The 130,985-nt window shown below is 28.5% G+C and overlaps 2 protein-coding genes and 2 long non-coding RNA genes across 4 annotated transcripts; 2 read left to right on the top strand and 2 right to left on the bottom strand.

The window, feature by feature from the left end:
* Positions 1–1,397: 1,397 nt before the first annotated feature.
* LOC114928868 (uncharacterized) lies at positions 1,398–2,181 on the bottom strand. Its single transcript, XR_003819151.2, has 3 exons — positions 2,017–2,181; positions 1,575–1,688; positions 1,398–1,461 (listed from the first exon to the last, which is right to left on the bottom strand). It is a non-coding gene; the product is annotated as an uncharacterized LOC114928868 (long non-coding RNA).
* A 52,180-nt stretch (positions 2,182–54,361) lies between these two features.
* On the top strand, positions 54,362–119,997 carry LOC114941246 (uncharacterized). Its single transcript, XM_085489282.1, has 8 exons — positions 54,362–54,441; positions 77,018–77,113; positions 78,106–78,395; positions 79,299–79,625; positions 87,768–87,956; positions 94,711–94,784; positions 107,099–107,311; positions 113,855–119,997. Exons 1-8 carry the CDS (start codon positions 54,362–54,364, stop codon positions 113,963–113,965), a joined length of 1,380 nt encoding a protein of 459 aa, XP_085345408.1. The 3' UTR covers positions 113,966–119,997.
* A 406-nt stretch (positions 119,998–120,403) lies between these two features.
* Positions 120,404–122,833, bottom strand: Fnta (farnesyl transferase alpha). Its single transcript, XM_029316173.2, has 5 exons — positions 122,366–122,833; positions 121,805–122,159; positions 121,513–121,713; positions 121,198–121,381; positions 120,404–120,821 (listed from the first exon to the last, which is right to left on the bottom strand). The coding sequence occupies exons 1-5, from the start codon at positions 122,520–122,522 to the stop codon at positions 120,723–120,725; spliced, it is 996 nt and encodes a 331-aa protein (XP_029172006.1). The 5' UTR covers positions 122,523–122,833; the 3' UTR covers positions 120,404–120,722.
* Positions 122,834–123,608: 775 nt separating this feature from the next.
* Positions 123,609–125,379, top strand: LOC146719985 (uncharacterized). Its single transcript, XR_014926239.1, has 2 exons — positions 123,609–124,567; positions 124,662–125,379. It is a non-coding gene; the product is annotated as an uncharacterized LOC146719985 (long non-coding RNA).
* The last annotated feature ends 5,606 nt before the right edge of the window (positions 125,380–130,985 follow it).

Below are 130,985 nucleotides of genomic sequence, written 5' to 3'. Positions count from 1 at the left end.
CAAACATATGTTTAATTATATTGAACATTTATATAAACTTATTAGAATAATTAATAATATCTTTTCTATCAAATCTTTATGCATTTTGCAAGACGTTTAGTCAACGTTTGTTTATGTTTTATTCAGAATAAGAGTTCTTTTTTTTCTTCTAACTACTGCCAAACCTGTCTAAATATTTTCTTTGGCAGCTATTTCCCGTGATTCGCCACATTCGACTCTTTTACGATCGCCTTTTTCCGTATAGCAAATGTTTCATTCCTCTCACGATTGCTCTAGTAACCCTTTAACTGAATACCGATTGATTTTTGTTCAATGTTGTTGTATGATACGTTGGTCAGATACACTGATACATATAGTAGTACGTATAATATGTAATTTTATTTTCTTTAATGAATTTTTTGATTAAAGAATACAAGTTACATTTTTAGAAAATATAAAGATTTTAGTATTATTTATCTTATATTTCACATAAATTAACTCTTTATTTTATTTTTTTTTATTAAAAATAATTATTAAAAGTGATAAAATTATTAATTTCAGTTTACTTTCGAGAAAAATACGAGTTTGATCTTATCATGCTTTTTCACGAAACTTTCTACCCTGTTTCGCAAGGTAAAGTCTCAAATATGTTTCAATATAGAAATGATATAATACTTTCGTTTGACCTAGTATGCCGGGCCAGTCCTTTGTGAGAAAGAATTGCGCATTCATGGAAAAAGTAGAGTGCGCCTTATACGAAGGGTAGATTGGTATGTCGAAGTTTTTATGAACGTATTTATGAATTTTTATTCAATCTGACAGAAAAAAATAGATTATTGTACCGTTAAATTCTGTGCTAAAAATGATAATATTCATTAATTTTGTTGCTTTATATTCATTCATTAAATTGCAATTATTTCGTGAAATAATTAATGGACATCTACGCACTTAACACTAATTTACTCGTATAATCATTAAAAAATAGATTTAATTAAGCTTATTGCGCTACACAAAAGACATCGTTATACCTCGGAATACGTAGTAGATGACGGATTATAGGCTAAAGTATTTCACTTGATCGCGCGCAACGGAATTTCCTTCCGTCCCCATTTCATGGAAATTATATGGCTTCGAGCGACTAGTGATTTTGAAGCGTCTCGTTGACGACGTAAATACCGTAATGCAATTACACGGCGATGCAAAATGAGAATTACGATTGGATTTCATTTCACACATTTTGAACAATATTATAGTCGTGATGCGGTCATCACGAAAATCCTGGGAGATTTGCATGTGAGGCATCCAATTATCGATATGAGATTGCAAGAAGACGTTTTTATGCATGGACTTTTAGAAAAAACGGCGACTCTTAGAAAAGAAATTGCTTATAATCCGTTCTTTTGTTTACACGTGTTTCATTCATTATCCCAATACGAATGTTGAGCGTTTTTATAAATTGCGTTGCACTTTGCATACTTAATTCTGAAAATATCCAAATAAAAAATTTGGATTACAATTGCTATTTCTCAATGCAGATTATATATTCGGCAGAACGCGAAAAAGAAATGTTTAGAGAGTACTCAGCTGTATTATACCAAAATCCAATTCAGTCAGCTGGATACGAAGTGCTCCGGGAATATGCGTATGCATCTTACGATAAAACGCCACTCCCAGGCATCGCAAGTGCACTCTGCCACTCTCCGTGAATGCTATAGAGAATAAGAGAAAGGTGTATTTTGTGTTAAAATATAAACTTCATATCTTTTTGGATTAACGTAACAATAACATAAGTGAATACAACCGTGTTAATAGCCGGCTTTGTCTATACCTATTTCGAAATTTTAATGTGAATTATTAAACGTTTCGTTTTAATAGACCATTAAAATTTCATGATGAAATCTGAAACTAATCTTTATGTTTAGATATTTTAGCTGTTTTGTATTGCACGATATTATGTGTTATTATAATCGAAAGATTATGGTAGCATTCTGTGGCTGACTGTGATTCGAGAAGATTATCATTGATCCCAGTTTATACCGGCTTAACGGGTGGAAATGGTCTCAAGTGAAGTCTGAGCGAAATCGTTATTGGAAACCGTTCTTCGTTAACCGCTTTAATGGGCTATCTTTTCAGCCAAATTTCCCGACAGCTTAAGATCGTCAGAGATCTATCGAAACGGGAAATCTAAAATCAAGATGTCAACTGCTTCTATAATCATATAAAATATAATTACGTTTAATTATTATTGTAAAACACTTAATGCATTTATTCTAAACAAATATATTAGTGAATATCTAAATTAAAGTTTGATATCACAAAAAGAGGAAATTTGTAATACAAATTTTGTAATACATAAGATGGATAAATAAATAGTTAGATAAATAAATAGATATATTATGTGTATATATATTTGTGTGTATGTATCATATATATGTATATATATATGAGAGAGAGAAAGAGAAAAAGAGAAAAAACAGTTGTAAAGTTATAGCTTATTGCGACCTCTTTCGATATCTCACTCAAACCTTCAAGAAATCCACTCTACTTCGTTCCCAATGAAGCATTTTATTCTTTTCGTCCATCTTCGACCCCACTAACCCTGAATCACAGATAGCACCTTAACCATCGGTAATTTTGAAGAAAGAATAAGCGCACACATATTTTTCAGGATTTCTGATATAACATTAAGCTCGTTCTCTTAATTTTCTTGATAAAAATTTGTTATAAAGACTTATTTAATTTGCGGATATAATTATTGAAGAGAATTCAGAATTTAATAAAATAAAAACATAGAAAATAAACATAGATTGTAATCATTTACTTCAAATAACTGTTATCAATATTTCACAGAGCTTAGTATCTTTATTTAACATAATATTTATATAACTGTGCATACATTATGTTTATTAAGAAAATATAGAAAGTAAACGAAACTGAATTAAAATTGTAGTTGAGAAGTAGATCGAAAACAGAATGAAAGTAAAGAATTGTGAGTCAAACTGACTGAGATAAATCGGATCAAAACTTATCATCTTAATAAGATAATGACATTATATTAAGATAATGATAATTGGCTAAAAGCGGAGATTCAGTACTTAGTTAATTATAAATGATCGGACTTCTTTTTCACACAATTCTAGCTTCTTAATATTACAAATAAATAAAGGTATGAATTTTTTAAGAGGATAAAAACTGCAATTAGACTTTATATTGGTATAACTAAATTATTAAAAAATCAAGTCTGATAAAAATATAAGAAATAAGATAATAGAAGCAAATAAATAAAATAAAATTAATATAGGACAGTTTTTTCGGACTGATATCTTTTTCTCGCAAAATAATTTTTCGCTGTCTTCACGCACATATATCCGCGTTCTGCTCTTATAGAATTTCTATTTCCAATGTTATTTATCAATATAGGAAGCCTTACTTTAGTACTTTAATATTATTAGGACAGTTTTATTATACTGCTTATTAGTGTACAAATATTAGATTTTGAGAATAAGCAAAATTTCTACAAGATCAAATCTTATTAATGACTATAATTATTTCAAAATAATTAATTTTTATATATCCGCGGTTTATTTACATTTATTATTATATAGTCAAAGACTTAAGTTTAATTAAATGAACAACTTCGAAAACTTTGAAAACCTAATGCTGAAGTAACTGTGCTAAAAATGTGGGTGTTTAAATGTATATATATATATACATACACACATATATATAGCTTTAAATTGCCCCTGTATTTTGAATCAAAACCGCGCATTCGATATTTCAAACCCTCTGAACCGGAAAATTTTTGCAACATGATTCAAATTGCAAATCGATGCCGTGACTGTTTCGCGACAAGTAGTAGTCGTAGCAGTATATACGTACATGCGAGACCTGCGTCGACTATTATGTGGTGGCTACGAGATTCCGCTCTCGACGAGCGCTTCGTAGCAAGTGGCGGTGGGATTAAATTCGGGAAAAAAAGGGACCGGTAAAGCTGAAGATAGATAGCAGATAGATGAAAATGTGAAACGGAATTGTGAGCGAACACACCAAGGGAAAGAACACAATTCGAGGTGTCGAGTGCCAAAGGACCGACTGGCGGTGCCACGCTTCACAGACGTCCCTAGTGCGCAAGGGCGTTGGCGCTGATGACGGTACTGGAAGTATCGGGGGGTGTTCTGGGAGCTTTGGAGCTTCATGACGGGGTCGGGGGCGCGAGGGAAACGAGAGTAGAGTAGGGGGTGGTTTGAGGAAACCGTGGGGTGGGACAACCGGAGACGACTCTGCTCCCAGTCGCTCAGTCCGCGCCCCGACACGCAAACACACGCGCACTTCTTGTTTAAGGACGACGGAGTGTTATCGCGTCGTTCTTAAGCTCCGGAATTTTTTTTTTTTTAAATCGGTATGAAATTCCCGCCACGGCTAATCTAAGATCAGTTCGGGGAAATTTTCGCTATTCAATTTTCTCGTCGAATCCTCGACAATATCTGACGTTTTAATTTCAACTGGTGAGTAAGAAGATGATAGTCGATAGCGTCGTATCTGATCCGCGCGTTCGTACGAAAAGTATAGTGAGATACTTGCGGTGCCTTTTCTACGCGACAGCTGCTGCACAAAAAGTTCAACAGGAAACTTTTCAACTTTTCTAGTATTTCTCTTTATTACGCCGCTCAGATGGCCACGTTTATCTTCGATGTGGCAGTTTAGGAATGTTATGTCGCATTTGTGCGAAATTTATCATAAGACGCGGTAAAGCATGATAATTCACTTCTCTTTCATCTTCGTCAAAAAGAGAATCTCGTGTTACTCCTAGAATTATCCTCGTAATTATAATGACCACACGTCGTATCCAGGTTTCATCCTGCTAATGGAAGAACTGGCGGGTTTGCTTTATTCTCGAAAGAAATAAAAAAGATTCCGTGCTACCGTCCGTGTTAATGAAACTCTTACAATTTCGTGCACGATAAAATTTCAGTGAAACATTTTCTAAGCAAAATAAATTGTTATACGATAATTTTTTATGTCTACTACCACAATTAGTACAAACAATAGAATAAATAATATTTTGTTCTGCAAAATAATTAAATTAATTTCTTGCATCGCAGCTTATTATAACATTCTTATAATTAAAAATAAGAATACTCTTATATTAATAATATTCTTATAATTGTTTTCAAAAGAATAGGAACAATTTTGTGTATGTGCTTGTGTTAAATGTTTTTTATAAGAATTTTGAATAATTTTTTTAAATAGAAATTATATTATTAAAAAAAATATTTTTTTGCATTTTTATAGATTGTTTCGACGTAAAATTTAATTTCTCATTAACTTATAACAAGAATAATATATATATTGCCGGCAATAATTGATATAGATATACATTTTCTATACTTAGAAAAGAAAGAATTAATTAATATGACACATATATCAGGAGACGCGGTAGCGTCTCGCTAAGTTATATCTTTCATTCGTCAAATTAAAATACAATCTACAAAAAAACAAAAAAAAATATCGAAAGATATCGAAAAGATAGCGAAAATATCGAAACAATAGCGAAAATTATCCGTAGGACGCTACTGTGTATCCTTTACCGGACGTAACACGATTTTCGTAACCTTGAAAACAAAAATTTGAAATATTTCATGAACGGAAACATATTTTTCAAAAGATGACCATATCAATCGAAAGCGCGATTTTTTCCGAGTAAAATGAGACCTTAACGAACTTGATAGCTCTATTGGTTGCGGAGATATGAATTTTTCAAGTTATTTTTTGGTCGAAAAGGTGTCACTTTTTTTTAAGACTACGGCGTCGTACTTGTCCGCGGTCACCCATCCCGACAAAGTGATTCTGTCCGAAGCTGCTTTACCTTATCCGCGGTCACCCATCCTAGTATAGTGACATTTTCCTCAGCTGCTTAACCTTTTAAGCAACCAAACGAAAAATAAATTCTCGCTCTCTCTCACTCTCTCTCTCTCTCCCCCCTCTCTCTCCCCTCTCTCTCCCCCCTTTTTCTCCCTTTCTCTCTTGCTTTCCCACGTCTTTTTTCGCTCTCTCTCGCCCTCTCTCGCTTTCTCTCGCTGTCTCTCGCTCTCTCTTGCTCTCTACCGCTCTCTCGCGTTCTCTCGCTCTCTGCCGCTCTCTCTCGCGTTCTCTCGCTCTCTCCCACTCTCTCTCGCGTTCTCTCGCTCTCTCTCGTCTCTCGCTCTCTCTCGGTTTTTTTCGCTCTTTCTCGCTTTCTCTCGCTGTTTCTCGCCTTCTCTCATTCTCTCTCGCTCTCTCGCTTTCTTCCGGTCTCTCTCGCTCTCTCCCGCTCTCTCTCTCGCGCTCTCTCGGCCTCTCTCGCTCTCTCTCGCTCCCTCTCGTCTTCTCTCACTCTCTCTTGGTTTTTTTCGCTTTCTCTCGCTGTTTCTCGCTCTCTCTCGTTCTCTCCCGCTCTCTCTCGCTTTCTTTCGCTCTCTCTCGCTCTCTCCCGCTTTGTATCGCTCTCTCTCGCTCTCTCTCGCCCTCTCTCGCTGTCTCTCGCTCCCTCTTGCTCTCTGCCGCTCTCTCTCGCGTTCTCTCGCTCTCTCTCGTCTTCTCTCGCTCTCTCTCGGTTTTTTTCGCTCTCTCTCGCTTTCTCACGCTGTTTCTCGTCTTCTCTCGTTCTCTCCCGCTCTCTCTCGCTTTCTTTCGCTCTCTCTCGCTCTCTCCCGCTCTCTATCGCTCTCTCTCGCGCTCTCTCGGCCTCTCTCGCTCCCTCTCGTCTTCTCTCACTCTCTCTCGGTTTTTTTCGCTTTCTCTCGCTGTTTCTCGCTCTCTCTCGTTCTCTCCCGCTCTCTCTCGCTTTCTTTCGCTCTCTCCCGCTTTGTATCGCTCTCTCTCGCTCTCTCTCTTGCCCTCTCTCGCTGTCTCTCGCTCCCTCTTGCTCTCTGCCGCTCTCTCTCGCGTTCTCTCGGCCTCTCTCGCTCTCTCTCGCTCCCTCTCGTCTTCTCTCACTCTCTCTCGGTTTTTTTTCGCTTTCTCTCGCTGTTTCTCGCTCTCTCTCGTTCTCTCCCGCTCTCTCTCGCGTTCTCTCGCTCTCTCCCGCTCTCTCTCGCGTTTTCTCGCTCTCTCCCGCTCTCTCTCGCGTTCTCTTGCTCTCTCTTGTCTTCTCTCGCTCTTTCTCGGTTTTTCTCGCTCTTTCTCGCTTTCTCTCGCTGTTTCTCGCCTTCTTTTGTTCTCTCCCGCTCTTTCTCGTTCTCTTTCGTTCTCTCTCGTTTTTTTCCGCTCTCTCTCGCTCTCTCCCGCTTTCTATCGCTCTCTATCGCTCTCTCTCGCTCTCTCCCGCTTTGTATCGCTCTCTATCGCTCTCTCTCGCTCTCTCTCGCTCTCTCCCGCTTTCTCTCGCTCTCTCTTGCTCCCTCTTGCTCCCTCTTGCTCTCTCCCGCTCTCTCTCTTGGGTCCTCTTGCTCTCCCTCATCTTCTCTCATTATAAATATAAAAAAATATACATTTATTTAATGCATTTTGTTTAATGATCTTTGCAAAAATATGTGAAATCCCACAAAAAAAGACATCACAGATGTAAAAAAAAAGCGCTAAGTTATATCTTTCGTCAGCAAAAATAGTTCTTTATAATAATAAAAAATATAATCTTCTCAAAAATTATGTTTATAGCCAAAATAATTCTTTGCAAAAATTAATCATTATCAAAAATATTTTCTCAAAAATTATATTTATAAATTATATTTTATTTTTGTTAATAATACTAGAAAAAAATTAAAATATTAGCATCAAAAAGTAGTGAAATCAAAAAATTGCGCTAAATAATTATATTGATAATACGAGAAAAAAGGTTAAAATATTAGCATCAAAAAGTAGTCAAATCAAAAATTGCACTAAGTAAGTGACAACATAATATATAATAATAAGATAAATTTCTTATAATGATACAAATGTATAATTATTGCTTTATTTTAAAACGTTTATAATATATACAATAACAAAATAAATTCAGTAAAATATATATATATATATTTATTCATCTTTATATTTAAATAACATGAATAATTATGTAATTAATTTAAACTGGAATGTATATACATTGTAAAGTTATTATATATTTTTATAAAATATTTAGATAAATAGATATATATAAAAAATAAATTATTTATCTCTAAATAATTATTTAATTCAAATATATTTAAACGTATATTCAAAAAAGGTAATATAAGGCACAAAGAATTAAATTTAGGAAATTAAAAAAATTTAAAGTTAAATAAAAATTTTTAATTTAAATTAAAAAATAAAAGTAAAAATAAAAGTAAAAAAAATGTAATGTACAAAAAATACTTAGCGCTGTTTTTGTATTGTTATTTTAACACATTAGTAAATAAAATAAAATATAAATCAAAGTATAGACTAATTTTTTTACTGCAATACGCTTCAATAGAAATCTATAAACATATTACGTGGCTCGATATTCGAATGACATGTGGCTAGCTGAACATATCGATATACATGTATGAAATATATGTATATAATGTAACATGCAATAATTGTCATATTAAACAGATTCAACGATTGGGCAATGTGAATGGGCTAAGTGAAAATTATAAAAATGAATTTACTATACATTAATATATGCTAAAGACGTATACATATACATATATATGTTATTAATATATGTATACCAGGGTTGGGAAGTAACGAGTTACTTGTAACGAAGTTACAGTTACAGTTACTTTTTTTCGGTAACTATAACTTAACTTCGTTACTTTTTTCCATCTGTAACTGTAACTGTAACTTAGTTACATTTTTTTAGTAACTAGTAACTATTTTAATAGTTACTTTATTAGTTACTTTTTTTGGAAACATGCGCTAAAAGTATTGTTTAAGTATGGTAGCCGTTATATTATTAAATTAAATTTTGATAACAGTAGCATATGGATCTTCATATGATTTAATCTTTTACCTAAAATTTTCATTTTGTGTACATAAAATAATATAACACATAATTAAGATCGACCAATCACAGTCAAATATTTAAAAAAATTCTTAAAGGTAATAATTGATCGATTTGCTTGCGACTTTGCGATTACCATTTAGTAACTTACTATAACTATTTTTACTGTTGTATATAAAGATCATTCATACATTGATGTTAATTGCAAAGTCGCAAGCAAATCGATCAATATTACATTCAAGAATTTTTTTAAATACTTGACTGTAATTGTGCATAAAATGTAAGCTCCTTATATTTAAAACAATGTATAATTATTTTTAAAAAGTAACTGAAAAGTAACGACTCGTTACTTTTAGAGTAACTGTAACTGTAACGAGTTATTTTTTAAAATCGGTAACTTGTAACTGTAACTAGTTATTTTTTCAATGAAATAACTGTAACTGTAACTAGTTACTTTTACAAAGTAACTTTCCCAACCCTGATGTATACATATATTAATTAATGTATATGGAGCATTTCAAAGTGTTTAATTGATCAATCAAAATATAAATGAATAAAAATTTCTTTATTCTGATACATGTTTTAAAGCATTTGCAATGTTTTCCTGATCGCAATCAAAGTTTCGAGATAGATGTTTAAAGCGCATTATTTTCATTATGAATTTTTTTATAAAAAAGATTCAAATATAATTTCATGATTCTTTAATTTCGACTTATTTTGACTTCATCATTTCACTCTCCAAAGATAGGATGCGACTTCTGTGTGTGATATATTCTGTATATACACATTTCGTTACTAATCATCATTTTTAAGGACGTTTCGTAGTCAAAGGGCTATAATACAAAAACAGCGCTAAGTATTTTTTGTACATTACATTTTTTTTACTTTTATTTTTACTTTTATTTTTTAATTTAAATTAAAAATTTTTATTTAACTTTAAATTTTTTTAATTTCCTAAATTTAATTCTTTGTGCCTTATATTACCTTTTTTGAATATACGTTTAAATATATTTGAATTAAATAATTATTTAGAGATAAATAATTTATTTTTTATATATATCTATTTATCTAAATATTTTATAAAAATATATAATAACTTTACAATGTATATACATTCCAGTTTAAATTAATTACATAATTATTCATGTTATTTAAATATAAAGATGAATAAATATATATATATATATTTTACTGAATTTATTTTGTTATTGTATATATTATAAACGTTTTAAAATAAAGCAATAATTATACATTTGTATCATTATAAGAAATTTATCTAAATATTATATATTATGTTGTCACTTACTTAGTGCAACTTTTTGATTTGACTACTTTTTGATGCTAATATTTTAACCTTTTTTCTCGTATTATCAATATAATTATTTAGCGCAATTTTTTGATTTCACTACTTTTTGATGCTAATATTTTAATTTTTTTCTAGTATTATTAACAAAAATAAAATATAATTTATAAATATAATTTTTGAGAAAATATTTTTGATAATGATTAATTTTTGCAAAGAATTATTTTGGCTATAAACATAATTTTTGAGAAGATTATATTTTTTATTATTATAAAGAACTATTTTTGCTGACGAAAGATATAACTTAGCGCTTTTTTTTTACATCTGTGATGTCTTTTTTTGTGGGATATAACATATTTACAGTTTTATGATAGAAATGCATTTATATAAAAGAAGATGTATTTTAACTCTTGTTTTAATTTTAATTAGACTAACACAAAGAATTATTAAATTATCAAAATTATTAAATTATTTAATATCGATCTTTTTATAAGAACTTCTTATTAATTCTTTTTATAGATAAAATTGTCATGGGAAATAATTTTAGATCAAATATCCAATATGTTAATAGTACGAGTCAGAATTACATCGAATTGTGATTGGAATATTTATCCATTTTCTCGTAAAAGGAAATATTAATGATGTATCTTCAATATATTTGCCAATGCTTTCATTGCATCTGATCACTATTTTGTAATACACACTTATCTCTGCCGTCTCAAATTCTGAAAAAAATATATTTTAAATATTTGCAAACCAATTACGTGCAAAACGCGTAAAAAAACAGAAGACTTAATGAACAAATGGCTAATATTGACAAACATTTTTAATTACGATTGATTAGTTATGTCCTAGATTTAAATACAGTATTAATTTTCCTGTAGCCTTTTAATACGTTGATACTTTTTAATTTAAAAAAACTTAACTAATGATTATAAGTTGACAAATTATTTCTGTTATTTATAATTTTTTGTTTATTAGTAATAATAAAATGTTTATTTTAGTATATTTATGATTAGTTAAAATATAAGAAAATTATTAACGGGTTAGTTCGCCCATTAGTACGGAATGTCTGTCGCTTTATAGTTTCACACGATCGTATTCGCAGTAGAAAATCCATTTGCTAATTGGAGAGTTCTCCCATTTACGAAATCAAATATGAATGGCGAGTAAGATTTGTTTACAAATTAGCATTTCTCCGCTCAAGCTTAATATATTAATAAATTATTGTTCCGCATCGATCAATTTCATTGACGTGTACGTTGTATAATTACCGGAAATTCGATTTATATGCAGAATACTTTTAGAGCTATCAATCTACTTTCTATTTATATGACACAGAATTTTTACCTTACAAAAAATATATTGTATCGAAAGTAAAACAAATGTATTATAAGACTGTATGTAAAAATTTTTTTACGTTTATTTTATATTTGTTATTCTTGCTAAATTAATTTTACGCACAGTTATTTTCAAAACCTAATTAATATAATACCATTTTACATAATATGCTGGTACTTTCACTATTTAACATTTTTAAGTATGGAAAGAGAGAAAGAGAGAGAGAGAGACATAATGTATATATGTATATTTAAAATGATAAGTTTTATTTACATATGTAAAGTGATAAGTTTTATTTACATACTTAAAGTACATACGTCCAATCTTAGTTTGTTTTTACGAGTAATTTTATGAACGGTTGGCAAGCAAAGATCCCAAGTGTAAGCCGGAAACTTTCTTGAACTGCCTCAGACCGCTCATCTTCCTGCTGTCCAAACTTGATTCATCTAAGTTTGCTCGATGAGATTTGCCATCTGAAAAGGCATGAATTTTGCGAATTGATTCGAAAAATTGGTAGAATTATTTTGCACGTTCGCAGTTTATTATTTTAAACGAAAGTTTTCGATAGAGTGCGACAGCTGTTTCGTAAACGTGACGTTTCCAATGACGTCAACTCGTTGATTAAAACAAAAAAAAAAGGAGAACGGAGATTTTCTAGTCAAAGACCACGAGAATCACAAAGCGAAATCGGAAAGAGTATGAATCGACGGGTTATTATTGAAAAAGTTATAATTCACCCACGCGCCGTTTGACAAAGCTAATTCATACCTCCCGTTTTTTTCTCGTCTGATCGAGTATTTTAATTGTCGGCAACCCCTCTTGTTCTCCACCTCATTGTGCTTTCTTTTGCGCTACTGGACTGGCTTAATTGAGTCTATCCGCTCGTTCTTTGCCCACGCAAAGAGATCCACAAAGAGAGTAGTGCATGTTACAAGTTATAAGTTCGATGACTTTGGAGATTTTATTGTTCGCATCAAGATTTAATTATCATAGAAACAGTTATAATTGATACATATATATATATATATATATATATATTAATTAATGAAAGGCTCGTATAAATTAAACAAAATTAAACAATCATATATAGTAGGCCAACTAAACGAGCAAATAAATAAGATGTAAAAATTTTTTTATTAATAGTTAAATCATTAAATTAACATTCCGTTACAGAATCGATATAAATTGTAAACGTTTCGACTGCACTACAGTCTTTATCAATACATAAAAATTAAATATTAAAATATAAAGTTAGATGTTAAAAATACAAAGTTAGTTAAATATTAAAATATAAAATTGAAACGATTCTTCGCTGTTGACCAATAGATATGCAAGGCGATTGGTCTGAGATGCCAAGTTATGCGACATTTGAGCATGCTACGGATATAATACGCGAATTAAATCAATGTCAGAAAAAATTAAAAAATCTTTCAACTTACATTATCGTTTTAACAAGTCCTTTTCCCCGATATTTCAAGTGTGTGTTGCGAAGTCTGAATACCAAATGTCAAAATAGAGAGCGTGATGTATTTATTTATTACCAACGTTTTTTCTAAATTATGATTCAGCAAATTTTTTTAAAGAACAGAAAAATGGAATTAATTTAAATACAGACACCGAATTGTTAGACAGTAGTTATTTTGACATACTTAAAAAATTTGCTGAATCATAATTTAGAAAAAACATTGGTAATAAATAAATACATCACGCTCTCTATTTTGACATTTGGTATTCAGACTTCGCAACACACACTTGAAATATCGGGGAAAAGGACTTGTTAAAACGATAATGTAAGTTGAAAGATTTTTTAATTTTTTCTGACATTGATTTAATTCGCGTATTATATCCGTAGCATGCTCAAATGTCGCATAACTTGGCATCTCAGACCAATCGCCTTGCATATCTATTGGTCAACAGCGAAGAATCGTTTCAATTTTATACTTTAATATTTAACTAACTTTGTATTTTTAACATCTAACTTTATATTTTAATATTTAATTTTTATGTATTGATAAAGACTGTAGTGCAGTCGAAACGTTTACAATTTATATCGATTCTGTAACGGAATGTTAATTTAATGATTTAACTATTAATAAAAAAATTTTTACATCTTATTTATTTGCTCGTTTAGTTGGCCTACTATATATGATTGTTTATATATATATATATATATGTATAACTTTTTCTATGTTTTATATTTAACTCTGATATTCTTAAAATAAAAATTATTTATCATTAATCAGTTTGGAAGTTTAACAATAAGTTCTGTGAATTTAAAGTAATGAGAAAGAGAAGAGAATCAAAATAATCAGACTTAAAGAGATTGGCATACTTAGTCTATATCTATAATATAAATCGATAAAAGAGATAAATCAGATCGGGGCCAGGCTCTGAAAACGGTACCACAAATTTAATTTTTAATAGGGAGTCTGGATTTGTTCAATCTTTTCTATATCCTCTCTGCTTGTCTTCCACCTTACACATTACTTGTGAACGTAGACCGATTTCCGACAAAAAAAGATTATTATCGTATGACCCAGATTGCTTTAGTATTCAGGTGACACATACATATACACATACACAACATTACTTGAGTAAAGAGAAATTCAATTTCTGAAGAATACGCTCGGATATGATGTTAATCTGCAAACCATTTTCCGAACAAATAAGACCTCTCTGCGATTCCATGCACATCTCGATTAACACCTTAAAATATTCAAACAATAAAATGTATACTTAAACTGTAAAATAAATTATTACAAATTTTTACAAAATAAATTAGCACAAATATACATTACTTAATATGTCTGCAGTGGTTAAATTAACATCATAATCATATATACTATATATGCAAATGAAACTGTACATTAAGTTATGCAAATATAAACAAATATTATAAATAAATAAAGAGAGCTAAGGATAAAAATAATTTTTTGGATTATAAGCTTTTAAATTAGTAATTTTATACAGTATTTAAAGCATACTTAGTCGAAATTTATAATAGTTGAAGTTTTTCTCTAGGTTATCAAATTAAATTACATAATCTGAAATAATAATTTAATGTTATCGAAGATTATTGAAAATGAGACGTTTTTATCGAGAAAATTAGCCAATCTATACTTTATATGAGATTCTTAAAAAGAAAGTTAATATAAACGGCAGATTAAGGATTAACTATAGAGATGCAAAAGAATTTGTGGTTGTATTTAATTAAAAATTTTACGTAGATTATTAGATTTTTAAGTTAAAAAAACTTATTTAGATTAAATAAAAAAACACTCATTATTTCTATCATTAACTTAATATAATTATACTTGCCAAACTTTTATTTTCAACTCTGTGAATATTATTATCTTTAAATCTTATGCACATTAAGATCAATTTATTAATTCTATTTTAAAATAAGTATTTTATTTGTTATATTTATAGATCGAATTGATTCTTGCATATTTAAACATGTTTTATTTTAATCATCTTCGCGAGCACGTGTACAGCGTTGATAAAATTTTACTTTATATAAAAAGCCAATAACTTTAAAAATATTACACATAAATTTTAGTATTTTGTTCACAGATGTATTGAGTATCAAATAAAAAAATTGTATCATGTAGATTTTTAAAAATAATATATTTGACTTTTATAACTTGTATTTTCTTTTAACATGATTTGAATAAATTATTATTTATTTTTCTTAATATAGATTATATCTAAAAAATGGTCATTAATAAAAAAATTATAATACACACAAATTCAATATACAATTTTACTAATCAAAAAAAGTAAACATATGCTTATTTCTAAATATTTTATTTTCCAAAATTATATATATAAAAATTTATTTTACGAGATATGATAATTACAAATAATATTTTTCATAAGTAACATTACTTTTTTAATGCATCTTTTATAATGAGATTGAATAATTGTAAATGTACTCGACGTAATGTCTTTTATTTCAATTTCGACAGAATTATATAGGTATAAATCAGCCCCTTCTAGAACAAAATAAAGACGCTATTACTCTGATTGTTACTTCCAATATCCTGTTGAGATTGAGCGTGGCTACTTTGATGATGAAAACATTTTGCCGAGACGTATTTATGATCTTTTTTTGAAAAACAATGAAAATATATATCGAGAAAATGTTTACTGTCAATTACGATAGATTGTGTGGTAGGGTGATTATTATAACTAATAATTCCCTCAATTAGGAGCGGCGTGTCAGGAAATATATAAGTAATTCGATTCAATAGCAGGTATAAAGGCTTTAATACGAGATGGTCGATCTTACAGGATACAAACAAGTCAAGGAGATTCGCGTGTTATTATGTCAGCTGATCCCGAGCGACTGACTCATTTTTGTATTGAACCGTCGCGCAAGGAAATCGTTCCCCGCGCAATCGATCCGCGCATCGCTAAATCATGATCACGCACATCTTATTGTTTAAATATTCTCACCGTCTACAGTTCGGCCAGCCTGACATTATGGCCGTCTCGGCCATGCGTACTATAAATAAATGCGTAAAATAAAATATATAATACAGTCAATAATACTCGTCAAAATTTACGTACATCTATATATGTTAATCAAATACGAAATATAATATCTCTTAGTCTAATCCCTACTATACATTTTCATATGGTCTGCACTTACAGTTCCCGTGTACGGCATTTGAGTTATCTGAAAACCCTCAATATCGGATACAATATAACGATCATTGTCTAATACGGTTTTTACAACATATGGACCCTTAAACTTTGGAATCAGTTTCTTATTTACACCCGGCGTTGTATCGGTATTGATGATTACCACGTAATCACCTATTTTATAGGTAGTAGCACGTTTCCGTTTACTATTATAATGGATTTCATTCGCTCGCTGACACTTTTCAATAACGTTCGCCGCACGATCTCGACCTCCAAATCTCTATCGCCATCAGAATATTGGTCGAGTAGAATACGGATTTCGTCTCTCACAGTTCCTATTTGATCGATTCCGAACAACAACTGACTAGGGGTATTATCTATGCTTCGACAGCGCGTATTATTTAAAGCAAACTCGACCCTTTCTAGCACTCTGTCCCATTTTTCTGTCGTATCGCACAATTTTGCTAATATCGGCGTAAGGACGAGATTAAAGCGTTCGACTTGTCCGTTAGCGCGAGGAGTACCAACGGCAATCAAAGTGTGATGAATAGATTCTTCGTTCATAAATTTTTCGAACGCTTGTGACGTAAAACACGTTCCACGATCGCTTATCAAGCGCCTAGGCTTACTGTACGCGCGAAAATAATCTTTTAAGTGTCGAACTACCTCCTCATTTCTCGTTGTCTTACACGGATATAATTTTATGAATTTCGTAAATCCATCTATCAATGAGAAAATATATCGGTAGCCTTTCCCCGTTTTTTCTAGTGGTCCGTAATGATCGGCATGTAAAGTTTGAAATGGTAATTTCCCTTTTGGGATATTGTGTAAATATCCTTCCCTTTTTCCAGAAACTGGGGAGAATTCAATACATTTCAGGCAGTTCGATATATATTCCCGTACTTTTTCTCTTAAGTTTGGAAACCAATAGACTTTCATCACGTTATCGACAACTTTATCGACCCCGAGATGACCCAAATCGTCATGACAAGTTTTTATTACATTTAATTCCATACACTTCGGGACGTAAAACAATAATTTTTTATTCTTAATTTTTCGGTAAACTAAACCGTCTCTCAATTCGTAAAATTTATCTTCCCCTTTCTCTAGTTTATTTCGAATTTCACAAATTTCTTTATCTTTATCCTGCCGAATCGACAATGTTTGTTCAAAAGTATTGGCCTCCAAAACTAATACGCTGTTACACCGGCTTAACGCATCGACATGTGACATTCGCTTGCCTGGGCGATGCTCGATCTTATAATCGTACTCCTGTAAGAACATCGCCTACCTCGAAATACGCGGATTGACAGTCTGTTTGCTCAATGTAAGGCGGAAACTATCACAGTCTGTAACGATAGTAAACGGAATTCCCGACAGGTAAATATGGTATCTCTTGATCGCGTACACGACCGCTAAACACTCCAGTTCAAAACTGTGATACCGCGCTTCAGTCGCTGTAGTTCTGCGACTAAAATAAGACACGGGTCGCATCGTACCGTCGCTCTGTTTTTGCAATAAAATTGCACCAAATCCGCTAGCACTGGCATCGCAATGTAGTTCTGTTACCAATTTCGGCGAATAAATGGCAAGAATCGGCTGTGACAACAACAAACCCTTTAACATTTCAAATACACGATTTTCTTCCGGTCCAAATTTAAAAGCTACAATCTTTTTTATTAGATCATAGAGCGGTTTTGCAATGATCGAAAAATTTTTTACAAATCTCCGGAAATAACTTGCGAGACCCACAAAACGGTGAACTTCCTTTGCGTTACGCGGTATCGGAAAATCGACAACAGATTCCACATTCATAGCGCTAGGTCGAATGCCGCTCTCGTCAATCGAATAACCAAGATAAATAATCTCGCGATATAAAAACGAACATTTGTCCAAGCGAAATTGCAATCCATGTTGTCGAGCCAAATCAAAAACTTCACGAAGAATTTCCAAATGCTCGTTAACGTTCTCAGTTGCAATTAATATATCATCAAGATACACCAATATTTTATTCTCTCGAATTAAATCGCGAAAAATGCTGTTAATATATCGCTGAAAGACACGCGGAGCATTCGTCAACCCGAAAGGCATTTTTAAAAATTCAAATTGACCCAAGGGGGTCACAAAAGACGTATATTTCATCGATCCGTCGGCAACCTTAACATGGTGGAATCCGTTTCTCAAATCGAGGCTAGAAAAATAGGATTTTCCCCGCAATCTATCCAAGTGATCATCGATCAAAGGTGTCGGAAAATTATCTTTCACTGTTATCTTATTAAGTTCGCGATAGTCGATACATAATCGCGATTCACCGTCTTTCTTACGAACGAGTACAATCGGAAAAGCGTATGGAGAATTGCTTGATCTTATTATTTTCTCTTTCAACAATTTATCCAGTATTTGTTTTAACCTTTCTTTATCGGCAAACGAGAGTCTTCGCGGTCTCAAACTAATAGGCCGATCATGCGTCAAATTTATATTCATTTCGATTTCTTTTTGAGGGCTCGTGAGTCCTGTGTTGATAATATTTTCATTATTATACAATTTCTCGACGCGTTCTTTTATTTTAAAATTAATCTGCGGGTTAATATTTATCGCTTCGGCAATAGACAATGGACGGTCAACATATGATATGTGAAAAATCTGCCTCGCAAAATCCGAGCTATCCACCGTTCGTGAATTTGCCCTCGAAACACTAAATTTTTCCCCCAACGTTATTTCAATTAACGGCGACGATGTGAAATCTCGACCAAGTAAAGCAGCACACGTTATTGCCGTATCCGGAACAACAACAAAATTTATTTTTAATTCGATATCGTTGATCTCGACAACATCCTCGAAGGTCCCCAACATTTCCAACTTAGTCCCATTAATACCGAAAAAAGATTGTTGTTTAACAATCGGCATGCGAATATGAGCCGGTACAAAATCACCTTTAATTAAACTAATGGGTGACCCCGAATCAATCATCGCCATCAATGAATATTTACATCTGCTACCGGACGCATCCGCGACCTGATACGCGAGGGTTACCAGGTATGGAGTGCTCGGTGAGACCGGCTGGACCACGCTCGTCGTGTTCTCCGCTCCCGGCCGCGACTTCGGACACTCCTTCACGCGATGCTCCAGACTGCCGCATCCAAAGCACGAGCCCCTCGCCCGCTTCTGTTCCTCCTTGCAGTCTCTGGAGAAATGTCCAGTCGCCCCACAATTATAGCAGCGGATGGTACCGCCCTTCGTCGTAGATATTCCTCCTCCACCGGATTTCGGCACTGGTCGCTGTCCCCTCGCAGCTCGCTCTCCCCCGCCTCCGGCCCCGCCATCCAACGACAGCTTCCTGAACGCATCTAATACGTCCACTGCCGACGCAAAGCGCATCATCCGCGCCTGATTCCGCATACGTGTATCCTGCACCCCGTCGATTAAACAGTCAACAAGCTCCTCCCCGTCGACGGATACTCTGTTAGCGAGAACCACTTTCTCGTGATAATACTCCGCGAATGTTTCGCCGCTTCGCCACTTCCGCTTCTCAAAATCACGCCTCAATGTCAGCTTACTGGGGCGACTATCAAACATGCGAGACATCTCCGATAGCAAGTCTGCAGCACTTAATTGCAAATGCTCTGATTTCGAATGAAACCAGCTCAAAGCTTTATTCTTCAACCTCAAATTAATCAATATTCTGGTCGAATTCTCGTCTAATCGATATGTTGCACGCAAAAGTTCAACTTGTCTCCTCCATGTTTCAAAACTGTCGCAATCGCCGCGAAACTCACCCAATAAATCACTAATGATCCGGATGTTGACTCTTGAATCGATACTGCGGTCGCTAGCATTGTCTTCAACACTCGGCGTCATACTCGCTTCCCGACGGACGAGACTCAATTCTCGCTCCAAGAGAGCTTTCTCGCGCTTCAATATCTCTATTTCTCTCTCCATCAATTCTGGCGGCAACGCAGGGCCGTGCTGGGCCGCAATGACCACCCCGGAACGCAACGATACTCCACCTCCAGAAGTCGATTGTTGCTCCGACACATCTGTATTTATGCCCGTCCAACCCTGCACATCACCGCCCAACAAATGCTCATATGCACTTCGCCACCCGTCTTCACCGACAGCTAATATTCGCGCCACTAATTCGACCTTCGCGCCGCTCGCAGACACTCCGACCTGCCGCGCGATATCCTTCAAATTCACAACGGTCAAATCGTTCAATCTATCTTGAGGCGACCGCTCCATCCTCGCAACGACAATATTTTACTGCTAAAAACTCTCAAGTCACGTAGCAAAGTCACCGCTCACCCGGTATAACAACAACGGGAAGCACACAATATTACCCGTCAACAAGATCACAAGCCGATAAAATTCTCGAATGTATTGTTTCAATGTCACAATAGCACCACGCAAAAACAATGTTCAAATTCGGCCGTTAACGATTCGCGATAATTATAGCAAGTAACAACTATCGAATCGCGGGATCACAAAGCTGACACGATATATATAAAAAAAATTTTCCGACCCACCGCCGTCAATTTCGCGGTTCGTCAATTTCACTGCAACGCGAGTCTCACAATCAAAAGTCAGACGCTATAAAATCACTCCGTGAACGTGCACTCACATTCGATCCGATATCCGAATAATTCAAATAATCCGAACGATCAGAATCCCACTTCTGAATTTTGTGGTAGGGTGATTATTATAACTAATAATTCCCTCAATTAGGAGCGGCGTGTCAGGAAATATATAAATAATTCGATTCAATAGCAGGTATAAAGGCTTTAATACGAGATGGTCGATCTTACAGGATACAAACAAGTCAAGGAGATTCGCGTGTTATTATGTCAGCTGATCCCGAGCGACTGACTCATTTTTGTATCGAACCGTCGCGCAAGGAAATCGTTCCCCGCGCAATCGATCCGCGCATCGCTAAATCATGATCACGCACATCTTATTGTTTAAATATTCTCACCGTCTACAATTGAAAATCACGTGATAATTTTTACGAGGAGAATTTTCCTATCAGGCCATTGTATGATGGTGTTATCTTTCGTTACGTCCTTTGCATATTCCAATGACTAAATGTTCTGATCTTCTTCATGTTGCATAATGCAATAGCTGTCATGCTTCTTGATCGGTCGGTTTTGCTTCTATTTCAATTAATGCTTATTGATTCGATCACGAATTGTGTTATTACGCCGTATTGTAATTTGCATGAAAATTCGTCAGCTTAGCGTGTCACGAAATGTCATTGATTGACAGAATGACAATGCAGACTGTGATATATATTTCCTGAATGTTAAATATATTAATACAGATACTTGTTATGAGGTCAGAACATCATAGTTTCATACGCAATCAATGATTTTCTATTACTATTGTGATAATTATTTATATTTGGAATATATACTAGGAAAAAATACAAATATAATTATTTATTAAATATATAATGTTTCAAAAGTAATTTGTATATATATATTTTGTATTTAAAATGCAGGAAAAAGTACAGTGTGTTATATGCAAAAAGAAATGTAATCATTAAGAGAGAGAGAGAGAGAGAAAGGATGATCTTCTGATCAATATTAACTTGCATATATATTTCTTGATCTATTTTTATATTTTATTCTACATGGTCAAGTAAAATATTATTATAACAATATTTTTATTAAAAATGTAATAAAATATAAAAATAAAACAACATAAGAGAGAATAACAATATTTAAATAAAAAGGTAACAATATATATATTTTTTAAATATCTGAGTTTTGTGATATGTTATAACATAAAGCAATCCAATACACGAAAACGATCACATTTACCGTTCTGAACATTGAATCGTCAATTAAAGCATTTTATAGGCCATGACATAAACTCAACGAGACATTAGAGAAAATGTCTACTTCGGACATCTATATCGTAAAGCAAAAATAACAAAAATACAAGATACAATAAAATGCGGTAAAGCGCATACTGTGCTCGGCTATTCGAGTAAATGATTCATAAAAGCTGTACTTCTGACAAAATATTCCATGTGCAATGCGTTATTCGTTCGTCATTATAGTGAAAATTTTGGTTGAAATTGATGAATATTGATCTAAGATCAATCAGCTATGATCCGCTCTAAAAATTAGTAAGATTTAATGAGAACGCAGAGTAGATCTATTAATCTTATAAAGTCTTCGTTTGATTACAAATACTGGTTCCATCGTCGACGCAGGATCGACATTAAGACGTCAAAGTTCTCGAAGGATTTTATAAGGATTTAGAGGGATCCCCTAGACTATTCTGTACAGAATACCACTTTGATAAGAAATCGAAACAACAAGCAGAAGCGGAAGAAAGTAAAGCAAAACGGAGAGCAAATGGAAGAAAGAGAATAAAACGAGAAATGGACGGATCGAGAATAAAATAGAGAAAAATAGAACAAGCATAACAGAAATGTGGACCGCAGCAGAGATTTTATCTGTTGTACCTCGGACGCTGTTCTCGCGTTTATTCCCTTGCATTCTCTTTTGCTCCTCTTGTCAACGTGTACGTTTTATTTATAATGATTGCATCGTTGAGTGGGTATCGACGATTTTAATTATTTATGCATGTTTGCATTCGGAGATTATTTGTGTGTGCCTTCCAGCGCCGTGAAATTTTGTCAAATCAAGAAAAAAATGTGTACATACACGTGCGCGCCAATGCTTTTTATTGACGCTTTTTATAATTGTCTCTCGCAGTTTCATTGATGTCCATAAATTCCTGGATGAATCGTTTGTATTATCAAACGAATTCATCGAAATTATCGAAGCATTATTAACGTTACAATTTCTTGAATGTATATGCATGCATATTCATCGTTTCGTATTGGTACACATCATTAATATTTCCGATTAAACGTCGTTTTGGCGGAGCTGTCAGGTACACTGCGTTCGCGTCGTATAATTAAACTCAGTAACGAGGTATTTCGACGATTTTATGTAATTAATAACACATTTGACAGCACGCGTGAACGCGTCGAAGTCGATTGTTGCATTTCTGATTAGCTCTATCAAGAATGAGCCGATTTCAAGTTTTCCCGCTGGCCATTCTGTTTTCCGCTGACAGATCTCGCGAGCAATTGTGAGAGAAAAGAAGGGTAATATCTCAAGTCTTTATGAATGCCGTTTGTTACGGGAGCCTTTTTGAAACTGAAAATCTTCAAGATTTTATAGGATATTTCCGTCGCACATTTTGCTTGCTTCCTGACGCTCCGTCATTTATATCTGTCACTGACATTTATACTTTGCAAATTGGTACGTACTTTTTTGCATGCTGCAGAAAATGGTCGTTCTTTCTAATTTTTATTTGAGAGACGACAAGCTATAATTTCCCCAGTGAATGTAAATTCCAACGTTTTCGTTTGACAAAAAAAGTTAATTTATAATATATTTTGGAAATGTATAAAAAATATATATGTAAATGATTTATAATAGTAGTAAAAATTAGTTTATAAACTTCTGCCAATTTTATAAAATGATTAATTTCCGTGGATTCTATTTTATGTAACATCACTGCGATAATATATGTATTCTTTAAAAGCACCAATTAACTCCTTTTATATAACATATATATGCGCATAGATTTCATATGGTTATATTTTAAACAATTTCTATCCTAAATATACTACAATTGAAATGCAGAATGGGAACGTAAACGATGATATATTTACTTTTCATGCAAATGAAAAGTACGTACACGTGGTATTATTTATCTCAATATGGCATAAACAATACAAAATAACTGAAAGAATATATAACATAAACCGATGCGTTTAAATTTAATATAAAATGTCAAAAAGATAAATGATGACGAACTCCGGTTAATGTGTCGGCATAGGCCGAAGAAAAAAGTTTGAACATACTGCACGAGGAATAATGTAACAGGTGGCTCGCTCTAACTTCGCTAAACATGCATTCACATAACTTTCCCGCACATACACAAAGGCATGGCGCTATTTGTAAAATCCGACAAATTAATATCAAATTACATATTCTTTGTGTTAATATGTCCTATAAATATGTATATCTCAAAGTATTGAGTGTCAAAATTCAAATTTATATTTGATTTTATCAGAATTTATATACGAACATTCCATTAATATATGTATATAAAAAAAGATTTCTTGTTTAATTTTTATTAAAATTTTAAAATTTCGTAATATATTATGAACTGTCTCAATGATCAAGAAAATACTTTATTACAGATATTGAAATTTTTTTGTCATTTACATTGTTTATATTTTAGAAGAATATAATAATTACAGGACACATAAGAACAAAAATGATTTTAATATATGAACCTATGTATACCTAATATACTTGTATATAAATACGGTGATTAACGAGTATACACATTATATGCGGAGCATTTATCAGCATATCAAGTATACGTAAATATGTACACACAGAAGTAATTCTACTCTCTTTAAAAACAATTTCCAAAGATTTCATTAGGTAATTTTGTCAGAAATCTATAGAAGTGTGATTGATTGCGCGCACGCGGATTGCCTAAATAAACATGCGTAAATGTGTACGCGGACGCGCAAAATCCATAAAGGCGGCATTATATACGCATTATGAATGACAGGCTAAAACGCAAGTTTCCGCCTCTAAACGTTATATCGGTATAAAAGATAATGGTATTTCTTATAAGAGTATTTTATAATCATGATTCTTCAAAATTAATATAAATTGATTAAATATAAAAAATAGTTTTAAATTTTAACAGTATGTAACAATAATGAATAATTATTATTATTTGTTCTATCCCACTCTTAAATAAACAAACTGAATTAATGCGCACGCGCGATTTATATATAACAACAACTAGATATATAAATAAATACATCCAGGGTTGCTTCGTCAGCGTGCCTTTTTACACAAGACCTTCTTGTTCTCTTATATTATCAGAGTCATTAGGGTCGTCAAGGTCGTTAGGGTCGTCAGAGTTCGTTAATTCACAAGTACTCGCGAAAAGTTTATACAGTTTATTACGTGTGACATTTTGCACGACATTTTCGCACTTGAATGCGCGTTATTTTGAACGAAATTCACGATAAAAACAGACGCGACACTTTATAAAGCACTCTTGAATTCTGTGATCGCGAAGCAATATGCTATTTTGCGCGAGAATTCCATTTTGAGTCGAGGAGGTAATTTTGAACAAGGATTAAGCGCTAAGCGGAAGAGAATGAAATCGATAAATGGGATCCACGAAAATGGTGTTTGTTCCGACTCTTCTCTCAAAGTATACTTAGATCTCAAAGTGACTAGAACTCGCTTATAGATACGATTTGATGATATAGCGGCTTATAAACTTAATGATATCGCAAAAATTGTGTTAAGTTGCTCTAGCCAACTCATCAAAGCGAAACGTATATGTAAATTCTGAAAGTGTAGAAAAAAAGAGGCTATGATATAGATTATATAGATATAGAAGATATCATATAATAACATCGTGTATAATATATGATAAGAAATAAGACACTAATGGAACTAATAACGATATCACGTACCCTTATAAATAGACAATCAATCGGCTAAACAGAACGCAGCATGCTATCATTGAACATTATTTAGTAACGTTCAATAAGATTCATCTTACTCCATCGACATCGAAAATACGACATTCGATAATAATAACATGAAATTGGGATATCAAAAATGTACCGAACCATTATCGATATATTGAAAATTAAAGCACTGTGCTCAACTCATTAAATGCGTTTACTACATATGATTTATTTGCGACAATGCAATGTATTAGGTATTTCACTTTCTCTTAAGGATACCTTTCAGGTACTAAGACCTCCCAGTGATGTTAAGATGTATTCCTTGAGAAGATTATATTATTTTTTATAATATAATATATAATTTATACAATTTATTTTATCTTTTTAGTAATTATATTTATATCACATTTTAATATAAGTGTATAAATATATAAATTTAATGATTAAAGCTAAATTGTCGCAGTTTAGTTATAATAATAAAGTCAAGAATAATCAGAATATAATTAAATTATAATTATTTGCCGAATTGTTTACACAGTAGATTTCGATCGAATAAATCTCGCGATAAACAACAGTACTTTATACACTGTAAGAAAATAAGCACTAAATGTAAATTAATTTATTGTCGCCACAAAATATTATAATGCAATGCAGAATAAATTCATACGAAATATTCTGTTTGATTTTCAATTAATTAATTATTAATTAAACGATTGATCTATTATTTTGTATTTTATTTTAATGCATTTAATTTAATTAATTTAGTTTAATTAATCCTGCGATTTTGTGTTTTATTACGCGATCTTAATTTGAATGATAAATAATAAAATAATAATTATAAGAAGAGATATACAAAATAATCTTTATCAAAGAATTATATGTATAATTTATAATTCTTATCCTTATCACGTTTCGATTTTTACTTGAAATAATTTCACGGAATACGCGCTCCAATAATTTATTAGTGCTTCAAAATATTTTTTAAACATTGTAAGAAAATAAATAGCGCACGTATAGAGTGCTTTTTAAAAAATTTTAATTATTATATAAAATGTACATATATGTTACGTAATGTAAATTATATAAGTTTATCAAAAGAGTTGCGAATCATAAATGTAGAAACTTATTTTGTGTTTATAATTGATTTCTAATATTTATCATACAAAGATATAACTATTTAGACTGACAATTAATCACAAGTAGCATAAGTTGAAATGGGTAGAATAAGAAACGCTATTATCCTAATTTCACAAAGTTGTATATTTCATTAATTTTAGTTTCAAACATATTTCTGTATACAAACAATAAGTACAATAATAATGATTATTAATATATTATTGTTAATATAATTGTAAGATCCAAAGGGAATTGTACTTACTCATAGAACTCTCGAGAAAAGCATAAGTTTCATTTCAATATAAAGTTAGGGCGAACTGTAAATAAGACGTTATAAAGTTTTCTGAATTTTGCCAGGAGTACTTACAAGGGATGCATCAGAAGCGTTTCTCTTAGATTTTGATGAACTTTGAACATATTGCATTCTAGGTCAAAATAAGAGGTACATATCTTTCATTGCTTATTTTAATTTAATATAATTAACGGAATAAAACGTGAAAAAAATTTTTTTAAGCGAATATTGTTAAAACAATGAAAAATTAAAAAATATTTAGAATAAAAATTTTATGGTTTTTGATACTTTATAATTAATCAGATTTTTAGGAAATGTTAGAGTTTTTGAAATCTCTACCTTCCATAATTTTTAAAAATTAAAAAATTTATTTTATAGTATATATTTAATCATATATTCCAAAAATACAGTTTTTGTATCTATTGTTATAAAAGTATCCGTCGTTGTGAATCGAATTAATAATTCCATATATGATTTTGTTCTATCGTTAGTTACAGTTTAATACAAATAATTCACATGTGTAAATGTTACGTATGTATTAATTTTGAAAAATTTTAATATTTTAACATAATTAAATACTTATGCTTTTTTAAAAATTAAAAAGTTTGTTTTTTATTATTTTTTATAAATTAATATAATAAAACAATGTGCTACTTTTCATAAAATTTGAAAAGAATAAATAACAAATATATATGTTTGTTATTTTTTAATTTAAATTATAACATATAAGCTTATTTTATAAGCCCATAGCTTATCAAAATTGGAGAAAAATAATTCTCTTGTTAGTACAAAGATAAAGATCTGTTTATGCGTGAAAAAAGAGGGGCAATAAAAAACGAGGGTGTATAAAAGGAGGGAAGTTTCCATAAGCCAGAGAAATATGGTTTGATTTAAGATCAGCAAGAATTTCAAATTATGCTAATGTGTGTACGGTACATTGCCGTTGATATGTTGCTATTGCTCTCATGTATCGGAAAAGCGTTATTCAAGATAGCAGATTGCACACATTAAATTGTGACGCCTATTAATTATCAAGGCAACCTATAAATCTTAAACTTTTTAATGGCGGCGTAAATTTCGAACAATATATTACATGGTGGTCCTGCCAATTTCGAGTCGCTCGCGTTGAGAGAATGATAAATAGCGCATAGGAGTCTTTTTTACTGAACTTTCTGTTAGTTTCAGCATTTCATTGATCGAAAGTTTAATTAAGTATGAAAAGTAATTGAAATTTTCTCTTATGAATCTCTCGTGAATTGCACATGATAAATTGAATTTATTAATTGGGGCCTTCTATTCTTTACTTATTTTAGCATTGCTTGGGTGAAGATTGATTCATCCAACTTTTATAAATGCTCGTGAACTTCTATTTAAAACTTTATTTAATTTAAATGCAGACATTTTGACATTTTGACTCTCATTTAAATAATATAACAATTTTAAATGTGTGTGTGTAACATATATCTTGATCAATTGTACTTCCCTGATTGTCGAGGAAAAACTGTTATTTCAATTATTGGTTAACATTTAAAAATATGATATTTTAACGGAACTAAAATCTTGGTATAATCATGTGATAATACAGTATCGTATCTATACTATATTCTTGTTGCAACAAGTTTAAATATTTCAAAAGTTCACCAAAGCTTATCTTGCCCTACATTTGAACTTCTATACACTTGAAGCTATGTCTTTTATCATAAATTCGGCTGAATATATGGCTGTTAAGGAAAGAAATACAGGTGCATATGCACACAAAAATTATATGCTCCCATAATACTATTTTTCTAGTGTAACTACAGTTAAAACTTGTTACTGTAGAAAAAAGAAAAACTTTGGATTTTTATTTTACAAGAAGGTATTTATTAGTAAATAATCACAACTATAAAAAAGTACAGTAATGTTTTTTGTAAACATGTGTGTTTGAAAAGAAATATATTTTGTTACTTAAGCTCAACTTCGAAAAGAGATATTCTTATTTTTTTGTTATTTTATCGATGCTTTTTAATTTAAATTCTGTATTCGAGCAATTTTAATTAAACGGAAAATTGTTTTATAATTACAATGTTTCGAGCCCAGTAATATTTAAATTATTATTCTAATATTTTTTATTCAAACCATAACATAAAAAATTATTAAAAACAAACAAGAAATTAATATAATACCGAAAGTTTGCAGGATTATTAAAATTTTTAATATTAAATATTTATTTTCTTTATTATATTTCTTTGTATATTTTTTTCAACAAGTTTCTTTGATCAGCGGTTGCTTCGAATAAACGAGTAATTGTAAATGTAGATATACAGAAAAACATTTTAATAACCGTGTACAGAAATAGACGTGTAAATATTTTTCGATGTCCTTCGCAAATGAAAGAACTTCACGTAAAAATATAAAATATAAAATTTTTCACTGGTAAGCTATATTGATCGAAATGCATCAACACAGGATTACATTTCATTTACATCTTACTATCGTCGTAACATTTGTTATGACTTGTTGTTGACTTGAACTTCATAGCTTAACTGTTTACACTTCAAGAGCGCACTAGCACTTTTTCAATGATGTCTTTACCGCTTTTCAAGAATTATAAATTAAAGGATCAAACTTTATTTTCTGTATAACCTCGAGTTATTTATAATAAAATTGGCTTCAGATGGTGGTTTTATTAAGCCAGTAACAAAAAACAAACCATTGGCAGCAAATAGAACGCTACGATAACATATGTTGGTTTCAAATGAAAAACCAGAAATCGCGATACTCGTGGAACAACTGATGGCCAATGTAATCTTCGTTAATTCACCGCGGTTGTGTATTATCAGATTTAATTTATAGCTTCACAAGTATGCGCAGCACGACGCGTAACACACAATTAGTATCGACAATAGAGTGCGCGAATGGTATTGATTTTACAGATTTATATCCGTTCTTTTGTTCACACGGACGTAACTATTATAAATTATAATAATGTAAGGTCAATAAGCAAACATTATTCAATAAAAGAAATATTCTATGCAATTTAAAAAAGAAAATATTTTAAAAAATAAATTTTTATAAAAGATATATTTTTTACTGACACATTGTTCCATTTTTTAGGAAATAAAATATTATGCAAATTGCATTTGTGTAATATATGTAGAATATGATAACTCATATTAAAATACGTATGTAAATATCATATCAGAAAACATAATTTTTTTCAACTTGATTTGTTTCATATTTAAAACACATGTGACAGAGATATAGATTTTTGTAATCAAAAATTATAAAAATTATATAATATTTAAAACGATAAAAAATATACACACCAATTTTTATACAATACATGTATTACAATTATTTATTGGATTTTGGAAGATAAAAAAGAGAAAACAATTACAAAAGATATATCGGATACTTAATAAAAAAAATATAAATAATAATATAATTACGAAAATATAAATATTCATATAATATTATCTCTCATAATATTAATACAATTATATGTTATATAATATTTATATTATTATTATAATTATATATTATTTATAATTATATAATAATAAATTATAATAATATTAATATTATTATTAATAATTATAAAAATTTGAATATTAACATAAGTATTAATTTTACAATATCAGTTTTATATTAAAATTTGAATAATAAAATTGCTAAACAACTTAATATTATATAGATGTTCGAATCAAATCTTTATATACCTTTAACTCTAATCTATATACTTTCTTAATGAGACAAATTGTAATATCAAATTTTGCGAACATACATCTCATACAAACAATATATCATCTAAAGGAAAATCTTACATATGCGTTGCAAACCGCGAAGTTAAACTTTGAGCAGACCTGCACCCACGTAATGTCGTGTCGTGAATGTTGGGAATTTATGAGAAGCCGGGATGAGCCGCGTTCCCCTCGGAGCCTTGGAAACGCTCTCGATTTATCGGGCTTATGGGGAATCCAAGCATCGCCAAGGTGTCGTTCGAACGCTCTACTTTCACTTTGCATGTAAAACTAACAATCAATTTAGTTTAATTGACACTGTGAGTAATGTCACATCTTTTTACAATATTTCCATAAGAATAATGATTAGGTTTTTAGTTTGGGCGTTTAATTTTCTTTTAATTTTTATGTACATAAACAACGATTAAAATTAATTGATTTTCACGAGCATAATTGCTTATTCATGAAATTAAAAGCTAAATCAAATAACTTAAATTCAGCTGAAAAATTAAACTAATATTTATTACATTTATAAAAGATATATTTGAGTTTAAATTATTGAGTATAAATTATTGAGTATAAATTACTATAAACTCTTCTTTGTTAAATTAACTTTAACTAAATATAATAGTTTTTATATATAATAGTTTTGTGTAATTTTTTTTTTTTTTTTTGAAGAAGCAGATTTATTTAAGAAATGTTTTTGTTTTTATTTGTTGACCATTGCTTATATTTATCGAATATTGCTTATTCAAAACGTTAAATAATATAAACATATGTTATATTCGCGAATATTTTTGCTATTGAAAAATACCATGTGTGTACGTAAATTTTAATATTAGTTTATAAAGTTTTATTTACAAATCTCGTTTTCTTTAATAAATATATTTGTATAAAGCAATACAAAGAAATTAATTTGAAGAATAGTAAAAATATTATAACATAAAATAAGTTTTTAAATACAATCTTTCTTATAATTAATTTTGTTCTTATCATTGCGTAAAGCGAACAAAGCATCGTTTGCACCACGATGCTTAATTTTTTTCCCGTTTCTAGGCAACGAAAAAAAGAGCTTTCATTTCAATCAGTTCTCGTTGTGGATGAAACGAGGTCGATCGCATGGCTGATAGTATGATTGGGTTTGCGTACCATAGAGTAAAGCCGATCAATGACTGATTGGTCGATTTTTCTACAATAGATTTCGTTATAGAATTGTATAAAAAAGAAAAGTGAAAATATACCTATACAAACTGTTAATACATATATCTTTTTGTAAAATAATTTAAACACAATAAGCCACATATTAAGCTAAGACTTTGATATAAAAACTAAATACATAACATGCTAGACATTTTTAACTATATTCCATAAACTGAGTAAATGAAGTTATATCAATGATATTTAATTCCAAACGTCTTACATAAATGTTCAAAATAAAATAATCCAGTTAAATAAATTATAATTGTACTTATTTTCAATAAATGAATAGCCAGTTTTTGGTCGAATTAAATTGCATCTTATTATTTGTTAAAATTTATCACTGGCGATCAACAATTAATTGTAAAGATGAATTATAATTATCAAATAATAATTCCGCTCGTATCGAATATATATCGTATTATCTTAAATATTACGTAATAAAACTTACCAGAAAATTGTCGCTAACGTCGGTGATACGTCAAAGTTTTTCAATTTTGTTTTCTTACTCGTGTGTTGAAAATGCGCGCTACAGGAACATACGTCTTGGAAGAAACAAACGACGTCGTTACAGGATATAGACGAATAAGACGATACATCACTATTATGGATACGATAGAAAAATACGCATCACATTTCTTCGTCGTTACGATAACAGAAACTTAACGACGGAACGTCACAACGAGAATTAAACGTAGTGCCTGGTAAATTGACAAGTCAGGCGACAATAATGGATCATGGTAAACGAGAAATTTGTCATGCGGCTTTCTTTAGCTATTTTGCGGTTGATAAACCTCGTCCATACACGCAACTATATGTAACATCTAATCTTCATTAGCGTCACTAATGTGCCGATGGTTATCGGTAATGAGCAAAATGTCACTATGTTATACATCACGTTTCTCGATTCTGCTACCCAATATAAATAATGCGATAGATACAAAGAAATACAAATATTTTATATAAATTTAAAAATTTGGTTATATAATGTTTACACGTATTACAACTTTGATTTTTACAATGCATCTTCCACTACAAAACTGCATAAAACTATACATACGTAAATAAATAAAAAAGATTTAAGTTTCATTGTTTTATCAAAACTTTTATTTTTGTACATTTGTTTTGCGTACCATAAAGACATTGTGATTTTATAATTATATGATCAAAGATAAAAAAATATATTTTATGTAAATTTTGTGTAAATTCCTATACGTAAACATTTTAAATTTTCTAAAATTATAACAATTTTTATTTAATTATATTTATATTGTATATTTTATATTATATATTTATATTTATATTATATTTGAATTGAATATGTACTGAATTTTTCTGATAATATTATATATACAATATACGCGTTCTATAATATGAATTTTATTTTCTATTTCCGAATCTTTGTTTTACTCAAGTCAATCAATCAGGACACACGTCCATGTTCTTCTATAGATTGAGATTCGTGCATCGCATATGATATACTCATAGAAAAAGATGAAGTGTGTGAAAAAGACAAATATGAATTTCAATATGGCATCTCACGAAAAGAAAAATTTTCAATCTTTTACTAAAAGAAGATGAATACAGTTCTTTCTCTCTCTTTTATTCTCTGAAAAATTTCAAATTTGGCAATATAAAAATATGTTTTTAGCTATATTACTTAAATATATAAATATAAGCTAAATTTTGTGTTTAAAATCACATTTATTAAAAGAGTGGAAATAATACAGTAGTTACAGCATGCAATTGTAATTATTGTGATTGTAACTTCCCTTATATTTACATTGAACCTCTCTGTTTGTAACCTGATTTTTGCAACTCGGACTCATGATAAACAAAATTCAGATATACATACAAACATACATACACACACACATATATATATATATATATATATATATATATATATATATATATATAATAAAAGGTAACAGTTAATATATTTATGCTTATTATTTATACGAGCAAAGCTACATTCCTATTTAATACGTACATGTATAATTTTACATCAATTAAAATTATTACAGCATCAAACTCTCTCGTAACCCGATATCAAGCTAACAAAATTATAAATAACTCTGTCAATAGATAATAAAGTGTGACAGAAAAAAATAATGTATAATTTTATACTTTTGTATTAAATATTTATGAGGAAGCTTTGTGAAATTAATAGGATCTTTTTTTGGATCTACAATGCAAATTATTTTTGTTAAGTACAGTGCGATTAAAAACTAAAAATTTCATTTAGAATTTACAAAGATTACTCGTTATAGACTGAAAACTCGTTAGAATTACTTTGCAAGGAGTTCTATAATACAATCAAATTATTTTCTAATATGTATTCACAAGAACGTTAGTGTCAGCGATAGATAAATTACTACAGCTTTTAATAATTTGCGAATAATAATTAAAATTTGCATGAAATATTCTGAAATACTACCGTCTCTAACTGTCTCTACATTATTTTACGTTGAGCTGACATTCTGTTTTAAACTAACCGATTTTTCTCAATGATTGAAGGAACGTCACTGCGGGCAACATGTTAAAATTTAAAGCTTTATTTAATTAAATTTGCTTTAAAAATTGTCTTAATAATTAAATATTATCATACAGAGATATAAGATAAGATGTATGAATTGCGAGAGATTATCCAAAATTAGCTGTGAAAATGACAAAATTATTTTCCAAATGTTTCATAAAATACTATTAACTTTCGTCTCTTTGTCTTTAAAAAGCTTCATGTACATAGAAACTTCGAATAAATCATACATATAACATGAATTTTACAAATAAATGGAAAAACAATTTTTATAGCACATTTCAAGAATAAATCAAATAATTTTTAACGACTCAATTGGCATAAAAAAATATCTTTATCGTTGGTTAGACATCAAATAAAATTAAGGACGACGTTTCGACCCTTGGTTTGGGTCCTTCTCAAGTCTAAAAATTACAAACAAAAAATATATATCATATTTACAAAATAATATAAATCATAGAACGACAATTTATATAATAGTCATTTAAAATATTACATAAACCGCATAACACAAACGCTCATTAAACCGTGTATAAACATTAAAAGATACCTGACATAAATTAAAATAAAATAACATTTAAACTATATTAAAGCACATATAAATTAATTGTGTCAATACGACCTTTCGACAAAATGGTAAAATGTCAACTGAACTAGACAGCCTTTATCATTCTATCATAAATAGGATTCAGATTATCCGTGTCTTTTTGTAAACGTCGTCCTTAATTTTATTTGATGTCTAACCAACAATAAAGATATTTTTTTATGCCAGTTGGGTCGTTAATAATTATTTGATTTATTTTATTAATCACTGGCGAAAAAGAGGATTTACTGCTTATTTCAAGAATAGTTTCTTGAACGGCACTTCATACAATGTATCATACATAATTGAGAGTTTTTAAGCGATTTCACATAATTAATTTCTAAATTTGCTTTGTTCACTTGAATACAGAAATTAAGTACGAAGTTTCTGCGGTATAACAAACAAGAATACGTGATAGAAATTCACTTGCTACGAAGTATAGTATATATCTATTATGTTTGTTATGAGATAATGTAAAGTGTTCGAAATATTTCTCTTGCACATACATAGTTATATTCATGTCTACTTTTGTCATTATGCCTTAGCAACATTTTCTCGTAGTTTGTAAATTGTTGGTGTCCGTGAATTTGTTGCAATTTGTTACATAACTTGTCTTCATCCAGAAGAAGTGTATGCTTTATCAATCTTCTGCATTCTTTTTATATTTGAAAACAATTTTATATATTTTATGTTTATATCTCTATATTAATTATTAAAAAATTTCTATATAAATTTAAGCACAAATTAATATATTAATAAATTATTATATTATGTCACATAATAATCAATTAAAATTATGCGTTTCTTATTTACTGTTGTGTTATAAATCATAAGTATATCAATTAAAAAGAGTTTTCAACACAATGACAAATTATAGAAATAATATTTTAAATAAAAATATTTTTTAAATATTAATGTTTCATTTTTGCTTTCTGTTTCAGGTAAGTACCGAGCATATTGTCATCTGGTACCTAAGACTAAAATATAGTTTCGAAATATTTTGGAAAATACGTAAGAAATACAAGATTATATTTTTTTTAATGCATGCACCGAAATATTAATGCTATTAATATGACATTTTCCTTTTTATCATTTTTAACAAAGATATCAATGCTAATAATGCGGACAGGTAATGTTGAATGACTTCCATCTCTAAAGTTCTCTGGGTAGATTAAAGTTGATTGAAATGATCGATAAGAATTCGTTGGCCTTGCATTATACAGCGCGCTGTAGACGTATGATCCTATAAGTCTATCAGAAGAATGTGTCTTGGCTTGATTCCAAATCTAAAATGCACTTCGTACGGTAAAACCAACAAAGGATTCACGATTGAGCCAAGACGACTGTTCTTACCCTTCCGGTCGGCTATCATTACCGGTAATGGTAAGACATATTGTTTCGACGATACTTAAATGTCTTGCGTACTTTGTAATTTGCACCCGCATCTAAATCTCAATGCACTTTTTGACTAACAATACTTTACAGACAAATTGACTATTATATATATAAACATTCTATACATATAATATATATACATTATTTTAATATACATATGTATGTATTTTAACAAAAAAAATATTTTGAAAATTGATTGTATTTAGAATTTCTCGCACATAATTAATTTATTATATTTTTTGAATTTGATATGGAAAAATAAAGATAATTAAAGATACTAAAAAAATAAATTTTTAAGAAAAATTTAAGCACTTTTCTAGATAAAGTGTTTCTTATATTGTACCTGTTTTCTTTATTTCTTTTTACAAATAGTTCTCTAAAAAGTTATCTTGAAAACTTGAAGTTTATGTTTTTGCAATGAAAAGAAAGCTTTTCACTGATATTATATCTATCAAGTATCTAACAAGTGTCGTTAAGTCAATGTACTGCGTCACTTCACTTAGCTGTATAACCAGGAAATGGCAAGTTTTAGTCAGACAAAACAGAACGCTTTTATTCAGAAGCTCTTAAAATGAGATATATATGTGAATCTTCTTGAGATATATAAATTCTCTTCGGAAGATATTTATTACATAATTTTGTCTCAATTCGTCAAATTTGAAATCGATTTGAAATCAATTCGTCTATTTTGAAAACGCAATAATTTTTATATAACACTGAATATATTTATAAACGATACAAAATATTTTTCTATAAATATTAAAATGACATTAGTGTGCGTAATATTTCTGTTAAATATATTATTAGCTATATTAAAAAGATGAAAATTTGAATACGTATATATATATATACGTAAAAATTTTTATCTTTTTATTGCAGTTTTTTATATGTACAAAAATATATGGTTTTATTTTTATTTGTACATATATATATATATATATATATATATATGTACAAATAAAAATAAAACCATATATTTTTGTACATATAAAAAACTGCAATAAAAAGATAAAAATTTTTACATAGATTCTTTAATGTTTATATTTATTCTTATAAATTACATATTATTTTTACAAAATGTAAATAAATAAATCAAAAAACATCAATATAATATTATTGACATATAAAAATAACTGAAAAAATAATGAAAAAAATAGTGAATTGTGTGACAGGCATTATTTTTTATTAAACCGAGGTAGATGAATGATAGGAATGTAGCAAGTCACCCGTTAGAAGTGCATACTGAACCGATATACAATATCATCAATCAAATGAGATTTCGGTTTCAACGGACTACAACGAGAATACCGTCATATGATCCGTAAAATCATTGATACGAGATAGATGATCTCTCTGATCTTACATATCGTATTGATACAATGATTTAACTTTTCTATGCTGCATCAATAAATTTAACATATATTTAACATACATTTTAATTAAGTTTTATTAGTTAGAATTTTTGGTATTTACTGGTTTTATAAAGATGGAGAATTATATAATGCGTTTATAACACGTAACACGTAAGCACCAGGAATACTCTTGAATGCATACAAGCGCTTCATCACGTTCATTAAAGAACCTCTATGCATTCGTAAGCGACTGCGAGACTGAATTGAAGTACCAAAAGTTCAGATTGTTTCATATGTTGCAGAGATACCATACAGTAATTTTTGAGTCACGAGATTCTCTTTTAACATAAATGATTAATATCGCGTTGTTATTTGTGAAATTATTACGAACTGTTTGCATAAACAAATCATAATTCTCTGCTTTATGTACCTGTTTCATTTTTATTTATTAGAATTATGTTACATTTACTAATTTTATGCTGTAAACGTGTATAAAATTTAATTAAACCGAAATAATAAAGAATATTACAAACAATTTTTAAATAATTTAATATTTTTACATTATCTTTTTACATAAATCTTTATATGTATTTATTAATTTAATAATGATTAATATTATGACAAAATGAAAAAAATTTATATTTGTATTTAAAACATTTCTTAAAAAATTGCATATGCTTTTTAATTTGTTGGTTGTTTAATAACATCAACTTCGTATAGTGCGTGATATTTTTATTTTCTTTGAAGGACGTATTTTCAAATAAAATAAATCGATAAAGGTGCTCGTATACGCAACTTTACTTCTACCACTACATTTTTGCTGTCCGATCGTTTCATATTACAACTTAACAACGCGGAAATTTTTTACAGATCTTCTCACATTATTAATTTGTGAAAATTGTCTGTTAGCCTTTTATTTATTGCTTTCGTAAATAAAACTTGCAAGTGAAATAGAAATTATATTTAAATATTTGACTCTAATAATAATTAAACAGAAAAAACAAATGATTACAATTAAGTAAAAAGACTAACACAAAACTTTAAAATATCTAATATAGTTATTGTGTTTTATCATGTTTTAGTCAGAATTACAATTGTATCAAAGAATATTTCTTAGTTCCATATTTAGAATTATAGTATATCTTTATTATAATTTAATAAAATTATGTTATTTAAGTAACATATGCTTTTACTCAATCGGAAAAAATACTATGCATTATAAACTATATTTATTTATATATATAGAGAATATTACTTTAACATAATTCAACATTATTTAAGATTAATCAAGACATTTTCTGAATTAATCGTTTATGCACACATCAGTCAGTGAAAATATAAAATTGAAAAATTATTCTTCTAAGCAATTTTAATTAATAATATAATTTGCATATATTTTCGGCTATTATGCATCATGAGATAAATTCATCGTTCCTGTGTCTTATTACTTGCTAACCAGAGAATGTGAGGTGTTTATTAGTATTAAACGTCACTGTTACATAGATGGTAACAGACGGGCGCTTAGCGCCATATCTCTATCGTAATCAAGGAACATGTTGCGCCCATGCAGGAAGCAGACTTCACTGAAGATAAAATTGGCTGTGTCGCAGCATGCTGTGCCTAGATGCATGCACGCATGATATGTTCATGCCCATGTTGCCTTGTAATTTGTTCCAGCCATGCTCGAGCAAAGGCATGAAAAAGTAAAAGCCCGCGAGATAGAAGAATGATATTATTAGCGGATATAATATAAAACCAGAGGCGGTAAAATTTTTTCCGAAAATGAAAATTGTATGCACATATATGTATATACATATATGCAGTTCTTTCTTACGAAAGTCTCTTCCATAATACTAATATCTATTTCTAATAATCTTCAGTAATCATTATTATTACATTGTTTAAATATTTAATATATTATTACTTAAAATATTTTCTTCTTTTTTAAATAAATTTTTTGATTGTTAATTTATTTATCTTAAATACTTCAATTTGTTGTAAATTTAAACAAAGTTATTTCAATTATTATTAAAAATTTACTAATCTTTATTTAAATAAATTATAAAAACATTTCTTTAATTTATATTTTCAATTTTATTTTGATATGGGTCTGATACATACATCACATATGTAACGGCGCAAAAGAGACTATACGTAGTACGAAAAGAAAACAATAAATATTAATCACGAATGCCTTTGAGGCTTTTGAAATGGACAAGCATATAAAAAAGATAGCGAACACTAGTGAGATCAGTCGACGGAAAAATTTATTGTAATGAAGCTATTCAATAAGGACACTTCAATCAAACCGACGGCACTGTCCTTTGAATTTCCCATACTCACGCCAGCTCAACCCAACACTCGACCTATTAATTTTTCAAGTCAGCAATTTACCTCCCGCTACTTCCTTTTTCTTTTCCATGGCTCACTCTATTCGTTCTTCCCTACGCGAAGAGGTTTCGTCCACTCAGGGTGGTTCTGGAGCAGCACTTAGCTGACAACCACATCGAAGAAATGAATAAAATTGCGTCGTTGAACGCGATCGATTCGAATATTTTCATCCCTAGCGAATACGATTTTAACACTGCAAATTCAATAATCTCTTGTTGTGTTTGGATTTATATAATAGAATAAAAATATAACGCGTATGTACGCGTATGTGTGTTGTGTGCGTGTATGTGTGTGATATGGTGTGCACAAACAGTGAATATTTATATTTAAAAAGAAAAACTGAACTTGCACAAAAAGATCTGATAAATCTTATTCTTAATTTTGATATATTGTTAAAATATCATGTTTCTTAATAATTGTCTGGATAAAAATAGCTTGAAAATTTTAATCAACTAAATACAATAAAAAATTACTTAACAATATTTTATTAATATAAAATACTAAGCACATAAATAGTTTAATATGTAAATTATCGCATAACAAAAATAGTATGTAAAAAAACGTTTATATGTATACATCGGTTTAATTTTAAAGCGAGAAGTACCATTAAAAGAAGATATCGTAAAAGATCTCTATCTATTCTATTTTCCTATACATTTACCAATCCGTAATACTTGGCAACAACTAAAGTACCATCAACAAAAAATATACTGGCACCTATTCAAAACATTCCTTCTTTCAGCAATTCTCTTTTTGTCAAGTTTTTAGTAACGTTTTAGCAGTTTCTCACGTTCAGATAAATTGTAGACTTGGATACGTAAATACTCTACAACACAAAAAAGTGTTGTTAACACTAATAGTGTGATATTAATACATGTCGCATAATATCTAAAGCAATAGTCTAATGTGTTTCGCATTAAACTATATGTCAATTTCAACACATATTAGAAGTATGCAACTTATTAAATTTTTTTAAATTTATAATATATAGGTATAGTTTCATACAATTTAGATTTTGTTTATTTTAGAAAATAATTTTATGACTATTATTCCTTCTATTAATTCTACCAATAATATTCATTCTACAAATTTCGATTTAATAAGAAATAATATAAAAAAAAAGAAAAATAAAAAGTTTAATATAAAACAAAAATAATAGAGAAAATTTTTTGTATATGTAATATTGCGACTATTACAATTTTCTTTTAATTATCAAAAATCAACAAAAAATCTTTCTCAAATATTTTATATAATCAGAATTGTTAAAAATAATTTAATATTTAAATAATTTTTTTTCAAATATCAACTCTCGAGAATAATGGAGCTGGAAGTATAGCGTTATAAAGTAGAATAAAGTGTAATATAGTGCGCCCTTTCTTAATCTTTCAACAGTTCTATTATTCTTCGGTTTTCACACATTCATATGACAGCACAAGGCGGAAAATGGTAGCGTCCCCCGTTATCTACTCTGTGAGTAATATCCGGTAGATTCGAAATGATAATCTTCCTTCAGAAAAGAGTTTCACACAGTATTCCGCGATAAAAGGCAATTCTTTCAGCAAGAGAGCTATAACGGGAAATAACCGAGTCAATCCAGGACGACGCTTTCGATTGTTCCAATTTCTATATTCTCATTTAAATACACTGTGCACTCCAGAAACAGCCTTACCCATTTTATCACAAAACATACGAGTTTATACCAAAATAATTAACGATCGAAGATAACAATAGAAAGAGACGACAAAGCATTCACTACGAGTATGCCCTACATATGTATGAACAATAACTGCAAGCAATTCAAATATATGTAAAATCTTTCATTAATTTATAGAGAATAAAACACTTCTATAAATATATTTATACATTAATTCACATACAAAAAATAGTTTTAATTCTTAAATTAATTATATTATAAAAATGAAAATACTATATGTAATATTTAATCTTTTATTTTATATAGAAAATTCTAACAATGTAGCAAAACGAAAGAACAAATTAATTATACACTTACACATATAGAATGTCATACATGCGGTATATATCAAACTTGACGAGAAGTTTATAATTTATATATTTGCACAAGCAAACAGGGAATAATCTGCGAAACAGTATCAATATTACATCAACGTGTATACGTACTTTCTGTTGTTAGTTTGATGTCACTCTTGTGGTCAATAACTTATGTATGAGACTACAATTTACTTACATGTCACGCATATATGTTTGTCAATATAAATTACTTTTCTTAATAAAATCATATAATCATAACTTTCGATAAGTCAGTCTATAGCATATAGCATATAAGAAACGATATTTCGATCAATTTTTTATTTTCTTTTTTTTAGATTTTGTAATATGAAAAAGATGAAATATTATATATATATATATATATATATATATATATATATATATTGTATATTTAATGGTTATAATCAAGTAAGTACACCTATGTGAAAAATGCTGATAGATAAATATTTATTTTTTGTTAATAATAGTGAGCTTGCATGAAAAAGTTGGCAAGATAAAAGAGAGTAGGGTCGCGAACTAACCTTTGTTGGGATGCTTTTTCGTAGGTTTCCCACTTTTCAACGGATAATCTTAAATCAAAAAACGCAAGATCTAGAACGATCATCCTACCTTCGGCTTTCCAACCATGCGAGACAAAATATAGATGATCAGAAATATTAAACCGAAGAAATCCGATATCTCATAAAACTCTTTGACAATTTTTTTACATGGATATATTCTGTCGTTTGTAAGATGTATGAATATCGGTATGGAATCGTAAAAATGCGAGCCACACATTCGGTTCTCTTTTTTCTTTTCTTTTTTTATTGTGACGTGAGGATTCTTTCTGTTTCCTCTATAATAAAGAAACCATTCCAAAAGGTAAAACTGAACATTTTCAAAAGTTGCCGCATACACAATTCGATGAGAAACGAAGGTTGGAGGCGCGAAACAAGATGAACGTAGAATCCATTTGTCGAAACTGAAAAAAGCTGGAAAAAACGGACGAGACTGATGTCCTCTCATCGGAACATCGATGAAAAATAGTGAAAGCACTCGCAACGTTATGTGCAGTCGTTGTCGGACAGAAGTGACGAATTGCGATGAATCGATGCTTTCTCGATCATTACTCCGTTGTCAAGACACACAATCAAACTTTCTTAATAAGCGTTATTTCAAAGCGTAAAACCTACGATAATATAATTATTTTACATAGTATATTATTATAATTCAAATATCGTATTTCAAATTTTTATTATTTGATGAAACATGTATAAAAGTATATAATTTTTTATATAATAAATTAATGTAGATTTAAGAGGATCATATGCATGAATATTAATAACACGTAATAAATTGAAATTATTTTTATTCTCATTAATTCGACTTTTTTTACACTTAACTTTATAATATCGAAGATATCATATATGGAACATATAATTATTTCTTTTTCGTTCAGCAAAGTCGGCCATTCGTGGAAAAAGGGTGAAAATACCGAGTGGATTTTCACGGTAGTAAAGTTTGGGTTTCATTCTGTAGGGCATATTGGGTGAGTTTTTATTACCATATACTATACAATATTTCAAGAACAAATCGTAGCTTCATATATGTGTATTATTGGTCAATGGTGTATACAGAGAGGAAAATATTACACTCTCATTCATTCTAGGAATTTGGATTTTATGTCTTTTCACAAAATCTTGGTCATTTGATTTATATTACAAATATATTATAAATAATATAATTATTATACATATTATGTATATGATATAATGATGATTTTATAAATTTGTATTCAAACCATCATTACAAAATAATTATACTTTCATACGTATAAATAAAGGAAGAAATTTTGACAAGCTTATAACTATACAACCGAGAAATAAAGTTTTATTTTGCTTTATAAAATCTCTGTGTCACAACAGTAAGGAATATTTTATGTAAGACAGTTTCTGAAAGCTCTCTGGGAATGTGCCATTCGGAGCTATTCGTTATTTATAGTACTAGCTTTTACGAAACTTTGGCATTGATTCAATTATGATCGACGTTTCAGAAAATAAGTGTTTCCCTAGGAGCGAAATTTCAAGACAAACATTTCTTTCATTTGATTTGTTTTTTAAGTGGTAAGCCAAATAGTAAAAGCTACACCAAACTTCGAAATTAGATAGTTAAGTAAAAATTTTTTTTAATATAAATTTTAGCAAAATTAATAACATATTTTTATTTAATCAAAACAATTACTGTTACGTTAAATATTAATATTTTAATTTTTAACATATTATTATTTTAAAATTTAATTAGCATATTAATGCTTTCATCAGTTGATTTCTGTCCAAAAATATTAATAATTTAAAATTAATAATTTGTTAATTAAATTTTTAAGTTATATGTTAAAAAGTAGTAATATGTTGTAAATAATATATTATAGTACCTTATCTGCTGTCAGAAAATATTAATTGAGTTTAAATAAAGTCATAATTTTTTAAATATTACTTTTAAATATAAAATTAAACAATAGTATTGCTCTAGTTTATTAAAAAATTATAGAAACTATCTGTATTTAAGAATCTAGTAGAAATTATGTATCTCATTACGAGTGTCGTATTTTGGTGAGTCATCTCACAATATTACCTTCTTGTTAGTTAAAGAATACATACTCGTGGATACTACAAACTGCAGGATACTACAAACTACGTATCAAAACATTAAATATCAATTTTTCAATCATTTTCTCAATTACAATAAATATATCAAAATATATAAATTTTGAATTATTTTTCGAAGTACTATACATACATGAAACGAGTGAAATGTTTGTGATTCTGGGCCGTAGCGCCATAGATTCCAATCATTTTCCTAAATTCTGGGTCAGTGTATCAGAATGTGAACATAATTCCTGCCATTATGTCATTTTTACATTGTCTGTTTGTTGTATATTTATTTCAAGAAAACTATGTGAATATGAACTTTTTATGATCATTATTTTATATTATAATATCTAAGATTAAATCTTTTTGCAGTATTTATTGCATTTTTATCGTGTGTATTTTTATATAGTTTTCTATAATTATTATATACATATAGTATAATACATATAGTAATATACATATAGTATAATATATAATATAAAATATATAAAACAACCTTATAGAATGTAAATGATCAAAATATGCTCAGTTTATTTTTTATAAACAATATACGTTGATATAATACTTCAAAAACTAATAATTTATAATAAATCATCTATCAATTTTATGCAAACAATTTGCAGTATACTACACAATTAAATTAAATTAACATTATAGTTCGATAAGTATATTAGATAAATTATTCTTAAATAATTCATGATTTATAAAATGTGAGAAAAAAAACAAATTTATTTATTATTTATTATTTTCATTGCATGTAATAAAATATGTAAAAAAATAAAATTTTATAATACTTTTGTAAATAATTTATGTAGCAAAAATATTAGATACTTTAAATTAATTTTAACATTTTCACGTACTTTAAATAAATTTTATATTGTCGAGTTATATATACATTAGTTGACAATTGTTAGAAGACAATTTTCCATAAAGAGCAATATGATACTAACAAAAATATTTCATCTCTTTAGAAAATGCAACGATGAATGATTATACTCGTATAAATTATATGTATGTTTATGCAGTAAAAAAATGAATTTTTTTTATATTTAATATATTAATCATATTAATTGCTAATCAAATTACAATGATATATTATAATGTATATTATATTATATACTGTAAGTTGATAAAAAGAGAAATATTTTCCTATGTAACATGACATACAATAATAGTACAATATATACATGTTCTGAATAAAAATCGAGAGAGAGATCAAGTTAATTTCTGTTTGGAACGTGTACCTGTCGCATTTATCTTTCTGCTGTTACATAGAGAATGTATATTTATCTTCTACCATAATAATTCAGAAGGAGACTTTATCATTTTAAACTATATAGGAAGTTAAAGATTTATATTATACAAAATAAATTCCACAATCTATAGTTCACATACAAACATTGATTTGCTAACTTTTCAGATATTGAAGTTACTTTTATCTATACAGAGTAATTTATTTAATCTTATTTAGAATATACATATATGTATATATTTGTGTGTATATACATATGTACGATTCGCTGAAATGTTACATATCTCTTTGCTGATTATATAAATCGTAGTCGTAAATTAAATTGAGATAAATTCTCACGGCAATCTCTCGTACATGTTGATATTACGTCGGCACCGTGCATTTTATTGAACCTCGTAATACTTGAAATCAAGGTAATGTTTTTATTATTTATGAATCGCTACGTCTGTTACAGGTAGTAATATTGACAAGCAGTCATTTTAACATCCACTTTTTCTAAATATTTGCCATGGATAAATATATCGGTATTATTGTATAATTTTTTTACATTAAAGAAATTAGCTCAAGCTAATACAAGAATTTCTCATTTAAAAAAAATTACATTTGATTTAACAATAACATGAGATAATTGAATTCTGAAAAATCAATAAGCAAATGAGGAAATTATTACGGACATATTTACGAAAAAAAAGCCTGTGTTTTATTTGCTCTACATTATAAGCAATGCACTTTGTTGATATATGACAAAATCAGTCCAAAATGCATGACACAAGCAGCTGTTGGATATTTTTGATAGTACATTTGTCTGTTATAGGCAGCTCAATTTACGAAATATTCGCTTTTCAATTGAAAACCATTTCCAAAATGAAATGCATTTCAGCAATGATTAACGGACATTCATTGCATTCGAAACACACACACACACACACACACACACACACTCACATACACACACATATGTATATATACATATATCTACTTACCTGACTTATTTTTCACAAATTTATCTGACGCATTTGTACGCTCAATTTTGACTAAAATTCTATAGATTCGACAATTTGCAGTGAACAGCTACTAATGCATTACAATATGTGTAAAATTCATATTTTCCAACTCTTTGAAATTTTTGCACAAGACAAAATATATTATATTTAGACCGTAACACATGTTAAATATCTGCATTAAATGAAGTCTATTCATTGATTGATCCGATTTAATAATAAACAAATTATCAAGCATAAAAATACTTTTAGATCATTAAAACAAACATTTTATTGTCTCAAAAAATCCTTGTACATACATATGTTTATCGATTTATACATTTACTCAAATGCGCATTGCATAATTTGACTGTTTATCAGCAGACCAACGAAGCTGTATTTTGGAAATGTTCGCAAGTGAAACTCAATGACTCAAAAGCCAATCGACACCATTCAATGTTATATTTATCGGATGATATTGCATGGAGAGATCCGAAATTCGTATCGCGGACGACTGCTCTCCATTCTCGTTCATCCATATAATTTATTCTAATAGAAACTCAGGCGAAAGCGCCAGACAAACAGGCAGCAAAATTACATCTCGTCCATCAGAATACAGAAGCGACTGTAATGAAAGGCCGTTTAGCGTTACAAATTAGTTCATATAGATGCGAAAAGTACATACACGCATTCGACTGTAAATTATCTTATAGTGTGTGTAAAAGTGCTATTTATATATAAACATAGGGCTATTATACGAATAATTTCCAAGATTAATATATACAAAATAAAACGCTAAAATATAAAAATAAAATACAAAAAGAGTAAACGTAGTTTTTTTTTTTAAATTAATGTATTTAGAATTTTTTTTCTTAAATAATTATTGAAAAAATAATTTTTAAACGTATGTATATTAAGTTTGCATGATTTTTATATTTTTATATTTTCTTATACATAATATGATTATTAAATATTTTAAAGTCTATAAATAAGAAAATAACGTTATACATATATAGAATTGCACGCAACTGCAAACTATTAGATGCCAGAAAAATTATTCACCCGTTAGGTTTTTTTACAGTCACGAGGCAAATAATTCCGCTTCCATTGAGTGCCTACACGGGTCGCGGCGCAATTAGTAATCTTTTCAACTTTAAAAATGCACCACTCCTTTCTCCTTATTCCACATCTACGCACAGTTATGACGCACAAAAATTAAATGGTTTTTTTTAATTACAATAATTATTTAATGCAATGGACATGTAACTCGGGTAATTAACAATGACGTACTGTATACGAAAGACATAATTTTTTTATCTCTATTAGTTGCAATACTCACAGCTTTTTCCAAACTCAAAGAATAAGCTGTGATAAAAATAATAGATAAATATTGCTGTGTATACATATTCCTGTTCGGCAAAAGATGATATTAACGATGTGAACGATAATAATGGTAAGCAAAGTGAATATATTATGCTTTTCAATAATTATAGAAGGAAAATGTACTTATGTGTTTTTTTTTATAGATTTACCTCTCTATATCAATTTTGTTTTGAAGAAATCTTAAATATATTTATTTTAAATATTATTTCTTATTTTTTGTTTTTGAATCTTAAATATTTTTAATTTTATTTTTTTAATTTTAACATTTTAATAGAATATATAACAAATTTTTTGTAAAATCAAATAAGCTCGGACAAATACTGTTTTAAATAAAAGTGTTTAACTAAAAGTATTAGTGTTGAAGTATATTAACTTATTTCAAAGTTAAAATATAAAAATGACGTGTAACATTATGTGCGTAATATTATGTTATAATGTTGTGTATGTATAAAAAAAGATTCATAATTTTGATTTTAATTGCATATCTGCCACTACTAGACAGAGATGATGGAATTAAATGTGCGCAAAAGGTTAATGTGGAAAATTTCGTATTTAGTACGTATACATATCAAAAACTAAAAGCTTGCCATGTGAGAAACTTCTTTATTCACAGACACAAAATTTTCGTTTAAGAGTCTCTTTGCGGATACTTCTTTCTAGCTGCATTATAAATTGAATTCGTTATTTTATGCAAAAGAAAGGAGAATAGTGACGATGTTGAGAAATTTCAGTGCTCGTCTTCATCTACCATTATGCAAAAGTCCATTAAAACGCCTAGTCCATATGTTGCTTACATATGTATTCTCGGAGACATCATGACATTTCTATCATTGATTTACGATACTTCTCTGTCAGAAGTAGGCCGTTTGATTAAGTGATTATCGATAATCACACAAAGGATCGAGACGCAATAAAAATTTTTACTGCTAAAATGTTTTAAAAAAATTTTTATAAAATAAATAGATGTGTGCGGCGGAAATATTAAAAAAATTAATATTAAATATTAATGAAATGTATAAAATATAATAAATATTAATAAATATTAATAAATTATTTAAATAATAATAATTAAGAAATGAATATTTTATTCATGTGTATATGTATTTATAATTTAAAAGTCAGTTTTTTCTTCTATCAAGAATAAATTACAAAGGAATATACTTTTTTTTAAGTATATTAGTGTTGTCATATTTGATTATGTAACGTAATATTTGGAAAAATCTTTCGTTTGTATGACTATTAAAATATATTAAAATTAAGTCTGCATTTAGTTGATTAGTTCTTTAAAAAGTTATGAATAATCTTTTTAGAGAAAAATTTCCCGTAAAATTATCATTAATAATTAAGCCAATAATTAACATACATACATATTGAATTAAAGACTTTTTGCATATTCATGTTTTAACTTCGCCTTATTACTTAACTTGATCTATAATTAATTCGAACGGCACGCCCTTGGAACAAAAAGTGTGTAACTTCATTCTCTATTCAGACGATGGGCAATGCTTCCTTACAATTAGACTACAATACAACAAAAGAATGCATTTCATTTCCGACTAATTATCTTCTACAGAACATACTTTCTACTAGGAATTACGAAACTTCAGGACATAAATAATTGATGAGCCTATCACTCTCAAATGCATAAAAATTTAAAAAAATGCTAAAATTATTGCAAGTATTGCTACAGTTATAAATTTCTATTTCTATTTTCTAATTAAATTATTATTATAATTAAATAACTAATTAGCAATTTAATTAATTTGTATTTTTTAAAATTCAGAACAAATTGTTTATATCTTCTCTACATTTTCTCTATATTCTCTATTTTCATATTAAGAAAGAAACGTGATAAAAAAATATAAAAACAGATTTTAATATTTAAACCAGTATACGCTTTATACATAGATATTAATCGCGTTTGTATTAATCATTTATGAGATTTTCGTTTTGATCTTATAAATGAACTTTTGGCAAAACAGTTTAATCCGATCTTATGTGTGGACAATCTGACCTCGAAATTTCGTGCAAACACTTAACAGTTTCGCAACCTCAAAAAACAAATATTTGATCGAAATCACTTTGCCGAAGGACAATTATGTGCGCTGGACCCGAAAAATCAATCCGCATTGCAATTCACAATGGATCCCGCACGCGCTTTACGATGACAACAAAACGATATTATTTCGATCTATGTGTCAATTACAGACGTAATTGTATATATCGAGTATATAATATGTGAGTATTGACTGGTATCAATAGCGACGGAATCGTACAATACAGAGTTATCTATCAGTTAGGCAAAATATCAATGTCACTCGACCGAATTGATACATGTTGGTTTAAATCCTGCTGTCGCCACAATCCAACAATACGTTTAGGGAATGTTATATCGATTATTCACGCACAGTGAAATAGAATATCATGTATTTTGCGCCACATGTCCCCATAAGATATCAAGAATTTATATATTTTCTGTATAAGAAACAAACTTCTCTATTCGTAAGCATATATAAATCTCGTATGTTCTACTTTACTAAAAATTCCATCATTAGAAATATAATAAAAACATTTTAATTTTATTTACTTCTGTAATTTTATTAAAAATTAAATCTTTTACAGATAATTATATAAACAATTATATAATATATATTTTTGTTATAATTTATTATTAATTCTTATAGTTATATTATTTGTTTATACACTTTTTTAACTTTCGATATATAAGTCATAAAAATGTACTATTAATTTAAAAAATGTTGTGTTTTGTATATTTCCAAACATATCAAATTTTTTTTCTAAATATATGCAGAATAATTCTTACTTATACGATATTCCCTTTCTAAAAAAGGCATGCAAAGTCGATTATCGTAAATATTGTTGCTGCTTTTCCGCGATGCTGTTTGGTGTTGTTTCGATTAACATATTGTGTGTTATATTAATAGCATCAAATAACTGTCATCGTAAAGGTTAATAGTTTGACAGTTGTAAAATAAAAGATAAAGATATAATATCAATAACGCGCGCGAAGCACGCGCTTGTGTTGTCTGATATATAACAAAAATTCAGAAATTAAAATTATATACATACATAATTAAAATCTGGCAAATTAAAATTATGTACTTAATAAACATTCGAGAATTAATATAGAAGTATATACTAACATATAAAATTAAAATATAACTGCTTAATATAATATACTGTAGCATCATTTATACCTGCATTATTTTTTAATGAAAATTATTGAATTATATTTCTCAAATTTGTATTAGTATTATACTATCAGTTTCCTATACTAACAATAATTTGCTATCATAATTAAACTTGATAAAAAACTGAGATGACTTATGAATCGACACAATTACTTTTACTTGTAACTTCCTATTATATTCAATCCTATTATATACAAATCTGCTTATAAATACTAAATTTATGTAGCATATATATATATATATATATATATATCATTTTGTTTAACAGAATATAATTATGCACGCAAAGTGAAGTTATATTATTCTTTAATAATAATATAAAATTTCAAAAATTGCGACGCATGCATGTGCAAAAATTATTATTGCAATCAATGCATAAAAAATATATCAATTATTATACAATGCATAAAAATTCAATATTTAAATCTTTTACAGAAAATATGAACGAAGAAATAAAATTTTCTACAAGAATCTTTTGTAATTAAATATCTACGCTTTCATTAGACTCGCGCGAAACTCTATACTCCATATATCCATCACGCTGCGCGGCTCGCGCGAAACTGATTCTCGTGCGGGGTATCGTGAGCGCGGGCCCAATGGTCACGTGATCACTAATCATGTGACCACTGGTCATGTGACCATCGGTCCCGCGCTCACGATACCCCGCACGAGAATTAGTCTCGCGTAAGCCGCGTAACATGTCAAATATGTGGGATGTATCAATCTGATGAAAAAGGTTCATATTTTCGCGCGCGAAGCGCGCGCTTGTGTTGTCTAGTATTATATAAAAATCATCTGATCTACAGAAACAATTTCAGACAAGATCTTACTTGGCTAATTAGTCCACGGCTTATTTCTACAAAATTTGAATTATTGTTAGTTAAATTATATATAGTTTCAATTTATTTTAACTATAAATTAAGCCGTTTAAATTTAATATTGGCAAATGACAAAATTAATAAAGCAGATTCTTAAAACACGTGCATATTAGTCTTGTGTCATTGCCTCGTAGCATTAAAAAAATATTCGAGATAAATACAATATTTTGTAATTTATTATATACGCTAGAATAATTTTACAATATTATATATTAATATATAATAATTTAATATAATTTTTGTTTTATTAATCACATAAATTATTATTCTTATGCATAGGGATTTATATTTAATATTATTAATATAACATATTAATGATATTATATATATTTTCTCTTTTACAAGATATTAAATTCATCACAGGGTTAGAAGAAATTCAGGAAATTAGAAATTCGCAGAAATTAATAATTATTATTAATCTTAATACATTTTTATTATTAATTTTTATGTAAATAAATTTATTTTTGGAATAAATCTACAGTTTATGAATTACGTTTTTATCGATTTTTTATTTTAAAAAATATTTTTTTAAAATTATTTAAATATTTAAAAAAATTAAAATCAATTCTAAATAAATTTGGTGAGTATAAAAGATGCTGTAAAATTTTATATTTTAATTTATTTAATTTTTCGGTAGTTTTCATTTTCATATATCGATAGTTTTCAAAAAAATTAATTCGGATCTATTAATCAATATTGATTGATTGTTGGATTTTTAATTTTCTATATTTGTGTTATCTGCTGACAATACGTTTCCACTGTGATTGAAGTGTGAGTGAAACTTTTTGTGGTAATAAAGAATAGTATATCTCACCCTTCATAGTTCACCAGAACTGTCAGCATAACTTTTTTTGAGTATTGAAAGCGATCTGGAGCTTCAGCTTTGTCTAACTATTGTGCAGATAGCTTTCTGTTGTCATATAGATAACATGTTTTTTGTCACAAGTAATTTTTTTATTTAAAAAAGAATACATACTGTTATGTTTGAGGAAAGATAAACTCATTTAATCTGTTCAATTTATTCTTCTTGATCAATTGATCAGGTATCCATTTGTCAAGTTTTTTCTTCACTTTTCCAATAGCAGTAAAGTGGCGAGAGATAATTGTATGACAAACATTCAATCTTTCTGTAAGTTATTGTACAGTTTGACGAGAATTTCTTTCTAATACTTTTTAAAATAGCGTTGTTTGTAAAAATTTCAACATTATCACTTGGCTCATTTTTAAAGGAGAAATCTCCAAAAATGAAATTTTTAAACGAACGCTGAACTACATTTTGTTCATTAGCAATATTTTTCATCAAAAATCTTGTTGATATTACAAGTTGCTGCAGTTGCATTATTCTTCAATTTAAGTTTATGTAAAGTAAATTACTTAAAAATCTTTTAAAATTTATTCTAACTTTATTTAGTTAAAAAAACATTCAAATTTATAAAATTGAAAAATCAAATTACAGTAAATTGATAGCTTAAACAATCAGCTTTTAAATAATATATATTATCGTACATTGTTAAAAACAAGAATAAGTATTGATAATGTGAAAATAAACAAATGACACTTGATATATATCACAATTTAATGTTTAAAATTAAAAAATAATTGAGCTTAGCATTTGTCACCCAATTATAATCGCTAGTAGATTGCAAGTCGTACAAGTGTGCTGGAGAGTAAAGCATAAAAGGTAAGATGTCCATAACGATGAGCAAGGGTGGTGAGAACCCACCACCTGTTGCCATGGCTACCGTCGAACGAGCACCCGGATTTGCGTCAGTTTCAAACTGTGAAGCAAACGATGCTCCCTTTTAGATCGATATTATTCTATCAATCAAAATTTCGTAACAATATTGCATACTATTTCTAGTATTATTATTATTACTAATATTTCTTTAATTACTATTATTGCTTATACATATGAAAATAATGTTATAAATACTATATTTCAAAATAGTACAATGTACATTTATTATATATATATACACATATATACATATTTATTAAATATATATTAAATACACATAAAATAATAAAGTTAATTCATTTAATTATACATTTTAAAATATGAATAATCTTATCAGAATTGATTATTTATATATGTATAAATAATTTATAAATATTATTTATTTTTAGTTGTTTATAAATAAAAAATTATCATTTATTCAGTATTTTATTGAAGAAATATTAATTTGAAATTTCTAAGAGATCTTATTATTAAAATAAAGATTAAATTTTTATGAAATTCTATACACTCTATATTTTTAAAATATAATGTGCACAATGATATGTGCATAAAAACAACAATTTCGCTAAAATAGTTCATGCATAAGTAATTTCCACCAGTTTTATCTTATCAGCGAGCAATAATATGACAGCTATATAAAGTTATTGCAGCGATGAAATAAGGATTTGAACAAGATTACAGTACGACCAGCGAAATAAAAGATTTATTATAAGGATTATCTCTCTCTTTCTCTCTCTTTTACTCGTTATCAACAGTTTCAGCTCTTTTTCGCATTTCGTTCACGTTTTACCGATGATTATCTACCAAGATTGTCAAATTTACGAAAAAAAAACACCGATTTCTTTTAATTACATCGCTTCGCGTTCTCTATTAGATCCCCGAAATCTTTACAATTCGAATTTCATTAACGTATGAATAGATGCAATCTGCGGTCTTGTTTTGATATAGAATTGCAATCAGAACACGATTGAGTCTTTATAAATCACATAGTCAAGTTTTATACTTTTTTGTAATTTCGAAATATAGAAATAAAGCAACATATATTGCATTCAGATCATCTAATTAAGACTATAAGAAATAGAACATAAATTCCAATGCATTATTAAATTACATGAAAATGTAGGAATTAAGAAATAATAAAACAACATTTTGCTCATAAATGTAGTTTTACACATATATTGTATATTTTTCAATTTTCGTGTTTTTCCGTTGTTTGACTTTTACTCAGTTAAATAAGTTCCTTTTGCTTACTTTTAGTAAATATTTCAACAGAACTAATTTCCTTAATCTTCTTAATGTAAAAATTTATTTTATCGACGCTTTGATTTATCTCAAAATTTTATGTAATTTAATATACGTTTACTCTCGCCGTAAATGCAAACTAATTAAGATAAAGCAAAGTTAAACTTTTTTAAATAAATTGATTATGAAAAAGAAAAGAAGAAAAGAATGCACAATATAGAAATATAAGAAAAATCAACAAGATTTTTGATGAAAAATATTGCTAATGAACGAACTGTAGTTCAGCGTTCGTTTAAAAATTTCATTTTTGGAGATTTCTCCTTTAAAAATAAGCCAAGTGATAATATGTTGAAGTTTTTTCAAACGACGCTATTTTAAAAAGTATTAGTGAAAGAAAACGCCAAACTGTACGATAACTTGCAGAAAGATTGGATGTTTGTCATACAATTATCTCTCGCCACTTTACTGCTATTGAAAAAGTGAAGAAAAAACTTGACAAATGGATACCTGATCAATTGATCAAGAAGAATAAATTGAATTTTGCAAAATAACTTGAAAGTGAGCTAAGAATAGTAATTATATTCTATAAATGACCAAATCATCTAACGGTTAAGCTAATGTTCTTATGCATTTTAAATAAGAAAATGCTTACATTTTTTAATCTTTTATTTTTAATTGAGTTCTTCATTATCTCATTTTTTGTCGTTTATTTTTTATTTTGCACAAACATTATTTGCATTTAATATATTTATAATTAATAATAGATATACTTAATAAATATATTTAATAAATTTGCAATCTACAAATTAATATTTATAATAGACGTGCTTTGTTACTTTTGTAAAATATTTTTATTACAATAATATCTTATAAAACACAATATGTGCAAAATTTCTTGATTTTTAGAATATTATTTGTTTATTTATAAATTGTGTATTTTCTTCAAGACAATTTCATGATTAATATCTCACAATGTCTCCCTTGTTTGTATGTGTTAGTTCAGAAATTGTTGAAAAGAAGGTACTACATAAACTTCAAATAAGAATTTTTCTAGTCGACGAATAATACCTCAACATTTCTCTCTTGCATATTGAGCGTGAAAAAGCATATCTTTTTTTCTTTTAGATGCATTCAACATTTTCTGTGTCGCAGATCCATAAGACACATCTTATTGTTAGATGCATTGTAGAATATTTACATTCGTGTCAAGATTTACATAGAAATTTAGGTAAATGTATATTCTGTCTTACAGATAGTTCCTTTGACCCGAATCGGTAGTGGTAACACGCTTTTATGCGCACCTTTATAGGGAATTCGTGCCCTGCGTTTCATATCCGGATGCACATGACGCGTCTGCAATTGCATATCAATTTGTAGTAGCAATCCTACCAGCTACACTACGCAACGAACCAGGAACAAGATATCCATAATAATCATGTTCACCAGGAAAAACACAATAAGATTTCCATTGCTTATGCCAAAGACGGAATATATCTGCTTATAAAAATTTCTGTATTTCTCTCTGTTTCTTTCTTTACAAATATCCTTCATTAGCTTGAATAAAATGAATAACATAAAAAGAAAAAAATACTCAACTATTGAATATTCAATCATTGAGAAAATAAATTTCAAAATTTTTTAATTTTGAAAATAACATAATAAAACGTGTTTGTAAAAAAGTTATAATTTATTTCTAAACTAGCTTTAAGTCTGTGCTACAAGCGGAAGTACATCATTCTGAACATACTGGCATAGAATTGAAAAAAATGTTTTTACAAAAAACAGAGCTTTTTCTAAAATTAAAAATTTTTTTTTAATTTTAAAAAGCACATAGTAGCCTTCTCCGAAAAATTTACAAGATTTTGGTAAAATTTTAAGAAAATCGATCTATTTCAATATATGTATAGATTAAACATATCAATAATTATTTAAAGTTATTGTTAAAAGATGTACGCATGTATAAAATATTTATATATAAAAAAATATTAGATATCACGTTGTACCTATTTGTAGGATGTATTCTATAAAAATTGACTTTGTTTTTACAACCTTTCTGTGCTTATAGGAAGACTTACAGTATCTCTACAAAAAATTTCTTTACTTCAGAACATTTATATTTTTCCTTTATACGAGATCCACTCGAGCGTTATCGGGAAGTTACAATTGGTCCGAAGACAAGTGATGCATCCGTGTTCTAGTCGCGGAATAAAATGGAGCAAATAACTAGAAAGAACGGAAACAACAGATACACACACAGTATTGCAAGAAATATACAACAATGGCAATATTTCTAAAGACCAAATGTTTTAAAGAAAAATATTTTTTTGTTTATCAATCCATGTGAATTATAGGTAAGATATGAGTAAAACAATTTTAAGTTCAAAATTATTTATGTGTATAAAACTATCTATAATATTTTATAATCCTTTAAAAGATTCGTAGTTTCAGTTTTTATGAGATACTGAATCATATGGTCTGTATATAAATAAAGAAATACGAGTGTTGATTTAAAACAGATATTGTTTCACGAAAATATATGAGAGATATATTGTCTGTTTAATTATTTATAACATCATAGAAAAATAGTGACACATTTGTTTATACATTTTAACGATTTAATATCTTAAGACAAGATTGAAAACTTTCGTTGAAAGTGAATCATTGTTTATTCCACGATGAAAGAGAATTCATTGTTTATATCAACTCTGACAAAAAAGATTAAGCACGGTGCAAGCAGGGAAATAAAGTCTTTACTTAATCTGGCTTGTAAAAAAGCAGAGATAAGATATTTTCTCATGAATAATACGAGCATCAAGAAAAGCTTTTATTATCTATTCAATAAATGCAATGATATTTTTTATGCTAAGATATTCAGAAATGATGTGATATAATGTTATACTACATGTATAATATAATCAATACTATTTAAAGCATCATTGACAAATTTTGTAAATTAATTCAAAATTAAATTTTTAAATTCAAAAATCACATATATTTATATATATATATATATATAAATATATGTGATTTTTGAATTTAAAAATTTAATTGTGAGAATTTTCATCTTTCTTCTTTTATATATATATATATATATATATATATATATATATATATATATATAAAAGAAGAAAGATGAAAATTCTCACATCGAGGATGGCAAGCGAACAAAGTTTACCAGTCGAAGAAATAGATTTAAGTATTGCGCATTTAAATAGATGCTTTTCAGAGGATACATAATTGATTTGATATTATTTGTATAAAAGCAAATGCTTATTTTTAAAAGAGACTACTAAAATAAAAAAAATAAGTTAATAAATGTAGAGCATTTTTCTTACATTTCTCTCTCTCTCTCTCTCTCTCTATATATATATATATATATATATATATATATATATATATATATATATATATATATATTATATTATATATATATATATATATATATATATATATAGAGAGAGAGAGAGAGAGAGAGAAATGTAAGAAAAATGCTCTACATTTATTAACTTATTTTTTTTATTTTAGTAGTCTCTTTTAAAAATAAGCATTTGCTTTTATACAAATAATATCAAATCAATTATGTATCCTCTGAAAAGCATCTATTTAAATGCGCAATACTTAAATCTATTTCTTCGACTGGTAAACTTTGTTCGCTTGCCATCCTCGATGTGAGAATTTTCATCTTTCTTCTTTCACCCACCTGAACCTTTCGGACTCATGATCAAAGAGCGTCCATTTTTCTATCTGACGGTTGGATACTGCGAGGGTCGCTTTCGGCATAAATCGAATTCAATGGCCTCTCGAATGAATGAAATGATGCGGGAAAAACTATACCCATTATCCATTATTGCGATACAAACAACAATAAATTATTTCCATAATAAATGCGCCCTATTTTCAAATCATTGATTTATTTAAAATGGCCATCTAATATATTCACGTGTGATTTCATATCTCTGTGTTATATTTGATAAATGCTATGTGTGATATTTATCAAATATTTCATTTTCAATATAGCGTCTGTGGTTGAATATGAAAAAAATTTACACCGAGATCATGCCAAGAGCTACTATTTGACAATTTCTTTTGTTATACCTTATAAATGTATCATGCTGCGTACATATACATCTGATATTATATTGAAAATATTAGAAAATAGTATCACTGATAGCATAAACTGTTCAGAGTTTGCAATTTTGTAATTCTTTACCTTGATTCTGATTTATCTTTATTTAATTAGACTAAAGGAAATATATATAATACAAACCAATGATTTATTTAAGTAAAAAAAATAAGATGCAACACAGCGTTTTGAGATTAGAAATCGATATTGATATATATTATATAACAGAGAATTTTATATAAATAACTTTTTCTTAAATAAATAAAAATAAATTATTATTAAAAGCAATCAAATAATTAATAAGATATGTATTATTTTTTATAATCTAAATTAAAATTTCAACAATGTAAAATCCCTTTCTAAAAAAGGCATGCAAAGTTGATTATCGCAAATATTGTTGCTGCTTTTTCGCAATGTTGATTGGTTGTCTCAATTAACGTTATGTCTTATATTAATAGCATCAAACAACTGTGAATTTTTTGTAATCAATAATCTACGCTTTTATTAGACTCGCGCGAGATTCCATACTCCATACATTCATCACGCTGCGCGGTTGGCGCGAAACTGATTCTCGTGCGAGGTATCGCAAACGCAAAACCCAGATCACGTGACCAGTGGACCCACTGGTCATGTGACCATTGATCATGTAACCATCGGTCCCGCGCTCGCGATACCCCGCACGAAAATCAGTTTTGCGCGAGCCGCGCAGTGTGACGGATGTGTGGGGTATAGAGTCTCGCGCAAGTTTAATGAAAGCGTAGATAATTAATCACAAAAGATTCTTGTAGAAAATTTTATTTCTTTGTGCGTATTTTCTGTTAAAGATTTAAATATTGAATTTTTATGCGTTGCATAATTAATATATTTTTTATGTATTGATTGCAATAATAATTTATTTATACATGCGTTGCAATTTTTAAGGTTTTATTATCAAAGAATTATATAACTTCGCTTCGCGCACGTAATTATATTCGATTAAACTAAACAAAATGAGAAAAATACATATAAAAAGATATATATACAAAATAGTTCTCAAACAATACAATAGAAATGCGGCAAATTAAAATTATGTATATAATAAAAATTTAGTACATTAAAATTATATACATAATGGAAATTCGGAAATTAAAATTATATACATGCTAGAAATTCGGCGATTTAAAATTATGTACATAATAAAAATTCGAGAATTAAAATTATGTATATAATAGATATTTGGCGAATTAAAATTATGTACATAATAGAAATTCGGCGAATTAAAATTATGGTCATAGCATCAAGCAACTGTCATTGCGAAAATTAACAATTTGACAGTTGTTAAATAAATGATACAAATGACATGGAAAGAGTGCGCGAAGCACGCGCTTGTGTTGTCTAGTGTTTATAAAAGTTGATTTATTTAATCATTTTATTTAATAATTTCCATTTACATATAAATTATTCTGTAGCGTTTGTCGTTTTACGAAAATTACGAGATAGCAGGTGTATTGTAATTAAATTCAAATAGATTGGCAAAGTCAACATTTTCTTAAAATTAAGAAAATATATGTTATTAACATATAGTTTAATACATATATATGCAATGTTAATATTTGTAGGCAAATTTTTAGATTGTGCTTTAATTGAATAGATAGTGGAAGGTATTAATTTTATTTTGTTTTTATTTTATTATGTTTATTGAGAGAAATAACTAGTATCGAACCTTACGTTTGCCTTTATTGCCGCTTTAGAACATATTATTTGTAAGCGATGTAAACTTCTTGCTAATTTGTTCATAATACTCTCTGCAGTAATGAGATTCTTCCAAACGCTACATAGTAACATGGTACAATGAAACTCGACGATAATTATGTATTCACAGATAATGTTTGCTCTATGCAAATTCAAGAGGATAAACTCAAACCCTTCCTAGGCTGAAACTATTCTGATATACAAAGTTGATTTTATCTCCCCTATGTTATATTTTGATTTGATTAATTAAATATATTATTTATTGCAAAAAAATTGCTATTTGTAAAGAGTTAAAATTCTCTAAAACTTATATAATATGTGAAAATTATCTTTTATACGTTATTCATATTTTAATATTTTCTTTCTTTATTTTGGAAATGCTTTTAAAGTTCAAAAATACAGTTTTAATGATATTTTTTTAGTTTTATTGTATTCAGTTTTTAATTAGTAATTAAACAAATTAAAAAATATCACTTTTATTTATTAAAATCTATTCAATATATTTATTAAAATAATTAGAAATATATATGTATATATATATGTGTGTGTGTGTGTGTGTGTGTGTGTGTGTGTGTGTGTGTGTGTGTGTGTGTGTGGGTGTGTGTGTGTGTGTGTGTGTGTGTGTGTGTGTGTGTGTGTGTGTGTGTGAGAAACAACAAAATATTGCAATCACGACTTTTATGAAAGAAAAACCTCGATTGTGAATTCATCAACAAAAACTGTCCACGAGTCCAACTTTGCAAAGCATACAACTGGCAACTTTCCAATTGCTTCGACCTACATCCATTTAAAATGACAACGAATCAAAATATCTTTGCAAACTGTTATTTTTTTGGTGAATGATGACAATTGTTTCTATATGTCTAGTTGAATGTAGTATAAATCTTGAATGAACTTTATGATTGAAATTCACTCTTAAAAATTCATATTAAATTAATACTCAAATCTGTAAAATTTTTTCGAAAATCTCAAAGTTTATTGTTGCTTCTTTGAAGCTTATTGACTGTTTTATTGTGAGCAACTGTTATCATATATAATTTTATTCTTCTCGAAAAATAAGATTAATTTTTGTAAATATACTTTTATAAATGTATCATCACTTTGATTCATTTATAGATTAATAATAAAAATTGATAACCTTAAAGTTACGTTGATCTTTAACATAAAAGTATGTGTGAAATGCAAGTTATAGCAGCGCTCAAAATAATAAATTTCCTATTATTTTAAATTCTCCATTTAATGTATAAATATTAAACAGAGATATAAAGAAATCATTTTTTAAATGTGATGACATTTTTTAAGAGAAACTTTTATAGAATTTATATAAAATATTTTTTCTAATGCTTTTTACTTTAAATTGTTTAAGTAAACAAACCGAATTAATGCACATGCACAATTTATATAATATATATAAATATATATAATAATGTTATAATATATAAATAATAAATAACTCACCCCAAAACAGCTCCGGCGTTCGATGCCTCATGGTGCTGCTATTATAAATTATACAACTAACGTTTTAATTATTGTAAAAAAATAAAATTATTATTATATTTATATAATGAAATATGCGAAAATATTATATTAGTTTTTTTAAAAGAGAATATTAATGTAAATATTAATGTACGCATAACTATCTTATATTTTAAAAAATAAGTTATAAAAATTATTCTTTAAAAAATAAGCAATTTATTTTACATACTTACACTCGAGTATCTTCTTTCAAATCACAGCAATATTTTATATAAATTATTAAACAATACTTTTCTATTCGTGTAGTAATATTGCCGGTATAAATAAGTTTAATACATATAATAATGAAATAGATGTGATAATTTAAATTATATCCTAGCTAATGCACGATATATTATATATAATATATTAATATATAAATATAAATTATATATAATTCTACGAAAATATATAAATTATTTAATAAAAGTTAAATTTTCTTTTAACCAAAGAAATTCTGCTTGAAAAAGCGCCTCAAGATTAATCAAAAAGTTTACACAAAACAAAAAGTGGATGAAATCTGAAATAAATTGCGTATATGTAATTTAATGTTGTAGATTATTACAGTCCTAAACTTTGCGTTATAAAATCCCTGCATGGATCCATAGAGAGTGCTGTTCCCATTTTCGTTAGAGCACTTTTTCACTGTATATATAGTTTTCTAAGCATAGCAATTCTCTCACGCTTATTGCATTCATCGCAAGAATCGCATTTCGGATGCATGAGAATGTGTCCTGTAGGACCATTGGATAACGTGAGACTGCCATTGGCTTAATGCGCGTAGTGTTATAAATTTGTGCAAGTATACTTAGAGTTTTACGGTGATGGTGAAATTGTAAAGAAACTTTGCGGTAGAAAAATTTTGCAATACAATATATGCATAAATGCATATATAATTCATTTTTATACTGTATTGCTTATGTATAGATATGTTTATGTTAATTAATGTTTATATATAAATATTTCGACAATTTTGGACCTTGAAAAATTATAGAATTATTCAGAAAAATACATACGTACTGTATTTCAAAATGTATAATGTTGATTTAATTTTGCTTTAGTTATATATTTTAATGTAGGTTGTACATCAACTCGAGCAAGCTAAAACGATATTTTTGAAATTATCTCACTGTCATTTCAACATGAAAGAGGAGAGCTTGTTAAACTCAATAAATATCAATAATTATAATTGCACATTATGACACTTTATATGAATTCATGAATTTGAAAATTTTTAAAGTCAATGCAAAATTTCAATCAAAATACTAACACGTGCGGTGAAAAAGACCATCTTTTGTGTGTGTAATGATATAACTCCATAATTTATACGCATAAATTGTGCATATATGTGCGCCGTACGTATGTACTATTCATTTAACTATATACTTTCGACGAGTATTATAATGCTATAATTAACGATGAAAACTTTTTACTACGATTGAGTTTGACAGATCTTACATTCTAACAAAATTGCAATCGAATTTATAATGAAACTGCGCAAAGTGATATCGATTCGGTGGAATGACTACTAAAATTTCAGTGCAGAAGGACGTTGGTAAGTACGTCAGACCGCATTGCTCTTTGTAGAAGAATGTAATTCCACGTTATCGAAGTACGTGATGGAATGAACGAAAGGAAAAGAGAAGGAACAGTTTTCAGAAATCTATTATCTTGTTGACTAGCTTCTTTCAAATCTCATTGAATACTAAACACTTTCCACAATGATAATTAAAATAAATATTCATTAAAACAAGATTGATTATTAAATCAAAAAAATAATAAATTCAAATTATAATAATATATATTATAATATATTATAATAAAACTGGAAATAGTATGCCTAAAAATTTAATGTTTATATATTAAACGCAAATATAATTTGTACCTGTATATATTAGCAGATTCTTTTAAAATTTTTTTAAACAATAAAGAATAAAGTAGAATAAAATTTAAACAAAACAATATTAGACATCAATTGCCTATTAAATCAGTTTAATACATATATAAGCTTGTATATTCAGATTGCTTGGTTGGTAATCCTTATTGATTGGCTCGTTGAATATAATATATCATGAATATTCTCCCTTGTTTGTAGTATTAATAATAAGAGATATTGCTTTGTTAAGACATTATGTAATTAACCTATCAACGGATTATTCCTAACTTGTCTTAATTGAGTATCGCTTTATCAATATATATTATAAATGTTTTCTATATATATAAATTTGCGCGCGTTAACAATCATATTACAATTCTCAATGTAAAATATAATACAATTTATAATACAATTTATAATACAATTGCCTAAAGAGACAAAATATAAAAATAAATAGTTTAGCGCAGTTTTTACTAATATGTATTAATTTTCTAATAATATTACATTTTAATATAAAAAGTAATAATATAATATCTTTGTAAGAGATTATAATATAAAAATAAGAAAATAATTATAATATAATACACAATATATTTTTACATTTTAATTACAAATTTTAATATTTATATTATTAAAATATTAATAAAACTTCGATAAAACTCAGTATTAATATTATTATAGCAAATTACTAATATAACAGCAATTTACTTAATAATAACACTGAAAGTTAATGCTATTCTTAATATCATTAAAATTATTTTAAAGAAGATATAATTTTTGTTTTGGATACCTATAACTGCTTTCTCTTTATGAGAGAAATAACGTTGTTATCATAAACCATTATTACGTAAACCGTGATATTATAATTAGTTGCCTAACTTTTGAAAGTGCAATCATATATATATAATCCGGTAATGTTACGTAAATATCTACTGTTCTACCTGTTGCAATAATGTTGTAAGCCTATGATAAAACAAAAAGGATTCCACTTCGCTAAAGCTATTGTCACATTCCAGGTCAACGCGTATACATTATTAAGAGTTCTCTCTTTAAACACACGATTTATTAATTTGCTAAACCTCGTCTGTAAAACTCTTAATTACGATTATTATTTGTTAATGTCAGACCGATGTGAATCTGGCACACAATTTAATAAAAATTACAAATTAACATAATACAATTTGTTTGTACAAATTAACATAATACAATTTGTTTGTACTTCGTTTACACTTCTTTATACTGTTTGATTTTTCGTTTGTACTTCAAAGGATTAAATAATATTAAGGGGTTAAAAAATGTTCAGCACCTAACTTTAAGATATTTTAATTTCATTAACGCCATTCAATAGAGAGAATCGTTTGTACCTGTTTATTGCAACGCTTTCCGTTTTGTTTGCACCGCTATGGGGGTGGAAATACCAAATATTAAAAATAGGAGTAAGAGCTAAGTTTGCCACTTTTAAAGATTTGTAATTTTTATTAAGTTGGGTGCCAGGTTCACATCGGTAATTTTTGATATGATAACAGTAATCTGTCTTTTGTTTGTTTTACGTTTAAAATGTGTAAGTATTGCAATATTTCCATAATAACTGCATAATAGCTCGGATTAGCTCAATGTCAATAAACTGTGTAACTAAATGCACATTTCCATTATTACTGATTACCAATATTGTCCGCAATGTATTATTCATATCTCATTATAAATTATATAATAATTTAAAACTATAAAAACATATAAATTTTTTATTAGTACACCGATCTTAGAATCAAATTTTGAAAATAATTACATGTAAAAATGAGTATTATTATTTATTATATACATACCTATATATGATTATTATTATTATTATTATTATTATTATTATTATTATTATTATTTTGAGTTAAAATATAATATTTTTTATAAAAATATTATTTTGCAAAATAATAAAATAATAATTTTTAATAATAAATTAGTAATTTAAAAAAAATATCTTAATATTATTTTTTTTTAAGGAAAGAATTTAAAAAGAAGTGTTTTTTTTAGAAAGAATCGTACTTTACATTATGACAAAGATATAATAATTTCTATAAGGTAAGATAGGACTATGGGCAATTGTACAGGTTACAGATCTTTGCATTCTATATTTAGCACACCTTCTGGACATTTTGGTAAATGTAGTAATTTCTTGGAACGTTGAGCGCAGTCCCACGTTGTAATTCATCATCTAGAGTGGTTACCCGGCCAATTACGTTTACTGTAGAATAGTATATAGTATATTCTCTCGTTTACATCTTGCTTACTGTGCTCTGTGGTCATGTAATAGATGTGCTTCAGTGAAGATGCAAAACTCAAATCTAAAGTATTTACATTTGTATACATAATTATATTTGTTACTAAATCAATAACAGTTAATAACAGAAAAGAACGTACCTTTGCACAACTTATATATAATCGTTATAAAAATATTAAAATAATGAGAATTGTGTGCAAAATTTGATATAAAAATTTATATTTTTTTGGCAATAACATTGTTATATAAAAGAAAAGCTAATCAAAAGCATTCAAAAAATTACAATTTTGTATTTTATTAGGTGAATTATATCTACGTCATTGTTATTATAATTGCAATTATATGTCTTACGAGATTGCTAGAGACAATGCTGTTTTTACTATCTTCGTCGCTATCGTTATGAAGTAGATACGTCTGGCAAGTGTCAAAGATGACAGGCAGTTAACAAGATGACCGTATTTCTTTGTCGAGGGAAGATCGATCGAGGTGAGAATCGAAATTGCGATAGCCTAGAGAATAATCGAGGACGAAGACTCGAATGGTTGAACCACGTAATAGCGATGAGCCGGCCAATATTGAGTTATGCTAGACCGGGATTGACGTCGAATACTAGATCAAGCGACGTTACGCATTTAGGTATTGCGGATAAAGGGCCGCATGCTGACAGTGCTTGATCTTCGTGTCAAATTCTATAAAGATAACTGGCGTATACATTGGTATTTAATTTACAAATTCCTTTGTGTATGAGAATATATTGAATGAGAATATTGCATATTAATCTTCCTGCGAACAAAACTGTTCGTCTTCATTCTACTATATGTAAATTAAAGAAACCTCCATTTTTATATATAAAATTAATTACAGCATATAAAATGTATATAATAATTAAATTTGATATATTTAAAAACTGATAATTATTACCAAGAAAAATATTCTAACTGTTTTATTGATCACGACCGATAAAAAGAGAATTCGAATACAATTAATTCAATTTTTCACATGATTTAACTATCGACATTCACATTATTTGACAAAATATATCTTTTCAAATACACCAACGATAATATTCTTCTAGTTGCATAGATAAAGATCTTTAAAGTTGATGTTTAGGATGTTTACTTTAGAATCTCAGAAAATTGGATTCTCTGAAGTTGCTTAAACTCAATAAGAACGTCATCCGATTTGGCTTACGCAGCGTTATACTACACCGTATAATTTGACAATGATCTAATTAGCATGTACATAAGCTTGTACATTCTGTTGTGTAATTTACACATAGTGAAGCGTAAATTAGGACCCTAGAAAATTACAGCCCGTAAGTTAATTTATAGTGATGCTTATCTTCACATCTCTAATGCAAATGTAGCGTGGCGCAGCATTTAGATAATATTTTCAAGAAGTGCTTTAATAAATTAATAATATAATGAACATTATATTAGAATTTTCATAAAAAAATATTTTAATTTCTTTATTTTGGAATCCAAATTACTTTGTACATTCTGCATAATTAATTTATTTAATTATATTTTTTCATTTTACACATATATAAATGCTTTACTTTTCGTAATATTAAATATAGAGTATTTTGCATTATGCGTACATATCATATTAAAAAGAAACAAACACAATAATATAAATATTTAATTATTTTAAATACATAATATATTTAATTATGTAATAAATATGAATAAAATATATTAGAAGTGTGAATGTGTGAATCCATCGACTAGGTCTCGGTTACACATATAACCTATTTTTGTAATTTTATCTGGTCGGAACAATATGAAGGGTCTGTAAAAAGAGAATTGATTCGAGAGCAAACTAATATCTCAGGGATATCTTTTGGCCGTATAAATAAAATCTCTATAATTAAACATATATATATTTAATAACATATGATACGCGCCGATAGAATAATTTTTCTTGTAATTTTTATTGAAACGGTTATGTTAAAACAATACCAGAGATTTCCTAAAATTTAAGAAAATTTTTATATTTTAAAGTTTACTATCAAAAAAATATATTATTACATATAAAAACAATAAAAGTAATATTATTATTACTTTATTTTAAAATTGATATATAATAAGTTTATTTTATATTTTAAAATAATCGGAAATATAAGTGTATATACAGGGTGTCCCATAATTCGCGAATCACCTTTCATGGGTAGATAGAGCGTGTTAAACTGAATAGAAAAGTCCTGTATCATTTTGCGATATTCACAATAATAATTGAGTTATTAACTAAAATATCTAAACGAATGAGCGGGTAGAAAGCGGTAGGCCGGACTCGGTGTGCATGTCGGATGATTTATTTGTTATATGCCGCTTAGTATCAAAAGTATCATCTTACTTTTCGGCGCTACTACATTGGTCGCCGCTCGCTGCATGACGCCGCCTCTCGATCAAATAATGCTTTCTACCTGCTTATTCGTTTAGATATTTTAATAAATAATTATTGCGAATATCGCAAAATGATACATGAATTTTCTATTCAGTTTAACACGCTCTATCTGCCCATGAAAGGTGATTCGCGAATTATGGGACACCCTGTATAAAATTAAGAAAAATTAATGTTTTTTATACGTAAAATAAAATTAAATTCTTTGGGCTAATAAGAGTCAAACAAATAATATCAATTTCAAGGAAAATTAATTTTACGGAAAATTTAAATAAATTTATCAAATATAATAAATCTATACATTAAAAATAATATTGTACCTAAATTACCCTCTTCCTTTAAGATATATTACTTTGACACAAATTTAATAAAACTTCACGGATATATATGTCAGGTTTAAGAGCCAATATATTTTTCCAATAAACTGATACTGGTTTAGGATCCATAGTTTGGACGACCCAGCGAGCATTATGCAAAGCCATCACGTCAAGATTTTCTCAGCCACGAAATTAAGAAAGAGAGATGTGTGTGTGTATGCGTGTATGTGTGTGTGTATATATGTATGTGTGATACCAGTTTTCTTTCTTTTTCCTTTCTCATTACTTGTACGTAAGGGCAATCTTTCGGTCAAAATATCCCCTATACATCTACGTGTAAACAGCGTAAACTGAGAGTGCTTAAATTTTCACATAGCACCGCCCTTTCGTAGTCTCCGGTTGACCTGCGAGAAAATTTATGTACCGAAGGAATACCGCCGTAGTTCTTTTTCATTCTTCCCTTCATACATTCGCGATGCTTTCACCTACCTTTCATAAACCAACGCCGTTTTATCAACGCATTTTATCGTACTTTTCTTCCCAAGATACGTTGAGTACATAAAAGTGTTTTTAAAGTATTTATAATATACATACACATACTTCTTGAATCATAAAACGGCTTCAATATTATCCAATGACATTAACGTATAGTTAAATTTAAAGAATGTTGATTTAAAATAGAACTAAAAATGATTTATGCTTTATATGCATCTTTGTTGTTTTTTTAATTTGAAATTATAAATATTTTGTGTGTGTATGTATGTAACAATATACGTATAGTTAAATTTAAAAAATGATGCAGCTTTTAAGACTTTGTCATATTTATTGCTGTTAATTTTTGCATTGACCATATTAAATAAAAAATAATATATAATTAAAATATATAATTATATAGAAAATATAATAATTAACATAATAAAATTATATATAATAATATATAATTACATAGAAAATATAAAAATATATTCTCTAGAATATATATTCTCTGGAATTAATATATAGTTCTAATATTTCACGGAATACTGATTTTACTTCCTTAAGGTAAATTTCGATAATAGAGATGAGAAATGGGAGACAGCATGTATGCATTGACGTATTGCAGAATACTATAGAAGCTCATTAAACTTCGCATTGCTTCGCAAAGCTTTGTGCATTCCTAATTCCCTAAAGGAAGATTGTTTAATCTATTATGCTATGTGCATGATTGTCATTTGCTAACTGTACATAATATAACATCTTGCCCAAATTTCAATTAGCAAGTCAATATTTATCTTATATATATATATATATGTATATGGTTGTAAAAGATATATATATATATATATATATATATATATAGAAGTAGAATACTCAAATACATATATATATTTATTGTTTAATTATTATGTGTTTTGTTAATTTATTACATTACACTTATTTATTTGCATTTACTCACACGCACTTACGTAGTCTGTGACGTCAAAAAAATAAACTATACAAAATTGCCTGAAGAATGAAAATAATGGCGATCGATATTTATATTTTTTAGCAATTATTTCTGAAAGATATATTTGATAGATATTTGTTAAGAGTGATTTTATTGCGAATGTTACATCAGCTTTGTATCCTACAGGATTGCGCTTCGCGTTTTGAGGTGAACTAATTTATGCGCGGTTAATTCGTCCAGCTTTAGTGAAACGCTACGGTGTACGACGTAACTTATATGCACGTGACGTATCTGCGATGTAAATTGTACCACGGGTCTAAGGTACGCGCGCATATCTCCGTGTTCTTCGAGACAGGCCTGCTGAAAATTATAGGCCCGTCTCTTTCTGCTTTATCCGGTGTCGAGACCCACCGAACCCAACGCAAAATTGCGGAAGATTTGTTGGAGGTGGCGGATCGTCTTCCTGACTCGGCCTCCGCGAGGGAGAACAAGTCTCCCGACTCTTACCCAGGGTCGATTTCGTTCGCAATACGTATATAAGGGAGTTTAAAGCCTGATTTATTGTGACGACCAAACGGGCCACTTCGAAACGCGAGAAGACAGGCCAACGTGCGACGCGACAAGAGTACAGAGATGTGATCTATAGGTACTGAGTCTATTTCGGATTATCTAACACGAAGATGCACGTCCGTGTAATGCGTTGATGTCACGAGAACATCAAGATAGTGTTATACTACGTCGACACAAAGCGCTCGTCATTCAGAGGCATGCAAAGTAATCCTCTTACATAAAGGCATATATAAACGTTTCTATATTTAAAGTTGTTTTAATTTTATTTAAAAAGTTATTTTTAAATTTATATTTGTGTGATTTTTTCGAGTCTTCTTACGATGTAGGTCGAGACCTACCAAGGCACGAGCTTATAAGCTTTACGAAAATAAACTAAGAGAGAATATTTCAAAGAAAAAAATGTCTTCAATAATATACATGTATGTATATACACATATATATATATATATGTATATATATATATATATATATATATATATATATATATATAGTTCAATGTCTTTTATATTTTACCATATTTTTCTTTAAAATAGACAAACAGATTTTCATACAAGACTACATCTATTTCAAAAAGACCTTAATTTCGTTTATGGTTTTTTATATTTGTTAATTTTCCCATTTTTTTTCTTTAGACATCTCCTCTTGGTTTATCTTCGCAATGCTAAGATCGTACTGAACCTACATTGGTAAGAATTGAAGAAACCAGAACGAAAATTGGAAGAAAAGAAAAGTGGCCAATTGAGATAGTCGTAAGGTAAAACTAAGAGGAAACGGAGTAATATGAAGGGACGGTCTCCCTAGGAGATAAAAGTCGATTTTGGATGGCACTCTAGTCTGCAACGATGAGAAGAAGAGCTTCTTTTTTATATCAGCAAACTCAACCGAATATTTGCTTACCGACAGAATATTGACATTATATGTATAGCATAGAAAAATAATATATAATCATAAACGCACAAGGAAGATAGTTTTAGTTATATAATACTGCTGTTTTAATTATATAATACAATTTTAGTTATATAATGCTATTTTATTGAAATATGCAGTTTTTATTATTAACATTTATTCACGATTATCAGCGTAAATAATTGTAAAAAAATATAATTCACGTTTTAATACTGACGTTTTATATACTGTATAAAACTTAAATAATTATCGTTTTAATATATTTTATTATATAATAATGACAAAACATAATTACTATTTATTTTGTAATTCTCTAATTAATCTTATTAAAAAAGACCTTTTATTTTATACTGTCTTAAAAAATTGAGAAATTGAAGAATAAGTTTTCGTGTAAATTTATAATATAAAAAATTTGTATATTTTATTTTATTTTGCACTTTCTCAGTTATTGCGAAAAAAATTTAAATATTTGTATATGTAGGATATAATTTTTTTTGCATACGTAATAGCAGAATTTTATATTCTTTCGTATTTTTGCCCTATATTCTTAAAATTCCACAAGCGTATATAAAGCAGTTTAGCCAAATCGGAGATAAAAAACGGTATACGGAGATAAGAGACGGGATAAAAAAACATAATCGATAAGCAACACAATTCTTTTTTTGTTTGGCGAGCTATCTCTGTGGTTTGTGACACATAAATTAGGTAATGCTTCAGCCATTCAGTAATGTCAAAAGTTTCTTAAGCGCTGTCTTACATCACTGTCTTACATTACTGTACTACAACTACATCTTGAACTAATTTGATATAACCTGCAGAGGTCACAAAGTCTGATATACAAAGGTGGCAAATAAGCATATGCGCCTATCCGCAATACATGCTGCAGAGAACCGCAGTAATTGCTTATCAAATCCCTTCTGATATAGGTATTAATAACACCTGAGTCACATATAAAAAGTTAGAGATATTCAATTATATAAATTAACAAAACTTTATATACAAATAAGTTTTAAAAATATTGATAATGAATGGGTAATAATTAATATTTCTTTAAATTTTTTTATGCAGGATCGTAGAAAATTATCATATTATATATATACAATATTATCATTATAATTATTAAATTTATTTCTATATATAATAATATTATGTAAAAAATAATATAATGTATTAATAAATCAATTTTGCATTACAATGCATCTTTCTACAATATTATTTCTACAATTCTAAATCATAGATTTTTTACATATTTTTCAACATCGCTCATATAAACTTAAACTGAAAGAATGTGCTATGTTATTGTATATTTCCACTTCTATTCGTATTATCTTTCAGTGTAATTGCAGAATCACAAAGAGACGTATTCATCTTCATATTTTATTGAGTTATATATTTTCTTTGTAACAGCTGACAGATAACTAAAGAAAGGTCTAGCTAGGATTGTAAAACGTCCGGATATAAATATCAATCTCTTTTTACATAGCTAAAGATATAAGTCCATCTTTGTTTTCAACGAACCACAAGCAATAAATTATATTTTTAGGTAAGGAATGCAGGACTTTGATACATTTCTTTTCTTCGTAGCTATTTCTTCTTCAAAGATTTCGAAACTCGCAAAACTGCTTCAACTTTATCCCGAACTCGACGAGCTTATTCTTATTTTATATTTTTCTCTTTTATTCGCAGTATTGCGAAGAGTTATGGCAAGCATATCGAGCATAATTGCTACCGTTTCTACTTAATAATAATGCAAAATTGATTACAGTTTTATCAACTTCGAATCGATTGCACAGCTGAACTTCGATAATTCGCTTATTAATGATGCGACGTTGCAAACGTTGCGTATCTTAGACACAAATAGCAAAATTTTATTATTTATACATATATTATTACATCTACATTAAAACTATTATTGTTGGCTGATTGATAAATAAGGTCCATTTTATTTAACAAACTGAAAATTTTTATATTAAAATTATTTACAATAAATAATCGGTATATATTCTTCATTATTATAAGTATAACTTGTTCTTATTTAGACGATAATTTATTAATTTTTTCTTTAAAGAATTTTCGAGGTTTAATGCACAAAAAAAGGTTTTTATAAATTCATCAATTTCAGTATCATCAAATTCATTAAATAAAACTTTTTTTTATTTAATGAATTTCGACCTAAATAGAAAAAAATCTGATAGGGCAAGATCTGGGAAATAGAGAGAGTGAAGTCAAACTGACCACAAAAGCTCCTGAATTTTTTTTCTGGGTTATTTTAGTCGTAGGTCAAGCGTTGTCGTGTAGCAAAATCACATTTTTGCAATTGATGAGAACTGATAACATTTTTTGCAATTTTTCTTGTACTCACTCTAGTTGCTGCATATATATACAAGTATCTGCTCTGTTTCAGTTTAAAAATTTAGTCAATTAGTTTTTCAAAAGTGATTCAATAAATTATATCTAGCGGAACTTATTTATGAATCAATATATGTACAATATAAGTAATAATTTTTAAAAATGTATACACAATGTGCAATAAATTGATATTGTATGGTCATAAATTTTTTTAAATAATACTAGTATTTGTATATTTTATAAGCAGAGTTACTTTATTTAAGTTTTTTTATTTGTTAATAAATATATAATAGGATAATATATCTCAATATGTGTGTATGAATTAATATATTTTTATGCTTATTTTTCTGATAATTTCCTTTTCTTACATTGAAAAGCAGAATGGTTTTGGACTCTCTACGATTTTTATCTTCTCTCAGCAAATCTCTGAGAATAATGATATTCGTCATCCCCTTTTTATCCTTATCGATCCTTGATCGTTTCTTCATTCAGTCGAGAAAGCTCATGTGCATACGAAGCACATAGCTTGAAAGTTCTTAGCTTCAAAGCAATTTCAAAGAACTTTGCTCGACAAGTAGCTCTACGAGCGATCTAGTTGCTATTTTATCACCTTTACTTACATCGGATGGTAATTTATAAACTTGGAAGTAAGACTGTGTAACGACTGTCAAGTGCACAAGCCAAATGCATTCGAATATAAATTTTCAAAATTGGTAGTTACGTTAATTGCTGTCATACATTGTAATCAATCGACAGATCGTAGTTAAGATAAAGGGGCAATATTGTGGGGTAAAGCGTAACATATAGAATTCTATACGTATATCTCTCAATCTAGAGAAATGAGAAAAAGGGAGACAATCTGAACCCACTGCTATGTGAATTTATAGGCAGTCGTTATAAAATCCGCATTAAATCCAGAAAAATGAACTCATTAACCTTTAATTCTTCTTGATTTAACCTCAATTGATTTAGCAGTAAGTTAGAAAGCTAGATTTATAGTAGCTATTTTGTTCAATCAAGTCAAAAAATATTCTATAAAAACTGTACAAAATATATAATGTAATAAATGTGAATCGTTAATATAAAAATATATATAATAATTTAAATGTAATATAGAAAAATGTATTTTATTATGTGTGTCAATTTTTAATACTTTATTATACTTGTAATATTATACTTTGCAATTTTTTTTTAATTCGAGAGAATTATATATATATATATACAGGTATATATATATATATACTCTTTCGCATTTTATATAATATACATTTTTTAAATTTTAATATTTCTTTTTTGAAACACAACAGTGTTTCAAATGTATGTATAATAATTAATAATGTAACATATACATATAATAAAATATGTTTTTGAAAGAAAAATATTACAGCATGATTTTATTAAGCAGAATTTTTCTTAGAAATAATTGTTTGTTTTTAAATAAAAGTATTTTCTTAAAAAAATTTCTTTTTTTATTTTGTAAAACTAGAAAAAGCATTTATAATTGTGTGTTGCTTATAAAATTGGAATAAAATATTGATTTTATTACAATTATTATATGCTATTTCAGAAATGCAAACTGCATTTTCTCGCCGACTCATTTTCAATCTTTCTAACGCAGCACAAGTACAACTAATGCATGTGTCTCTTCTTTGCCTGTTTCAGATACTAACACAAGCGAACTCACAACTCACACTAACCAACTACGACTATTGAGAACAAGCATTATGATCTCGTCCAGGGCTTTATGCCAACGCCCTAAGTCCTGAATGTAAAATGGGTTTATTGCGCTTTGCGCAATAAAGAACAGGGGCAAATTCGCACATTATTCAATGAATAAATTGTCGAGCTACTAAATAAACCGTGGGTTATCAAAGTTCAATCCATGGATATTTTATCGTAGGAATTGATTTTAATGTTATACTTCTGAAAGAAATAGTCGACGTGTTTAAAGTGTTGGAACGCGTGTCAGGGTGAGCATTTGATAGAATTCTTGAATAAGAGAGAAATCTTTCTTCAAGTATATTTATTTAATAGAAAATCTATTAATCGCATAAAAATCAGATATAAATCGGATATTATCTGTATTCAAGATGCAAACACACAAATATACATATACAATACGTATATATGTGTCTGTGTATCCTAAATGCGGATGCGTCTGATCATACTCCTGCTTATATCACTTGAATTCATAGATAGTGATCAAGCGTATCTTTCGCAATTGTCAGGCAATATCAGTTTAACAGTAAAAATAGCCTTGCATCGAATGCAAGAGCATTCTTTCTGGTAAGAAGAATTATGCGTTAAAATTGTCGCGAGTGGGTGAAAGTGCAGAAAGGTAGTTCCGTTCCAATTGCAATCCTTGTAAATTGTTGACTATTTGACGTGAATTTCGAGAGTGCAGGTGTATCCGGCCGGAAAGTATGCTTCTGGAAGCAGCAGACGGAATACGGAAAGCGCGGAAAAAGCAAGAAAATTTGCTGACTGCATGCACTGTATGCATAGTTCCCATTGAAAAATCGATAAAGTCGCCGACGAAGTGAATACAAAATCTGTTCAATATACTCTTTTATTACAAAAGTCACTTGTATTCAATAATTGCGTTAAATATTATGTTTATCAGATTAAATCACGATTTAATTATTTCCGCCTATCTCATCAGCTCAATATATACACACATATATATATATATATATATACTTCAGAAATAATATACAATATAATCACAAGCACGACGATACGTCGCGTAATAAAAAAAAGATTACATAAAATCATAATACGGTTTATATTACGTAAAGTTACAGCAAAAAAAGAAAAGTTACTCGCGAAAGGGATGAAAAAAAAACTATTTGATGCGCCTTAAAGTACAACCGTAAAAGACAAGTGGAAGTTTATCGATAAAACAAGGAATTGAGAAAAAGATGGTATAGGGGTCCTGACAGTCCTACGAAATATCTTGCAGAATTTCTCTTGGAAGCCTGCGGCGACGTAAACGAGCGGGGCCCTCGTCGAGAGAAAAGGGCTCCGCGAGAAGAGGGCCGGATAAACGTATCTCTGGGTCCGTCGTGGTGTTGTCCGCCGGGGGTGGCGGTAGCGGTGGGGGAGGAGGTGGTTGCAGGCGTCGTGATTTGGAACGTCGATCGGGTGGCGGTCGGGGTGTTCCCTGTCTTGCCACCATCAGCTCTTCTGTCGCAGGAACCGCCGGGGGTTGCGGCCCCGTGGTGGGGTTGCCCTCCTACAAAAAGCGCCAAGGTACTGCGGCATTCTATCACAATTGAAAGGTTGAAAACCAGGGGAATACCAAATAGATACGAAGAATATATAATATTCCGCGTTGCAACGCGCACACAGAATCTTCAATTTATATCAATTCCATATCTGCATTTTTATTAATTTATATAGTATTTTTGTATGTTTAATATACTTGATATTAAGCTGCTATTTTTATAGTATATATGAAAAAACAATTATTTGATTTCTGCTTCGACTTGTAATATTATTTGTCGTTCCAAATTAAACAATTTTTTTCAGTAATTTATTTTATTATTTAAATTGGATTAAAAATTAGAAAAGACTTTTTATGTTATATCAACATAGATTAAATAATTTCAAAGATCATATTAATCGTGATACATTGTTTCTGTGTTCGTTTACACAATGTTACATGTGATTTTTATATCGAGTCTATTTTTAAAAAATTTAGAAGCCTCAGTTCTATTCCCTGTTTAATTATCCGCGGTAGAATTTGATAAATATATATATACATATAAACTCGTCTTATATATTTAAAATTAACGACACCCTTGAGAGCATCTATATATTACATGGCAACGATCCCTCTTCGCGATTTCACATCCCATAAACTTCTCAAACACGAAAGTCATAAGTCGATTAAGAATTAAATTGTTCCACTTATAAGTTTTTTTTTTTTTTTTAAATTATCTTGTGTATAACGTAATTTCGAATTGTAATTACAAAAAAGAAAACAACAAAATATTTAAAAAATACGCAATATTTAGAGTAAACTGCGGCACAGACCTAACGTCTCATCATCTTGAGGTTGTCGATGCCAAATTGTCCTTTTTTATAAAAAAAATAGCCTCGGCTCGCTAAATCTAAGCATCGAGATCTGATGATTGTTGTAAACTCTCGAAGGCAGTAGCACTGTCTGGGGTCGTGGCAGTCGTGGACGTGGCAGAGATCGCGGGGGCGGCGCGAACCTCTTTGGTTCTGGCGTCGCCCCCGCAAATTACGCACCAGGACTGCAGGGTGTTGCGCCTGAGCTGCGAGAAGTCGTGAACATCCTCGGCGACAGAAACCAGGCTGGAACTCTGACAGGCGTGGGCCCGCCACCGGGAGCGCTGGATGACAGCACGTGCGACGATGAGGAGGGAACTTCTACCAAGAGACCACCGAGACCTCTCTACAGGAGGTTAATTAACTACGTGAGGCAGGCCTGGACCGGCGTCAAATTTGCTTTAGGTATATTGTCAGATTTATCGATGTAAACATTCATCATTGTGATCGCAAAAGATTAATTTGTTGTTGGATATTCCCATACAGCACAGATTATTGCAATTATATTGCAGCAATGTTGCAAGTTGCAATGCAACATTATAAAGACATTGCAGAGATATAGGTGCACAAAATTCCAGCACACTTGTAGCAACATGACATTAATATTTCGGAAATATTGCATGTAATCCAAATTCTATAATTTATATATTGTAATATATATACATATACCCAGCAAACATCAAGTTACAGCTATATAATTGTTAGTTGTAATTTTCCACTCAAAAATATAATACGTGTATTATAACAATTATATTGTTGAATGGAAAATTATAACTAACAATTATATAATTGTAACTTGGTATTTGCTGGGTATAATACTGTAATAAAATAATTTTTTGCAATATTGTACAATAAAAGATGTTAACGATAATCAATAATTTTATTATCTTCCAAAAAGCGGACATTTTAACATTGCTGCAATTCAACAGCAATGATGTAGCAACATTTTGCAGTGAATTTGCAATATTGCAATATTGCGGTGAAAGATTGTTGTAATGTTTTTGCAATCTAACGGTGCTGTATGGGTTATTATATAGATAGTACGTACATACATAACTCACAATTAAATAAATAACTATGTTTTGGAAAACGCGTGTAATGTAATTGCATTCTTAATTTAATCCATCGAATTAAAGGTTTTTTTGGAAAAATAAAATTTAAAAAGATAAAAGAGAAAAAATAAGAGAGAAAATTGTATGCCTAATATAAAACCTATATATCTCATATTATTTATACTTCTAATTCTGGAAATAAAATAAAATTGAGAAATAATGTGATGACACAATAACATGCTATAATATGAAATATAACGATAATGAGTTTGTTAAATAGTTATTAAAAATTAATTTAATTCTTTAGATCTATATAATCAATAATGTCTTATATAAATTAGTAATTTAAATATTATATTCAAGTTACGATAAACATATAAAATAATCATGTATATGTATATATAGTATATACACACATATATATGCTATGCCATGAGAAGCAATTTTTCTCTTTTCTGATGTATTCAAGAACCAGAAAGTCATGCGGGAATAACATTTTACGTTTTATCAAACTAGGATATTCGATGAACTAACGTCACAATATCTTATATCGTATTTTCTTGGACAACCACTAAAAGAGCGTACTTGTTTCGCAAAACGTGAAGGCCTCCAGGGTTTTTCTGATCGACACTGCATGCTGCTCACGTGTTTTACCGACCATCAATATTGCATGATACTTCCACTAACATAATGCTTGCTTGCTCTCTGCGTGCAAAGCTCATTACACCATATTTTTTTGGATCTGCTGATAAGAGTACTCGACAAATCTAGACTGACTTGTTTATCAATGTTTTATCATTGGTAAAATTGGAATAGTTTTCTCACATTATTAACCATATATATGTAATTCTTAAATTTTTAAATACAAATAGAAATGACAGTTGTCGCAATAATTCAAAAGCGAAATATTCTTTAAAGGCAGTGGCGAGAAAGAATTATCAATATTAAATGAGATTTCGCGTAAAATCATCAAATATTTATAATTATATTTTTATGCACGAGAGTAGTTTTACAATTAGCTTATGTTATTGTCATGTATTCTATGGTCGCCAAAAGTGTTCTTTCATCACGCAATACGCTAGAGACCTACAGACCCACGCAATCTATCTTGGGAATTCGAGGTCGCCAACTTCATGAAAATTCATATAGTCCAGGTGCGGTTTCATCCGCAAATTACATTTTCACAAACAAATTTATGAGAGAAATATCTGGAACCAACGTTGTCATCCGTCCGACGTATCAGTGGGAAGGACGGTGAAATACCGTTGAAATAACATGTTAAACGTTTGCATTTGTATTTGCTGTTTGTTTTATAATTTTATTAAAAAGCAAATTTATCTGAATAATGTAGCAAGTTTAGAATACATAAATTAAATAAATAATAAGTTTTTATTTAATTAATTTTGAGATATTATAAGGAAATTTTATTAATTATATATATTTTTATATGTAATACACAATATTCATATATTTAATTTTCGATTTCTTTTTGAAAAAAGAATTTTTGTTCTTTTTATACATTTATTTATTTATTTTATTCAGAGAGAGAGAGAGGGAAAGAAAAAAGATTTATAGAACTTGTTTTATACATTTGATCACCAAAGACAATTTTTGTATATAGGTATATATTTTTTTATGTAATAAATATCTTTTCTTTATACATAGATTCTTGTAACAATTGTAAGTACATATCATGTTAAACACACATTTTGTTTAATCGTTGTTGCATTTAAATAAAATAAAGTAACATATATGTATTTCGTAGTCAACAATAAAATGTACGATAAAAATTGGTTAAATGGTTATATAATAAGATTCAATAAATAATAATCCTTAAGGTTGCCAGTAATAATTAATAAAAAACCACTCCTCAATGTTTAAACTCGTAAAATATGATTCGTTGTGTGTGTGTATGTGTTCCTTGATTAGCATTGTGAATTCATTGCTTGGAGAAAAATTTTAGCATATATGTATACAATGTTAAGTATGCAGTGTTAATTAATCATAAGAGAAGCTGTTCTCTCTTTCTTTCGTATTAAAAATTCTATTAAAACCGATTAATTATTTTACAAAAATATATTATGCCGACAGTAATAAATTATCATAGTATATAAAAATTATTAAATAAAAAGTAGTGATATAAATCATAAGAAAAGAAAATATATGTACTATGTGCATATATAACAAAATTTCTATATCTATTTTTATACGCACGTATAATTATTTTGTCTATATTTAATTGATTATTTATTTTATATATGTACATATAAATTAAATAATAGTGCCAAATAAAATTGACTACTGTAATAAATAAATTGAAATAATTTATTTGATTCAAAAAAGTAATTGTAATATTTAGAATAACAAACATTTTCATTATTAAATTTATATCATTTATTACCAGTATGCATGAATTATAAAAGCGTATGAAAATTCAATAGAATTTTTGTTTAACGTAATCACATTTTCTTCTTGACGCGACTAGTTAAAAAGTCTAAAAAATGTAAGATTTTATACGGTACGTTGCATAAATTAATCTGATTATGCAAAATCCCATCTCGTTCTTCCTGAAATGCCCGAATCAGAATAATCTACGATAAAATTCATTTTTTCATCAATTTTAACATTTAAAAAGCAGAACTCAAATATCTCAAAATTTGTTTTATCATTGATTACAAAGAATATGAATAAAGAAAATAAATCAACATTTTTTTCACGATTTGCCGTATATATTTTATGTCACAATCTATCTTTCAAACAGCCACCAATTTTGCTGAACTGATAAAGCATTACGCAATTTAAAAAAATATCTGCTGAGATCTAAAATTATTTATAAGCCAAATATTCTCATTCAATTTGCAAGCGTATAATAGATTCCTGTGGGATCACTGATGTCGATGGAAGCTCCAATCAGTACCGGCTTTAGGGTAGGGCGCAGTGGGGCGACTGCCCGGGGCGCCGGATCTGTAGGGGCGCTGCTGCCCGGTGCCCCATAGAGTCCCTCTAATAAGATGTCGCGACTCTTATTAGAGGAACTCTAATGCCCCCTAGTATGCAAAAGTACCTATATCTCCTCACTGTGTTATACCCTGACATGCTCTCTATACTTTTGTATATCTTTTGATTCTTTTGTCTCACATCTGTATTTATCATGGCTATCGCGTTCTCCGCTTTGTGCGGATCCTCATCGCCACGCTTGACGCTCGACTCCCTCATCACGCGGGCGCCTTCCGTAATCTCTCAAAAACTCTAGTTTAAGCTTTGTCCTCTAAAAAACCCGAAATAATAAAAGTATATAAAATACAAAAAAATACAAAAAATAAAAAAATATAAATATATAAAAAAACAAAAGCAAAATAGGAACTACAAAAACTTTCTACGTCCACGTCGTTAGCTCTGGGTAAAGCTAAAGGAAAGTTTTTTGAATTTTTATATGCGTGCATTCGTTTATATCCGTTTAGACTAGTAAAAATATCGAAAATTGAATGGGCGCCACGATAATCTTGCCCAGGGCGCCAATGTTGCTAAAACCGGCACTGGCTCCAATAGTCCGGCCTTTCATTAGGAAATAGGGAGCGAGTACGTTGCTTGTCCGTCGACAACTGATGCATTCGGTGTGGAATGCCTTTCATCTCTTCCACAGATCCAATATTTCGAAAGGAAAGGTAGTATCGATCCCCCGCGATTCTGTCTTTCTCTCTTCTAAATATCATCCGGAATGAGAAACTTAGGCTTGAAGGAATGTTGCCTCATCGTTGACCCTATTTACGCTTGGCCAAACCGATCCTTCCTTAGGAAGTATATGACGCGAAAGAGCAGACAGAAAAGTACGGAAGCAATCTTGTCACTTAGATTAAATTTGGAGATTCTTTGTTCCTGTGATCATTGATACGTTGATATTTAAAGAAGGCAGTGCGGATGTAATATATTAAATTCTATGGAACATTAATATAGTAATGATAAGAAAAAATCCCTTTTAAGAGATAATTTAATTTTTTTACTATATATATTGTTGTTATAATTTTATGCCGTACGTTATTATATATAATGATCCTTATTATGAGATGAGATAAGTAGGGCCGGTATTCATAGTCAGATCTTATATTTAAGATCGTCTTAAGATCTCGTTTAACCAATCAAATAGCCGTATAACGTCATTTGATTGGTTGAACGAGATCTTAAGACGATCTTAAATATAAGATCTGACTATGAATACTGGCCTAGGAGTGTGTAAATTATTTGATGATTAAATTCATAAATTTTTCTAATCGATAAGACACTTGTTCTCTCTTGCAGATATTAATAATAATTTAATGGAAAATATTGCAAAATCCTTTACCATAATGCAAGTATGCTGTTTATATTCGAGTGCGGGCTATCATAAATTCGGAAACACTATGTACACCGTATATTCTCTTTCCGAGTATTTGCTACCGTTCACCGCACGAGAAATCGTTTGACGCGGTGAGTTTTCTCGCCGTATGTTCTCGTTATTATCTTTTACTTCCTGTATCACATTTGTCTGCAGATTGAATCTGTAGGAATTCAGTGCTGTCGGAACAAGACGATTCGATTTAAATTCCAACACTGAATTGCTCTCTCGCTTTTCAGCTTTCGCAACCTTTCCTGTGAAAAACATAACGTAAGCTCCATATACATATATATATATACACACACATATATATATATATACACACATATATATATATATATATATATATATATATATACACATATATATGTAGCAACGGAGAGGGGAGTACAAAAATGTCTCGAATTTCCGCTCTGAATCCAAATCTTCCATACTGCATGTGAGTAGCGTATCGTATGCACGGATTCCGATTTCCATTGCACACTCCTGTGCGCGACGGTGTTTCACGATGTGAAAGGGATTTCTTGCAAAATCGCTTCATTGAGATCGCTTATGTTGGAACAAAAAATCATTCACGATTAAAAAAACAATGTAACATGATTTTTTTATATACATATATATAAAACTCTAATAATATTTCTTCTAACAAAAATATTATAATAAATATTATATTTGTTCTTTTTATTCTTTGAATTTTATTTATATGCATATTTTACCAGTTATTTGTTTGTAGAAAATAGTCAAAACGTTATAATATGTTTTATCCATTCTTTTAGATTTTTGTATGTTCATACTTTTATGAAAACTAATACAATACAAAGAAATGAAATTAATAGTCATTCAAATATTTAAAAATTGCTTAGTTTAAATACAATATAATATAAAATAATTTTGAAATTGTTATATTATTAATTTTTCCAATATGTGACATAAAAATTATAGTCACAAAACTGAACTTACATTTCTTTTAAAAAATAAGAGGCTCATATTTTATTCTGGCTATACGTATATGAGTAACAATCCTTGTAAAATCTTCATTGCAATGCTGAAATTTAAATCTTTTTAGGAGAAATGTATACATGTATTCTATCCTGAGCACGTACTCGCTGTTCTCGTTTATCAAAGAATTCATATATTTTTCGCCCCCTTTTATACACACATCTAAATGATTAAATTAAATTAAAATTTTTTTAGAATTCCCTTTTTGTAGTAAAAAATTAGAAAAAAAAAAAATTAAAAAGAAAACTTAATAGTCTAATATTAGTATTTGTAAAATTGTATTTAAACGCAAAACTTTTCAATGTGTGTGTATGTGTGTGTATGTTTGTGTATGTTTGTATGCGTGTGTGTGTATATGAAACAGCAGTATTTCAGGAATACATCTTGCAAATCTGTCGTTTCGATTGTCAAGTTTCCACAATCGGTTTGGAGATTCGCCTCATCTTTGATCTCACGACGTTGCGACGTCGAATAAAATCTAATAAATATTGTATGAGCCACGTGATATAAAACGAATGGCTTTCAAGCTACAAGAAAGAGCAATTTTTATAAAATCTTGTCGAGCGCTATCGTGTGGTTGCTTGTATCTCAATGTCTTTTGCAGCGATTTCATAAACGCTGTACTTCATTCCACTGAAGGTCGTTCCACGTTTAGCTTTCTTGGAAGAGTTCGACGAATTCTTCCTAGAATGAAGTAGTACATCCCGTGGGAAATAAGATGCAAGTAATGCAACACTGTCACTCACGTACTACACCTCGTGAACAAACAAAACTTTATAAACGTCAATATAATACAAGTTGACAGAATAGTACGCACGTGTTTTATTACTCCAATAGATTTCTAACAATAAATACAAAATATAAAAAATATATGCAGAATTATCATTCTGAATAAAATTCTACTATATCATGAAATTTGTTTTATATAACGAAATAATTATCTATCTGATGTTGTTTTGAAACTACAATAATTTATTCTTGAACACAATCATAAAGTTAAAATTATAAAGTCAATATTGTTAATCCCCAATAGACACACATACACACATATACATTTAACGAGCTCTTACACCTGCCTGCATATGTAACATTTGCTTGAAAATTATAAAAATAAAAGATTAGATTTTTTAAATAATTGATATAAATTTAAATTTAAAGATCTAAATTTTAAAGCTTTTATTATATTTTATTATATTTTAGGAATTTTTTTAAATTGGATGTAAGCAATAGAGAAAATGCAATCGAATATTAGAATCTGAAAACAAATTATACGAGATTTGAAACTTCCGTATTATACAATAAAAACATTCGCATAATATTTACAATATTATGCAAAAATTTAAAATCTTACAATTCAATCTCAGATTTCTACCCGTGATTGCAATATATCGTTAAATCTAGGTTTTCGAAAGAAAATGTGTTCGTATCGATTGATGTATCGCACATTGAAAAAAAGATTAAAACCGAAATAGTAACAGGAAAACGATGCCAAGTTCTATCGAATTCTAGTGGAGCAATAATGTCTAAAAAAGATAGATTATGTCCCAAGTTTATTTTAATGTAAGTTTCATGTATTTTAGTATTTTTATCTATATTTAATAAATAGAAATAAAAAATGATATTTTATGTTCTAGAACTTTATTTCTTTATATTAATCATTTTATATTGATGTCGATATATATGTGTTTATATCAGAAACACTTATTTATAAAACTTTAAAAAATCTTAAAACTTTTTTCTGTATATGCAAAATATGCTTTAACTAAAAATAACTGTATATGTGAAAGAATTTAATTTTTTTTTTTTTGAATATGTTACAAGATGTTAATGGCACACACACATTTATTCAAAACATTATATATATAATGTATTTTTTTGCAAAGTAGTGTAGATTTTTTGTACTATAATTTGGTAGCAAACTTTTCATGTATTTTATGTCAATAGTTGTGCTGCTCGTATCCATCTTACGATCTCTATACGATCTCGATAAAACATGGCTTTCCATCTTGAGCTTTCAGAGAAACTCTTTAATCTTGTTAGAGATTTTAATCCGACGAATTTGCGATACACGAGAGAAATTTTTTTCTGCGATTAACGCAAATACGTTTTGTTTTTATGTCGCAGATTCAGAATATGAGGAAGAGCAAACACCGAGATACAGGCCAGACTCTTTGGCAAGCCTTTGTCGAGCGACCAGATTCACGGAGGCCGAGCTGAAGAGAATATATCGCGGTTTCAAGGCTGAATGCCCTACGGGAGTCGTCAGAGAGGATACTTTCAAGTGCATCTATTCGCAGTTTTTTCCCCAAGGAGGTGAGATCACATTTTAGATACAATAATATTCGTGTCATGTTAAACGAGATATTATAAAAAATGACTGGTCAAAAAATATTAAGCTTTATTAAACTATTTAATACAAAGATATAAAAAATAAATTAATACAATTGTCGCTCGTATATTGAAAACAAAGTGATAAATATAAGGCCAACTTATCGAGCTGAATATTCGAGATGTTCAGTCAACTACCATTTATTACATGTATAAATTATAAAACTACAGTCATTATATTAAAACTAACGCAAATTACAATCATTCTATAAACGTTTCGACCGCACGCGGTCTTCTTCAGTATAATTATTGAAATATAAATTCTTACAATTCACATAATATCGAAATTTAATTATAGTTATTCAGAATCAAGAGTTTTTGAGCAATTAACGCGTGTTTCAATCCGTCCTGTCCAACAATGTTCGCCTCGATATGATCCCTGATTTTGTTCAGATCTCGGATAGTTTCATCGTTAATATGCGAGAAATTAACCCGTTCCGTAGGCGCTGCGATTAATAAAAAATTACCGATCAACGTATGTCCAAATTATAATATGTATCCCCTACAATTGGTAGTATGCTTACCTATCATCGTTCTTCTTGACAATTTTGCTACTTATTAACAGTTATTAAGGATGACACATAACAAACCAACAATACAGAAAGACAGCTCATTTTAAACTCTACTTGATCGGAGAGCGTGCGTGTTTATATATGATCTAATATCTATGTTTTACTCGTTAATGTCCTATTTGTCCTATTATTATTTCTTGTTCGCTAATATATCCAAAATATCAAAATACGACTCGCTAAGTAACTCAGTATCTTTGTTTAAATTTAGTCCATTTTTTTGTTCCTTGATATGTAGCATCTCAGAAATGAGTCTTTTATAATAATTATTTTCGTTGTCCATGATCTTAACATTGTCCCAATTAAAAGTATGATGTTCATTTATTATGTGTTCAGAAATTACTGAATGTTTCGTTGAGTCCAACCTAATATTATTTTTATGTTCTTTTATTCGCGTCTGCAATTGCCTCTTTGTTTGGCCTACATAAGATGCATTACAATTATTGCAACTGATCTTATAAACCACATTCGAATTGCATGGATGTTTAGTTTTATCTTTCTGCGCTTTAATAATATTATCCAGTTTGTTGAGACATCTATACCCTACCAAACTATCCGAGATCTGAACAAAATCAGGGATCATATCGAGGCGAACATTGTTGGACAGGACGGATTGAAACACGCGTTAATTGCTCAAAAACTCTTGATTCTGAATAACTATAATTAAATTTCGATATTATGTAAATTGTAAGAATTTATATTTCAATAATTATACTGAAGAAGACCGCGTGCGGTCGAAACGTTTATAGAATGATTGTAATTTGCGTTAGTTTTAATATAATGACTGTAGTTTTATAATTTATACATGTAATAAATGGTAGTTGACTGAACATCTCGAATATTCAGCTCGATAAGTTGGCGTTATATTTATCACTTTGTTTTCAAAGATATAAAATTATTAAAAAATATAATTTCTTAATCTTCTATTTTCAAATATATATAAAAAAATTATAAAAAAGATATAAAAACATCCCGTAAATTTTACCATTTAAAATTATAAAAAAAAGATAACAAATTTATTGTTTTTTTATCTTTATATGCTACACGAATATTATATACACTCGGATTAGCCGAATAAAATTTTTCCTCAAAAACGTGTGAATATATTATACCACGAAATAGTGACGTCACACGAGCAGAATATGATACGATGCAGTTAAATATTCGAATAGATAAGCTTCCGTAATTTTTGAATAAAAATTTAAATAAAAACATTAAATTTTTAAAAATAAATTACCTGAAAAAATTAATTTATTATTGTTTTATTATATCTTAATATAAATAACTAAACTACAAAGAAAAGTATTTTTACATGTATTAATTATACTTGCTGCATATACATATATATTTCAACAGTAGAATTTTTAATTAGTGACAACACAGCACATTCCAAATTGCCTTCCTTTTTTCTAAACATACATTCTTTTATAAACACGATGATTTTTTTAAACATACGATGTGAAAATATTCCGTAAAAAACTAAAGAAATGTTTATTCTACGAAAAGAACGGCGGTGAATATATCGTCCGGTTTATTTATTCGCCGCGCATTTATTCGCATTTAAATTTCCTCGCTACAACGACAGCATCGGGATGCATCGAAGAGTATCACATGAAGAAGGAAAGAGAATAATCCAACAACCAGGATAACTACGGCCCTTCGCTGAACGCAGTAGCCATGGTAACGAACTCCCCAGATCAAAATGGTACTGCGTTTCAAACGCATTCGCTTTTATCCATTCACGTGAGAGATATGGTTATCCATGACTACGCGCGTGTTCCGCGCATTAACTCGATGCAATTCACGTTCTCGAAAATTACGTTCTTCTCGCGCCACGTTTTAACTAAAATCAATTAACTTCATTATGATTTATGAAGATGTCATGTAGTTCATTACTAAATATTTATCATAGATTTTTTCGCGATATTAGAAAATGTTTTCTTTGCATCTAATTTAATTACAATAATTTATTATTACAATAAAAATTTTTTATCCTTTAATTTCTAATAATTAAGCAATTTTTAATAATATATGGTAAAAAATAATTTAGTAACAAACTAAGATCTTAAAATTTTTTAAATTATAACAAATAAAGCGAAAAAATTTATGTTCTAGATTTATTGCATTTTCATATTTTTTTCTCATAGCCAAACATGTTAATAATACGCCACTATAACTAACACTATACGCTGATATAAAAAGCGATGCAGGTGACCTTTTGTACTCACAAACTCAAAGAATCGATGAAGCATTTAAGGCTCCCTGTCATCAACAAACTTCTCGTCGGTTTTATACCTGAAGCCACAATACCTTGTCGATATCATGATTTGTTTGTTGCTGGATGTAAAAGGTGGATCAATCGCAGATTTACGAGCAATCGAGACCAAAATTCTTGAAAAAAAATTTCTTGCACCGAATAGACAATGGCCCAGATATATGTATGTCCATCTTTAACGTCTACTATTTTACGATTTACAACAAAATTTATTGTTTCTTTTTTCTGAGAAGCTTATATATCTCTCTTTTTGTCGATACAGAGATAAATACGACATTATTTAGCCAAAGAGTAATCTCAAGAGAAATGTACGAAATATTGAAAATGTATTGAATGGGAACTTAAAGCTTTTTTTGTAATGATAAATGTTTTGTAGAAAAAAGGAGTATTTATGCAAATAACTCTGAAAATATATGTATATTGTGAAGATTAAATAAAAAATAAGAAAAAAAATATAATTAATATTAATAGAGTAATCTAAAGAGAAATGTACGAAATATTGAAAATGTATTGAATGGGAACTTAAAGCTTTTTTTATAATGATAAATGTTTTGTAGAAAAAAGGAGTATATATGCAAATAACTCTGAAAATATATGTATAATGTGAAGATTAAATAAAAAAGAAGAAAAAAAATATAATTAATATACAAAATTACAAAAGACAACTAATTAGCATTCTTTGTGTTTACCGCGATCTTTGCTTCACAAAAGAAAAACAAGATATTTAATCTTAAATTGCAGAGAAAAAGGGTTTATAGAGATTTATTTACAGCGCATTGTGTTAATTAAGTACAAATCGAACGGTTGGGCAAGCAAGGACAATATAAAACAGCACATACATGGCAATTAAATTAAAAGTTTTAATTAGAGCCTCATTCGCATTAGGTGTGTGTGTGTGTGTGTGTATGTGAGCATACTTTTAGATAATTTATCTATGAAGAGTTTACAACATCATGGTCTTTTTTGGTTTGGAGAAAAGTCAAAGTAACTATCTGTATATTTGATTGAATATACAAGATTTACGATTAAAAAGTAATTAAAAAGACACGAAAATTGTCACAATAAATGTTCGATAGAACCTTAGCACACAGCGTCTTTTATCAGGAATATATACGTGTTTATACTTATCTAAAATTCCCCCGGCCTACCAAAACCCAAGAGAATAGTGTAAACCTGCACGTGCAATTCACCACATGAAATTTATACCTCTGATATCGAATACGAGGTCGACACAATAAAGGGATATTACAGAGATCTGTCCCGACAATCAAAAGTCGAATATGTAAAATATGACATCGCGATAAATCACAGTTTCCTAAGATAACAATCCACGATTTGTATTCGTTAGTTCATGCAGAGCAATTCGCCTGCTTCAATACTCTCTCAAGATGGGAGAAAGAGATCCGAGACTCTCTTATTTTTACTTCAGATTTGCGTAACTATGTTATGCATTCTCTCTGAAATATGAATATAAATATTTAAATATGCACGAAGAAATGCTCGCAATATTGAAAATTCATTTAATGTAATAAAATTTGATATCTCTCTTTCGGAAATTCCATATCTACATTAGTTTAATTAATTGCAACAAAAAATATAATTATTTATAATTTTAAAAGTATCTTGCTATATTTTGTATCTCGTATTTTGCTTTTATGTGCAAAATATTTTCTCGATAAGACATCTGGAGTATATTTGAAGTGTCTTGTATATATCGGCTATAAAGATAGTATAAAGATAACTCTATATTTCACGTTCAACCGCATAGTACATACCTAGGTATACGTATATACCTTCATACGATACATATGCAGAATTTGTACATATATATGACTCTAGGTGTGAGATATGTGACCTCTCACCTAGAGATGGTAACTTCGCAATTCTCTGAGGACGATGTGATAGAACATGATTGTGTGCACGGATTACGACTATGACTTAAACGCAACGAGAAATCTTACTCAGTTTCTGAATTATAAAGAAATATATACAAAGTCACTTATATTACTCAGATCAATTAAAAAAGGAGTTAAACATATAAGTAAAATATGTGAAATAAAAAAAGAAAAAAAAAGAGAAAAATATTTCTATGTCAAGTTGTTGCAGTATGTGTTTATATATCTTAAAGTATACGTACAAATATTGTATTTATTTTTTAATATGCTTTACTAGTTGGACACGTCCAGGTGAAGAAAACTAATTTTCGAATTTTCACATTGTTCCAATTGAACACGTTTTCCACGAAGATGCAGTTTGCAACGCTACTGAACTTTGACGAGTTAATACACTTTATATCCCAGTCTTTCGCGATAAACTCGCAATGTTGTACAGTATGTCGGAAGTATGATAGGAACTGCTACAAATTTCCAAGTGAATCCTTTCGATAAGTTTTGTCTTAAGTTCTCAAGCAATAAGAAATTTAACATTTTCCATTATGCTATTCTAAAATATTTTATCGTGTGACATAGATTATTTAGCGATTATTTTTCACTAATATCATCTTTATGTTTCTTTATCGTGACAATTATTAATTATAACAAAAAATCATTTCTTGATAAATAAAAGGCAATTGTAATTTGTCTGAGATTATAAAGAAATTGTCAAAAAATATCAAATATATACAATAAATTTTTTACAATTAAACATTAATCAAATCAATAATTTCTGCTATTGTAATTAAAGTCTTACAATTAATATTTTCAATAGAATATATAATGTATGTAACAAGTTATATAAAACAATAAATATAGGTTTCTGAAATCCGCAAATAAATCATTTCTTAAAAACTGCTGAATATATATTATACGTGGGATAGTAAGGGCAAATATATTGCTGCGTTAAAAAGTAGTATATCTTGTTCAATTCTTTCTTGTAAAATCTTTACATGATAAATCTTACCGGGGAACAGCGAAAGGTGCAACCGGCGCAACATGAATATATATGGCGTGATAATTTCTGGCCTATATAAATCTTCGCTTTAGATTTGAAGCATTCGCGTTATCTCGACTGGAAGTTATTAACACACACCGATGGATATCCAGTTTACGAGCCATCCACAACAGATTCGACGGTCTTTGTAGGTTTCGTTTAAATTCATTGCGTGTATATCTGTTAGAAAATTGAAGTGTTTTTATGACGAGAGAGATACGCTTCAGCTTTCCAATTGAAGTTAATGCCAATATGTATTTTTGTTCGATCTCGAACAGCAATGTCCAATGAAAGAGATCAAATATTGCTTATTAAGTACTTGATATCTCTAGTGAGAGTTACCTTTTATGAAATATTTCTTTTTCTATATCAAATCCTATTTAAATTGCTCCAGTTTTCAATTTGTATGTATGTATGCTTTATTCTCCCCTGAGGGATCGAAGGTGCTTTTTAGAAGAGCATACCCGAACCTTAGTTTTTAATTTGTATATGACCGTATATATCGACATAATTTATAACTTGTATTATAAAAAAACTTGAATTAATACTGGTAATAATCGATAAAATAAGATATACTTTTGTGTAAAAAAGATTGAAATATAACCTGAATGTAATTATTTGTGTATCAGTAAGAACTTTTTAAAAATGTTATAATACATTAATTTCATAATGTAATATTTAACATATAGTGATATTTAATAAAAAATTGTATAATTTTGATATAAATCATAATTTTAATAGGAATAAAGAAAAATAAACAAAGTTAAACGAAAAGTATAATAAAACATATAAACATATATAGAAAAATAAATATTACATATATATATATATATATATATATATATATATATAATATATGTATATACATATAAAATATATGAAAATAAATATTTGTTTTTTTGTGTAGCTAATACAAGCCAGTATGCGCATTACGTTTTTAATACTTTGGACCAGGATCACAGCGGGCTTCTCAGCTTTGAGGTAAGTTTATATATAAAATCTATTATATATATATATATATTTATTAATTTTCTGACTAAATTTAATGATATTTTTGTATGGCATTGTATAACACAACGACTTTTACATGATCTTGTATGTTTCACAGTTTTGAGACGCGAAGTGATGTTTAATCCTCTTTTCTGCATAATTTGCCTTTTTCTTCTTTTGAGATCGTTTGTGTTTAGCATATTACTTTGAAAGTTGTTGGCATGCATAAAATCGCTATCAATTTTACCCTCTATATTTAACTCTTCAGGTCAATCTAATGCAGATTAATATTACATAAGTATACGAAACAAGATAATATATCACAATATATATTTCGTAAAATGCACACTATGAAAATTGCAAATAGTCATTTGCAATTTCACAGACATTAACTATTTTCAAGATTTGTATAATTAAAATATGATTTTAGCATATTTATTATACAAAATGCACAATCTTCCAATCCAAAATTTTTCTTTTTCTATACATTTTTTGTATTTAATTTATTATTTATTTGTAAAAATTACTATATAAAAATTACTTATATAAAAATATTTATTATTAATGTTATTAATATTTATGTACATAAATTATAGATTATAAGTTTAATATCTGACTATGAGAAATGTAGAACAATTAAAAAAATATCTTATCTAATATATTTTATTTTGCACTTAAAACTTATTATTTTCAATGATAAATTATTAAATTAAGGCCATGTGTAACGAGCAATACGATATTATTTTATTATTGAGAAGAAAATTCTTAATTTGAAATAATAATTATACAAACGTTTCGAGCTCTACTTGCTCCTCTTCAGTGCGCAAAAAAATAGTGATAATAAATAACGATAATAAATAAATACATAAAATTCTAATAAAAAATCCGCAATACATAGTCAATATAAGTTATATAGTTGAGTCATAGTTAAAACGCAAAATATATTTACAATGAATTGAGACCATTAAAATAGTTCAACAAAGTAAGAACCCAATTAGAAGCAGAATGATTCGTCCGGTTATTCATAAAATATATTAGAATTATTACTAAAAACTTGGAGTGACACTTATACATTACTCCAAATGAACCACTTATCGTTATTTGACGAAAGTCCCTCGATCTGGCAATGATTATGTTCATCCTCTCCAAATTATTTGATATTTGTTAACTGAATTTAAAGAATTTATTCAATTGTAAAATAGGATTCCACTAATGTGTATGTGAAAAAAGATTAAAAATTATAAATGAAACTAACTACTAAAATATTGAACCTTTATGCTTACAAATTGTTCCGAATAACTTGAGATGACGATGCTTCTAATTGTTGTTGGCCTTATTGTTAGTACTTGACTGTTGTCTAGTCTTTTAAAAAGTCGAATAAATAGGTGTCAGATCTCACAAAATAAACATTTACATAAGTCTAAAAATTCGATATTTCTTCTAGAATGTCGAAATACGCGTTGTTAAGCAATTCGGTGTCTGTGTTATTATTTATACCATGCCTTTGTTCCTTGATGTGTATCATTTCCGAGATAAGTCTTTTATAATAATTAGATTCAATATCAAGTATTTTAACGTTATCCCAATCAAAAGCATGTTTTTTATCTATAATATGTTCAGAGACCACAGAATGCTTGGAGGAATCAAATTTAATATTATTCATATGCTCTTTTAGTCTAGTGCGTAATTTTCTTTTGGTTTGCCCAACATACGAAGCTTCACAATCCTTACAATTAATTTTGTAGACAACATTATTATTATTGTTATGCACGTTTTTGTCCTTGTGGACTTTAATTAATTTGTTAAGATTATTTAGACAACGGTATCCTACTCTGAAATCTGATTTTTTTATTGTCGATGCTATTGTCTCAGAAATGTTATTAATGTATGGAATGACGAAAAATTTTTTCTTGCTATTATCTTCTGCAATTTCTTTTTTTCTATTGTTGTTAAACTGACCATTGTTTAAAACTCTTATTCTCTTATTTATTTCTTTAAAGATTAAATGAATAGGGTAACCGTTGTCCAATAATATTTTAATACACAGTTCTAAATTTTTCTTATGATATATGGGATGAGATAATAACAATGCCCTATTAATAAGATTATAAATTACTCCTATTTTATGGCACATAGGGTGACTCGATAAAAAAGATAGTACTCTACCTGAACATGTCTTTTTTTGAAACCAATCTAAGTGTATGATGTTGTCTATTATTTTAATGTTTAAATCTAGAAAATTTATGCTTCTATTAATTTCGTATTCAATCGTAAATTGTAGTCGTTGATTGTAACTATTAAACTTATTCAATACGCTATCAATTTTATTCTTTGGTGCCACCATAATAATGTCGTCTACATATCTATAATATATTCCAATACCGATGTCCAATTCATTAATTATTGATTCTTCAAGATCTTGCATAACAATATTAGCAATTATTGGCGATAACGGGGAACCCATAGGTGTGCCATAAACTTGCTTGTATACAATGTCATTGAATGTGAAGTATGTTGACGACAATATAAATTTAACCATGGAAATGAATTAATTTTTTGGAATTAATGTGTGTGTATTGATATAATTCCATCTATTGCTCACACTTTCTATTGCAAGATCTATCGGAATGTTAGTGAATAGTGAAACCACGTCTAATGATATTAGAATATCTTCCGCACCAATTTTCTTACCCGCTAGCTTGCTGTAAAGTTCAAAACTATTATTTACATTACTTTTTCCCGTAGGAATACTATTTGAAATGATTTTATGTAAAAATGTGGCTATCGAGTAAAGCGTGGTATTAATCGCTGACACAATTACTCTAAATGGAGTATTCTCCTTGTGTATTTTTGGGAGACCATAACATTTTGGAAGAAGGGAGTCGCTGGAACGTAGTGAGTAATATTCTTTATTAGAAATGTACCCTTTTTTTTGCCATTTCTTAAGAATATCGTTTAGTTCCTTTTCTATTTTGGAGGATGGGTTCTTTTTTATGATAGAATAGGTGCTATTGTCTTCAAGTAAACCTTCCATCTTATTCGTGTAATATTCTTTTGTCATCGCGACTGTTACGTTGCCCTTATCAGCCCTTGTAAAAAGAATATCCGGATTATCATGGCAAAACCTCCTTGTATATTTATACATACTAATCAAATCTTCATGAGTTGAATTAAACTTAGTTTTGCCGTGTAAAAAATAGGAAAGTTGTGGAACCAGATTGTTACGTAATGTATTTAAATTTTTCATGTTAGAACTAGTGGAATTCCCTTCTATATCTTTGATAAACTCGTGTATGGCCAACTTTTTGTCATTCTTAAACGGCAGGCCGAATTTACTTCCAAATTGTAATAGATTAGTGACATTGGTAGGAATTATTGTGTCAGTCAAATTAATAAACCATTTTTCGTTAGTACTGGTTAGAGGATTAATATGTTTGTCTCTGAATTTATTAGGATATATGACAATGTCTTTGTTTATATTATTGTTTACTGAAATTGTTGATTGTGGAATGTCTATTTTGTTGATGGAATAACTAAGTTTAATCGGTTTGATATTTCTCAGATATTCGTCTTGTTTCTTTTTAATTAGCCAATTAAATTTGTTATTATGTTTGTTATGTAGTCTGTTATGAAACATGTCAAATGAGATGAAATGATGTCTTAAAATTTCGTTCCATATGTGTTATGGAGTGCGTGTGTATGTGTTTACATATTCATATATGTATAATGCAACAAACATATACATATAATGTAACATGCAAATTTCATGCGCTACAAAATTTATCTGTATTATTATGTATGAATATCTCTTTTTAATTTAATATTTTTTAAATACAATTCTGCATTAACATGATTATTATTATTACTAATATTCGCATACAATTAAAAATCTAACGCGCGTATTGTATTTAAACATATGCAGGAAACTAAGGTAATTAAATGTAACGTAAACATTCAACATCGTGCATTTAATTAAGTTTACTGAGTAACACTTCAATCATTCGCCACTATTCGATTCAAGTGTCAAAGTCAATTTGCGGGTGAAACACGATACCAATCTGTTGAAGATATTTAAGGTCTGAAGAATAATAAGATGGAAGGAAGAAACGCAAATCTCCATAGCGAGATAACTATCAGATAATGCAGTTCTCTTTAAGTTTACTAGTGCAATTATGCTTATTGTAATTGACATTATTCATGCTTCGTAAAAAATTATTAGATTAATGCAAACCTTTCTTGCACATCATAAGTTCTTATGTTAATTTGTGATATATGTATATTATACATATATAACTTGCGATATAATTAAGCTATGCTTTAATTAAATTATTCTACTAGAATCTCTGTTGGTGGGCGTTCCTTAATGAGCGATATGTAACAAAGTTTTGGTCTAATTTTCATCAGGAACTATATATAGACATATGTATAACGATGCAAAGTTAAAACCAATATATTTTAAGAGCTATATACGTAAAGTGTTATCACATATGTTTTAATTTCGGATTAATTTTCACGTAGACAACAGAATTATAATTAAAATAGAACACTAGCCTCTCGAATATATAAGAATGTTTACGTCCTGATAAAAAACACTGTGATATCGTAAATGTATGCAATATATTTAAATATATAAAATATATTTATTAAAAAATTTTAAAATAAATATGGTAAAAAAGCTGAAAAAATATTTTTTTATTATTTTTTTCGTTTCAATAATTAGAGCAAATTACATTGTTTGTTAATCCCACAATTTTTTTACTTAAGAAAATAACAATTCTTATTTTCACATTATAATGTATGCATGCCATCTTGTACTGTTATCTAAGTTTTATTTGTAATACTACTGATATATACGAGAAGGTTTCTATCACTTCTTCAGTCGTATTACACGTTCGCTCTAAGATCTGCAAAGAAAGAAAAAAAGAAAGAAAAAGAAAAAGAACGCGCGCGAGACGAAGATTACCATTCCTCTTTTCGAGATAATACTTTACTCGAGTGCACTCGCTCTCAACGCGTGGCCCAACAGGACTCCTCCATCTTCGAGGTTTCTCTTTGGCTTCCCTTTATTTTTCTTCTCTCCTTATCGCTCCCTTTGGATAACGACGAAGAATCCGGTGACCATGAGATTTAATCGCATTATCGTCGAGAAGTGCATGTGCAGTATTTTTATCTTTAGGTATTATTATAAGATGTGAAAACTTATTTCTCCAAATCCGTCAGTCCTGCTAAAATTGCGTCAATATCTTTTTTCAAATTTGATTTATTTTTTCGTTAAAATAATTTAATAATAATTTTCGTTAAAATATTTTTAACACTGTTATTGCACTTATTAGCATTCATATCAATATTTTAACTCATTGTACGCATTTATTACATATTTGCTTTCTAAATCGATATTTGTTAAATACGTAGTAATTATAATAAACAAGTGCACATTCTCCAGAATTCTGCAATAAGATATTTCAGATAATATGGTAAACGCGCGATTGTAACTAACAGCAGCTGTTATTACGAATTAACGCGAAAAAGAGATACATCTACTCCCTACAAGTTTGAATATTTCATATGTAGTAGCTAGCAGAGTTGCTCACTATGAAATTTCTTGCTTTCGCAGCAAACTGTCACACAACCGGCTTCTCTAGTTTTTGTCAGGACACATGTTTCAATCGTTTGCGCGACCAACATGGCAGAAATCGAAATCATGAACTGCAACGAGGACAAAAATTATTTCGCTACAACGCTGTATATTATGTTATAAAAAAGAGATTTAGTTACAAGGTTGCACTGTTAAATTTGTATTAAAAAAGTACGTACATTGTGTGTGTGTGTGTGTGTGTAAAATATATATGTAGTGAAATCCGCTTCAAGCGGAGCAGATGACAAAACGAGCATCGCCGGAACTTTTAATTAACTGTGATTTCGTTTCTCGCAAAGCTCTCTCTTTTTCTCTCTCTCACTCTCTCTTTTTTTTTTAATACGACTCATTCTGCTTTCCTTAGTCTCCCTAGTTTCTGACGTTGCAACATTCCCCGCGGATATAGTAGCGTTTTAATCAGGTAGTCTTCATAGAATTTTAAAAACTAATTGCAATTCACGAATGTATTTGCATATTTTGCAAAATAAGAAGTATTTTTAGCCTCATTAATTACAATGCAAAAGTAATGCTTTTCATTATAATATGCATTGCTTGCTGATTATATTATATATCATAATAATTAAACGGTGAAAATTAAAAGCGAAAGGATTGAAAGTTTTTTTCCTAACTAATTATTCAATATTTTTGTAAAGCATTTCTACATTATACATTAATATGAAATATAGATATATACACATTAATATGAGCCAAATATTGCATCATTCTTGAAAAAAATAGATACCGAGCTTTTCTTCTTTAAAACTAGTTGATTACGCTAAATATACCAACTACGGTTAATTAAAAGCGAAAAATTTGATTAAATCGCACGATGGTCAAAATAATTGTGATTCTTTCAGTGAAAACCATTTGCATACTTCCGTTACACACGTGAATCTGTGCCAAGCAGTTGGAAAGCATTTCCATGTAAAATGTTCAGTTGTCCGTCAAACACAATTCCATTTAAATCCATTAATATCAGAATTGAAAAATGTGAATGTAAAATATATTTGCAGATTATTCTTTTGGTTATTTAAAAACTTAATTAAATATTGATTTTTGATGAAACGGAATAATACATCTGTTACAGAAAATTCCTATATTTTATTCAATAAAAGCATATCATATGACAAATACGTGAAACATGATATAGTTCTTATATTCATCGATTGATTTAATTATTCACTAATGAGAAGCTTACGATAAATGAAAATTGAAAAGCAATCTACAAATAATTTCACAAATCGATTTATTCAAACATATGCTATAAATAAATGACATATTATGTTAAACATACCTGATATAGGAAATATTGCTAAGTTTTGCTTCAGAAATAAGAATTTTTATTTGTAAACAAAATTTTAAAAAATAATTTATTTCTAATGTTTAATAAGTTTTTATTGAACAAGAACTTTATAGAATTAATTTTTTTGGCCTAATTTTTCAGTGTATTTCCAACGATAACATTTGATGCAATAGCAAACATTAATCTTTATTACTTACAGTTAAATACCATTAGAAATTTATTGTCATAAAGTATAATTTGACAATTTAAAAATTGTGTAAAGAAACGTGATTCATTATCTTGTTTTTAAATAAAGTCTTATCTCAATAAAGATATAAATTTATAAGTTTAAATAACGATGTAAAGTTTAATTATATTGTGTTACAAACTATATAATATACACACAATTATTTTATATTTCTCAAATTTATTTTGTATTTCTCAAATTTGTATTATAGTATTCTACTATCAGTTTACTATAATAACAATAATTTGCTTTCATAATTAAACTTGATAACAAAACTGTTTGATTTATGAGTCAACACAATTACTTTCATATGTACTTCCTACTGTATTAACAAATCTGCGTATATATAAATACTACATTTATGTAGCATATATATCATTTCGTTTAATCTAACCGAATATAATTATGCACGCAAAGCAAAATTATATCATTCTTTAATAATAAAATCTCAAAAATTGCGACGCATGCAAAATTATTATTGCAATCAATACATAAAAAATATTAATTAATTGTGCAAAAATCGTCTCCAAATTGCCTCAGGAATCTTCTATTAACATGTGATACGGTAGGTCTGGGACACCCTGTATATACAAAATGGTTCTCGAATAATACAATAGAAATTCAGGAATTAAAATTATGTACATAAATTCGGCGAATTAAAGTTATAGTCATATTCATAGCATCAAGCAACTGTCATCGCGAAGATTAACAATTTGACAGTTGTAAAAGAATAATATAAATAATATAGCAAAAGCGCGCGCGAAACGCACGTTTCTGTTGTCTAATATAATTATATTTTAATTACAATTTCTATATTGAAGGCATATATATGTGTATGCAAAAGTTAATTATATATTCGAACCATTTAATCATTTGATCGTTAAATGTTATAATGTAATACATATTGTATTACTTAGCAATAAAAATATGTATATAAAAATAATAATAAGTTTTAATAAATGCATTGCTAAAATATATGAGCAATAAATTATTATTAATAATAATTATTCACATATCTAAAAATTTTATTGTTTCAGATATTTCATTAATCAATTTAATTTTAGGCAGGCATAAAACGTAAAAAAGTCGAAACGTTATTATTTTACGATTAAAATAATAAGTTATAATTTTCTATTATTCTTTTAACAATTCTTATTAAATCTTTTAAATATGCTGATCTTGAGCAAATCAGAAAAAAATTGTTAAATTAGTTTTGTACGACATTATAGATTCTATGAAGACAAACAGTATAATACAATCTTGCAAATCTTGAAGATGCAAATTCTGAAGAACAAAGTTATACACTTTAAGAGTTAAATAAACATGTATTTGAATAAAAGCCGCTGCAATCTTTGAATACGCTGAGCTCGTTCATTGTGCGTAATCCCCGAATAATTGAATAGAGTTCCCATTTTCTCATTCTAGACATAACCACAATGACCTGGATCAACAATCGATATTTATTCAGACGTTTAACTGTCTACTACTAGTAAGACTGGTCAACCAAATATAAATGACTATTAATAAGAATATTTTTAAGTCAGCTCTCCAATTTTTAAACCACCAAATTCATCTCGACTAAAGAGCCAAACGCGATGTTATTGCGACAGATTAAGATAAGAAAATTTGGAAACTAAGGAATTTGAATCCTATGGTTGGGATCTCAGAAATTCCCCTTGTTCCTTCTCTTAACATCCCCTGTAAAGAAATAGACGAGAAAAATATTGGTCCGAAAGTCGGCTGAATCGGGAATAAATGAATATATTTTTGAATTTCGATTTTTTACGCCGATATTGTAATGCATATTGTATGTTCTAAATTATTTTGCATTCTCGCAAAAGTTGATATGTAATATTTATGATAGTTGATATATCATATGTCATAAGAATTTAAAATTTTAAAAATAATATATATGCAGATTGATAAAAATACTATAATATTATATAACAGCGTAAGCTATTAAATACATAGTTATTTACAAAGTAGTAACATTATTATTAACTCGATTTATATTATATTAATATTATAAATATCAAAAATAATATATATTAAATGCAAATCTGTATATGTACATATATTTTTTTTGAAAAAATATAAACAATAAAATTATAAACTTAAGAAAAGAAGATTAAATATTATGCAAGAACTTTCATTTAGAAATGAAAGAAGTAGTCATACGATAAATGTGTAAACGCGCAAAGCGACACAAGACTTAAAACTATGGATTTTGTAAGTAAGATTAAGTGACGTCAAGTATGATTTATACCAAAGGATTTAGACCTTTTAGGAAAATTTATACAGCATTTGGCAATTTCTTACTCTCCTGCAACTGCGTCATTCTTTCATTACATCTGAGAAAGATATTTTATATTTCATAACTCAATTTAAACTTTTAATAGAAAAAGATAAAAATGTAAAGTAAACTTTTTTAATTTTGAAATAAATTATTATATATAATTACTAATATATAATTACTAATAAATTATAATACTATTATTAATAATATTTGTTGTATATAATGCATAATTAAAAAGAGACATATCATTATGTTTTTTTTATTTAATAATGTTATGATATAAACCAGAATGTTCCGATATTGAACAATATAAAAATTTTCAAAAATTATATTTTTTGCTATTTTAATCTCTACATATATTTTCTATTTTATTTTTAATCTCCATGTATATGTATATAGGTTCTACACACACACACACTCTCTCTTTCTCTCTCTCTCTATCTCTATATATATTTTTATCTTATTTTTACATTTTATCTTAGCTCCAAACTCCATTACCTTTAGTCATTTAGTGTCTACCACTATTTTGTTCCCTCATCTTGCTGACTTTATTTTATTCTTTCTGATCGCTTAATACAATTTGCTAAGTCAACAGCTTTAGTGGATGCGCTTTTAAACGCAGAAATACCATTAACCGAGGGCAATACATATCATTTTACAACTTGTCCATAATAAAAAGAGTGATTAAATGTCTGAAATGTGTACCGAGAAATTCGAGATTTACATTGTTTTATCTTTTCCGAACATTTGATTGATTATTAAGTAAATAAATTATAGAGAACTGAAGAGAATGAAATCAAAGTGTGGAAGAAAAGGACACGCACGTGTCGCAAAGTATTGAAAATGTCAAAATATGAAATACTATTAAAAATCCTTATCCAATTATACACATATACTTCATATTAAATGACCATAAAGTATAATAATAACATCGTGGTAAATATGAGGAAGAGTATTATAAATACATCGATTAATGAGAAAATGAAAAGTAAAGAATCATTATATGCTACATTTATCTTTCATTAAAATTTTTATTTTTACTGAACCGTATTACACATGCAATTTATTTTTTATAATTTATGTGTTGATTATATCAAATTATTATCTAATATTTTTATTACTAGGAGATAAGTATTAAATTTTTGATATCGTTCAATTTAAATATATCATCCCAAGAAAATTATACTATGTTTGGAATCAAATGCTACCAAAAACAATTAGCAAAAAAACTTTTCCCATAAATTCGGGAGAACTCTGAGAGAATGCTACAATGAATGGAATCCATAAGAATAATATCATTTTGATAGTAAAAATTTTATTGTATATTAATTAAAAAAGAAAAATATTTAAATGTGGAAAACATATTTAAATGTAAAAAACGTATTTAAATGTGATAAAAGAGGTACAAATAAAGAGATACATATACTCTCAATTTATTCCCTTTGCTGTTTATCTACTTCAGGCAGATAATTACAAAATTTGATGCGAATTAATCATAGGACGTCGCAAACAAAAACATAAACACGTCAGACTCGCTATTATGTCTTACTACATATTATAAGAACTATTCTTAAATTTGCATGGACATGACAATGCGGCGATTCATTTCTCATTTTATAATGAATTTAAATATAGGTATGTGTAGCATAGTGGAATCTTACTGCATCTCTAGTTTATTTTATGGTCATCGTCTTTGAAATTCTAGACAAATTTTCATAGTATTCAATCGTTATTCTAGTAATAATTACACACATCAATTTTATTACTTAAGGATCTATTAAACGTCCAATATATGTGTTTTGCGCGATACACAAACTTCTTGTCCAGGATTTCACGTTTATATATGCGTGTATATTAATATGTAGCTGGATTTCTGCGTCGCAGCTTAGCTGACTGATAGCATAATTTATCTCCAACGAGGTAACGCTGTCGTCATTATTTGCTTAATCACCATGCACGATTAAATTTAACGCTCTGTCTAAATTGCTTTTGTGCGAGCGACCTAATTCTCCGAAATACCATTGCTTTTATTTATTGCACTCTTTTTTTATATGAACAAGATTTACATGACTGCATTGACATTACTATGAATGTAAGAATGTGTTGACTAATCAATCAACTTGCGCTTTTATTTAATTTTGTTTTACGTATAATTTAGAAAATAAATATCTGCTGCAACTTTTTTTTTAAACAATATAGTATTGTAAGATTCTTCCATAAATGTATTTTTGTATTCTATATATATCATTGATTTTTTTACGTAAAATATTCATCTAATTTCTAAAACTGCTGCATAGTCTGGAGATAAAAATAACTTTTTGTATATTTTAATTAATATCTAGTAAACAATTTACTAATAATTTCGAATTAAGAAGCAAAGAGTGACTTGTAACAACGACGTACTTAATGATAACGCGTGGAACAATCACATTTTCAGATCTCACATAATTTAGTAAGTTACAAATGCATTAACCCACACGACCACAAATCTCGTACGGTATGTGCTCACATCTGTACTAAGTATCTTTCTAAGTTCAACGCCGCACCATAATTCAGCCAACGAACACTAAAGTTTACTGCCTGACATACCGTTTGCTATTCGTTCAATTAACATACGATTAAATGCAGTTCCACACTTTTGCGCACACAAAATATAAAAAAAAAACAAAACTAAAACTCTAAAAATAAGCAAAGTACATTTATCACATTTACGAAGTAGCAATTTATAAGACAGCTTAAACATATCTGATAAAATACAAAGTATGTTCACGCAATGCAGAAAATGTGGAATTTTTCATGACAATATTTACACTGCTATGATACAATGATGATTTTTATGTTCCAGGATTTTGTAACGGGCTTGAGTATATTGTCCCGCGGCTCAATAGACGAAAAACTTCGTTGGACATTTTCTCTTTATGATATCAACGGGGACGGCTGCATTACGAGAGAAGAGATGACGGACATTGTGACGGCCGTATATGAACTGATGGGAAAATTCTCTGATCCAAACTTGGATCCTGAAGGCGTACGCGAAAAAGTGGATCGTATGTTTCAGGTAAGAAAACGAAATCAAATCTTCGAATCTCGCTCTCAAAAAAAATTTTTCATTTAATATAATATAATATGTAATATAAATATTATGAGTAGTTAACACAAAATTTTATTTTTTCTAGAATTAATTCGGTTTAAAAATAAAATCTGATTAATTGCACACAATTAATTTATAATAAATTAGATAAAAGATCTGAATTAAAAGTAAACTTTTTTGAATTAAAAGTAATTGAATTAAAAGAAATCGTTCGAAAGAGCTTCGAGTAAACAAAACGTTTAAATTAATGAGTTTTGTGCCTCGCGCGATAGCTGTCGATAAATCGTTCACTTCAACGAAAGAAAACGAGCGTCTACAGAAAGTGTATCAAGCAAGACAGAAACGAGCCTTTCTTTTTATAAGCTGTCACATTGTTAGCTGCGGATGACAATACCCGCAGTGCACTTGTTCACTCGTTTTCTTCACCTAACTTCACCGCTACAGGCGAAAAAAGGAGCAAACTGTTTTACAGAGACAATTTGCGCAGATGACATATCTTCTCTCTGCTCGATACAATCTATACAATCTACGCTTCGTCAACTCTATGACAAATGAAGTTCAAAGAGTTAGCGTTTTTAGAACACGATATATTGACGGTCAATTCGCGTAAAACAGGTATGCGCGCCTATTGAAATAGCTGTTTCGTAATATTCATGACAAATATTATTCAGTTAAAACTAGTAGTAGATTGATATCTAGACAGATCATTAAAGAACATATAATATAATTTTCATTTTATCTGCGAAAGTTTTTTAAAATTCAAAAATGTGTTAGAAGTGAAATAAAGTTTCAAAGATACGGAGTGATAATATAAGTAAATTGCTTTGCTTGACGTATGCAATTAACAAATGCTCTTTTGCATCATCATTCAATTAACATTCAATTATACTATCGGAAAATACGGAATTTTAGGTCGGAAGCTTGTTTCGCAATCTATTACCGGCGCTCACGTTAAACTGCCATGACTTTAGATCCTCATCTTCGATTCTATGTAGCCGCAGTTAGATATGTTGACGTGCTTCCTACGCTCTCGCTGACGTTGAAAGGAAAGGCAAATTCGACGGTAAAGACGACGCGACCAGAAAGGTTAAACGCCTTGTTTAGGGTTGCTGCTGCTGAAACACACACCGATACATACGGTATGCGCATTCGCGGTCGTGTGTACGACGACCGCGGGAGCATAAGAGAGATAGGATTAGCACAACACGCGAAGCTCTAACTCGGGGAACCGCAGTATATGTGCGCACACCTTACGTTCACATGTATGTATATACGGATAGTTTAAATTCTAATTGCCTGTGGTTTTAGTTCCTCATAGGATTTTCTCAAGGAACTAGCTAGCTTTTCAATCTAACTTGCAGCCTCTGTGCGCTGCCACACATTAAATAATAAACACAATATTTAAGTTTTTAATTATTCTCACGACAAAAGCATTAATCTTTTTTAATACCTAATCAAACCATCACATACCAATGTTCAAGCTCGTATGACAATAAAAACAATGATAAATTATTAAATTAAGGCCATGTGTAACGAGCAATACGATATTATTTTATTATTTAGAAGAAAATTCTTAATTTGAAATAATAATTACACAAACGTTTCGAGCTCTACTTGCTCCTCTTCAGTGCGCAAAAAAACGTTTGTGTAATTATTATTTCAAATTAAGAATTTTCTTCTAAATAATAAAATAATATCGTATTGCTCGTTACACATGGCCTTAATTTAATAATTTATCATTGTTATTAATCTTTTTGTTTGAGATAGAGCGGAGCACCATTAAATTGGATATTTTTATTTATATAAATAAATTTCAAAGTTATGACAAAAGATAAAAATCTATTATTATTTTATTTAAATGTGATATTGGAAAATTAAAATAGATATATATTATATCAGCTCATTTTTTTTAAACTCTGTAGAATTAATGTTTTTTAAAACTCTGTAGAATTAATGCATTTGTGATGTTATTGAAGTTCAGGAAACGATTCGATAATAGTAGAGTAAAACTACTAAATGTTGCTTGCTATCCAATTAAATATTATTCCTAAGTACCTGTCGATGTTCTACAACTAAGTCCTTTAATCTAGCTGATATATAATTCGTTAGTTTGCAATCAATTCTGTGATTCACCGTAAATCGAAACATCTGTGTGAACCAGAAACTATCCAAAGTTCTACGTGCAGATGTTACTTGACGGTTAAACTTTATTGTCGTTATATCAATACCATCTGTGCTACGCGAATGATCCGTAGCAATGGGATGCTACCTCCTGGTGCGGCATGCGTGCAAAGAATATTGATGATGACATTTTAAATCATATTCAATAATCGATTATAAATGCGCAAGTATAAATTCGAGTTCCATTAATATACATGTGGAACGAATAATATTACTCGTTAAAAATACATTAATATACATTACATATTGTACATATATATAAATTTTCTCATATATTATATTAGCACCTGTAACAATATTTCAATTTATAGACAAAAAATGAGATTACACGTATAATCTACATAGATACGCATCTTAGTTAGATATTCAAAGTTTCCTTTTGCGAATATTAGAGTTTGGTAAATTGATTTAAGACTCTCATGGAAAAACTTGAAGAATGTGACTCAAGACAAAATAGCTCTTTTAGATGATTTTTCATCTTCTTGTTTCATGTTTCGAATACTTGAAAATTTTGCTACATACTTTGGAAAAAAAATTTGCGCGACAAAGAAGTATAATGTGGCAAATAAGACCAGACTATAGTAATAAAAAATGAAAAATATATAATGATAGGAGTTGCGTACAAAAAAAAAAAATTAATAATACAAAATGAGAAAAGTTTTTTCGTCATTATACATGCAACGTTTGCACGATGTGCTTTCAACTTATAGCAAATGCGATTTGAGATGAAATTACAAGAAAAATTCACAATACGTGTGCTTCAAAAATAAATGAGAAAATAAATAAATGGGAGACTAAATGTTTGGTATATATCTCACGTTATCGATGTCAAGTTTTTTACCGATTGATGAAGTACTCATGACTGATGAAGTACTCATATTGCTGATATATCGTGTTCATAAATCCATTGTTTATTGGTAATTCACGTTTATTATAAGCGCTTTCATTATTTAGCTTTTTTATTTTGTTGAATAATAAAAAGTGTATGTATTATCAACCTTACTTCAATGTGCTTATACTTTTTATATATTCTAAATTTCTTTCTATTTTGTATCAGTCTCAATTTTATTTACTACACATTTATCTATAATAAAACACTATTTCAATCAAGTAATTAACGCAGAAGAATAAATAAAGTGAAAATATATAAGTATGTGTGCATTAATTAAATGGCTCCTCGCATTTACGTTTAGTAACGTAACAGTTTTTTAAATTATATCAAAGATATTATCTACTTTTATCATATAACAAATTAATAAAAATGCTAAAATTGATATATATTTTTTTTTAGTTGCCTCAAGAATTGATTTATCTTTACTATAAAATATACACACATATTTAATATAAAATTATATACATATACTATTTTTATACAAGGTCATAAAATTTTAAAAATATTACAAAAGACACATTACACAGACCTTTAATTGTGTGAAATACATGATAAATTTAAGAGTTTTTGTTATAAATATCTTTTTATGCAAAGTAATCTATAATATTAGTTACAAATATAATTAATAAACTTCTTGCACAATACTAAAACGTATACGTCTGTCTTTTTGATCTTCAAACTTTATTAACTTGCTTCTTTTTAGCACTATTAAAGTTAACTTCAAGCCATGAATACAAGCCACGAATGAAAAATGGATTGGTGGACACTTTATAAACTTCTAACTTCTAGCAGCACAATGGCATTGAACGCTTACGAAGATTCTCAATATGCTCGTAAAGCAGTGAAAGAACGGACCCTCTATATGTAGAATTCCATCAATAAACTTTCTTTTTAGATTACTTTTTAAAATTTAGCAAACATAATTATACATAATTGTTTGAAAAATGCGAACCAAGTATTGATACACTTCTATGTTTATTTAAGTTATATTTATTTTAATTAGTTGCCATCATATACAATTTTAATATCAAATAAACGGAAAAAAATTGTCATGGTAAAATACTTGTCTTCTTAAAATTTCTTCAAAACTTTTCAATTAACTTGTTCATATCTTACATCATATCTTATATGATACATACATTTTTTATTTCTATACTTACATGTGTTCTTATACTCTTTTTCTTTTTTTTTTCTTTCTTTCATCTGCAATTTATTCTTAATTTTTCGCAATATTTCTTTGTTATATGGATATCTCTGTTTCGATTAAATCGTTGCTAATTAATCACGAGGAAAGAAGTAACGAGCGTCGGTCGCGGAATATCTACGTTATATGTAGTACTAATTAAAAACGAGCTCCATTTCAGTTTCGTTCGCTTTAGATCACGATTAAATCCGTCCCATTGTTCCTGGAAACTGCGCACCTAGCTCATCACTAGCACACTTTTCATCTCAGGAAAATTGGTTGCCTTGCCAATTTTTAATGATAATACCGAATCGTTTTCATGTTACGTTACGCGCGAATAAAATATAAGAAATAATAAAATATATATGCAAAATGCAAAACATATACATGTATATATGTATATAATAAAAATATATTAATAGAAAATATCAAACATATTTAATGATACAAACTGAAAAATTACTGATAAAATTGATTAATCAAAAATTACCATAAAATATTACCCGATGGACTTTTAATAGCTTGCATCGTGATACAATAAATATTTTCTTTAAAGTACAAGATTAAAATCAAATTTATTGTACCATAAAATGCTTTTTATATTAAAATTATTTTTATATTATAACATTATTCTATATGTTATATAATATCGGTTTTATTATAATTTTCTTTTAAATTCATCCAAAATTAGATTTGCGATAATTATTTTTCACTATAACTTACTAACAAATTTACAATAATGTACCATAGCATATAGTAAGTCGTGGCATCAATTAATCCATTCAATGCAATGCACACAGCGACAGACTCCTCCCATACATCGACTTTGTGTTTCGCAATGTGAGAGCAGTAATAATTTTGCGATTCTCACCTGCCGATGACCGATTTACTACCGTGCAATCTAAATGTTCATACATGCACACAACACGGTGTGAAAGGCCGACCTCTACTTTCTCGATAATGTTTGTTCTGCAAATTAACTCGATCTGATAGATTGCCACGAATCGCAGATAATTAACATCCGGTAGTGGTTGCGTTTCTGTCCAAATATATTTGAATGAGAGAGAGAGAGAGAGAGAGAATGTGCAAAATGTGAAACCTACTATATCGCAAACATATTATACATTTACTTGTGCATACAATTATTTATGATCTATTATATTAATGATAAAAGAAAAACTTATTATATTGATTATATTGATTATATTGATAGAATGATTAATGAAATAGAAAAAAATAATATTAATAAATTAACATTAATATTAATATTAATAAATAAAATAATATTAATAAAGTAAGTTATATATATCACAAAAATAATGATGTTATACATAAATTATAAATAATGCATATAATAAATAGAAAAGCGGAGAGAGAAAGCGCGACGCAGTAGAAATAGACTTTCAGTAGTCAGACCGCCCGGTCCGTAGTTGATCAGTTCTACTTTAAGTGACGCATATATACGTGTACATCGACGTACCACCGCAAAAGTGTGAGAAGACGTTTACGTGTGCTTTTCTTTTTCTTTATAATAAAGCGTCTTGGGTCAGTATGGTGGTCCAATCTAGGTTAACTTGGAGTTTTTTTCTGAGTTTAAGCTTTATAATAATTCTATTTATTCATAGTTCAGTCAATCATGTTAGAGTTGCCAGGTTTCATGTATCTGCAATCCCGTGACGTGAAACAAAGAGAGATTTACGGAGCGGATTTTAGTACTTTCCTCTCTATAGAAAGTTTACATAATATCATTATAACATTTTACATAATATCAACTTTTTGACACAACGCTTTATTATAGTTGCAGCATTCATTGAATAATAAAATGGTTTATGTTGTATTATAACACAATATAAATTTAATATTTTCATTTTTATTATTATTTTTATACATATGATAATTATGATTTGTTATACTAAAAGTTACTATAAAATTATTTATTTAAATAATTTTATATAAAATATAAGAATGTGTCTTTATTATATTTTACTGAAGCATCACGTATAATCATTAAAAAAAGATGTAGTCGATTAAATTACATATACCATCGTTTTATTCATGTAAATATGTGAACCAATTATCAGATTAGTATAATCTGTGATTAATTGAATACTTTTTAATCTCTCCAATTGAACGATGTACATATAACTTTTCCATTTTTAGCATTTATCAACAAAATAATAATTGAAAATTTTTAATAAACATTAAAACGTTATAGGAAAAACTTTCAAATATAAATGGACTTTACTTGTTCTAGAAAATGGATGGCAATAGGGACGGCGTAGTGACGCTATCCGAGTTCTTAGAGGCTTGTCGAGCAGATCCGGACATCTCGACCAGCATGGCAGCTCTGGACACTGCCTTCTGACACTCACAGCGTCCGCGATACACAGTATGGACCTGAAAGGATCACTCAGTTAAGAAATAAACCGCTCAATGTTGTACCTTAACTCCCTGGACCAGAGGAAAAAGATTCCTCAAGATGTGTCCCGTCGTCTTGAAACGACTGATATGACAATTTCTCAGAATCGATTGTTTCGAGAGACGACATTGCGTCACTTTGCGCATATACTAGTTCAAAAAAAAAATGTACTCAGTAAAATTTCTAGATATGCAAGAGAAGAGTTGTTATTGAAAACAAAATAGGGAAATACAAATAAAATGGAATCAATAAATGGAGTATTAAAGCTTGAATTTTGCGACTTGAATAATATAACAAAGAGTAACAAATATAATTGTTTTGTGATAGAAGTGAAAACTAAGCGAATATTTGATCGGCGTGCTGTCTGACAGATAGAATGTTTGTACGATTAGATATCAGAATCTGCAAATATATAAAAAAATAAATGAACAGATTGGGGAGTCGAAGTAACGAGCATGTGTTATAACGATATTTTAAAATAAATTTGATATTTGCTGATATTTTGCTTGAAATTTGTTTAGAAAATGATAAAATCGTATACAAATAGCACAATATCTTTTACAAAAGAATGTATGTAATGAGCCTTTCCCTAGTAGCTCTCAAGTGTCGGCAAAGTGATGTGTAACAATTTCATAAAGCTTTAGTATTAGTCAGTATAAGGTGGGGTTAGTGAATAAAAGCGATTCTTTGTATCGAGTGGACATTATACATTATCGTAAGTCGTAAACGCAAAATGTTTCAGAATGTATTTTAAAGATTTATGCATGTCGGTTATTCGCATTCTATTTTATTTTTCTTGTGGAAATTTTCAACTCAAATTACTATTCGTTGATATTTATATACCGTGTTAACGAACAGGCAACATACACATCCATATAAAAATATAAAAGGTAGAAATATACAATAATTATATTATATATATTTTTTTAAATTTACATATTAAATTAAAGTTTTCGGTATTAATATTACGTTGCGCTTATACGTATTTTTTAATATATCTTAAACGATAGATACATTAATTAAAGTACTTAAAAATTGTGTTTTTGAGTTATATATTGCAGCGGCAGAAAACACAAGCATATATTCAGTCGCATTTTAGACAATTGCAATAAACATATAAATGCTTGTAATTTTCGTACAATTTATAGTAACAGCGTGTGAGTTTAGCGTGCATATGGAAACTGCAACACAAAGGACAAAGTTAAATGTGAGAATGAGCGTCAACTCACGAATGAGATATACAAAGTTTATCATGAATCCCGTTATACAGCTGGACATGTCAAGCGGGATTTGTTGTTTCTAGTGCGTAAGCATGTAGATATGGTAAGCGATATCAAAATATTTATTTTTGTGACAGGTAAGCGTATTATTGTTGTAAGATTCTAGATCGTAAAAACTGCGTGCTGCTAAAGAAAGAGAGAAGCAAATTAAATTAACCAAAAATGAAAAGTGTGAAAGAAATATATATGCATTGAAAGAGCAGGGAATCTCTATCGAATCTGACGTTCGGATGATCTCTGTTGCCGAAAATATACGCGAAGTGTACATTTTATTATAATTATCCAACGACTCGTGGAGACTGGACCAAGGCTTCCGCGATGGGCGAAGAAGATTTACTTGAGCGAAATATATTTAATCATTTTCTATCACTGCCTACTTCTGGTTAACTATAAATAAGGAGGAATGGACAAGCGAACGAAACGAGAATATCTTCGATGCATCTCGAAATTAGCGAATCTGATCAAAATTGTTGATATTATAGATTGGAAAATAAACGAAAAATGTAAATTATTTATTTTAGATATATATACAAATACATATTCTTTCGTTACGAGTACGTTTCTTATAAAATATATATTCGAGATAACAAGTCGCAAGCCGATATTTGAATATTCCTCCGATCTAGAGAGTAATGCAGTACGGCGACTAACTCTTCTTCAACAACAAAGCTGACAAAACTCTAACTCACGCGATGCATCAATAATTATGTCGAGCGTTGAGAGGAATAGATATAGAAGTGAATGCGAATAAAAAAAATAATGTCAGAGCGAAGAAAAACAAAGAGATAGGTCGCATACACAGATGGAATTACAGGCGTAAAGATTTCTTCGATTTTTAGCAGCGCCTATTCATAGAGCATAAGACTTACATGTAAATTGAGATAAACATCGAATGTTGTCTCATATCAACTCGATCACTACCGCATGTCTTTGAAGTTACGTAAGTAAGTGTATAAAAGACAGAAACGGGGTAACTGTATCGCATAGATAATTTCGAGCTCGATCGGACGTTAGTTTTAAAACATGAGAAGGGAAAGAAGCAAGTACTCTTACCCCACGATGGTTAATCGAAAATAAGCTAGATTTAATATGTTGTGAGCTTTTTTATGCGCCGCAATTAGTTTTAGAATAATATCTTATTATTTTTTAACGCAAAACTAGACTGACGGTAAAACTGGAATATTATTAAATTTACAAGATGTAAAAAGAGAGCATGTGCTGCAAGATAGTAATTGATAAGGAAAGACAAAGTTCTAGTATCTTATTTTGGATGTAAATTCTAATTATGCCTTAACGCCACTGTGTGTTTAATTCATCTTGTCTTTTTCATATCTCTCTGCGCATGTATTACGTCTGCTTTTTCTCTGCTAAAAACATGTAATTCAGTATACACTTCTCTATAGCCTCGCTATACTTGTCACTGTCATTCTAAGCTAGATTAATCTCTATTATATGCTAGAACGTCGAACTGCATGTTATCTTCTTTCGCAAACATCGAGTTATATAGAGGAAATGTCGTAAACTTTTAGTAATGTAAGTTCAATTATAATTTATCAAAAAACTATAGAAAAGTTTGATTTTAATTTAACTCTTGCTACACAATACAAATTATTTTATGTCAACGATAAGAAAACGAGCTACTTGATAATTATTATTGCAAGATAAGAATATATATATTAAATATATATATATATATATATATATATATATGTGTGTGTGTATGCAGTAAAAAAAGATATCAATTCTCGATTTTAATGTGTTATGCGAACGAAAAAGAGTAATATGCAGTGCTAAATAATTTCAAAATTTTGATTTAACTTATTTGTAATTATACTATGCTGAACTATGAGCTATAATCGTACTGTTTCCCTTAGATTTTAGATACTCTGACAGTTTTATACATATATATTATTGGACAATAAAACTTTTCTTTTATAACGCGATCAGAAACAGAGATTTAATTGTAGTATTGTTTGTATTAAAAATTTGATAGAATAATATTTCCTTATTTCTCAGAAAGTATTCGATATATGATTACCTAAAATCCAATTATCATATTCTAAAAATATAATCGGCAAATGTTTTAGAAATAAAATTCATTTATGATTCACGAGAAATTATTAAAATTAAAATAAAAAACTTATTATCAGATCTAAATTCGATCTCTCTTTAGATAAAAATCAGTAACTATTTCTCATTATTAGACTGATTATTTATTCTTGTATTTACATACAATAAATTGCATTTACATAAATGCACACATACAAAATAAATTTAAGGAAACTCGTAAATATCTCAGTACGTTTCTGATCGCCAAAAAATTGAAATACTTTTTAGCATATTTGTTGCATGTCTAACACTCTATAACAATCTATACAATATAAAAAAAAATTAAAAGAAAACGAGACAAATTAGTTTATTCAATGTGCTTACGCAAGATCAACATTTGCATAAAATTAAATTATCTCTCGCTATTTTTCACAATATTCAAAAAATCTGTATAACTTAATGCTGCTGTTATATGTATAGTTGATATAGATTTTTGGTTGCATTGGTCTTAAAATTTGTCATACTGTTTCCAATAAACAAATAATTGGAAAAAATGATAGAATAGAGCATATCTTTTCGATCGATTCTATTACGTGGATACTATTCATGTGTAGCTAACTATTCAGCTACAAGGCTCCACAAAGCCGCGAGTACTACTATCTTGACCCTTTTAATGTAGAGAGATTATACTCGAATAGAATTCAAAGATCTATCAAAATCTATCTCTTCTCTGTAGATAGTTAACCGAAAGTACTTTCGGTGATATTTATCATAGACGTTATAGCTGCTGGACAGAGAAAATAAAACATGATTTGATTTGTCAAAGTGACGCAAAAATGAAAATGATAGAAGTACCAAAACGGAAAAGTAACATTTGTTGTTTACGAGAGTTCAAGAAAAATAGGAAGACAGAGAGCAAGAAAGTGTGTGTGTGTGTATGTGTGTGTGTGTGTGTGTGTGTGTTTATGTGCACGGGTGTGTGCGTATATTTGAAAAAAAAGAGATTATTAAATAGAAAATAATAAACAATTTTATGGCATCAAGCTATATATACACGTACTATAGAAAGAGCTGACAGATGGTCCAATCATTCAAGAATAGCCTGTGTTATGCAAAGTATGAGAGAAAAGTACGTGCAAAGAGATATAATTATATATAAAATGTTGTTAAACAGAGCATTGCAGAGACACATTTGCATAGTCGTATAAAATTACAAAAACGAATTTTCAATTATTTAATTAAATTTAATATAATAAAATTATTTCTTTTTCATATTTAATTATTAAATTTTTAATTAAATTTTTAATTAAATTAACATTTAAATCATAGTTATATATGTTTTTTAATTTTTGTGTTGTAATTAACATACAAACTTCTTCAAGTAGTTACTTCGAAACAAGAAATATATCTATATATACCAATATACGAGTATATTGAGTTGATAGATTTATGTTGAGTTTATGAAAGTAATTAATTTGTAATGTACTTTAAAATATGACTTTAAATGGCCTAGCAACATATATTTTAAACAGTCTAATAGTTGTTATTGAAATAGATGCAGAGCTATATATGTCTGATTTATATAAAGATATTCCCCTGTTTATCCAAAATCAACTATTGTATAATTATACGACAAAGTATATGTGTCATGTTTATGCATTACAAAGATATGTTAGGTAATTTCTCAAGCATCGTACGTTGAATACAACAAAGTTGAACAGAAATTTTATTATAATGTTAAAAAATGGAGAATTTTAAACAGATTAAAAAAAGACAACAGGTAAAAAATATTCATATATATTTTCAATGTAAATCAAGTATGTGTATATACTTGTGGTAAAGACTACGTATCTCATAGCTTTAACAATACGCCAATACCTAGGTGGAAACAACTTCTTTGATAGTGATACGTTAGTCGTGAATCATGATCAACGACATGTGCAACGTTTCGTAGTAAAAGGAAGCTGTTTAGTCAATAATTAAATGTGTTCTGGTAACAAAGATGATATGTTTCCACTCGAGGAAAAGCGCATAAAGAAATAATCGTTTGGATGTTGATTGTTAAATGTTAGGATAGCAGGATTCGGCGTTATATCCTTTCAACCCAAACTATAATACTGAAAGTCCCCTTAATTGCGTACAACTTGCATTTTATTAATTGATCGTTTCTTATCTTTAACTACACAATATCAATATTGTGTCATTATTTTATTTAATGCAATTTTCAATATGTGTATTTATTATGTAAAATACGTGTATAATTCAGCTCAACATGGCCTTTTCTTGCACGCAGATTTTGAAAAAAATGAAACATTTGCAGTCATTGTCATCCCTTTCCGAAACAAAAATCGTCATTTCTCACTTCAAATATTTGGGTCCCGAAAAGATAGCAATTGAACATACAAGCGAAATTTTTCGTATTATCTAAGAATAAGAATTTGAAAAGATTGTATATTAAGCACAATTTTATGTATCGTTGTTTAAAAAATTTTATATTTTGCATCATCTTTTTAATTGTGTTTCGAAAGTTATTATCGCAATTATATATACATATTAATTATAATTAATTAAATCAATTATTTATTGTATTAATCTATATTTTAAAAATATGTAACTATTTTATAAATAAATAGACAACCAACACATATATATATGTCGTTGCTTTATTATTTGCTCTATTATTAATGTTATAGAGTTTAATTATATGTAGAAAATTGTAAAATATTTGATTATACGATTATATTTATGTTAAGGATATCAGAAGTAAAAAATTAATCTATCGAAATATTTCAGAAAAATACGTCTTTATAAAAAAAAATATACCATAATCAAAGCAACATGCATACGTATTAATAATTAGGAAACCATAAATATCCAATTAGAAAAATTTTTCAATTTTACCGACCTTTATACTGCATAATGTTAATGTAGCAATTTTATTAGCTTATTAATATTATGTAAATATTCTGGAACTGCAAACTGATATAAATGATCATAATATAATCAAAGACTTGCAGCTGTTTCAGGAACTATATAAAATGATCAACATAAAAAGTAATGCACGTCATTTTATTTAAATTAACAATATTGGTATAATACATCTCATTGGTATAATACATCTCAAAGTGATATTAAATTTTACATAACATAATTTTGACAAGTTAACAAACCCTAATTTCATTTCCAGATAAAGATACTTTTATTTTATATACCAATTGTGCAAATTACTCTGAGAACATTTTATTATTATACAAATTTGTATAGATAAAGAGGCGATGATGAGGCCAAGATGTATCAACCATATAGATTGACATATATAAACATTGTCTAAAATTTGAACAATTTACGGTGTAGGATTGTTCTAATTTTTAATTTTAAGGTTCTGTTTTCAATTTTATCTTTAGCTGACTAGCCACATAATTCCAGTATCGCCATCTTATTGTATCATATTTCTTTGACAAATCCTTGCAAAGCTAAAACATTAAGTGCATATTTTATTGCAATTATAATTATATTAATGTATAATATAAAATATTATATATATAATTATACTATAAAATAAATACACAAATTAAAAAAGTATAAACAATGACATTAATCAGAAATAATTCATGATATATTCAATAAATCAAAGTATTGCGATTCCAAATAAAACTTTAAATGGCAATCCTGAATTCAATGAAAAATAAAAAGTAAGAATAATATAAAATATAGAAACAAGAAATATAAGAGAAAGACAATGAAAGCAAGAGAAATGAGAAAAACTTAAACTGGCTAAACCTAAAAGATTGGATTTTAGGTATCAAATATATTAAAAGAAATTTTATACACATACAAAAATTGACTTACTTCATATGCAGAATTAATGTGAAACAAAGAAAATGGGGTTTCATCAGATGAACATTTCTCTTGACAAATATCAATTATACAGGCCAACAAATGATTGGTGCGGCATCCTTCTTTATACATTTCTTCACATTTATGTCTTACTTTTTCATTATAACCTAAGCCTTTGCTATCATGTAACAGTATTCTAAAAATATAATTTGTAAACAAATATATATATACATATATTCAAATTATATATATAATATCATTTTAATATTATTTTGCTTCTTTAATTAAACTTTCAATTATACATAAAAAATAAATAAATATAATTACCCTCTTAAGTAATTCCAAGCACTCTCATTTCCTTTTGATAGTTCTATTTTTTCCAGTGCAAAATCAACTTCCCTATTTATCACTTCTTGTTCAAAATTAGTTGTATTACTTATGACAAAATATCGCTGATTCCAAGCAGAATTGTTACGAACATCATCATTTAACAATTGTTCTACATATTCCAATTCATTGTCATATAAACTGTATTCATAATTATATACATATGTATTATATATAATAGAAGAATATTTATTATAATTCCATATATACATAGTTATAAAAATATACTAACTTGAAAGTTTGTATGCACCATTGACGGTGTTGCCAAGCATGATAATTCTTCGCATCCTTACATAAAACACTTTCTATAAATGCTAATTCTTCATTAGGATCTTGCAACCATTCAACGATGACTTTTCTATGATGCCAAACTTGATAATTTTTAGAATTATATTTTATCATACGATCTGTATACTTTAATTCCTCCTGTAAGTTCTTTGCCAAAGCTTTAAGGATCTCTCTTCTGTATTGCCATACAGTATAATTAGCTGGATTAAGCCATATACAGGCTTCTGTTAAAGCTAATGCACGCTCTGACTTTTCACCTGACTTCAGAATGGCACGGAAATAATCATAGGCATCCTTGACTAAAAATCAACATTAATAAATAATTGATAAATAAAAGCATATAAAATTATATAAAACTATAATTATATTAGCATAAAATTTCTTTATAGGTAATAAGTTTATGTATTAATAATATAAAAAATAAGATGCAAATGTGCTATATAATATTTAATTCAGTAATAATAATGTACTTAATAATATAATCTTTAGAATTATATATGCTTACACTTTTCGGAATATGCAATTGCTACAACAGGATGAGGTCCATCATCCTGGGGTAAAGGAGTCACGTCACTCCATTCATCGCGGTCTTTATACAAAATCCACGGCGTTTTTTCGTGATTATCACCACAATTTAATTCGTCGTCAGAACTATCCGACATGCTCTGCTTTAATATTGTAAAAAAAAAAATGAGATCGCACACGAGAGTTGTTTAATGAGTTTTAACCTCTCCTAAACACTTCGCACTCTATATTCTTCTAAAGATACATATTTAAAGACATACACATCAAATACTATTATCAAATGACATCAAATCTTTGTAAATATGTGTTTTATCATTGTTTTCGGAATAAAATAGAAAATGTACGTAAAATGCACATTGATGCAAAAAGAAAAAGATGAAAAAAGATGTATATATTTATCAGCTGACAGCTGAAACCCGATATGACGTATAAAGACTAAAGACTAAAAACGATAAATCATGGCTAGAGAAAAAGAGCTAGACGATGGCTCTCTAGGGAATTTTTAATCTTCTCGTTGCGCATGTGCATATAGCCACAGATTAATAGCACAGACACAGATTAATAGACAGATCGCCAAAGGCCTGCCTAAAGAAGAGACCGCCATCTTCGTGCGATAGACTTTGCCCCTTACCGACACACTTTGCCCCTGGTTCGAGTCCGTGCTAAATTCGTAGACTTGAACCAAAAGACTTTGCCCCTGGTTCGAGTCCGTGCTAAATTTCGTAGACTCGACCAAAAGACTTTGCCCCTGGTGCAAGTCCAGGCTAAATTCGTTTGACATTACCAACAGACTTTGCCCCTGGTGCGAATCCAGGCTAATTGATCATGAGACCAATTTGAGAGATTTGGCCCCCGTTGTGTGTGTGTGTGTGTGTGTGTGTGTGAGAGAGAGAGAGAGAGAGAGAGAGAATATTTTACATATATGCATATATATATAAAATTTATTAAATATAAAAAATATATTTTTTACACATAAAATGTTTTTTTATTGAAATAATCACGATTATAAATGTGATATAACACAGTGTTCTAAAATTTTTTAATTAAATTTTTTAATTAAATTTTATTAAAGAAAATTACTTGAAATTTTTTACATTAAGAATTTAAAGGCTCCTTATTCTCTTGTAGAAATTTATCACTACGCCAATTAATCACTTATTTTGAGTATTTAAAATACTATAATATACAGTAATTTAAGTATTCGAAATAAAAGTGATTAATTACTCGAAATAAGTGATAAATTGGCGTTACTAGTAATAAATTTCTATAAGGGTTGAAATAAAGTATAAGAGATAAATAGGCTATATGTGAGCCGTATGCGAAATGTGAGATGTAAGACGCATATTGAAATTTAATTTTTCGATATAACTTTCAAAAATGTACACGAGGTACAAAAAATTAGCTTGGACATTTGTAAGACTTAAAATTGGGATTAATTCTCAATTCTATTAATTAAATTTCGATATAACACACCTTACATCCGCGCACGGCTCACATATATATATAGCCCATTTATTAGTGCAATTTTTAAGTTCCTTATTTTTCAAAGTTCACCTTTTTACGTTATCAAATATTTTTACGTTTTCAAGAATTTTATATTTTTACTTACCGCAGTTTCTTATCCAAATGTAAAATCTTTTATCGCAGTCTATAAAAAATTGAAACAATTTACAATTTTATGATATAATATTATTATTATTACAATTTCTATATATATGCACATCTGTCAAATATCGTGATTTATTTCACATTATTATTATCAAAAAAAAAAAAAAAAAAAACAAAAACACTTGCAACAATCAAAAATAAACCGCCTGCCGCGAACGGAAAATGCCAAGAAAGCACGCAATTTCCGCGAATCTCGTAATTTTTTTGAAAAATCAACAATTTCAACGAAATTGTAAATTCTTCAAATCACTGCACAAGTATAATTTACAATAATAATTTTCAGTAACTACGATAAAAAATCGTATACTGAAAACCGCAAACGAAAGTGCAATGGGAGTAAGAGTAAAGTCTGTGATAAAATTAATTGGCAATAGAAAATTAATAATTTTCAAATAGAAAAATTTTGAAATTACCGAGGATTTACAAATAATAAAGTAAAAATATTAAATAATTTATGTGACTTTGTATAGTGAACACATCAACTTGGCGGAATCTTGACTACTCATCAATTTAAGTAAGCAATTCTAAACACAATTAAGATCTTTCACATAAAAAAAAATAACTTATTAATATAAATTAATATACCAAAAAAATAAAAATATACTTAGACAATCACGGTGAAATATACTGCAATGACGAACTTACTCGGAAATATCCTTGATGATGGGGACTAACTTTTTGATGCTGGATAACATCTAATTGTTTTCAATTCTCATATCAAGCGGTTCTGACGATAATTTTAACTAATAATGTTCAAAAGAATTGATGACGTGGAATGGGCCGTCAACCTGTTCTACTAACAACAGGGAACTCGTTTACATGTTTTTTGACATAATCAAAAAATTTACCATCTTAACTAAAAAATGGTTAGCCGATTAGAAAAAATATCTAATTTAATAAATGTTATAAGCGTAACCCAATTTAAATTCATCGACTTATTAAACCAAAATGTTCATTAAAAAATAGACTCTAATGCGTAATATGTCATAATTTTTCTTAAGAGAATTTTTATTGTTTTTATATTTACTGAAGAAGGCTGAGGTAACAGCCGAAACGTTTTATTATTTTTATTATCATTGTATCTACTAAGAAATAAATCAATTATGTGTTGACATTACATCTCTCACTAATTTAATATGCTCGTTATAGTTGGCCCTGTCTTTCTAAATCTTAATTTTATAATATCACACGAGCCTTGTCTTTAAATATCTAATTGTTTTCCTTATTAAATTTAAATAATTTATGTTTTCGAATTTTGCTCGCGGAGAGGATCTTTAAAACAAGATTTTTAGAAGAGAGGACCTTTAAAATATAAACAGGCAAAAACGTTGGAAAAATTAAAGCGCGCGTTTAAACAGATAAACGCAATGAAATAAATACGCAATTGTTTTTACTTATCGCTGTAAGCTCACAAGCTTCTGACGTGCTATACACTTTTATATAATATATACAAGGTGTCCGGTAACTAACGGACCAATGATTAAGGGCGGATTCTCTGGCTAATTTGGAGACGATTTTTCCTTAGCAAAAATGTTGAGAAGTCAATAATTTTCGAGTTATAAGCGATTGAAAAAAATAGGTTTTTTGAAAACTAAACGTTTTGGAGTTAAAAGTCTAACATAATTACATTCTTCAGTTAATTTCAGGTAGAGTTTACTATAATAAAATTTTAATTTAAGGCTTAGTTATAAAGATACATAATGACAAAGATTGGAAAGTTGTAAAAAATGATGACCTTTTTCGACATTTTTGCTGAGGAAAAATCGTTCCCAAATTGACCAAAGAATCCATTTGTAATCATTGGTCTGTTAGTTACCGGACACCCTGTATATTGGACACGAGTTTCGTTTGTTTCAGATTCTCGAGAGTTGAAGTAGGAACATACGAGTATCATATATCGTTTGTGACTTGCCGAATGAAAGCAAGACAGAGAGCGAACGAGATGATGAGCTTAATAGCTCATAATGTTATAAATAAATAAATAAAAAATTATAACCTGACCTACTAGTTATTGAATCTTTTTTTAATAAAATATAATTAATTTAATTTATTCTAGTCATTTTTATATGAGAAAAATAATATCACGTATACGTTTTATAATGAATTAATATATTTCGGGAATCGAATTATATATTCTTAATAATATAAAAGTGTTCAAAAATTATATTTGACTTTTAATTTTAATTATTTTATAGCAAAGAGTTCCGAAATCTCTTACACACATAATGGGGATTTTTTTCATCCATATAATTCGCAATTAAGTATATATGTTAATTATTAATTTTAATAAAATAAAAATTAAAATTAAAGGTCAAATATAATTTTTAAACACAAATATATTAAATTAATTATAAAACGTATACCCATGATAGTATTTTTCTCGTACAAAAATAATTAGAGTAAATTAAATTAATCATAAAAGATTAAAAATTAATTAAAGAATTTAAACTTATATTTTATATAATAATAATAAAACATTTTATTACGTCAAACCGTCGTGAAATAATTAAATAAAATTTGCTAGTTACGTCAAAGTCAAGTTTTCTAAGCTTATAAAACATTTTATTAAAAAACAGATTCAATAAATATAAGTACATGTTATATATATACTTATATTTATTAAATCTGTTTTTTTTATAAAATGTTTTATTATTATCATATAAAATATAAATTATTTAATTATTTTTTTATTTTTTTATGAGTAATTTAATTTATTCTAGTTATTTTTGTACGAGAAAAATACTATCACAAGTATACGTTTTATAACAAATTAAATATATTTATGTTCAAAAATTATATTTGACCTTTAATTTTAATTTTGTATTTTATTAAAATTAATAATTAACATATATACTTAATTGCGAATTATATGGATGAACAAAATCCCTATTATGTGTGTAAGAGATTTCGGAACTCTTTGCTAAAATAATTAAAATTAAAAGTCAAATATAATTTTTGAACACTTTTATATTATTAAAAATATATAATTCGACTCTCGAAATATATTAATTCATTATAAAACGTATACGTATTAGTATTTTTCACATATTAAAATGATTAGAATAAATTAAATTAATTATTAAAAAACTAAAAATTAATTAAACGACTTAGACTGAGATGATAATAATAATGAAACATTTATTAAAAAATAATTATAATAGGTCAGGTTAATATTTTATTTATTTATTTATTTATAACATCATAAAATTCTGTCCTTTCCGAAATACGCGAACGCTACGAAAAGATAAATCTCGTACATGCCGCCGGACGATTTATGGCATGAGAGTCTTATTGGGAAGTATTAATGTTACTGCTTTGACCCATACGATAGGGTGAAATCAGTAGAAAGGGTTCTCCTTATCCAGCCCTTTGGCGATCGTCTTTTAATTTGTGATAAGCCTTTTAAAATGCAAAAATATGTATATGAAATTGAAAAGTATTGCGTTTTTGCAAAAAGAAAATGTTATCAAAAATATAGAAAAAGAACAGAAAAATATATCTGTTAGTAATTAGTTTCAAAAATTTTAATAGATAAAAAATTTTTACCCTTTTAAAATTAAGGTTTTTGAAAAAAAACAAAATCATAAAATTTTTTCTTAAAGAATTTAAAAAAAAAAATTCAAGAAAAAGATGATACATCGCAAATGAAACAATGTTTTAAAAACCTAGAAATTTGTTTTGTTACGAAAACTTTTTTTGCACAAAATACACTCTTTCCATTCTCTCTCAATTCTATTTTCTCTCGATTCTTTATTTTATAACATATAGATTTATAAAATCAAAATTATAACTTAACTTTTTTTGTTTTTGGTAAAAATTCTTTAAAAACAACATTGTAGTTAAGACATTCAAGCCTTTTTGAAGAATTAAAATTTTTTCTTTTTGAAAAATACTTTGTTTTTTAATTTTTAATTGTCTATTTTTCGACAAATCTCAAAATGTTTTTAAATTATAATAAATTACTCTTTTAAGAGAGAAAAAAAACAGCAGATACTTATAAAAGGTGTGCAAAATGGAATTTTTTTTTTTTTTTTTTTTTTTTTACAAAGTATAAATTTATCTAAAAAAAAATTAGTTTTTTCTCCTTTTTTCTCGCCTTAAAGGTTTCTGTGTGACTGTTTTGGCTTTCTTTCTGCTGCCATTGTAAAATAAATTTTTAAAAAATAGTTTTTGAGATGTACTAGCCTGAAATCCGTATTTTAAAATTTTTTAATTAAAATACCTTTGGTTGCCCCCCAAATAGTCAAGTCGCTGGTGGAGTTCGTTCGTTTTTTTTTTTTATTTTTTCGGTCATATATTTTTTACCCAAGATCTCCGTAGTTGGCAACAATTCCTTAAGTTTATCGCCATAAATAGAAAAAAGTAAATATAAAGATTTCACTATAAAATGTTAAAAACAATTTTAATATATATTTTCTTGTGGTAATTGTGTTTTAAAATTTCTTCAAATTTTCGATTTGATCGGGAAATTCCTTTGCTGTAACAGTTTTCAACTTTTTCCCTTTTTAACTTTATTGCCTTTGATATTGTCAGCTTTTTTTAACCATTTTTTAAATTTCATTTTGCTAAGGAAAACCACTAGTTTAAATAAAAAGTAAAAAAAAATAAGGGGGTTAGACTAAATGAAATTTATAGAAAATCCCCTTATTTTTTTAAAAACGACTCAGTTAGGGAAAACCCCCAATTTTTTACCAATTTTAAATTTTAAAAACTTGGAGACGAAAAATAAAAGCATCATTTTTTACTGATTTTTTTTATAAATTAAATATATTATAGAAAATTTACATACTTGTTGTTCTTTCCCAGTTCCTTTGTCTCTGGTGATACATGCACTTATACCATTCGCATCGATATCAAATGTTACTTCTATTGTGGTACACTCTTGGGGCAGGGTGGAATGCCAATAAGACTAAACTGCCCCAGAAGTTTTTTACATTAGCCTTTTCCCCGCTCGCCTTGGGTGAACTTTAATCTCGATTTGAGTCTGACCTTTGCTGCCTGTAAAAAATACTTGACTCTTCTTTGTAGGTATAGTTGATTTCGAGAAATTTAAACTTGTGAAGACCCCACCAAGTGTTTCAATACCTATACAGAAATATTTAAAATGGATTTTTTGGTTTAATTAATACAAAATTTGCAACTTCATTATAAAGTTTAAATAATTAAAAACTCAGCAAATCAATGTCTTATATATCATCAGAGAGAAGATTAGTCTAATTACATCATAGTTTATAATATAAACAAAATTAATAGAACGATTAAATAATAATTACCTAATGACAAAGGAAAGTAACATCAAGAAGTAGAACATCTGTCACATCTCTGCAAGTTACACCTCCTTGAAACTGCAGCCCCAAAACTGCTACAGCCATCTGGATTTACAGCTTTTGATGGGTTGTCTACCAAATATTTCTTAAAACTGTCTGTTGTACTTTAGGAAACCCCTAGTCAAGCCACCAACCAAAAACTTCACCAATATCAGATTTGTAACTTGGGCATCAGAAAGCGCTTTCTGACATGGTTGAATTGTACGTTTAATCAGATCATTTACTAGACTCTCAAATTTACTTCTGGATAGCTAAGATTCAAGTTTTTTGGCCCACTAGAACCCCATGTAAGATATGGTAGTTTAATATCCGGTTTGGAAGGAGAACTTGACAATTTCAATTTTAGCCTTTTCTGAAGCTTCTTTCAATCTTTGCATTGCCATTGCATCTTTAGTTACATCTATGCCTTGCGTAATATTTAATAAAATTTTTAATGATATTGATTTTAAATTTATTTCAATGTAATAACTAATTTTATTTTGTGCAAAATAGTGTGTATACCTCTTTTTTAAATTCAGATACAAGGTAATTTAAATAATGCATTATCAAAATCCTCTCCTCCAAGAATGTATCTCCATTTGTAAATTTTACTTCAAAAACGCCCTTTTGGATTTCTAAAAATTGAGGGTATCAAAAGTACCTCCACCTAAATCATAAAAAAGCAATGCTGAAAAAAAAAAAAACAATACAAATAAACACATCTATTTTCCCTTTTACAAAATATATAAAATATTATCGCACAGCTTTTAGAAAAATATCTCAATATGTTTAAGATACAGGATTTTCAAAAATAAGAATTATTTTACACAACGCTTTTCAAGTCTTTTCATATTATATAAATCAATTTAAATATAATTTTCTTACATTATTTCCTGTTATCCATGCCATATGCAAGTGCAGCTGCAGTTGGTTCGTTTATAACTCGAAGAACATTCAATCCAGCTATTTGTCCAGCATCTTTTTTTGTTGTCGTTTTTGAATCATTGAATATGCTGGTACAGTAATAACAGCTTTTTTTCCCGGAGTATTCAAATAAGCTGCAGCCTTTTCCTTCTTTTTCATAAGTACAAATGCTCCTATTTTGATGGGAGAGTACATTTTTCCAAATCAGCACTTGTACCATGCATCTGTTGGATGCTTTCACAATTTATATGTTACCACTTTCCTATAAAAATAAATTATATAATAGTAATAATATTAGCAAATATAATTATATTATATAAACTGTTGTAAAATAAATATGATGCTTACATACCCTTTTTACTTCAGGATCTTCATATCTTCGTCCAATTAATCGTTTTGTTGCATAAAATGTTTTAACAGAATTTGTTACTGCTTGACGTTTGGCAGGCATGCCAATAAGCGTTTATCATCTGAAGAAAAAATTTTTTTTTGCAAAGAAAAAACAAAAAAGACAAAGGTTTAAATTTAAAAGAAACAAAATTAAAATTTAAAAAAATTTCCCAAAAATTGTTTCTTTTCCCCGGGATCATTTTTTAAATTTTTAATTCTAGTTACAAAAAAAAAATTAAAAATTTTAAATTAAATTTTTGATAAAAAAAATTTCCTTCGTAAAAGCAACATAAAAGGGGGGGCCTAAACCTT

Source organism: Nylanderia fulva, unplaced genomic scaffold, assembly GCF_048542155.1.
Source record: "Nylanderia fulva isolate GAGA-0341 unplaced genomic scaffold, ASM4854215v1 Scaffold8, whole genome shotgun sequence".
Classification (NCBI taxonomy): domain Eukaryota; kingdom Metazoa; phylum Arthropoda; class Insecta; order Hymenoptera; family Formicidae; genus Nylanderia; species Nylanderia fulva.
The sequence above is the reverse complement of the archived record's forward strand: the minus strand, read 5'-3'. Positions and strand labels throughout refer to the sequence as shown.

What these genes read in the sequence shown, in the direction of transcription:
- LOC114941246 (XM_085489282.1), top strand. Translation starts at nt 54,362, where the DNA reads ATGTCCATAACGATGAGCAAGGGTGGTGAGAACCCACCACCTGTTGCC. An exon ending in GAACGAGCACCCGGATTTGC is followed by an intron (nt 54,442 to 77,017) that starts GTCAGTTTCAAA and finishes GGGTTATCAAAG; the next exon opens with TTCAATCCATGGATATTTTA. An exon ending in CGGCGTCAAATTTGCTTTAG is followed by an intron (nt 79,626 to 87,767) that starts GTATATTGTCAG and finishes TTTATGTCGCAG; the next exon opens with ATTCAGAATATGAGGAAGAG.
- Fnta (XM_029316173.2), bottom strand. Translation starts at nt 122,522, where the DNA reads ATGTCGGATAGTTCTGACGACGAATTAAATTGTGGTGATAATCACGAA. An exon ending in AATTGCATATTCCGAAAAGT is followed by an intron (nt 122,160 to 122,365) that starts GTAAGCATATAT and finishes GTTGATTTTTAG; the next exon opens with TCAAGGATGCCTATGATTAT. An exon ending in TGGTGCATACAAACTTTCAA is followed by an intron (nt 121,714 to 121,804) that starts GTTAGTATATTT and finishes TTATGAATACAG; the next exon opens with TTTATATGACAATGAATTGG.